General features: G+C 48.5%; 3 protein-coding genes, 1 long non-coding RNA gene and 1 other non-coding gene across 11 annotated transcripts in view; 3 read left to right on the top strand and 2 right to left on the bottom strand.

Annotated features, from left to right (window-relative positions):
* Positions 1-7,540: 7,540 nt before the first annotated feature.
* On the top strand, positions 7,541-23,387 carry NEIL2 (nei like DNA glycosylase 2). 2 transcript variants are annotated; one of them, XM_035269850.3, is made up of 6 exons: positions 7,541-7,648; positions 9,508-9,647; positions 15,253-15,422; positions 15,534-15,605; positions 18,761-18,957; positions 22,082-23,387. In XM_035269850.3, the coding sequence occupies exons 2-6, from the start codon at positions 9,510-9,512 to the stop codon at positions 22,390-22,392; spliced, it is 888 nt and encodes a 295-aa protein (XP_035125741.1). In that variant the 5' UTR covers positions 7,541-7,648; positions 9,508-9,509; the 3' UTR covers positions 22,393-23,387. The 2 variants fall into 2 exon arrangements, with proteins under 2 accessions (XP_035125741.1, XP_002756814.3); XM_002756768.7 differs by having other exon boundaries at positions 15,253-15,605.
* An 8,256-nt stretch (positions 23,388-31,643) lies between these two features.
* FDFT1 (farnesyl-diphosphate farnesyltransferase 1) lies at positions 31,644-72,728 on the top strand. 3 transcript variants are annotated; one of them, XM_002756766.7, is made up of 8 exons: positions 31,644-31,846; positions 38,977-39,074; positions 39,866-40,049; positions 45,526-45,654; positions 49,729-49,920; positions 59,692-59,868; positions 61,229-61,381; positions 71,823-72,728. In XM_002756766.7, the coding sequence occupies exons 1-8, from the start codon at positions 31,748-31,750 to the stop codon at positions 72,042-72,044; spliced, it is 1,254 nt and encodes a 417-aa protein (XP_002756812.1). In that variant the 5' UTR covers positions 31,644-31,747; the 3' UTR covers positions 72,045-72,728. The 3 variants fall into 3 exon arrangements, with proteins under 3 accessions (XP_002756812.1, XP_054099644.1, XP_008977276.2); XM_054243669.2 differs by lacking the exon at positions 61,229-61,381; XM_008979028.5 differs by lacking the exon at positions 31,644-31,846 and having other exon boundaries at positions 38,675-39,074.
* On the top strand, positions 66,958-67,064 carry LOC118146983 (U6 spliceosomal RNA). Its single transcript, XR_004733166.1, has one exon. It is a non-coding gene; the product is annotated as a U6 spliceosomal RNA (small nuclear RNA).
* A 4,151-nt stretch (positions 72,729-76,879) lies between the features above and the next one.
* CTSB (cathepsin B) lies at positions 76,880-101,082 on the bottom strand. Of its 4 annotated transcripts, none has more exons than XM_035269844.3 (10): positions 100,118-101,082; positions 87,107-87,257; positions 86,538-86,623; positions 84,258-84,372; positions 82,561-82,679; positions 81,681-81,766; positions 81,317-81,460; positions 80,770-80,886; positions 79,147-79,275; positions 76,880-78,851 (listed from the first exon to the last, which is right to left on the bottom strand). In XM_035269844.3, the coding sequence occupies exons 2-10, from the start codon at positions 87,230-87,232 to the stop codon at positions 78,754-78,756; spliced, it is 1,020 nt and encodes a 339-aa protein (XP_035125735.1). In that variant the 5' UTR covers positions 87,233-87,257; positions 100,118-101,082; the 3' UTR covers positions 76,880-78,753. The 4 variants fall into 4 exon arrangements, with proteins under 4 accessions (XP_035125735.1, XP_035125736.1, XP_002756833.3 ...); XM_035269845.3 differs by having other exon boundaries at positions 100,519-101,082; XM_002756787.6 differs by having other exon boundaries at positions 100,978-101,082.
* Positions 101,083-112,277: 11,195 nt separating this feature from the next.
* LOC144578912 (uncharacterized) overlaps positions 112,278-112,423 on the bottom strand; it is a 20,994-nt gene continuing 20,848 nt past the window's right edge. The window contains exon 2 of the long non-coding RNA XR_013525450.1: positions 112,278-112,423. This exon is cut by the window's right edge and continues 1,366 nt beyond it. This is a non-coding gene — a long non-coding RNA (uncharacterized LOC144578912).

Here is a 112,423-nt window from a genome sequence, read left to right as displayed (position 1 = left end):
GTGGGGAGTATTAGGACAGACCCCCCCCCAGTGCAGAGCCCCCAGCTGTCTCGTGGACCGAGCTCATGGGACACAGCCATTTGGAAAGCTTTTTCTTTTAGAGTGGGACTTGGTGTTCCGGGTTTGGTTTGCTTGTTACATCATTTTGTGATGTTGACGCCTGCTCTTCAGATTGCACCCTTGCCTTGCTTGCTTGAAGCTGGAGCGCGAATGTTCATCACCCTGTAGTAACAAGCATGCGCTGTCTCCGCGAGGCTTAGCTTGGAAGTGGAATCTCCAGGGATCTCCTGCCACTTTACACTGTTGCTGTCATTTCAGTCACTGAGACCCTGTCCCTTATCCTGCAGGTACATGGTGCTGCCCTATAAGCTCTGGCTCCTCCAGATAGCAGTGGCAGTGGCATTTGCAAAAAGGCTATTTGATAAGAAAGAAAATCATCAAAGCGAAGATGATATTAAAACAGACCTCATTTTTCAGAGTCCATGTTTTTTCTGGTCTGAGCATGCCAGCTCACTTTGGCTAAAACCCGGGAGAGCGGGGAGTTCGTTTTGCAAAAGTGCTGATTGCACATCTGTGCTCCAAGTTAACCAGAACACAAGAACTGAAAAAGCCTATGGGATGCTGATGCTCGTGATTGCAAGCTCCGGGAGGGGTTTTCAGATGAACACAAAAAGGAGGCTTCTCCCATCCCAAGATGAGTGATAATAAGACACTGTCACACTCCCACTCCCACTCACTCCATTCCCTCCGGGGTGACTGTCTTCAGTTCTACAACTGTGGCTGCCATTCTTAACCTGATAAACTCTCTCTCTCTCTCTCCGCGCCCCCTCTCTTTCCTCTCTCTCTCTCTCTCTCTCTCTCTCTCTCTCTCACACACACACACACACACACACACACACACACACACACACCCCACTGGATCTGTAAGAGGTTTCTAACAGGGTGCACCGATTCTAATAACTTTTCAGGTCAGCTGAGCCAGTCTCAGCTTCCTGGTCAGTGAAGGGCTGACATAAGGAGTTGAGCTAGGAACAACGCTAGTGGACAAAACTAGTAGACTGCTCAAACAACAAAGATACCACAGTCTCCTGTGTTGCCTGTTCAAGATGAACTTGCTGAAAGTGAGTTGTAATTAGATGTTAAAAAATTGGCTGGCCCGGTGGCTCACGCCTATGATCTAGCACTTTGGGAGGCTGAGGCAGGTGAATCACTTGAGGTCAGGAGGTTGAGACCAGCCTGGCCAACATGGTGAAACTGTGTCTCTACTAAAAACACAAAGAGTTACCTGGGTGTGGTGGGCAGGTGCCTTAATCACAGCTACTCGAGGCTGAGGCAGGAGAATCGGTTGAACCCGGGAGTTGGAAGTTGCAGTGAGCTGAGATTGCACCATTGCACTCCAGCCTGGGTAATGAGTGAAACTCTGTCTCAAAAAAGAAATTTGAGATTTATCATTCCTCCTCTGTCCTTTTCCTTGAGAACTTAATAAAAACGGCCAATATCTATTACTGTAGGGTTCTTGATGATCACAAACTGTTGAGCTGGGATGGAGGATAGATGTGGTCGGTAAACACCGAAATCACAGAAGCCTAAGGAGGCCAAGCTCTTCTGAGCAAGACTGTGGTCCCGAGTGCCCCGAACGTGCTTCTCCTTTGCGAGGAGCTGCTGCAGACTCCGAGGAGCCTGGGTACTGCCGTAGTCCTCTGTGACATCCTCCACAGCCGCCCACTGTACACCTTTCCTTGGGGACTCCTCAGAGTGGCTTCCAACCTTCCTGCTGGCAGGGTCCCCTTCACCCGCTCCCACCCCTGCCATGGGGCCCATTTTTGTTTGTTTTTGTTTTTGAGACAGAGTCTTGCTCTGTCCCCCAGGCTGGAGTGCAGCTGTGCAGTCAGCTCACTGCAGCCTCCACCTCCCAGGCTCAAGTGATCCTCCCACCTCAGCCTCCTGAGCAGCTGGGACTACTGATGTGTGCCACCACCACATTTGGCTTTTTTGTATTTACAGTAGATACAGGGTCTCACTCTATATTCCAGGCTGGACTCAAATTCCTGGGCTTAAGTGATCTGCCCACCTCAGCCTCCCAAAGTGCTGGGATTACAGGTGTGAGCCACCACAGCCAGCACAGGTCCCATGTTTTGAAATAGTTTTAACTAATCATTTTGGGTTTTTCTCATTTTTTGTAGATAAAAAAAACAGCATGAAAATTATACCTCACTGTAAAAATGAACAAGCCAGGCATGATGGCTCACACTTGTAATCCCAGCACTTTGGGAAACTGAGGCAGGTGGATCACCTGAGGTCAGGAGTTCAAGACAGCCATGGCCAACATGGTAAAACCCCATCTCTACTAAAAATACAAAAAATTAGCCGGACGTGGTGTCAGGCACCTGTAATCCCAGCTACTTGGGAGGCTGAGGCAGGAGAATTGATTGAACCCAGGAGGCGGAGGTTGCAATGAACCAAGATGGCTGCACACTAGCCTGGGTGACAGGGCAAGACTGTTCAAAAAAAAAAAAATTAATGTCTTGAGTCTCAAATGGAAAGCAGTGTCTTCATTGTGACCCAATTAATGAGGTAGCAAAAATTGTACCAGAATTATGCAACCAACGAACATTGTTCCTCAAAGCAGCCACGGTGGAAACTGAACTGATTTCAGGAGGCAAGCTGCGAATGGCTGGGGAGTTTCCAACAGCTGGCCTGAGAGCCTGAATGGGACAAAAGAAACGGAACCCTGCTAGGAAAAAGCAGCCCAGACTGAGATATCACGCCTGACTCATTTACAAATCACGTGGGGTCTCGAGACCATCTGGCTCAAACCCTTGTCTCGCAGTCAAGGGAACGTGCCCAAAGCCACAGAGCTGGTGTGAGGAAGAGCAACATTTAGTGACCACCGCCCTGCACTAGGAGGCCCATGGGACTGACCTAGGGTACCGCCCTTGCAGTTAATGCGCCTCACACGTGGGGGCGCCCGTGTTCCCCCTTCAGCCTCCACTGCATACCGAGTTTTCCAGCCTTCGATCTGTAAGCAGCCCCGAAATTCTAACAAAAGGTTCCTGCTGCTTAGTGACACGACTGCATATCAAACGCTGCTAGCAGCTTTCTACAGTCACAGAAAACACTTCCATATCCCCCCGCAGACGTTTTGCACATAAAAAAGATATGGCCCATGAATTTTTAGTCACTCGTTGAAGGTCACAGAGCTAGTAAGTGCAAATCAGGGTTCAAACCACATCTGTTTGACTCCTGAATCTGGGCTTTTACACCCTACTCCTGCGTCTCCTAAACGGTACAAATCTGCAAGCTGGGAAGTCCTGCCCAGTCTGGGTCTAGACCGCAGTCCAAGAGGAAGAGTCTTTCAGGGTCTTTCTAGAAGTTGAGGAGAATCCTTGGCTCCAAATTCTCCCAACTTAAACGGGATGAAAGACCTACAGGCATTGGGGAACAGGGCTTACTGTCCACGGCCACATACCCCAAAAAGAGGGGAATGGGAAGAGCCCCCGGAACCTCAGCCCCTGCTCCCGAGGTGCCCCTAGAGCTACATGGACCCTCCCGCTGTGCTTCAGAATCCCCAAACTCTCAGCAGCAGTGCAGTCCCTTCCTTACAGGGTCCTAGTGTCTTCTCTCTCACTCCGTTCCCTGCATTCTTCGGGGCGGCTGTATTTTAACCTATTTTCATGTGCATTACAACTCTAGCTCTGTTGGAAAAAACAGGGGCACGAAGGAAGGAAGAGCAATTGGTCCCGCGGCTCATAGATAACTGGGCGCCAGAGCTGGGTGCGGCGGGTCAGGCCTGTAATCCCAGCACTTTGGGAAGCCGAGGCGGGCGAATCACGTGGTTAGGAGTTTGAGACCAATCCTGGCCGACATGGTGAAACCCCGTCTCTACTAAAAATACAAAAAATCAGCTGGGCGTAGTGGCGGGAGCCTGTAATCTCAGCTACTGGGGAGCCTGAGGCAGGAATCGCTTGAATCTGGAAGGCAGAGATTGCAGTGAGCCGAGATCTTGCCACTGCATCCAGCCTGGGCCAGAGAGTGAGACTATGTCTCAAAAAAAAAAAAAAAAAAGGAAAGATGGGAACCTATTCTTACAGTGCTAAGGCCCACTCCAATGGGCATGGGGGTTGCCCCAATCCAGGAGGCAGACTAATAATAATGATTAAAATGTTTAGTGATTGCCATGCACCAGATCCAGTGCTGGAAACCCAGCGCAGTGACCATAGGCAAAGCCTGATGGAGGTGAATCATTTCAAGAAATCCCACAGGGGCTGGGCTCGGTGGCTCAGGCCTGTAATCCCAGCACTTTGGGAGGCTGAGGAGGGGGCGGACTACCTGAGGTCGGGAGTTTGAGACCAACCTGCCCAACATGGTGAAACCCCATCTCTACTAAAACTACAAAAATTAGCTGGGTGTGGTGGGTGCCTGTAATCCCAGCTACTCCAAAGGCTGAAGCAGGAGAATCACTTGAACCTGGGAGGCGGAGGTTCAGGTGAGCCAAGATCATGACACTGCACTCCAGCCTGGGCGACAGAGCGAGACTCTGCCTCAAAAAAAAAAAAAAAAAAAGAAAGAAAGAAAGAAAGAGGGCTGGGCGCGGTGGCTCACGCCTGTAATCCCAGCACTTTGGGAGGCCGAGGCAGGTGGATCACGAGGTCAACAGATTGAGACCATCCTGGTCAACAACGTGAAAGCCCGTTTCTACTAAAAATACAAAAAATTAGCTGGGCATGGTGGCGCGTGCCTGTAATGCCAGCTACTCAGAAGGCTGAGGTAGGAGAATTGCCTGAACCCAGGAGGCGGAGGTTGCGGTGAACTGAGATCGCGCCATTGTACTCCAGCCTGGGTAACAAGAGTGAAACTGTCTCAAAAAAAAAAGAAAGAAAGAAAGAAAAGAAAGGAAGGAAGGAAGGAAAGAAAGAAAGAAATCCATGAGGTGGAGGTCATCATTTACAGATGAAACTGAGGTACAGAAAGGGTGAGTTTCTCGCCCAGGCTCTCCCAGCTGAGTGGTGGTATCTGGACTCAGGCAGCCTGGTCTGGGAGCAGGTTTCTAGCCACTCCTCTGTGGGGTCACTCTTCCAGGCTGGCCTTTTCCAAGCCGAATTATTCAGCCTGTTTGTCTTACAAAGACGATTGTATATGCTTGCATGGCATTTGCATATACTTAAGAGTTTATGTGTGTTTCCTAGTTAATATCTCATTTAATTATTTACTCAACATGGATGCATTGAATCATTCACTCAATTTGTTGAGTGTCTACCAACTGCCAAGCGCTGTGCTCAAAATGTGGCCCCTCGGCAGGTGCAGTGACTCACACCTGTAATCTCAGCCCTGGGAGGCTGAGGCCGGCAGATCACGAGGTCAGGAGTTCTAGACCAGCCTTGCCAATATGGTGAAACCACGTCTCTGCTAAGAATACAAAAATTAGCTGGGCGTGGTGGCACGTGTCTGTAATCCCAGCTACTCGGAGCTGAGGCAGGAGAATCGCTTGAACTTGGGAGGTGAAGGTTGCAGTGAGCCAAGATTGTGGCACCGTACTCCAGCCTGGGCAACAGAGGAAGACTCTGTCTCCAAAAAAAAAAAAATGTGGCCCCTAGACCAACGGCATCGGCATCACCCAGCAACTTGCCAAAAGGCAACATCTTGGGCCGTGGTATAGACCTTAGAATCTGCATTTAAACAAGCTTTGCAGGAGATTCACAGGCACATTGAAGTTTGAAAAGTGTGGCTTTGTACTGTTTCTATAATACCATGAAATAGATATCTGATTTAATGAGTGGAGTCTGAGATACTGTGACTTGCTTGTATCCCCACGACTAATAATGAAACAATACATGCAAAGAGCTCACAACAGTGTTCTGCACATAGTATGTGCTCAATAAGAATATAGTCAATGACAGAGCCAAGCTGTGAACCGTCTGATTTTCAACTGCATAGTCCCTTAGCCTCAGAAGAACCCATTTAGGCACTAGGCATTCATTCTACCAGGTGAGGCGAGGATTGTGGCTATGGCTTCCCTTCCAGCTCAGCCAGTCTACAGAAAGGGGAGATAGGGGGTTCAGAAGCTACCACTGAGGCGAGCCTGATCCTGTAGCAGGGGCATCCTGGGGTGGGGATGTTATTCTTCAGAAAGGCCAGATATAGAAAGAGGGGACCAGAGGCGCTCCGAGGGATGTCTCCTGTAAAACCCATGTCCTCAAACCTCATCCCCTCTGCCTCCAAGATGCCTTTCTAGGTGAAGACCCTCAACCCTAGGCCTCCTCAGACCTCTCTCCCCTCACCTCCTGCCCTCATCTCTTCAGTAGGTGGCCACCATGGGAAGGCCACTTGCACCCTCCTTCTCAATCAGTAGGACAAAACCATGTCTCTGACAGTGGGCTGGGCTTGTCTCCCTGTGCTGACCAAGTCCTTCACCAGGGCCCCTCAGCTAGGGTCCATGGCGACTTCACCCTAGCCGAATTCCCGAACACCTGCTGGGGACTTCCCCAAACCTCCCTCCTAACTTCCTGGAACTTCCTGGAAAGTGCTCTTTCCCCATCCTTCCTGGAGACCTACAGACAAGAAAACATACTTATTTTTAAACAGCCTATTATTTTATCTCTTTTATTGTTTGAAATAAAACTTTAATACACAAATATTTTAAGCAAAATTTGCTTATAGTAAACATTCAAGTAATAATATTCAAATAATAGAAGGCAAAAAAATCCGCCACCCGTTCAACATTTCACGAGTCTTGACCACCTGTTTCCTTTGCACCATACTTATTAGGCTCGGAGGCCACGCAGAACCCACGGAGAGGCTTGTCATTGTGGGAACGCCCAGGCTGTGCCATTCGCACACCCATTGTCTTTTCCCTATAACTGTCTCCTTGGGACAAGAAATGTTCCAAGAGGGCCGGGCATGGTGGCTCACGCCTGTAATCCCAGCACTTTGGGAGGCCAAGGAGGGCGGATCACCTCAGGTCAGGAGTTCGAGACCAGCCTAGCCATCATGGTGAAACCGTCTCTACTATAAACACAAAAATTAGCCTCTGTAAAAAGATTAGAGGCACGGTAGCGTGCGTCTGTAATCTCAGCTACTACGGAGGCTGAGGCAGGAGGATCGCTAGAGTCCGGGAGGCGGAGGTTGCAGTGGGCCGAGATCGCGCCACTGCACTCCAGCCTGGGCGACAGGCTGTCTCAAAAGAAAAAAAAAGTACCAGGAGCGTCTCTCCAATGTTAGTCCCAATCTGCGCCCTTATTCCACCCCGGCTTTCACTTCCGATCCCTGGCCGCAGCCCCGCCTCCAGCGACCCCCGGGACGGAACCCCAGTCCCACAGCAAGGGAGCTGCCGCGACCCCCGCTCCAGGGGATGATCCCCGCGCCTATGCGCACACCCGGACGCAGCTACGCGCCCGCCACCGCCTCCCGGCGGAGTCCCCGCCCACCCGGGGGAGGAGCCCCACCGCCTCCCCCTACAGCGGGATCCCGTAGGGGGCGGAGCCCACGCCCACCCGGGGGAGGAGCCACGCCGTCTCCATTACAGCGTGGTCCCGTAGGGGGCGGAGTCCACGTGGGCCTAGGCGCCGAGAAATCTCCGCCCCGAGCTAGAGCTGCCGGGCTGGCCGCGTAGCGGTGCTGGGTCTGGCCGAGGGGCCGCCACCCGGAGCCGGTGAGTGCAGCCGCCAGCCCTCCGGTTGACTCGCGGCCAGCGGAGGAGTCTGGAGGGGCCCCTCCTCCGTCTCGGCCGCCTGCGGAGGTGCTGCCCACGCCTGGAAGCCCCCAAGGACCCTCAGACCCGTTTCTGCGTCCGTCTCCCCACACCCCGAGACAGAGTTGGGAAAGCAGAGGTCTTAGAACGCGCTCGGGTACTCGGAAGAGAATGGGGAGACTCCCCTCCCCTTCCCCGGCGGGCGCAGCGCCCCCCTCACGCTCCTGGGTAGCCCCCGGGCAGGGAGGGCCCAAGGGTGGCCACCGCGTCCTCGGCGACTCTGCGAAGCCCCTTCAGCGTCTCGACCTTCAAGGCTGTTGCAGAGGCGGCTTGCTTCCCACCTGACCATCTCCATAAAATCCCTGGAGGAAACATGCTCATGTGTCCAGAAATTTTAACGACTTGGTGCATTTCAGATGAAGGCTTTTCCAGAGGCTTTCCCGTTGGAGAGTATCAGGCTCCCAACTGGTTAGCGTCAGCAGCATTTGGCAGGTCTCCCTCCAGCCTGGCGGTTTTGTCAGGATTCCCTGTAAAGTGTCTCGAAAGCCTGATGAGGGGAAATATTACATTTCAGCGAATTGGCACCAGCCCGTGTAAGCAGCACGTTATTGATGTGCTGATGAAACTATGAGAATGCTGAGATTGTTAGCCATCCTCATTTCTGAGGTTTAAAAAGTATTCTAAAGTGTTTTTTACAGTCTGAATTATAATAGCTACCACATACCCGGTATCTACTTAGTTCTTTTCGATTTTCACCTTAACTTACAGAGAGGCTGGTACAAGAACCGGTGGTTAGGCAGCTGCCCTGGGTGAGGCTGGGGGTCCCTTCTGTCTGAGCAGCCGGGATGTAGACCACTCAGACTGCTCTCAGTGGACTGGGATGATTTGGGGCAGGGAGAGCAGAGGTGGCACGGTAGGCCTGTGTGGGCATTGTTTTGTTTTCTGAGATGGAGTTTTGCTCTTGTTACCCAGGCTGGAGTGCAGTGGCGTGATCTCAGCTCACCGCAACCTCCGCCTCCTGGATTCAAGCAATTCTCCTGCCTCAGCCTCCCAAGTAGCTGGGACTACAGGTGCACGCCACCGTGCCCAGCTAATTTTTGTATTTTTAGTAGAGACGGGGTTTCACTATGTTGACCAGGATGGTCTCGATCTCTTGACCTCGTGATCCACCCGCCTCGGCCTCCCAAAGTGCTGGGATTATAGGCTTGAGCCACTGTGCACGGTGGGCATTGAAACAGGGCCACAGCTGCTTCTTGGTAATCAGAGATAATTGTCTGCAGTAAAACGGGGTGTAACTGCATGGCCGGGGGCTCACTTATGATTCTGAGCCCTGTGCATGTTGTGGTCATCTCATGCACATCTCCCCCAGGTAAGTGGTTGGTGGTCCTGGACGGCAGGATCCACATCTTTGTCTTTTCACTCTGGTCCCTTAAAAAGTGGGAAATAGGTCAGCAGCAGTGGGTTGGACTGGCTTCTTTTTGAGAGTGGGAGGAGGGAGGACAGAGAAAGCCAGGACGTGTTACAGGTTCAAAGTCCAGGGGGAAAGCAAGCAGGGCCAGCTCCCCAGGCGGCCCCTGTGCTTAATAAGTGTCTTCTGCATGAAGAAAGGTGAGAGGGGCTGCCTTTCCTGCAAGTGTGCCACACCCTGCCACACTTGGTGTTTCTCTGTGTTTTGACTCCCTCCCAGCCATGCTCCCTTTTTGGCCATATCAGCTCTTAAAGTTAGTTGACAGCAAAAATGACGGTGAGGAGATTGCTTGGCACCTGTTAGAGATAAATGAGCTAAGTCTGTGGTCTCTTTTGCACACTGCTACCCACAGGGATGCCAGAAGGGCCGTTGGTGAGGAAATTTCACCATTTGGTCTCCCCCTTTGTGGGCCAGCAGGTGGTCAAGACAGGGGGCAGCAGCAGGAAGCTAGAGCCCGCCAGCGTGCAGTCTCTGTGGCTCCAGGATGCCCAGGTGAGCCTATCCTTCGCTGAAGGTAATGATGCAATTACCTCCCACCAGGTCCATCCCACAAGACATGGGAATCATGGGAATTATAATTCAAGATGAGATTTGGGGACACAACCAAACTATATTGTTTTACTGCCAACCTCTCCCAAAGCTCATATCCTCACATTTCAAAACTAACCATGCCTTCTCATCAGTCCCCCACAGTCTTAATTCATTTTAGCATTGACTTAAAAGTTCACACAGTCCAAAGTCTGATCTGTGACAGATCACAGGCAAATTCCATCCACCTATGAGCCTGTAAAATCAAAAGCAAGTGAGTTACTTCCTAGGTACAGTGGGGGCACAGGCATTGAGTAAATAAATACACCTGTTCCAAATGGGAGCTATTGGCTGAAATGAAGGGGCTGCAGGACCCATGAAAGTCTGAAATCCAGTGGGGCAGTCAAATCTTAAAGCTCCAAAATGATGTTTGACTCCATGTCTTGCTGGGCATGCTGGGCATGCTGATACAAGAGGTGGGCTCCTACAGCCTTAGGCATCTCCACCCCTGTGGCTTTGTAGGGTATAGTCCCTCATCCTGACTGCTTTCAAAGGCTGGCGTTGAGTGTCTTTGGGTTTCCCAGGACATGGTGCAAGCTGTCAGTGGATCTACCATTCTGGGGTCTGGAGGCCAGTGGCCCTTTTCTCACAGTTCTACCAGGCATTGAGACTGTGGGAATGCTGCACCGGGGCTCTCACCCCATGTACTGCCCTGTACTGCCCTGGCAGAGATTCTCAGTGAGGGCTCTGCCCCTGCAGCACACCTCTGCCTGGAAATCCAGTCATTTCCATGCATCCTCAGAAATCTAGGTGGAGGTTTCCATACCTCAGTTCTTTAATGCATCCGAATGCTCAACAACACGTGTAAATCATGAAGGCTTGGGGCTTGTACCCTCTGAAGCAACAGCCTGAGTTATACATTGGCTCCTTTTAGCCGCAACTAAGTCCCTAGGCTGCATACAGCAGGGGGGCCTGGACCTGGCCCAGGAAATCATTTTTTCCTCTGAGGCATCTGGGCCTGTGATGGGAGGGGCTGCTGGAAAGGTCTCTGACATGCCCTGGAGAGATTTTCCTTATGGACTTGGTGATTAGCATTCAGCTCCTAGTTAGGCAAATTTCTACAGCCAGCTTGAGTTTCTCCCTAGAAAATGGGTTGTTCTTTTCTGCTGCATCATCAGGCTACACATTTTTCAGATTTATGCTCTGCTTCCTCTTGAATGCTTTGCCACTTAGAAATTTCTTTCACCAGATACCCTAAATCATGTCTCTCAGGTTCAAAGTTCCACAGATCTCTAGGGCAGGGGACAAATGCCACCAGTCTCTCAGTATAGCAAGAGTCGCCTTTACTCCAGTTCCCAATAAGTTCCTTGTCTCTGTCTGAGACCACCTTAGCCCCTACCTTATTGTCCATATCACTATCAGCATTTTGGTCAGGGCCATTCAACAAGTCTCGGAAGTTACAAACTTTCCCACGCTTTCCCATCTTCTGAGCCCTCCAGACTGCTCCAGCCTCTGCCTGTTACCCAGTTCCAATGTTGCTTCCACATTATCTTTACAGCAGCGCCCCACTCCCGAGGACAGTTTACTGCATTAGCCCATTCTCATCCTGCTGATAAAGGCATAACCAAGACTGGGTAATTTATAAAGGGAAGAGGTTTAATGGACTCACAGTTCCACATGGCTGGGGAGTCCTCACGGTCGTGGTGGAAGGCAAAGGAGAAGCAAAGGCCCATCTTACATGGCGGTAGGCGAGAGAGAGCACGTGCAGGGGAACTGCCCTTTATAAAACCGTCAGATCTCGTGAGACTCACTATCATGGGATCAGCATGGGAAAAACCCACCCCCATGACTCAGTTACCTCCCACTGGGTCCCCCCAACAACAAAGGGGAATTATGGGAGCTAATTCAAGATGAGATTTTGGTGGGCACACAGCCAAACCATATCACACATTTTATGTGCGATGTTCAGGCATCAGTTAATGGACATTCGGATTGTTCCACGTTTTTGACTTCTGTGGATAATGCTGCTGTGGACATTCATGTGCGAGTATTGGCGTGGATGTATGTTTTCATTTCTCTTGGGAATATTTCCTAGGAGTGGAATTGCTGGACCACATACTGTGTTTACCCTTTTGCGTGTCTTCTGTAGTGTTTTCTGAAGCAGCTGTACCATTTTATCATCTCACCAGCAATGTGTGAGGACCAGTCCTTCCATTTTTAACCTCTTACCACAGCACCTGGGACCTCCCTGTCTCCTGCTCCCCTTGGGTCAAGGTGGGTGGGTTCCCTGGGTTCCCGCTTCCTTGGGGCCCCCTTCTGCTGAAGCAGAGGACCCTGCTCTGCCTCATCAGTTACCCTTCCTCTACCTGCTTCTCATTTTCTGTGGGGGGCTTTGTACCTCTGTCTGTTGCTCCTCCTGCTCTTGAGGGTTTAGAGCTCTTTGGTTCTTTTGGCGGGTTTGTTGGGAGCAGTGCTAACAGCACACACCCCAGCTGCTGTGTCTGACCAGGAGCCCCCCTCCCAGTGTGGGGCTTCCACCTGTGCCTTCAGGTCTGTCCCCTCGCTGGGGACACCCTGTCGCCCTGTCTCTTGCCCTCCACTCTTGTGAAGCCCAGCCCGGGTAACGGCCACCTTCTCCTCATGCTGTGGGCTCTTCTTCTGTGTGCAACCTCTGCTTCTACCCACAATTTTCTTTTCTGTTTTTTTGCACAGATGGGCGTCGTACTTTGTTACCCAGGCTGATCTCGAACTCCTGGGCTAAAGCCATCCTCTCATCTCGGCCTCCCAGAGCGCAGGGATTACGGGCATGAGCCACTGTGCCCGGCCCACCCATGCTTTTCTCCGTGCTCTTAGAGAATCTGTTTTCATTCTTGTCCCCCTCTCACTCCTACCACCTTTCTAAATTTTTAAAAAATTGTGATGAAAAACACATAACAAAATGTACTGTCTTCACTATTTTAAAGTATATAGTTCAGTAGTGTTAGCTATATTCATGTTGTCTGACAGTTTGCCTGAACTTTTAATCTCCCCAAGCTGAAACTCCATTCCTGCTGAACACGAGCTCCCCATCCTCCCTCCCCCAAGCCCCTGGCAGCCACTTCTCTATGTTCTGTCCCTGTGAATTTTACTCTCCCAGGTACCTCGTATCAGTAGACGCATACAGTATTTGGAGTTATTTTGACTGGCTTATCTCACTTAGTATGAAGTCTTCAGCGCTCACCCACGTTATAGATATGTCAGAATTCCCTGCCTTTGCCAGGCTGAATGATGGTTTTGCTCATCTGTTCATTCATGGATGGACATTTGGGTTGCTCCCACCTTTTGGCAATTGTACATAGTGTCATCTCCCCTTTTAAATGTGAAATTTTTAAAGGGAAGGTTGGAGATTGTCTTCATCGATTTTTGCTGCTATTTCGGGAGATTTAAGACTGGGTCATTTATAAACAATAGAAGTCTATTTAGCTAATGGTTCTGGAGCCTGGGAGTCCACATGGACTTGGCACCTTGCCATGTCATTTGCAGGTGGCATCATTCCATTCAGGAGGCCCGAGCCCTATGGCCTAATCTCCAAGGTGCCTCTTTCCCACTGTCCCATTGGGGATTAGGTTTCCAGCACATACTCTTTGGGGAACACACTGAAACCATTGCAGAGCCTTGCTCATCCGTTTGCCATTGGAGCCTAGTGCACTGCCAGCCACAGTGAATAAGCTGGATTAATGATTAGCATATTGAAGTGGCTGCAATGTCACAGGAACCTAAAAGAGGAACAGCAGAAATGGCCAGAGTTGGAGAGGACATCCTGACCTAGACATTTTTGACCTAATAAATGTTTTGATCACAATGGGCTTTTGTCTCTTATTTTCATCAGAATTATATCAACATTGGTGAATGTATACCAAGAAGTATTTTCTGCGCAAATTCCATAATGCCCACTTAATTCCTTGCTCAGGTTTCTCATGTAGGGCAGTTAAACCATTTCTAACATGTGGCAGAAAACAATCTGTGCTCAAATTTACAGATAAGCTATTCTGGGATGATTTAGAAAGGTAATGCTCTTCTGAGTGGAGGATTTCCATGAATCTGTATACTAATTAACCAGTTAAAGATCATATCAGAACAGCGATCTTTAAGCACAGATCTATAGTGGTCAAAAAAGCAACACAGACATTTCCAGTATTAATGCCAGATGTTTTGGTTTATGCTCTTTCAAAGACTGCCTGAATTTCAGGCTGTGTAGAACGACTCATCCTGGAATCTGGGCACACACATATTGCATATCAGGAGGTGCAGTATGGAAATAAGCTCAAAGCAAGGGCTGGGTATGTTGGCTCGTGCCACTAATCCCAGCACTTTGGGAGGCCAAGGCAGGCGGATCACTTGAGGTCAGGAGTTTGAGATCAGCCTGGCTAACATGGTGAAACCCTGTCTCTACTAAATATACAAAAATTAGCTGGGTGTGGTGGTGTGCACCTGTAGTCCCAGCTATTTGGGAGGCTGAGACTAGAGAATCCCTTGAACCCAGGAGGTGAAGGTTTCAGTGAGCCAATATGGTACCACTATACTCCAGTCTGGGTGAGACTCCATCTGAAAAATCAAAAAAAAAAAAAAAAAAAAAAAAACCTCAAAGCAGTGAGAACATCCTTTAACACATGGTTTCTAGATTTATTTTCTTCTCCTGAAATCGCTTGCAGTGAGATGAGGTGAGTCCTTTGCCTTGTACATTTTACAGTGGTGATTTGAGTCGATCAATTTTTGTTTTGGTATCTAATTTTTGTTAATTATAGCTCGCTTATGAAGCCAAATATGCTGGCAGAGGGATGGTGAGGGCACCGATTTTCACAGTACGTTGTCTTTAGCTGCTCTTCGTGTGTGCACACGTCTGTGCGTTCCCACGCACTGTTTTTATTTCTGGCATAGAAAATGTATCATGAGGCCAGGCGTGGTGGCTCACGCCTATAATCCCAGCACTTTGAGAGGCCGAGGTGGGTGGATCACGAGGTCAGGAGTTCAAGACCAGTCTAGCCGACATAGTGAAACCCTGACTCTACTAAAAATACAAAAAATTAGCCGGTATGGTGGTATGCACCTGTAGTCCCAGCTATTTGAGAGGTTGAGGCAGGAGAATTGCATGAACCCGGGAGGCGGAGGTTGCAGTGAGCCAAAATCGCGCCATTGCACTCCAGGCCGGACAACAGTGTAAGACTCTGTCACAAAAAAGAAAAGAAAATGTATTATGAATGGATCGAAGGAATGACAATTTATGTTCATTTCTTAGGTACTGCATGAAAACACTGGGAGTGATTCCCCTCAGATATTCCAGGTGGCCCTGCCATCTAGCGTGGGTCTGTTTCACTGCCCACTAAGCCTCATGCTTGCTCCCAGTCCCTTTGGAAACCTCCTGTGAACTGCCCACACCACTGGAGCAAAGGAGCAAAAGGCAGAGCCCAAAGACTGCATTTGGGAAGGCTCCACAGATGAGAAGGAAGAAATTTGCCATAGACTAGGTAGCTGCATTCCCCTGTTCCCCTCTGGGTCTATGAGGCTTTGATCTATGTCCATTTTTTTGTAGGTCCATGGAAAGAAATTATTCCTTAGATTTGATCCAGATGAAGAAACGGGGCCACCTGGCAACAGCCCACCACCAGAGCCTCCACAAAAAGATGCGCAGAAGGAAGGGGCTGCAGACCCAAGGCAGGCCCAGGAGCCCTGCGGGCAGAAGACCTCCGATGGATCATCACGGTCCGCAGAGCTGGTCCCCCAGGGAGAGGGTGACTCGCAGTGTTTGGCAGGAGCCGCCCCTGCAGGAGGTGCTGGGAGGTGGCTATGTGTCTGTTTTGGTTTGTTTGGCAGCATTTGGGTGAACGAGTTCTCCAGAGCCAAGAAAGCCAACAAGAGGGGTGACTGGAGGGACCCTGCCCCCAGGTAAGGGTGTGGCCATCTGATTCTCATGGGCTCTGATAGTCATGGGTCCCTGCTTGGCAGGGTTTGGGACTTGGGCAGCGGGGACACACTGAGGACATCCCATCTGCTCCCCAGGACTCTGCCGTCTTGGGGAGAGAGACCACCTCTGTGTCTACCAGTGATAGGAAGTGGACTGTGGTCTGGCCAGGAGAGGGTGGCACAACCAGCGGTGGCTGGGAGAAGGGTAGACCTTTCCCAGCGAATGTGGCACTTGAGGGGGAACGTCCCCGAAGAACATTTCATTGCCTGACTAGTGTGCTTTGAGTTTACGGACAGGATTTCCCAGTTATTTTTTTTTTTAAGTATATTGCTTGTGTGTGTGTGTTTTATTGAGATATAATTAACATACAGTAGGATGCAGATCTTAAGTGTCCAGTTTGATGAGTTTTTTTGTTTCTTTTTTGAGATAGAGTCTTGCTCTGTTGCCCAGGTTGGAGTGCAGTGGCGCAATCTCGCCCCATTGAAACTTCTGCCTCCCAGATTCAAGCAATTTTCCTGCCTTAGCTTCCTGAGGAGCTGGGGCTATAGGCGCACACCACTACACCGGCTAAGTTTTGTATTTTTAGTAGAGACAGGGTTTCACCATGTTGGCCAGGGTGGTCTCATGGACCAGCCTCAAGTGAATTCTCATGGAACTCATGGCCTCAAGTGATCCACCTGCCTCTGCCTCTCAAAGTGCTCGGAATGCAGGCATGAGCCACCGTGCCCACCCCAGTTTTGAATGTATGAATGTTGAAATCAACATTTTCTGCATAATACTCTATCTAGGATTAGGATTATGTCCTTCATGTCAATTCCCATTGGAGTAATTGCTGGTCAAAGGGAATGCACGTTCTTAGGGCTGCACATTTTTATGGCCTTAGGAAGTGCTAGCTGAGCTGAAATCTCATGAACGTTAAGTCGTTTGTGTACTTCTTATCAATGTATTGAAGCTTTTGGACAGAAAGTCTTTGTCTTTCTGCCGTGTGTTGCCAATATTGTTTCAAGTCTATCCTTTGTCCTTTCACTGTGCTTAGGATGCCTCTTGGCATTTGGGATTTTAAATTTTTATGTTGTCAGTGGTGGGTGTTTTTCCTGGTTGCTCGTAGGTTTCCCTTTTTGCTAAAAAAAGGCCCTTTCTGCCCCCAGGGAAAACCACGTGACTTCTATTTTCTGACGTTTCATAATTTTTAAAAATGTTTAGAACTGTAGTCTGTCTTTTTTTTTTTTTTGAGATGGAGTCTTGTTCTGTCACGAGGCTGGAGTGCAGTGGCGTCATCTCGGCTCCCTGCAACCTCCACCTCCCAGGTTCAAGTGATTCTCCTACCTCAACCTCCCGAGTAACTGGACTACAGGTGCATGCTACCACATCTAGCTAATTTTTGTATTTTTAGTAGAGACGGGTTTTCACCATGTTGGCCAGGATGGTCTCAATCTCTTGACCTCGTGATCTGCCCACCTTGGCTGGGATTACAGACAGGCGTGAGCCACCGCCTGGCCAGAACTGTAGGTAGTCTTTATTTGTGGCACGATGTAAATACCATAGGATGCTATGGGCTATAAAAATAACTCGGAGTAGTGTCTGTGGTCAGGAGATTTGGGGCTCCCATGACCGGAAGTTCAGAAGGAGGGTGGGCTTTGGGATTGCGGTTCCAAGGTTCTGGCTTCATATTCTTAGGATTCTCCTGGCTTTGCGCTTTCCATGCAGTGGTTTTGTCCTTAGCTGAGCAGCAATAGGCTACGGCAGCTCCAAGATTTTATCCACACCAAAAAATCCAGAATGAGAAGGTCACTTGTAGAAGTTCAGATGAGGAAACTTTTCTCAGAACCCCCAGGAAGCCTCTCATCATCAGGAGCCTGCTCTTTGCTGAGTCCTGGGTTAGTCGCCAGTTGGAGGCATTGAAATGCACTCCACGAAGCAGGCTCACGCCTGGGTTTTCAGATATATTGCCACAGAGTGAATGTGTATCATGCCTTTATTTTTAAATCTCTTTTTACCTGGTTATGTCTCTTTTCTCATTTGCATGTTTTGTATTTATTTTGCTTTGTCTCTTTTTTCTTTAATAGGCTGGTCTTTGAAATAAATAATATTAGCTTGCAGGCGTAGTGACTCATGTCTGTAATCCCAGCACTTTGGGAGGCTGAGGCAGGAGGATCACTTGAGCCTAGGAGTAAGAGACCAGCCTGGGCAACATAGTGAGACCCTGTTTCTACTAAAAATAAAAATAAAAAGATTAGCCAGGTGTGGTGGTACATACCTCTAGTCCCAGCTACTTGGGAGGCTGAAGTGGGAGGATAGTTTGAGCCAGAGAGGTTGAGACTGCAATGAGCTGTGATTGTGCCACTACACTCCAGCCTGGGCAACGAGCAACACCCTATCTCAAAAAAAATCTAAATAAATAAATAAAATTATATATCTCTTCTCTATGGAAAGGGTACATGGAGTATTTGGAGAACTGAAAATACTAGGTTGGGTGTGGTTGGCTTACGCCTGTAATCTCAGCCTTTGGGAGGTGGAGGAGGGTTGATCACCTGAGGTCAGGAGTTCAAGACCAGCCTGGCCAACATGAAATACCATCTCTACTAAAAGTACAAAAAATTAGTCAGGTGTGGTGGTGCACACCTGCAATCCTAGCTACTTGGGAGGATGAGACAGGGGAATCACTTGAACCTGGGAGGCACAGGTTGCAGTGAGCTGAGATCGAGCTGCTGCACTCCAGCCTGGGCGACAAGAACAAAATGACATCTCAAAAAGAAAATATTATAAGTAAAAAACGATGCATTTAATATGCCTAGCCTACCAAACATCATGGCATGGCCTAACTTACCTTATTTGTGCTCAGAACAATTACATTAGCCTACAGTTGGCAAATCATCTAACACAAAGCGTGTTTTATAAAATGTTGAATATCTCATATAATTTATTGAGTACTGTACTGAAAGTAAAAGAATGGTTTTATAGGTACTCAGAGTGTGGCTTTTACTGAGTGTGCACTGGTTTTGTACCGTTATAAAGTCAGAAATTAAAAGTGAACCGCTGTAAGTCAGGGCTGTCTGTGTGTATGATCCGACCACAGAGCGTGCTCTCAATGTAGCGTGGTAATGACGTGTACCTAACACCTATTCTTTCTTCCCAGGTTGGTCCTGCACTTCGGTGGTGGCGGCTTCCTAGCATTTTATAATTGTCAGATGTCCTGGAGCTCTTCCCCAGCGGTCACACCCACCTGTGACATCCTGTCTGAGAAGTTCCATCGAGGACAAGCCTTGGAAGCTCTAGGCCAGGCTCAGCCTGTCTGCTATACACTGTTGGACCAGAAACACTTCTCAGGGCTAGGTATGACTGATGGGAAAGGGGTGAGCCCACAGAGTTGCTCAAGGCAAAGTCGTTCCTGTGGGAGTCACAAGACCTGAGACCCGCCCCACTCGTGCCAGTGCTGTTGGCCTTGAGGGGGCCACTTGCTTAATCTTCATTTTACTTCCCTTGTTTTTAAACTGAGGGCATTAGATCAGGCAGTTTTTAACTTCTCTCGGCTTCAGAGTCCACACTCTAATTGTGTTATCAGTTATGAGCCTTCTGCCAGCAACACGGGAGCATCCCCTCCGAAAGGGCAGGGTCATGTCCCTATCCGCTCCGCTGCACAGCAGCGCCTGGCCCACAGGAGGTGGCTGAGCCATGTCGGTGGGGACTGAAGTCGTACAGGCTCTAGCAGAGGAATGAGTGTGTGTTCTACGGGGTGCTGCCATGGGTGGATGGAGCCTCCCCCGGTCAGGGCACAGAGATGACTCAGTCTACATTAGGCTCTTACAGGACACGAGGGAAGGAGCAGTTTTCCTCTCTGTGGCAGTGGCCTGAGCAGGGACGTTGTGTGCATTTCGAGTTATGGAGAAGCGCTGAGTAATCCCAGAACATACATGTAACGGCTAATTAGCTGGACTATGAGAGCGTGCCACTCCTTTTTTTTTTTCCTTTGAGACAGAGTCTTGCTCTGTCACTCAGGCTAGAGCACCTTGGCTCCAGTTGAGGTTGGATTCTCCTGCCTCAGCTCCCTAGTAGCTGGGATTACAGGCATGTGCCACCACGCCCGGATAATTTTGTATTTTTAGTAGAGATGGGGTTTTACCATGTTGGTCAGGCTGGTCTTGAACTCCTGGCCTCGTGATCCACCCTCCTCAGTCTCCCAAAGTGATAGGATTATAGGTGTGAGCCACCATACCCAGCCCTGAGAATGTGCCATTCTTCTTACCCACAGCAGGGGAATAATTGTGCCCAAAATAGGCTGCTGAGGCAATTAGGTGAGTTGGTGGTGACAGTCACCTCCATATCCAAGGTGTGACTTTGCTGTCAGCTCTCCTCCCCTCCCCTCACAAGGGTCGGAGGAGGCCTGGTGCTGCACCAGGCACTAGCCTTGCATTTTCATGTTAGAACCATGGGTGTCCCTGTGCCCTCAGGAGCAAAGAGGCATCCGGAGGTGGCTTTTCGGATATATATGGCAAGAGCTAACAACAGTAACAGGAGTAATACGGCCAGTGTGTTCCAAGCAGCTCTGATGCACCAGGCACACGTTTTTGTCCTTACTGCCGTTCCATAGAATAGTTATAGTGGTTTTTCCTTTCTTCAGATGAGGAAACTGAAGCAAAGAACACATTGCTAGTCAGTAGCAAGGCTGAGACGTGAGGTCGGGTATTCTGTCAGTGAATTCTGGAGACAATGATGTGTGTAATGGGGAGTATGACTGACGCTTTTGGAAAGCAGGAATTTCCTTCACCTGCTCAAGAATTTCCTTAACGCGAGGCACAGCGACACTCACTCGGGCTCTGTCACACTCACCACCTCTTCCTACAGAGGTCATTGTTGAATGGCTCAGCAAGCAGGGACTCAGGTCACTGTGGGTTAGGAAAGATTGTGATGAATGCCTGGTGGAGCTTAGAGTCCTGTTGGAACATTCCAGAGAGAGTTACTGATTCTGAAAAGAGGGATGGAGGCTGGCTTCACAGAGAATGAGGCAGGAGTAGAGAAATGATAAGAGGATACCTCCCCAAACACTTCCTAACATAGCACACATCACGCTCGAGATTTCATTTTATTTTTTGAGACCGGGTCTCTCTCTGTCATCCAGGCTGGAGTGCAGTGGCACAATCACAACCCACTGCAGCCTCAACCTCCCTGTTTCAAGCGATCCTCCCACCTCAGCCTCCTGAGTAGCTGGGAGTACAGGTGCATGATACCACACCTTGCTAATTAAAATTTTTTTTTTTTTGTAGAGGCAAGGTCTCGCTATGTTGCCTAGGCTGGTCCTGATCTCGTGGGCTCAAGTCATCCTCCTGCCTCTGCCTCCTAAAGTGCTGGGATTACAGGTGTGAGCCACTGTGCCCAGCTATGCTGGACATTTTGTTTTTAATTTAAAAAAAGAATTTTATTGGGCCAGGCGCGGTGGCTCACGCCTTTAATCCCAGCACTTTGGGAGGTGGGCCGATCACGAGGTCAAGAGATCGAGACCATCCTGGCCAACATGGTGAAACCCTGTCTCTACTAAAAATACAAAAATTAGCTGGGTGTGGTGGCACACGCCTATGGTCCCAGCTCCTCGGGAGGCTGAGGCAGAAGAATCACTTGAACCCTGGAGGCGGAGGTTGCAGTGAGCCAAGATTGTGCCACTGCACTCCAGCCTGGCGACAGAGCAAGACTCCATCTCAAAAAAAAAAATTTTTTTTCAGACAGAGTCTTGCCCTTTCACCCAGGCTGGAGTGCAGTGGCACAATCTCAGGTTACTGCAACCTCCGCCTCCCGGGTTCAAGCGAGTCTCGTGGGTCAGCTACCAGAGTAGCTGGGATTAGAGGCACGTGCTACCATGCCTGGCTGATCTTTGTATTTGGGGTAGAAATGGGGTTTCACCGTGTTGTCCAGTCTGGACAGCTGGACTCCTGGCATCACGTGATTCACCCACCTCTGCCTCCCAAAGTGCTGGGATTATAGGCATGAGCCACTGCGCCCGGCCAACCATTTTAAAATGATAATAACAGTTAATATTTATTGAGTACTCTACATCCCAGCCACTGTACTCAGCATTTTTTAGTGAATTCTCATTTACTGCTCACAAGAACCAGGTAAGCCATCCTTGCCTTACAGATAAGGAAACTACAGCTGATCAAGGCTGGGGAGCTTGCCATGTCACATGGGTAGGAGCTGCTTGAGCTGGGATTCAAGTGCAGGCAGTCAGATGCCCGAGCCCTCTTTGATAACCTGTGTGCCATGATGGGCCACGCATGACTTTCATTTCATCTCCACAGCAACCATAAAGGTTGAAATTGTCCCCATTTTACAGACAGGGAAATGGAGGCGGATATCACTTACCCGCCCAAGGTCCTGCAGGATGTGGGAGAGCTGAATTCTGCCTTGTGAGCTTTGTGGGTGGTTTTGTCACTTTCTTCTTCCCTCACCCTCCCCTGCTGTCTTTCAGGGAACATCATTAAGAATGAAGTCTTGTATAGAGCTGGGATTCATCCCCTCTCTCTTGGCTCCGTCCTGAGCGCCTCGCAACGGGAGGCCCTGGTGGACGGCGTGGTGGAGTTCAGTGCAGCCTGGCTGCAGGACAAGCTTCAGGGCCACCCGCAGCACACGCAGGTCTACCAGAAGGAATGGTGCCCTGCTGGCCACCAGCTCTTGAAGGAAGCGTTTGGACCCCCAGGTGGGTTCCAAAGGCTCACCTGGTGGTGCCCACAGTGCCAGCCCCAGTTGTCCGAGGAGCTGGAGCAGCGCCAGTTCTCCTAAGGAACTTGGGGTGCTCGTCATGGAACCTTGCCCCTTGGGGAACCTGACGTCTAAGTATCCAGAAAGGGGAGGATATGGGCAGAGACAGGGTGCAGAGGATAGTGTGGGTCAGGGGTGCCAGTATGACAATATTCCGGAGTTATGTTGAAGGCAGAGTTTTCATAGGGTTCGATTTCTTCTTCTTTTTCTAGTTCAGTTAATTCTTCCTATTGAATTGCACCATTGTGAAAGATGAGAAAAATCATGATGGTTGGTAAGGGGAAAGCTCCCGAAGGCAGTGGGGCAAGGAAAGAGCCCATGGGAAATAGCTGTGCTCCCTACATGGCTTTGCAGATGATGTGGGGATTTTTCAGTTTTTGTTTTGTGATGGGTCTCGCTCTGTCTCCCCAGCTCGGCTCACTGAAGCCTTGCCCTCCTAGACTCAGGCGGTCCCCACCTCAGCCTCCACAGTAGCTGGGACTACAGGCATGTGCCGGGATGTCCGGCTGATTTCTGTTTACCTTTTGTAGAGATGGGGTCTTGCCATGTTGGCCAGGCTGGTCTCGAACTTGTGTACCCAAGCAATCCTCCCAAACTTGGGACCACAGGAGTGAGCCACCGCACCGGCTAGCTCCTGTTTTCTTTTCCAATGCTGGTTGATTTTAAGGCCTTCCATTTTGGAATGCAGGAAAACGGGATTATTATTTTTTTCTTGTTCTGGAGGATCCAGGGATGAGGAGAGAGTGGCCTGAGCGCAGTGCTTGGATTCAGCTTCCTGTTGGGTCCTTCCTGCTGGATGTGGACACCCAGAGGCGGGGCTGCAGCAGGGAGCTGGGCTGTTCTGGGGTGCAGGATGGTCTGCAGGGAAAGCTGCTTGTTTACTCCTGAAGTTTGTGTATTTGTGACTGTTAATATGTTAAGCTCGAATCAAGGGCGATGGAGAAACTCCCTCAGGCTGTTGGCAACAAGTAAATGAAGCCAGGACAGCCACACAAAAATAAAGCTCTTTGTTATTTTCTGTTGTATCTTTATTTGGCAGTAAAAGGTTTTAAACGAAATAACAGAACTATTCATGGAGATGGCCTCCAGGCTTACTGGGTTAGCTGAGGAATCCACTGAAAAGGAGCAGGGAGAGGAGGCCGGAGCACACCTGCTTTCCTGCCCCAGGTGAGCAGAGATGGACTTGACCTCTGTCTCATGGCCTCTGCACAGAGATTTGGGGGAGTAAAACTGAAAACACTGGCTAATGTTTCTGACTTTCCTTTACTCGCTCTTTTTTTTTTTTTTTTTTTTTTTTTTTTGAGACGGGGTCTCGCTTTGTTGTCCAGGCTGCTGGAGTGCAGGGGTGTGACCATGGCTCACTACAGCCTCGACCTCCTGGGCCCAGGTGATCCTCCCACCTGAGCAGGTGGGACTACAGATGTGCACCACCATGTCCAGCTGATTTTTGTATTTTCGTATAGATGGAGTCTTGCCATGTTGCCCAGGCTGGTCTCAAACTGCAGGCCTCAAGCAATCCACTTGCTTCTGCCTCCCAAAGGGATGGGATTATAGACATGAGTCACCATGCCCCGCCTCCCTTGTCTTAAATGATTGAAAATTGTCAGCAATGGGGAGGGCCAGCTGACGGCAGACTGAGTCTCTTGTTCTGAAGACTCTCCCTGCGCCGGGGGCTCTCCCCGTGTTGAGGGCTCTCTCTTCTTGCACCCAGTCCTCGCCACTTCACTTACTTCTTGCGTATGATCTACAGAACAACTCAGGAAGACGGGTACTCGCCCTTATTGTCCTTATGTGATAGGCAAGAAAACGAACGAGTCTAGAGAGGCTGAGGACCTTGCTTAAGCTCATGTGGTTAACAAGGGCCAGAGCCATACCTTAGCTCTACTGCCATAGTGTGCCATAGGCTGGGTGACTCAGACCGCACATGGTTACTTGTCATCATTCTGAGAAACCCAAGGTCAAGGGCTGGCTGATTTGGTCACCAGCGAGGTGACTTTGGGGGTTAGAACTTTACCTGTGAATTTTAAGGGAACACAATTCAGTCTGTTACAGGCTACAATGGAGTTTGGGAGAAAATCTTCAACTTCTCAAAGGCCATCTCCTCCCACACTTTAAAAAAAAAACGTACAATAGCTTATAAAACCTCACTTTCCCTTCATAAGGCCTGGATTTAAGAAAAAATAAAACCTCAATTCCAGAATAGACAATGGAAACAGATTAATGAATTTATTTATCTTTAGAAGAGTATACTCACACACTTGTGTGTATATATGCACATATATAAAACATGAAACAACTAAGAATGTGGGCTGGGCACAGTGGCTCACACCTGTAATCCCAGCACTTTGGGAGGCAAGGCAGGTCGGTCACCTGAGGTCAGGAGTTTGAGACCAGCTTGACCAATATGGCAAAACCCTATCTTTACTGAAAATACAAAAATCAGCCTGGTGTGGTGATGTGTGCCTGTAGTTCCAGCTACTCAGGAGGCTGAGGCAGGAGAATTGCTTGAACCTGGGATGCAGAGGTTGCAGTGAGCTGAGATTGTGCCACAGCACTCCAGCCTGGGCAACAGAGTGAGACTCCATCTCAAAACAAAACAAAAGAACGTGTGTGCGCGCGCGCATCTGTGTGTACTGAAATGCACCTTTCTAACCTGTATGGATAGGACAAAACTTAGACTCCAGGCATGAGCCGCGGCAAATGGGCTGAGACCATTTCCTATGATTCAGTGTCTACACAATAGTGGGTCCAGGGGCTCCCCAGACATGGCAGGGACTGGACGCCACGGCCTGCATGTATTTTGCTCTGACTGGGATAGGTAGAAAGGAAAATGCTGTTGTGGCGCCGAGAAGGAAGTTGTTGAAGAAGCGATGGGCAGCTGCAGCTGTGGGAGTGGAGAGGGTGAGAGGCGCGGGCTGTGGTGGCAGTGGGCTCTGTTTGTGGCAGCTGGCCGACAGTGTGGGCATTGGGGCGAGGCAGAAACACTGGAGCTGGCTCAGCGGGCACTGAGCTGAGCGCCAGCAGAGGCCACCGCCTGGCTTATAGGGAAAGGTAGAGGTGGTACTGCGTGTCAGCCCCTGAGGCATGTTGCGCTCGAGCCTGCGACCACCTGTGCTGTGGAGACCGTGTAATGGGGGAGCCCCCCCATTAGGCCCCCCACAAGGACAGGCTGCGCTTAGAGGCACCAAGGGGGCAGCTTTCCTGGTAGGAGTCAGGATGAGCTAGGGAGGCTCGCTGGGTGTAACGGAGCATGAGGAAAGGTGCGGGGCATCCTGGAGGTGGTCTGTTTAAGGAGCAAGGGAGGAAGGAGGAGCCCTTCAGTGACATGGATGGAACGTAAGTGGGGAAAGGAAACTCCAGGGAGAAGCGGGCTGTCGGAATCATGAGTGACGTTGAGATGAAGGGGCAGCAATGGAGCCCTGGCCCCTTGGGTTTGGCAGGTGATAGATCCCAGGTCATGATGACCTTCAGGTGAGGACTACGTGCAGCGTGGCAGCAGTGAGAAGGGAGCGTCTCGGAGGGAGGAAGTGGAATGCGAGGGTGGTCTCCCTGCAGGTTGGCAGGGAGGAGAGCGAAGCATGAATATAACGAGAAGGTTTGTGTATAATTAGTTCAGGGGAGAAAACCAGGAGACAGAGAAAGCTCACACCAGAGCCATCGCTTAAAGATAACTGGGCTAGGGTGGGAAGAGAAAGAACAGGTCCCCGGGAAACTTGCTGAAAGTGAGGCCTTTGGGTACAGAAGAGTGGGCAGGTTTGTAACAGCTCTTAAGGAAATTTGCTGACTTTGGGTTAGAGGGAAGGATGGCAGAGCCACATGGTGGGCCGGTGCATTTCCTGACTGCATCCAGTGGCATAGATCAAAAAGACATTGGATGTTGGATTAACCCACAATGGACGGGGGCGTTTGTCAGGTTAAGAATGGTGGGAGACCAAGGGGACAAGGAGCAACAGCATTTTTTTTTTTTTGAGACGGAGTTTCGCTCTTGTTACCCAGGCTGGAGTGCAATGGCGGGATCTCGGCTCACCGCAACCTCCACCTTCTGGGTTCAAGCAATTCTCCTGCCTCAGTCTCCCGAGTAGCTGGGATTACAGGCACGCACCACCATGCCCAGCTAATTTTTGTATTTTTAGTAGAGACGGGGTTTCACCTTGTTGACCAGGATGGTCTCGATCTGTTGACCTCGTGATCCACCCGCCTCAGCCTCCCAAAGTGCTGGGATTACAGGTGTGAGCCACCACGCCCGGCCACAACAGCATTTTTTTTTTTTTTGAAATGGAGTCTCGCTCTGTCACCAGACTGGAGTTCAGTGGCACGATCTCGGCTCACTGCAAGCAGTTCTCCTGCCTCAGCCCCCTGAATAGCTGAGACTACAGATGTGTGCCACCATGCCCAGCTAATGTTTTGTATTTTTAGTTGAGATGGGGTTTCGCTGTGTTAGCAAGGATGGTCTTGATCTCCTGACCTCCTGGGCTGCCTGCCTTGGCCTCCCAAAGTGCTGGGATTACAGGCGTGAGCCATTGCACCTCACGAAAGCATGACCTTCATCCCTGCCATAGGAAGATCTCTGGAGCGTGCTTGCTAATAAGTATCTCTGACTGCAGTGACTCACAGAAAAAACTAAGAGTTGGGTAATTGCTGGTACCTACGAGTTGAGAGTAAGGGTTGTGATTGATGCCATCGGAACTCCACAGAATGTTCTGCATGGAAGAGGTGGGGAAGGGGGAATTCGGGCAGGTAACAACCCACACTCCCATGCTCCTCTCCCAGAGCTAATCACCCAGGCAGTAGGCTCTCAGGGTTTCGGGTTGGTTCCAAAAGGAGGTAGGGCCTGGTGAGGTGGCTCATACCTGTAATCCCAGCACTTTGGGAGGCTGAGGCAGGAGGATCACTTGAACCTAAAAGTTTGACACCAGCCTGGGCAACATAGCAAGACCCCCATCTCTACCAAAAATACATAAGTGAGCCAGGCATGGTGATGCACACCTACAGTCCCAGCTACTAGGGAGGCCGAGGTGGGAGGATTGAGCCCAGGAGGTAAAGGCTGCAGTGAGCCGAGATCATGTCACTGCACTCTAGCCTGGGGGACAGAATGAGAACTTGTCTCAAAAATAAATAAAAGTTAAAAATAAATACATAAAGGGAGGTAGGCAGGATGTGGTGTAAGTGGACTGAAAGAGAGGAGATGGTACGGAGACAGCAGGGTGCAGAGTGACCAGTGGCGGTTAGGCCTTTGGTGCCTGTTGCCTGGAAGGAGGGTATGGAAATACGGGGGGTGGGGGGTGAATCTAGGCTTCAAAGTAAGGAGAGGCGGGATACTTGGACTGGACAGATTCTAAGGGAAAGACTGATTTCGCTCATGAGTTGGGGTTTTGTGATAACTGACATTGGGAAAACATGGGATTTAATGTAAGCCTTTACAGTGGCTCTAGACATTTCATAAATATTTCTTAAATGCCTCCTGAATGCTAGGATTTGGGAATACAAGCATAAACAAAACACAAAGCCAAATCCCACTGTGACAGCAGGGGTGTACAGAGTGTTTCTGTTAATGAAAAAAGTGCTGTGTGAGGATGGGGGATAAGTGGCTGGACCGTCTGTGCTCTGCGCTTTCCAGGACAGACCTGGTTATGCTGTAAGCACTCTGCCAGATGCTGCATAGGCACACTTTTTGCCCTTCAGGGGCAACTCTGAGGTGGCGAGACAGACGAGATTATTAGAATACAGGAAGTTCAGGAGGGGAGGAATGCCTGAACATGATAGAGTATTATGGTCTGAAAAAGTCAAGACCATCCTGGTGAGCACAAGCAAATGAGGCTCTTGATGCAGAGCTTGCTCTTGCAAGGGAGTCCTGCGCTCGGTGAGCACTCAGAGGCAGGCAGGGGAGTGGGAAGCTTTACAGTGGAGAAGGGGACGGCTGCAGAGGGGCTCTGATTGGAGGGTCTTGGCCTGGGGAGGCTGGAAGCTGCTGATAGAGGTGGGTGTCTTAGGTGATTGGTTTGAGGGGCGTTTGCCTATCTCTGGTTGATTCTGAGTTGGAAGAGTCCTGACCATGTGGAGCCGATTGCTGCCACGGCTGTGGTTTATGATGCAGGACAAACGAGCCCCAAATTCCGCCTTAGCCCATGAGGGTTCTTGGCTTTGCCCAGGAAAGAATTCTAGGGTGAGCCAGTGGTAGGGTGGAAGAAAACACCTTATGAAAGAGGCGGTGCGACAGCTCCGTGACTGCTCCTGTAGAGCAGGGCTACTCCATAGGCAGTGTGCTGACAGCAGCAGCTCAGGCCAGTTCTGCAGTCTGATTGATTGATTGATTTTGAGGCAGAGTCTTGCTCTGTCACCCAAACTGGAGTACAGTGGCGTGATCTCAGCTCACTGCAACCTCCGCCTTCCAGGCCAGGTTCAAGTGATTCTCCTGACTCAGCCTCCCAACTAGCTGGGATTATAGGCACCTGCCATCATGCCTGGCTAATTTTTGTGTTTTTAGTAAAGACGGGGCTTCACTGTGTTGGCCATGCTGGTCTCGAACTCCTGACCTCATGATCCACCTGCCTCGGCCTCCCAAAGTGTTGGCCACTGCACCCGGCCTGCAGTCAGATTTATACCCACTTTTAATTGCATGCAGATTAAGGGACAGTTTCTGAAGACACTTCTAGGAAAAGGATAGTGACTTCTGGGTTGTTGGATCATTGCCATGGAAAGGGGTGGTAACTCCTGGGTGTTGCCATGGCAGTGGTAAACTTGGCACACTGGTGGGCGTGTCATATGGAAGGCTGCTTAGCCCCTCACCCCACTGTTTTAGCTAGTCCTGAACTTGGTCTGCTGTCTGAGCCCGCCTCTGGAGTCGAATCTCGCCTGCTACCTCAGTTTGATTTCCTCGGATTGCTTGAACGCCATAGGATTGATAAATAATTCCTGGACTCCATAGGACTTGATGAATGATTTGAAGGGGCAGATATAAGGAGGGAAAGGGAGTTAGCCATGACATCTGGATTTTGTGGTTACGAAACTGAGAGCTGTTAATGCTATCCATAGGAGAAGCAGAGTCAATGGGAGATAGATTTAACATATGGACATGCTAAGTTTGCGCTGTTTAGGTGCCATCAGAGATGTCCTACACGCTGCTCAATTCAGTAAGTACGAATTGAGCACCTGGTATGTGCTGGGCACTATTCTAGATGCTTGAGTACATCAGAGAACACAACAAAGATCTGTCATCGTTGAGGCTTTGCTTTCAATGTGAATTTAAAAAATACTATTTATAAATTTAGAAAAGGAGGAGAGACTACGTTTCTTCTAAAGGATTACAGCATGCTTCCAGCTTAGACCAGAGACAGGCACTTCAAAGGAGAAGGGGTCGAGATAGGAGCTTTATGCTGAATGGGTTGGCTAAACATACATGTTTACCAGGTTACAAGAGGAGCTATGCATATTTATGATGGTGGACCTGACACACTGAACAAACATGCATGTAATATATGACCCATATTCACTCTGGGATAGAGACTCAACATTTGAATGCATTAGTTAGGCCGTCTATGTCAAAAGGTCTTTTCAGGATAGGAAGGCACCGGAGTGCTCAGCCTCCCACTCCGTAAACCATTCAGACCAGTCCACAGCCGGTGGTCTTATCAAGAGAAAGTGGCTGAAATCAGTCTCTTGACCAGTCAAAGCTGTGGTTATGGCTGGTGAACAGGGGCTTATTAGCAGCCTCTGGTGCAGCTGCAAGTGTTACTCTTGCTTTTCTTGAGGCCACTGCTGTTTAGCTGCTGGGGAAAAAGAAAACCCGTGTGGGAGTCAGAGCTTAGATGATTCTTTAAGTGTAGGGATGCCTGACTTCACCACTGCCTGCACGGCCTTAGGTCCGGTTTGTAATTGGGGATCTTATTTTGACAGTCTGTTCTGTTAGTCTCATGATCTCTTTGAATATTAATGCTGGTCAGTTGTGTATGAACTCCCAAAGCGGAGGTACAGTGAGGCCTGTCTGATCTGTCCCATCATGGCTGGAAACAGTTTTTAAGTTTTTTCTGGGGTTCCCTTGGCCAAGATGGGCAGTGGGAGGGGCTGAGGATTTTAATTTTAGTTTCCACTAGCAAAGGGAAACACTCTGTAATCTAATAACATAAGTTAATGATCTATTAGAATTTGGTAACTACAGAGCAGGATATGGGGATCAGCAGCGGTGGAAATGGGGGGGGAGGGCAAATAGGTGGGGCTCGATGAGATGTGGGCAGACTCGAGGAGTTAGCCCAGCAGGTATATGGGGGATAGTGCAGAAGAGTGAACAGCTAGACAGAAAGCCCTGGGTCCACGAAAATGTACAAGTTGGAGGCCCGAGAGGTAAGCTGGGTGGAAGGCTGGTGCTGCAGCCTCTCGGGACCCCCGGAGGGATTTTGGCTTTCGCCGGAGTGGAGACTCTGAACGGCTTTGTGCAGTGAGCAGACCTGACAGGTTTTAAAAGGCTTACCGGTTGCTGTGTTGTAACAGACTGCAGGAGGGCTTAGACAGCCAGTAGTTTCTAGGGCTGGAGAGACAGATCTAGGATGAGAGAAGTTTCCCCCTTCCTGTTACAGGCCCTCTAAGGCTTCAGCTCCTTTTCTAGGACTAAGAGGGATCTCAGGCAAACACTTCAGTGAGGAGGCAGCTGAAGCTCCAGGAGTGTGCAGGACTGCCTGGGGCTGGATGGGGGTGCGCGGCAGGCGACCGGGGCCGGCCGAGCTCCGGCGGCTCCCACGCTTTGGCTCTGGTGAGTTACAGTCAGAACGCCCGCCTGGTGCTGGGCCCGCCGTTTCACCGCCTTAGGCTCTACGGGGAGGGGCTGCAGATATCACCCCGCGGGCAGGAGGCAAAGAGGCCGGACACATGGGCGACTTACTGACAAAGCCTGGCGCACGCCGGCCTGTGCTGCTCACCCGATGCTGGGCCACCGCAGCGCACCCGAACCCCACTGCCGCACCACCCAACCGCCTCACGCCGGCTCCCCAAAGCCCTCGCGCTGACAGCCTGGGGCAAGTGGAGGAAAACGAAGGCCCCACCAGGGAACCAATCCGATTCGTCGGCCTCTTTCTCGTCCTCCAATGAGATTCTAGGGTGCTGTCACGCCAGGCTTCTCTTACCACTGATTGGCCTGCGTCGTCCTAGTGCGAGCGGTCCTGGCCAATCAGCGCCCGTCAGCCCACCCCGTGAGCCCGCAGGTGGCCACGCGAGCGCCCGAGGCCGGTGGAGGTGGGCGGGGAGGTGGGCGGAGAGTCCTCGTGGTGGGCCCGCCCCCTTTCAGACCGCCCCGCGCCGTGCCTCCTACCCAGGTCTGGCCTGACGGTGGGAGCCTGAAGACCGCAGAGGTGAACGCCGAGCCCGGGAGCCCGCCGCCTGCCCCAGGATGGAGTTCGTAAAGTGCCTAGGCCACCCCGAGGAGTTCTACAACCTGGTGCGCTTCCGCATCGGGGGCAAGCGGAAGGTGATGCCCAAGATGGACCAGGTGGGCCGAGCATCCCTGCATCCCTGGACTGGGAGGCCGCGCGCGGGGCCGGCGTTGGGGCCCGGATCAGGGGCGAGGGACGCGGCGAGCTGGGCCAACGCCCGGGCGTTCCGGTCCCCGTTCCCTCGGGAGGCAGAGCCTTCCACACGTCTGGCCCGGGTGAACGCGGCTCTCCCGGTGGGCCTGTCCCAGCCCCACAAGTCGCCCTGGGCCTGAGCGGCTTCTGCGGGGCTCCCAGCGGTTGTGTTCCCGGTTTCGTCCCCTCCGTGAGCCTCGGCGCTTCCCAGTGTGCTAATCCGAGGGTTACGTGGGACAGGACAAATGAGTTTTTTATGAGCAGAATCAATTATGCAAATATCATCACATGAACACAGTTTCTGTAATGAAATCTTAACCAGTTTTCGGCTTCGCCACCTCCTCCAGAACTCTCCCCACCTTGCCGCCGTCCCTCGTTCGTCCTCAGGGCTTCATTGGGTTTTAAAATCACCTGTCTACCTTTCCAAGTTCTAATCAGTCATCTGTACATCTGTGGATTAGCTGGGTAGTTGGTGGAAGGTCAGAACTTGGTTTTACTTAAGATTTAATCTGCCTTATGCCTGTACTGTTTTGTAAATGAATGCATAGGAGGTGTTTTTAGTCCAACAAGAAAATTATTCGTACGTGCTTGTTGAATGAATAGACACATTCAGCCAACTTCTAATGGTCTGGACCAGCCTGGGTGATTTCTGTGACTTTTTTGGGCCAACAGGACAGTAGCAGATGTGACTCAGGCAGAGGCTTGATAGGTGCCTGAACATCAGAGTCTTTCAATGTCCATGTGCTTCAGTAAACACACTAGAAAATACATTTCCCGTTTTATCCAATTTATTGGGTCCTGTGTGTCAAAAGGTCTTTTTACCGGACAGGAAGGCGCCTGAGTGTGCAGTCTCTGTAAACTCGGTTTTATCCAATTAGACGATGAATTGTAGACTACACCCTCATTTGGTGTTACCTTTCACATGCTATCTTTATTTCAAGTGCAGTCTTCAGCCCATTTCTAGAATATTCAGTTTTCTCCATCTTTTCTTTGCCAGTGCTACATTGTTTTAATTATTTTGCTGCAGAATAACTTTTATTATTTGACAAGGAATTAAGTGACAAGGAATATGTCACTTTTTATATATAGATGGAGCTTTCATTTATTTAACAACTATTTGACCACAGTTGTGTATCAGATACTGTTTTAGGTGCTGGGGATCCAACAGTGAACAAGATAGGTGAAGACCTTGCTTTTATGAAACGTACTTTTTAGTGGAAGAGAGAGATAATTCCAAAAAGCAAATATACAGTATTTCAGGTGGAGAAAAGCACCACAGAGGGAAATAAGAGCAGGACAGGGCAAAGGGTCTGAGTGCTGCCAGAGCTCATTTGGCTCCAGAGACTTTGTTCCTTTATGTCTCTTTCTGCAAGAAGAGACTTTAAGAAGATGGTAGCATTGGTTATGTGTTGGGAGAGTGAGTGGGTGGTCATAGTAACGGGGTAGAGAAAGACTTCACAGTACACTGTTTTTGTACCTTTTGAATTTTTTTAAAAGCGAGACGAACTATTCCTTCTAGCTCTGATAATATATCACAATATTACTTGTTTTGTTGTAGTCTCTCTGAGCACTTTTGAAATCCCCATGAGCCATTAAAAAAAGAACTGAGTGGGCTGGGCGATGTGGCTCTCTCCTGTAATCCCAGCACTCTGGGAGGTGGAGGAGGGTGGATCACCTGAGGTCGGGAGTTTGAGACCAGTCTGGCCAACATTGTGAAACCCGTCTCTACCAAAAAGAAAAAAACTAGCCGGGTGTGGTGGCGCACACCTGAAGTTCCAGCTACTTGAGAGTCTGAGGCAGAATAATCGCATCTGGGAGACAGAGGTTGCAGTGAGCTGAGATTGTGCCTCTGTTCTCCAGCCTGGATGACAGAGTGAGACTCCGTCTCAAAAAACAAAACTAGTGAACCTCTAATTAGGTGAAACAAATTGGAAAATACGTTTCCCTTCACTTAACATGATCTTAGTTTCTCTCTCTTCTTTTTTTTTTTTTTTTTTTTTTTGGTTGTGGGGGACAGGGTCTCACTGTGTCTTCCGGCTAGAATGCTGTGGCCTGAACGTGACTCACTGCAGTCTCAGCCTCCCTGGCTCAAGCTAGCCTCCCTCAGCCTCCTGAGTAGCTGGGACTACAGGCACATGCCACCAATGCCTGGCTAATTTTAAATCTTTTTGTAGAGACAAGGTCTTGCTATCTTGCCCAGGTTGGTCTTGAACTCCTGAGCTCAAGCGATTTTCTCACCTTGACCTCAAAGTGCTGGGATTACAGGTGTGAACCACTACATCCAACCAGTTTCTCTCTACAAACTACGGAAAAAACGTACACTTAGCAGATATTGAGGGCTGCTTATTTCTATCACAGAAGGATTTGACTATAGAATTTCAGGGTTTAGTAGACTTGATTTATACTGAATTTTTAGAAGCATGTCAGTAAATTTAGGGGCATATGCCGCCTGCAAGTTGTGTGACATCACCCAAAGCCAAGTAATGGAAAAAGCAGGCTGTTTGTTAGTTTTTTGAGATGGAGTCTAGTCTTGCTCTGTTGCTAGGCTGGAGTGCAGTGGCATGATCTTGGCTCACTGCAACCTCTGCCTCCTGGGTTTAAATGATTCTCAGGCCTCAGCCCCGCGAGTAGCTGGGATTATAGGCACACACCACCATACCCGGCTTATTTCTGTATTTTTAGTAGAAATGGGGTTTCACCACATTGGCCAGAATGGTCTTGATCTTCTGACCTCATGATCCACCCACCTTGTCCTTCCAGAATGCTGGGATTACAGGCATGAGCCACCGCACCTGGCCAAAAGCAGGTGGTTTGTAATCAGGCTGATCTGGCTTCTATCAAATCTAAATCCTGTTATTTAGACTAATATCTTCTCTGAAGTCTATTATTAAGTCCAATTCCTAACTCTATTAAGTTGGTGAACAACCTTGATAACCTCTGAGCCACAGTTACTTGATCTGTAAAACAGCGATGTACAGTCACAATTTTTTTCTTGGGGTGGGGGGACAGAGTCTCGCCCGGTTGCCCAGCTGGAGTGCAGTGGCGTGATTTCAGCTCACTGCAACCTCCACCTCCCAGGTTCAAGCCATTCTCCTGCCTCAGCCTCGTGAGTAGCTGGGACTACAGGCATGCGCCACCACACCCAGCTAATTGTTGTATTTTTAGTAGAGACCGTGTTTCACCATGTTGGCCAGGTAGGTCTCCATCTCTTGACCTTGTGATCCGCCCACTTCAGCCTCCCAAAGTGCTGGTATTACAGGCGTGAGCCACTGTGCCTGGCCCACAGTCACAATTTTTTAGCCACAGCTTCTCAACTCTAAGATGGTCTGAAAACTTTTTGTCAGTTTGTCTCAAAATCATTTGGCAGCAAACCCTGACTTGAAGTTGAGGCTTCATTTATCCTACTTAGTATAAATAAGTGTTTTGCGAAAGAAATAATTATGAAATACTACTTCACACTGACTGGGGTTGTATGTGCATTTTATTTCCTGTTTTCTAAAACACTAAAAATGCTCAATTCTGTCCCGGGTCTTGCCATAAAGCTTTCAGTGGACTGTGGACCTGTTAGACCTTAACAAGTTGAATAAGGATCAAAGATAATGTCCATATTGCTCTTGGCATGAAGTTAGGTGCCTGATAAATGCTGGTTATCAATCTCATTATGCAAATTCTGTTTTCAAGTTTGTGGGGTTTTTCCCCCTTCCTGGAGATACCTGTTCTATTTTAAAGGGAGGAAGGCTGCAGAGAGGGCTTGTAGCTGATAGCTGTTCACTTGTGGAACTTTCAGCCTGAGGCTGGAGACCCTTCCTGGGAGTCTGGTCTTGTCCTCCTGACCACCCCACACCCTTCCTCTAAACTCCCTGTATCCCTGTTTTCTCCCACTCGACTCTTGGGAGTGCACTGAATCTCAGACTGTAATAGAAGTGTCAGGAGGCTGGAAGGACAGGCAGCAGTAGGCTGAGCTTTTTTCTCCCCTAGCTCATGGGAATCAAGCAGTGGAAATTTTTAGTGAGTGGTATTTTACGTTGTGTGCTTACTAGTTGTGTCTTCCTGTCTTGTTCTTGGTAATTTGAAGAAACTGTTATTACAAGGTAAGGCGTTGAAACAAATAGGTGACAGGAAAAAGTGGCAGTGGCAGGAGCTGGAGAAGTGGCTTAGCTTGCTCCCTTTCAGTGTGGAGGGTTGATGGAAAGGAGCAGTCGTGTTCCTGAAGAATGTTGGTCTTCAGATCTAGGGGGATTGTACCTTGGCGTTGATTGAAACTCCTGGTCTAACGTCAGTCCCCAGACCGTTAGTTGGATGAACATGATATTTGGCAGTGCAGTTTAAAAAGCTGCTTGCTGCAGCCGGGTAATGATAAGGCTGTGTGAAGAGTCCAGAGCTGGTATTCTGTTTCTTTCACTCTGACATCTTGCCTCCCTATATTTTGAGAGGGAAGGAGTTGGTGAATTGTTTTAGAATACTGGATGAATGTCTGCATTTATTCATCACACCTTTACTGAATATGTTTATGTGCCAGAGACTGGACTTTATTAAATTATGGTGCTCAGTAAATATGTGTGTGTGTGTGTGTGTGTGTGTTGTTGTTTGTTTTGTTTGAAATGGAGTTTCACTCTTGTTCCCCAGGTTGGAGTGCAATGGTGCGAGCTCGGCTCACTGCAACCTCTGCCTCGCAGGTTAAAGTGATTCTCCTGCCTCAGCCTCCTGAGTAGCTGGGACTACAGACTTGCACCACCAGGCCTGGCTAATTTTGTATTTTTAGTAGAGACGGGGTTTCGCTATGTTGATCAGGCTGGTCTGAAACTCCCAACCTCAGGTGATCCATCTCTGGTGATCCTTGGCCTCTCAAAGTGCTAGGATTACAGGTTTGAGCCACTGTACCCAGCCAAAATTTGTTTTTACAAATAATTTTTTATTGGAAATAGCAATAAAATGACTTTTTTCAGGATTATGTGATTTAAAAAGATTTACTCTTTGACAAAATGATATGTATTTACGATAGAAAATGTACACAAATAAAAACAACATAGTTCACTGAAAGCCCTCACAAGAGTCCAGGGCTTGTTACCATTCTGAAGTGACTATGGAATTTCCTAGCAGTGAATATACCATATATATTTGGTTTTGAGACAGAGTTTCGCTCGTTACCCAGGCTGGAGTGCAATGGCACGATCTCAGCTCACCGCAACCTCCGCCTCCTGGGTTCAAGCAATTCTCCCGCCTCAGCCTCCTGAGTAGCTGGGATTATAGGCACGCACCACCATGCCCAGCTAATTTTTGTATTTTTAGTAGAGACGGGGTTTCACCATATTGACCGGGATGGTCTGGATCTCTTGACCTCGTGATCCACCTGCCTCGACCTCCCAAAGTGCTGGGATTACAGGCTTGAGCTATCGCGCCTGGCTCTACCATATTTTTTTAACCACTCCTGTTAGATATTGGTGATTTTTAATTTTTTTGAGATGGGGGTCTCACTCTGCAGTATACAATATAATAGTTCACTGTAACCTGTATCTCCTGGGCTCAAGTGATTCTCCCATCTCAGCCTCCTGAGTAGCTAGGACTACAAGTGGGCGCCACCACACGTGACTTTAAAAACTTTTTTTTTTAACTTTTTTATGAAGATGAGGTCTCACTGTGTTGTCCAGGCTGCCTTCAAACTCCTGGGCTCAAGCGATCCTCACACCTTGGCCTCCCAAAGTTTTGACGTTTGAGTCACTGCACCTGGCCCTATTAGCTATTTCAAATGATTCCCATTTCTCTCCCAAAAAAACCTGTTGTGAGACTGGGGGGTGAGGAGAGGGAAGGGGCATATGGAAACCTGTAGCACTTTCCACTTAGTTTCCCTGTGGGCCTAAAACTGTTCTAAAAATAGTCTCTGAAAAAATACACAAAACAGCAACTGTTTGTGATAGGCTTGCATTGAAAATAAGGGTTTTTTTCCCTTTTGGAAAAACAGCTCTTGTTTTCTTTGGGGAAGCATAAAGGTCATGAAACAGCGCACTATATTACATTAATTTTGAAGGGAAAGATGAGAAGAAATCTTGAATGGCTGGCTTTCTAGAGAAGAGTAGAGGCTTAACAGGTGTCAGAGAAAAAAATCAGTCGGACAGTGGCAGTAAAATGGCAAAACACAGACTTTATTCAGAAAAACTGTAGTAGGAGAGAGACCACAGTACAGAACAGGGCTCCACTCTGGCTGGATACAAGGAAAAGTAGAAATTGATGAGGGGACGCGGTGGGGAGGGGATGTCAGTGGATAGAAAATGATTAAGAAGAAACACCGGCTGATGGTTCTTGCTGAAGGCAGGCCAGAGTTAGCAGACATCACCTGGGAGATGCGGGGGGGTGTGGGGGGGCGCTGTGGAAGCTGATCAGGTGTCCAGGATGATCAGACATTGAAGCTGTGGGATTCTGGCCAAATCAATTTAGCAGGATTCTTGGTAAAATTGGCGATGCAAAGACAGACACGCTGAGTACAGGTCCAGGCCTTGTTGGGAAAAGAATTCGGCCAAGCCTGAGTAATTTGGTCTAGGGAGACTGTCACCCGGAGGACAGGCGGGGTGCTTGGAAGTGCGCTGTACACCTTAGCGGCCAGTGGGTCCAGCTGTGAAGGGCCAGACCGGGAGGCCTGCGCCGTGCCGAAGGGGTGTGGAGCAAGCACGAGCGGGAGGCCGGGGGCGGGGCTGCGGGCCAGGCCTCGGCCTCCACGTGCGGGGCGGGCCAGTTCCGCCCCTCGGCGGGCGCTTCCCAGATCTGCTCGAGTCTATGGAGGAAAAACTCCGCTGCGTCCGCGATTCCCATGGCCGCAGCCGCCTGCGGCACCAAAGCCATGGCCCTCTTCAAGCGCACCTTGGTGCTGAGTCCCGCCGCGGCGCCCAGGGGCCCGGGCACAGGCACCGCCCCGCGGGGCTGCTCTTTGCCTCCTGCCGCCTGGCCCTACAAGGACTGGCCGCGAGGAGAGGGCTGCAGGCTGTGGAGCCGCCTGCCCCAGTCCCACTCCCACTCCTGCTCGTCGACGTCTCCCAGCGCCGTGTGTCTTGTCTGCCCGCAGGACTCGCTCAGCAGCAGCCTGAAAACTTGCTACACGTATCTGAATCAGACGAGTCGCAGTTTCGCAGCTGTTATCCAGGCGCTGGATGGGGAAATGCGGTGAGTGGGGGAGGAAAGCTTGTCCAGGGACCTCTGCTGATTAGAAGCTGCTTGTTGACATAGCGCTCAGCGTTGCAGCCTCGTGGCTGTGGCTTCTTCAGACCATAGCCCTGCCCTAGTGAAGGCAGTGTTCGGGCTTGTGAAGCCTGCGTTTACTTTAGAATGCCCTTCCAGGCGCTTTGCCATCCAGTAGTGTCCCTGCGGGCCCAGCCTTTCCGAGGAGCAGGTTGGGGGGATGGTGATGTTTATTAACTGTTTTTAGTCTTGGCAACTGAACCTGGCTGTGAGCAGGTCGTATTTTCCCGGCTTCCCTTATCCTACTTTGCATTTCTATTTCTAGCATATTGGGTTGATTCTTTTGAAGCTGCCTCTGTGCAGATTACACCCGTGAACTTAGACCAGTTGCCTTTATGTACGGTCGCATTTAGACTGAGAAGTTACAGTGTTTTTTGGCTTTCTTTTCTATTTGCCAAATACTCGTTCGGTCTAAACGTTTGCTCTTTTGGTCTCCATAGTTGTGCTACATTAATTAAGTGCAACTCATTTGTGGGAGTAGTAGTGACACTCAACTAGTCGGCCTATTTTTTAATAAACTACAGAAATTCATTACTCATGTAAGAAAGGAAAACTAACGTAAGTTTCATTAAGTATGAAAAGCTTTGGATACCCGTATAGTTCTTTCAAGTTAAGGGTGTAGGTGGGTTTAGAAAATGGCCTGGCACAAGTTATTTTGAGATAAAATGTCTTTGGATGTTTCTTCCAATATAGTAATAGTTTTTCGTTTTTTACAGCAATGCAGTGTGCATATTTTATCTGGTCCTCCGAGCTCTGGACACGCTGGAAGATGACATGACCATCAGTGTGGAGAAGAAGGTCCCGCTGTTACACAACTTCCACTCTTTCCTTTACCAGCCAGACTGGCGGTTCACGGAGAGCAAGGAGAAGGACCGCCAGGTGCTGGAGGACTTCCCAACGGTGAGCGGGGTTATACTGCGTGTCTACAGATGGTCGTGGTGTTCATAATTGCTAATGTGGTTGTCTGCTAGCCTACACACTTGAGGAGGAAGGTAAAGCAAGCAGTGTGAGGCCAGCATATTGTGATGGTTAAGAACTCTGGTAGCCAAGACTCTGAAGCCAGGCTGCCTGGGTTGGAATCCCATATCTTCCACTTACTAAACCGTTGGCTATTTGCGAAGTTTCTCTGTGCCTCCGTTTCTTCATATATAAAATTGGGGTAACAGCACCTACCTCATGGTATTGTGAGGATTCAGAGAATTAACATAGGTAACACTCATAGGTGTCTTAGAGAACGTTAGCTGCTGCTGTTATTACCAGTATTGAGAGTCCAGTGTTTCTTCCTGTGGGAAGACGCACTCAAATTGCAGTGTTGTAAAAGATCCTCAGGCTCGCTCACAAAAGCCTGCTGCCTGTAGAATGCAGCCTCCCTGTGTAACACTGATTGTCTTGACTACCCTGAGCCCAGTAGCATGGGACTGCTGTTCAAGATGGGTAGCACCCTGGCATAGGGGGTGGTGTCTGTTGGCAGCTAGGGTGAGGATTGAGAAGCAGGGTGAGCCTTTGCCACTTTGAGCTGTGATCCTGGGCAAGTTCCTTATCTGCTTTGTGTCTCGGTTTCCTCATTTGTGTAGTTAGAGCTGAGAGGACTAAGTAACTTCGTGCATAAAAAGTATTTGGTGCCTGTTACATAGTAAATATTCTGTAAATGTTAGCTATTTGGTCTGTTTTGTTGAAGTGAAGTGGGTTATAGTTAAAATCCTAAGCTTTAATAAGTCCCTCAAGTTTATGTGGACATCTGACCGGGTCCCACTGTCCGAGAATTCGCGTGTCTTATCAAACAACTAATTCTTCCATATTTGATTTAGCAAAGTCACATGTTCAGTAAAAGGCCAAAGAAGCCCTTTTGTACACAGTTGCCAGAGCTTTTGGAGAAGAGCCCTTATGTGGCTGTTGTTACTGAAACAAACCTAATCTATATCTGAGTTGGAAGGAAGTTAAGTGGACAGATGGAGAGTCCTCTACCAAACAAAAGAATGTTTGATTCTCCATAATGGGAGGAATATTTAAAGAAAGAAAAAAATATTTGGGGAAGACCGTTTTAGTGCAGTGGCTATTTGAGATTGCTGAGATCAGACCTTTAGTGCCAAAGTCCAAAATATAGTTCAGCATGATACAAATGAAAAGGAAATATCTGAAGAATAGAGTTTATCCATTACAATTGAAAAGAAGAAAGAAAATGTATGACAGGTAACTGGATGAGAATTAGAGCTGTAACCTTGGGAAGGTCCTGGTGATTTGGCTCTCACAGGACACCTGATGACCAGAGGATGGGTTTACTTTGATGGGAAATCTGTGGCCATTCATTTATGGCCCTGTGAAAAAAACAGAGGAAGCAGTCATACTCCATTTATAATGGAAGCACATTCTCACTTAAAAACAACCAGTAGTATTCTAGCTGGACCTAGCCTCCAAAAACAACCAAATTACTTTTCACTTCAGTAGATTCATAATATTTAAAAAATTTCTGGGGGCATAGGATAAATGTCTTAGGCATTACAAAAATCAAGGCAGCCCTATCCACTTAGCAAAGATGAGAGAATGTGAAAGTGTGTGAATGCTGTCATAATTTTGGGGAACATCGCTAGTAAATTTCCAGGCGGTATTCCAACATGCTTGTAAAACTTCAGTCTTCCTTTGTTCATACAGTGTTCCAGAGAAAGATAATGCTTAGTGCTGGAAGGTTTCAGATGTGAACACGGAACTCATCGTTTTCCCTTTTGGGTAGCAGAGTTAGAAAGCAGAGGTTCGATCCTCTTGAAAGCAGATTAGCCCCCGGAAGAGTAAAAGGGAGCAGAAAGCGCAAGCCAGGCACTGCCATTTTCGCTGTTGTTAACCTTTTGTATCCTTATGAATATAAAGATGGACAAACTTGTGTGTTCTGTATACATATATAATTGAGCTACTTGAATTATAGGTCCCTCCAGTCTCTGATTCAGCTTTGGATGGGACTGTATGGGAATTAATAGTGCCTTGTCTTCTTAAGGAATATTTGTGTATGTACTGATCTAGCCCAGGATCTCCTTGAAACCAGTTGTGCGGGTCTGGGCCCGCAATTAGCTTTTGGCTCAGAGGTCCCAGGATAGAGTAAGTATAAAGGAGGATTGATAGCTTGGCCTCACTCACACAGTACTGCTGTTAGACTTAGGCAAGTGGGATTCCTCACTTTAGAGGGCCCTATTGTAGGCCCCTCACTCCCAAAGGAGTTGCTGGGGCCATGGGAATGTACTTGCCCAGACCTCGTGGGCTCTCCTTCGACAACACGTTCTAGAACTCTGGAATTCCTTGCCCCAATCCCTGAGCCATGTCGGCATCTGCACAGTCTATTTCCTAAGGCCCGTCCATCTCCTCCAGGAGGGAACATGGCACCATTGACCATGCCCTGGAGCCTGAGTGGTGGCCGAGGGCAATGTTGGGAAACCTTGTGGATGGAGCCTGGTCTTGAAGGCTGGTATATCCTCGCAAATTAACGTGAGGTGCCTCCCAGTGCTGTAGAGAGCAGGACTCAGGAAACGGTCGAAGGGAACAGCCTGGGATATGGAGATCTGCTCTCTGTGCCCTGCTGCATTTTGGAACAAAACTCTAAGGAACTGAGAATTTTAAATTCAAAGCTGAATCAACCAGGTTGTTATGAAGATGTTTGTCAAGGCAGAAGGACAGACTATATTTAACAAGTTATGAGCGCGATTAATCATTTAAAAATTTTTAGCTACATATAGTGCGTGGGCCTCCATTTGTCCTTTTGTCCCAGGCCTCACAGAATTTAGGAATAAGCCTTGATAGAGTGAGTATTCTAACTAAGTGACCTCCGCCTGGATGTACAGTTAGTTTGTACATTGAGATTGACCACATGCTTTAGTGATTGTTGATCTTAGTTGATACCAGTTCGTCAGGCTTTCTAGAACTCCGATTGAATATGAAGGGCTTGATCAGAGCAGTCATGCATCACTTAATGAATGGCAGAGGATACGTTCTGAGAAATGCACTGATGGATGACTTCATCATGGTCTGAATGTCATAGGGTGCACGGACCTAGGTGGCGTAGCTACTGCACATGGAGGCTCTGTGGGATAGCCTGTTGCTCCAGGGGTGCACCCATCTACAGCATGGTTCTGTGCTGAATACTGTGGGCACTGTAGCGCAGTGGTATTTGTGTATTTAAACAGAAAAGGTGTAGTAAAAATACGATGTTACCATCTTAAGGGACCAACATTGTATTTGCCGTTGTCGTTGACTGAAACATCATTATATGGTACATGACTATGTATCTTTCTCACCGGGTACTAGTGGAAAGCTAGAAAGGTTAAGAGCGCTACCTGTAAACATAGCTTAAGGAATAATGCAGCCTCAGTTTTAAATGGTAATAGCACCTACTTATTAAGCAATTTACTACGAGTTAGCTAATATATATTCTCAGTATTTTACTTTTTGTGTTATTTTATCTGTAATATAGTTTAACAGGAAAATTATGTGGTATGTAATGTACTGTTATTATCTATACTTAATGTAGATGAGGAAACTGAGGTACAGAAAAGTTAAGTACTTTGCCTAGGATTACCTGTGATGTTAAGTGGCCGAATCAGCGAATCTGGAAGGTCTGGCCCCAGATCCCTGTGCTTAGTCACCCGCATACTTTACCACCTCTTTAAAAAAATGGTTCAAAACACAAAGCCAACAACCTAACCAAAAACAGTTCAAACACAGGCGAAGGTAGACCCACCGGTGTTTTAATCAGAGGAGTTTTTATTCCCTGCTACTCTTACCCCTCTGTGGGATTTGGCCTTTCTGCATTATCCCTGGGGACTCTGTCTGGTACATTGCTTGTTGCACTTGGAATCACCAGAAAGTGACCTGAGAACATAGAAATCTGCTGTGTTGTAGGACAGAATTACTTGGAAGCGGAAAAAGCCCTCCTGGCCCAATTCACGTGTCAGGGCTTATTGTTGTGCACGAGAAATATACAAAACTGGGCAGTGAGTGTGGAGTCGGCAAAGCTCTGTCCTTCCTCTGGATTTCTGGGAAAAACGTAGAGCTCTTCACTGTCACTTTCTCCAGTATATCTGTGTTTTTACTTTTGGAACTGTACGATTATGTAATAAATACCAAAGAGGAGTTGGAAGGATAGGTCAAGTTCAGAAGTGAAAGTGTTTTGGAGGAGTCTAAGCTCCTCCCCACCTTCACTGGCCTTTCCTCTCTAATAAATAGAGCTGGTCTAGCCAAGCATCTGTGGAAGGAGCAAAGTCCTATGGACATTGAGGGATTCTAATAACCTCTTGTAGAGTTGCTAGTTCGTTTTAGCCCACAAGAAGGAATTACCTTTTGGCATTGGCTTGAACAGCTGTCTGCAAAGAACAACCTTTCAGAAAGAGTTCTGAAAGGACCAGATTGATTTTTTCTTTTGTTTGTGTGTGGAGGGAAAGAGAGGAGAGGGGGTTGACAGTTGATATTAATCAGAAATCCTAAATTATGTGAATTCCTGGTGCTTTGCAATCAGCTGGTCACCTGGTTTTCCTCTGGGCCCTTAATTTTAGGTGTTTTCTGAGGAAGTTTTTCTAACCTTTCTGTAAACGCAGGCTGAGTATATTGCACACCTTCGACGTTTAGCCAAATCTCTTCGCGGTTTGCAGTATTACGTGTAGGCGCTCATGTTTTGTAGCATTTAAGACTTCCCATGGCGTTTTTATATTGCATTTTGCTAACGTATAAACAATTTGAACTTAAGATATTTGGGCAGTAACAATAAATTTTAAAAACATCAATTCAACTTTTCTAAATTAGGGCTTGGACTATGGAAAAAGTATTGGGCAGCATGCCTCATTGAGTTGTTTAAGGAATTTAAAAGTATAGCTTTATAGTGAGAAAGACACTATAGCATCATAATATAAATTGGGTAACTAATGAGAGAAAATGGTTGGCAGGTCTGCTTACGAGACTCTAAGCTCTTCCAGGGTCAGTTTCTGTTTGTTTCCCTGGTGTATATCCGCAATGCCTAGAATGATACCTGCTCTATAGGAAGTGCTTGATCCGTGTTTGCACAAATGAATCTTTCTCATAATGAGGTTTGTCTGAACAAACTGTTCTCCCTAAAATTCTTACGCTTATACCCAGCATTATGTTGAAGCATCTTGTTATTCATTGGATAATGAACATGTAGTGAGACTTTGAATCTTCTTTTGAATCGAGAAACATTAGCATTTTTAGACCCTTCTGTTTTAATGTTTATACAATTTATGGAATAATAAATATGTATGACCTTAATTAGGCTTATAGATAAACCATTTCAGAATCAGAATTCTACCATTGTTTTGCCTTGTGATCTTTGGTGCCATGCTCTACATAGTTCATGATTTCTGGTTTTGTATGGTCTCCATTTCAGATCTCCCTCGAGTTTAGAAATCTGGCTGAGAAATACCAAACGGTGATCGCTGACATTTGCCGGAGAATGGGAATTGGGATGGCAGAGTTTTTGAATAAGCATGTGACCTCTGAACAGGAGTGGGACAAGGTTAGTCTCGTAAGACAATGTCTGTGTGTGATGTATTAGACAAAGCTGGCAGTCCTCATAGTGAAGTTCAGAACAAGGAAAAGTTGTCCACTAGTTCCAGGCCCTCTGGTTTTATAGTTCATCTGTTAGGTTGAATGTCACATCATAAATGCTTTATTCCAAACCAGCAGCTAGGTAGGATATCAGCCAGGCTAGGACTAGAGGACTGGAGAGAAGTGCTTACCTAGACAAAAGGATGTAATTGACTACAGAGACTATACTACACATCAAAATATAAGGTAGGGTTAGGAGTCTTGTCTATTTTTCATAGGAATGGTGTTTGTGAGACTTACTCATCACTTCTTTGGAAGCAGACATTTATTTAAAGCCAATCAGATTTGGCAAGCAAAGACATTTCAAACATCTAAAGTGTTGACGTATTTCATACCTTTAACAGTGTTTAAATTAGGGTCACAAAAAAGATCTGCTACATTGTCACTAAGTTAATGTAGGTCCGAGGTCTTGGGCCTCTTAATTTTTCATACCTCAAAACTTGACAGCAGTATCTTTGGAACTGTTGGTGTGTGCTTCCCAAGTTAACAGCACATAGTGAGTGCTAGAATAGCAACTTCTGCATTTAAGGTGAAATTAGCCGGGCACATGGTTTACCTGTAATCTCGTATTTTGGGAGGATCATTTGAGCCCAGGAGTTCCACACAAGCCTAAGCAACATAGTGACACCCCATCTCTCAAAAAAATAAAAAAATTAGCAGGGCATGGTGGCACGTGCCTGTGGTCCCAGCTACTCTGGAAGCTGAGGTGTGGGAGGACTGCTTGAGCCCTAGAATTCAAGGCTGCAGTGAGCTGTGATTGCACCACTGTGCTCCGACCTAGTGACAGAGCAAGACCCCATCTGAAGGAAAATAAAGTGGAGGAAACTTCTGGCCAAGAACCAGCCCTGGTTATGATAGTGACTTCATTTTCTGTTGTGCAGATTTATTCAGGAAACTTAATGTAGGTTGTTGAAGTTCTGATCAGATAAAATTGAAATTTGTAAAATTTTTTTGAGACAGCGTCTTGCTCTGTCATCCAGGCTGGAGTGCAGTGGTGTGATCATGGCCCACTGCAGCCTTAACCCCCTGGGCTCTAGTGAGCCTCCCACCTCAGCCTCCCGAGCAGCTATAACAGGCGCATGCCACCATACTAGGCTAATTTTTGTATTTTTTTGTAGAGACAGGGTTTTGCCATGTTGCCGAGACTACTTTCAAACTCCTGACATCAAACAGTCCTCCCATCCTGGCCTCCCAAAGTGTTGGGATTATAGGCATGAGCTACGGCACCTGGCTAAATATTTTAAGGAGTTATTATTTTCTTTAGAGGAAAAAGAATTATATAAGTCTCCACTTTAGGAGAATTTCTACCAGAAGAACTACTATCTTAAAATATATTTTTCTTTGAATAGCACTGTAGAGGTATTGTTTTTTTTTAAATTTCTAGTAATTCTTTATAAGGTTTTGTTTAGCTGTTCAGTAATTTCCTTCTACCTAATTTCAGCAAAATTTTACTCTCCTCATGTTCCTTTTCTTCTAGAATACATTTCAATTGCTTTCTCTTGGCCTGTTCATTGTGCCCCTGGTTAGCCTCTGGCCTTGTATTACTTTCAGTCAGAGACGACTTTTTTTTAAGACAGGGTCTCACTCTGTCACCCAGGCTGGAATGCCGTGGCACAAAAAAGGCAACCTTGACCTCCTGGGCTCAAGCAGTCTTCCTTGCCTCAGCCTCCTGAGTATCTGGGACCACAGGCACATTGCTACCATGCCTGGCTAATTTAATTTTAATTTTTTTTAATAATTTTTTAATTTGGATTTTTTTTTCTTTGAGACAAAGGCTTGCTCTTGTCCCCCAGGCTTGAAGTGCAGTGGCACGATCTTGGCTCACTGCAACCTCTACCTCCCAGGTTTAAGCGATTCTTCTGCCTCAGCCTCCTGAATAGCTGGGATTACAGGCGCTGGCCGCCATGCCCAGCTAATTTTTGCATTTTTAGTAGAGACAGGGTTTCACCACGTTGGCCAGGTGGGTCTCAAACTCTTGACCTCAGGTGAACCACCTACCTTGGCCTTCCAAAGCACTGGGATTACAGGCATGAGCCACTGTGCTTGGCCATTTTTTTATTATTTTTGAAACAGGGTCTTGCTCTGTCATCCAGGCTAGAGTGCAATGGCGTGATCAAGGCTCACTGTAGCGTTGACCTCCTGGGCTCAAGCAATCCTGTCACCGCAGCCTCCCGAATAGCTCTGACTATAGGTGTGTACCACCACACTGAGCTAAGTTTTGTAATTTTTTGGTGGAGACAGGGTTTCACCATGTTGCCCAGGCTGGTCTTGAGCATGTGGGCTCAAGGGATCCACCTGCCTTGGCCTCCCAGGTGTAAGCCATCACACACACCCAGGCTTTTAAAATTTTTTTGTAGAGATGAGGTCTCCCTTTGTTGGCCAGGCTGGTTTAGAACTCCCGGGCTCAAGCAATCTCTCCACAACCTCCCAAAATTCTGGGATTACAGGTGTCAGCCTTGGTCATGGCCTAACTTTTACCTATCCTAATGACACTCCAGAGCTTACCTTCTTTACGCTTCGCTTCTTAAGTTAACTAATAGACAATTATAGTATGTGGATATTGCATTAAGTTGTCTTAGGGATCAGCCATTTCAGAGGAGGATAGCTTTTGACAAATTGCTGTCATGGAAAAAAGGTATTTGACAGTTAAGACTCGCATTTACTGAAATCTCTGTTCAGAGAGGGGGAGTATGCTGTCTCTAAAAGAAAAACAGAAAAAAGAAAGGAGGGGAAGTTTTAGCAGAGTTGTTCAAGCGTGACACTTACATCAGATTACCTAGTTTTGAACCCTTATCCCCTGTCACAAACATGGCAGCGATCCTCCTCCTTTACCCTCCTAAGTAACTGGGACCATAGGCATGTGCCCCCATGCCTGGCTTATTGTTTTTTCTCAGATGGGCAATGTTGGGCAAATTAATTGACCTCTCTGTGCCTCAGTTTCCTCATCTGAAATGGAGATAATAGTGCCATGTACCTAATAAAATGTTAGTGAGGATTGAATATGCAGAGTCCTTAAAACAGTGTTAAGAACATATGATAGGTATTTGTTCTTTCATATAATAATGATTTTGAGGTTCTGAAGGTCTTGAAATGTTTTCAGATTGGTGAAAGAAAGATGATATTTAGTATTGTCTTAGTGTCTGTTAGCCAGAATACTCCATCTTTTGTCATTGCCGCCTTTCACAATTTTATGTATCAAAAAGTTTACTGTAAAGCTAGGCCAGGCGCAGTGTCTCGGGCCTGTAGTCCCAGTACTTCGAGGCAGGCGGATCAGTTGAGGTCAGAAGTTCGAGACCAGCCTGGCCAACATGGTGAAACCCTGTCTCTACTAAAAATAAAAAAATTAGCTGGGCATGGTGGTGGATGCCTGTAATCCCAGCTACTCGGGAGGCGGAGGCAGGAGAATCACTTGAACCCAGGAGATACAGGTTGCAGTGAGCCAAGATCGTGCCACTGTACTCCATCCAGCCTAGGTGACAAAGTGAGACTTGATCACAAAAAAAAAGTTGATTGTAAAGCTAGACAGGGTGGTATATGCCTATAATCCCAGCTCTTTGGGAAGCTGAGGGAGAAAGATTGCTTGAGCCCAGGAGTTTGAGTCTAACATGGGCAACATATGAGACCCCATCTCTTTAAAAAAATATATTAATTTAAAAAATGTTTACTGGACTAGTTTTTTTAGTAGCCTTTTATCATAGTAGCAGTACATGTTCATTGTAGAAATTTAGAAAATACAAGTAAAAAATCATCACATTCCCATCAGAGATTGCTGCTAAACTTGTGCACATCCTTTTTGGATGTTTTTTAAATCCTGGTATGTATATTTGTATTTTAAAATGAAAATGCATAGTCCATTACTTAAATCAAAATGCAGTCTTACACATTCTGTTTGGAACCTGCGTTTTAGTAGCTAATGATCTCTAGTGTGTCCCTTTTAGCAAAAATTCCATTATTAAAGTACTTTAAAAATCCTCTCTTACAGTACTGCCACTATGTTGCTGGGCTGGTAGGAATTGGCCTTTCCCGTCTCTTCTCGGCCTCAGAGTTCGAAGACCCCTTAGTTGGTGAAGATACAGAACGTGCCAACTCCATGGGCCTGTTTCTGCAGAAAACAAACATCATTCGTGACTATCTGGAAGACCAGCAAGAAGGAAGAGAGTTTTGGCCTCAAGAGGTAACAGATTCAGGGTGTTTTGGGGGAAAATACTGTTAGACATTCTCTGAAAACTCATTTAACTTTCGTGGTTGCAACTTGTGTGTTTCATAAGTCAGACCTACCCAAGACATAAGAGTATGTGGAAAACAGGATAGGTTGAGAGTAGTTTGCTTCAGGTGGACTGGCTGAATCCCAGGATTTATATCATATAATCAGTGTATTCCAGCTTTGGTGTCCTTTCTTTCTTTCAGTCAGTCTTTCACCAATTGGTGGATATGATAACAACCCATGTGCACTAGCTTAACAAAAAGTTCTCAGGAAAGGCTTTGTTTGGCCAGGTGCAGTGGCTCACACCTGTAATCCCAGCACTTGGGGAGGCCGAGGTGGTCAGATCACCTGAGGTCAGGAATTCGAGGCCAACCTGACCAACACGGTGAAACCCTGTCTCTACTAAAAAATACAAAAACAGGTGTGGTGATACACACCTGTAATTCCAGCTACTCGGGAGGGTGAGGCAGGAGAATCACTTGAACCCAGTAAGCAGAGATTGCAGTGAGCTGAGATTACGCCACTGCACTCCAGCCTGGGTAACAGAGCTTGGTTCTTCTGCTCAGCCCTGAATCAGTTCCCGTTGCTAGACATCTGAGTCCTCTGGTCTCACCTGGATATGTTTGGGTTATCTCCCAGCCCAGCTATTATAGTGCCAGCTATTTGGGAGGCTGAGGCAGGACAGTATGCACACAATGGATTTCCCTCTAAGAACGACTTAGGCAGCAAGAAGCTGAAAGGAATGCCAGGTAGACAAAAACTACAGGTGTCTCTAATAAGAGACAGGAGTCTGTCTTTAACTTAATTAAAACATGGATAGGGAACGGAAAGATTTTGGTACTGATTTTGCTCAAAAGGAAACTAGAAAATTTTATGATGGTTTCCTGAATTTATTCTGGCATTTACCTTTTGCTTTCCATAAAATTGTTTTCTGCAGCCAAGTACTAAGTAATTTTAAAAAGGTTAGGAGGCCGAGCATGGTGTCTCATAATCCCAGTGCTGAGGCCAGGAGTTCAAGACCAGCCTGAGCAACACAGCACAACACCATCTCTACAACAAACTGTTTGAAATTGATTTTGCTGAAAGAGAGCAAAAATAAAGTAGAAAAATAAAACTAAATTTAAAAAATGATCTGCATGGTGGCATGCACCTGTATTCCTATCTGCTCCGGAGGCTGAGGCATGAGGATCTCTTGAGCCCAGGAGCTCAAGGTTGTAGTGAGTTAAATTCACACCACTGCACTCCAGCCTCAGTGGCAGAATGAACGCCTGTCTCAAGGAAAAAAAGTGACAAAGGGGGAAACAATATTTGCAACTTATACAGCAGATAAAGGGTTCCTATTCCTAATGTAAAAAGAACTTCCAAAAGTTAAGAAAAAGACCAACTGCTCCATAGAAAAATGGGCAAAGAGATAAGAACAGATTGTTCACAGAGACATGCAGAGGATTATTAAAAATAGAAAAAGATACTGAGTCTTACTCCTAAGAAAAATTCACTTTTAACCTACCCAGGGGGCCGAGTATGGTGGCTCATGCCTATAATGTCAACACTGGGAGGCCATGGCAGGAAGATCACTGAAACCAAGAGTTCGAAACCAGGCTGGTGGAGTGCCCTGTGGAGTGCCCTGTGTCTTAAAAAGTAAAAATTGGCCGGACACAGTGGCTCCCTCCAGTAATCCCAGCACTTTGGGAGGTTGACATGAGTGGATCACTTGAGGTCAAGAGCTTGAGACCAGCCTGGCCAACCTGGCAAAACCCTGTCTCTATATAAATACAAAAATTAGCCAAGCATGGTGGCATATGCTTATAGTGCCAGCTATTTGGGAGGCTGAGGCAGGACAGTCGCTCGAACCCAGGAGGCAGAGATTGCAGTGAGCCAAGATGACACCACTCTACTCCAGCCTGGGCAACAGAGCGAGACTTCTCAAAACAAAAACAAAAACAAAAAAACCACCATTTAAAAATTAGCTGGGCATAGTGGCACATACCTATAGTTCTAGCTCCTTGGGAGGCTGAGGTAGGAAGATTGCCTGAGCCCAGGAGTTCAAGGCCGCAGTCAGCCATGATCACACCACTGCATTCTAGCAGCCTGGGTGACAGCAAGATCCTTGACTCTTTAAAAAAAAAAAAAACAAGCCAAAACACTACCCTGAGCTTAGATGTGGCCTCTTAAGTTTGCTAGGTGGCTTGCGTGCAGCCAGGGTTGAGAAACCGCTCTTGTTTGCCCCTCTTTTGCTGACAACAGAGCTCAGAGAAGGGAAGGGGTCTGAGGATCACGGTGAGGCAGTGGCTGCTCTCTCTCCGCTCCCAGCCCAGCACCTCACCCCGTTCCACCATCTCCCAGACAACATCAGCCACGGGCATGTGATTCACCAGCATGAGCCACACCATCCTGTGCACATGGGTGCAGAGCCCTGCTCTTCTCATTCACTTCCTTTGTCTGTAAAACAGAATTATTTCTCCACAGGGTGGTGGTGTGAATAAAATGAGATGAACTTCTAGTGCAGAATGCTTAGGAAAGGTTCTGGGCGTTTCATAAAAGTTGAATCATGCCAAGTGTGGGCCCAGGTGATTGGCTTCTTTTGCTAGTGTGTCTTCAGGGCCCTTCCATGCTGGGCATAAATTAGTGCTGCATTCCTTTTTATTGCCCAGTAATATTCCTCTGTATGGACAGACCACAATTATCCATTCATCAGTTGGAGGATATTTGGGTTATTTCCATTTTTTTGGCTATGTTGAATAGTACTGTGTACATTTGCATATAAGGTTTTGTGTGGGCGTGTGTTTTTCTTTTTCTTGGGTCTATACCTAAAAGTAGAATTGCTGAGTCATACAGCAGCTCCAACCTTGTGAGGAGCTGCCAGACTCTTCCATGGTGGCTGCACCATTTTACATCCCCATCGGCAGTGTAAGAGTTCCAGTTTCTTCACGTCCTCATTAACACCTCTTATTGTTTTTTTAAAATTTATAAGCAGAAAATGATCATAATTAACAATATTTTATGTAATAATTGATTCAAGAATAGTTTTATTATTTTCTTTCTTTTTCTTTTTTTGAGCTCATTGACCTTTATTTTTGACTATAGGAAACGGAACTAGAGCTCTGTGAACTCACCTGCCCACACAGCTTCAAACTGTGGGCTTTTGCTGAAGCTGGACTCCAGGCTTGTAGAGTCCCAGGCATTTTTTATTGCACCCTGTTCTTTTTTTTTAAATTATTTTACTTTAGGTGCATATTGTATCTGGCATTTCTCCCCATGTTATCACTCCTCTCCCTCCCCACCCCCTGCTGTCTTTCCCCTACCCACCCCCAACTTCCTCCAGTGTGTGATGCTCCCCTCCCTGCGTCCACGTGTTCTGGTTGTTCAACACCCACCTATGAGTGAGAACATACGGTGTTTGGCTTTCTGTTCTTGTGTCAGTTTGCTGAGAAGATGGTTTCCAGATTCATCCAAGTCTCTACAAAGGACATGAACCCATTGTTTTTTATGGCTGCATAGTATTCCATGGTGTATATGTACCACATTTTCTTTGTCCAGTCTATAGTTGATGGGCTTTGGGTTAGTTCCAGATCTTTGCTGTTGTACACAGGGCTGCAATGAACATACATGTGCATGTGTCTTTATAGTAGAACGATTTATAGTTCTTTGGGTATATACCCAGTAATGGGATTGCTGGGTCAAATGGAATTTCTATTTCTAGATCCTTGAGAAATTGCCACACTACCTTTCACAATGGTTGAACTAATTTATACTCCCACCAACTGTTAAGTGTTCCTATGTCTCCACGTCCTTTGCAGCATCTGTTGTCTCAAGATTTTTTAATGATCGCCATTCTAACTGGCGTGAGATATCTCACTGTGGTTTTGATTTGCATTTCTCTAATGACCAGTGATGATGAGCATTTTTCCGTATGTTTTTTGGCCTCATATGTCTTCTTTTGAAAAGTGTCTGCTCATATTCTTCACCCACTTTTGAATGGCGTTTTTTCTTGTATATCTGTTTTAGTTCTTTGTAGATTCTGGATATCAGCCCTTTGTCAGATGAGTAGATTGCAAAAACTTTTTCCCGTTCTGTTGGTTGCTGATTCACTCTAATGATGGTTTCATTTGCTGTTCAGAAGCTCTGGAGTTTAATTAGATCCCATTTGTCTATCTGGGCTTTTACTGCCATTGCTTTTGGTGTTTTAATCATGAAGTCCTTGCCTATGCCTATGTCCTGAATGGTTTCCTTCTAGGGTTTTTATGGTGTTAGGTCTTATGTTTAAATCTTTGATCCATCTGGAGTTAATTTTAATGTAAGGTCACAGGTGTAGGGGTCCAGGTTCTGCTTTCTGCATGGAACTGGACCATGTTTTTGCTAGCCAGTTTTCCCAACACCATTTATTAATCATGGAGTCCTTTCCCCATTGCTTATTTATTTTTTTGGGTTTGTCAAAGATCAGATGGTTGTAGATGTGTGGTGTTTCTTCTGGGGTCTCCGTCGGTCTGTGTCTCTGTTTTGGTACCACTATCACACTGTTTTGATTACTGTAGCCTTGTAGTATAATTTGAAGTCCAGCAGCGTGATGCCTCCAGCTATGTTCTTTTTGCTTAGGATTGTCCTGGCTATGCGGGCTCTCTTGTGATTCCATATGAAGTTTAAAGTGGTGGTTTCCAGTTCTGTAAAGAAGGTCATTGGTAGCTTAATGGGGACAGCATTGAATTTATAGATTACTTTGGGCAGTATGGCCATTTTCATAATACGATTCTTCCTAACCATAAGTATGGAATGTTTCTCCATCTGTTTGTGTTCTCTCTTACTTGGTTGAGCAGTGGTTTGTAGTTCTCCTTGAAGAATTCCTTTACATCCTTTGTTACTTGTATTTCTAGGTATTTTATTCTCTTTGTAGTAATTGTGAATGGCAGTTTGCTCTTGATTTGGCTCTGTGTTTGTGTGTTATTGGTATATAGGAATGCTTGTGATTTCTGCACATTGATTTTGTATCCTGAGACTTTGCTGAAGTTGCTTATCAGTTTGAGAAGTTTTTGGACTGAGGCGATGGGGTCTTCTAGACATACAATCATGTCATCTGCAAATAGAGACAGTTTGACTTCTTCCTTTCCTATTCAAATACCCTTTATTTCTTTTTCTTGCCTGATTGCTCTGGCTAGAACTTCCAATACTATGTTGAATAGGAGTGGTGAGAGAGGGCATCCTTGTCTAGTGCCTGATTTCAAAGGGAATTCTTCCAGCTTTTGCCCATTCAGTATGATATTGGCTGTAGGTTTGTCATATATAGCTTTTATCATCTTATGATATGTTCCATCAATACTTAGTTTATTGGGATTTTTTAGCATAAAGGGCTGTTGAATTTTGTCAAAGGCCTTCTCTGCATCTATTGAGATAATCATGTGGTTTTTGTCTTTGGTTCTGTTTATGTAATGGATTACGTTTATGGATTTGAACCAGCCTTGCATCACCGTGATGAATCCTACTTGGTCATGATGGATAAGGTTCTTGATGCGCTGTTGCAATCTGTTTGTCGGTATTTTATTGAAGATTTTTGCATTGATGTTCATCATGGATATTGGCCTGAAGTTTTCTTTTTTAGTTGAGTCTCTGCCTGGTTTTGGTATCAGGATGATGTTGGTCTCAAAATGAGTTAGGGAGGATTCCCTCCTTTTGTATTGTTTGATACAGTTTCAGAGGGAATGGAACCAACTCCTCTTTGTGTGTCTGGTAGAATTCAGCTGTGAACCCGTCTGGACCTGGACTTTTTTTGGCTGGTAGGCTATTGCTGCCTCTACTTTAGCTCTTGTTATTGGTCTATTCAGGGTTTCAACTTCCTCCTGGTTTAGTCTTTGTAGAGTACAAGTGTCTAGGAATTTATCCATTTCTTCCTGGTTTCGTGGTTTATATGAGTAGAGCTGTTTGTAGTAATCTCTGATGGTAGTTTGTATTTCTGTGGAATCTGTGATGATATCTTCTTTATCATTTTTATTGCATCTATTTGATTCTTCTCCCTTTTCTTTTTTATTAATCTGGCTAGTGGTCTATTTAGTTGGTCTTTTCAAAAAACCACCTCCTGGATTTATTTATTTATTTTTTTGAAGGGTTTTTTGTGTCTCTATCTCCTTCAGTTCTGCTCTGATCTTAGTTATTTTTTGTCTTCTGCTAGCTTTTGAGTTTTTTTTATCTTGCTCCTCTAGCTCTTTCAATTTGGATGATAGGGTGTCTATTTTAGATCTTTCCTTATTTCTCATGTGGGAATGTATTGCTATAAATTTCCCTCTAGACACTGCTTTAAAGGCGTCCCAGAGATTCTGGTAAGTTGTGTCTTCATTCTGGTTGAAGAACCTCTTTATTTCTGCCTTCATTTCCTTGTTTATCCAGTCGACACTAAGAAGCAAGTTGTTCAGTTTCCAAGTGGTTGTGCGGGTTTGAGTGTGTTTCTTGATCCTGAGTTCTAGTCTGATTGCGCTGTGGTCTGATAGACTGTTATGATTTCTGTTGTTTTGCATTTGCCGAGGAGTTATTTCCTTCCAATGATTTGGTCAATTTTAGAGTAAGTGCAATGTGGTGCTGAGAAAAATGTATATTCTGTGGATTTGGGGTAGAGCGTTCTGTATATGTCTGTTAGGCCTGCTTGGTCCAGCTCTGCATTCAAGTCCTGGATATCCTTGTTCATTTTCTGTCTCGCTGATCTGTCTAATACTGACAGTGGAGTGTTGAAGTCTCCCACTATTATTATGTGGGAGTCTAAATCTCTGGGTGCTCCTGTGTTGGGGGCATATATATTTAGGATAGTTAGCTCTTCCTGTTGGATTGATCCTTTTACCATTATATAGTGTCCTTCTTTGTCTCCTGATCTTTGTTGAAGTCCATTTTATCATAGACTAGGATTGCAACCCTGCTTTTTTTTTGTTCTCCATTTGCTTGGTAAATCTTCTACCCTTTGTTTTGAGTCTATGTGTGTCTTTGTATGTGAGATGGGTTTCCTGAATACAGCACACTGATGGGTTCTGACTTTTTATCCAGTTTGCCAGTCGTATATTTTGATTGGGGCGTTCAGGCCACTTACATTCAATGTTAATAGTGTTATGTGTGAAGTTGATCGTGCCATTTTGTTACTGGCTGGCTTTCTTTCCCATTAGTTGACTTATTTTCTTCATTGCATTTTTGGTTTTTGCCATCTGGTTTGCTTTTGCCGTGACTGGAACTTGTTCCTTTCTGTGCTTAGTGTTTCTTTCAGGAGCTCTTGCAGGGCAGGTGTGGTGGTGACGAAATCTCTCAGTAATTGCTTGTCTGTATAGGATTTTATGTCTCCTTCACTTATGAAGCTTAGTTTGGCTGGATATGAGATTCTGGGTTGAAAGTTCTTTTCTATAAGGATGTTGAATATCGGCCCCCACTCTCTTCTGGCTTGTTGGGTTTCTGCCGAGAGATCTGCTGTGAGTCTGATTGGCTTCCCGCTGTGGGTGACCTGACCCTTCTCTCTGGCTGTCCTTAGTATTTTTCCTTCATTTCAGCCCTGGTTAATCTGACAATTATGTGCCTTGGGGTTGCTCTTTTTGAGGAATATCTTTGTGGAGTTCTCTGTATTTCTTGAATTTGAATGTTGGACTGCTTTGCTAGGCTGGGGAAGTCCTCCTGGATAATATCCTGGAGTGTGTTTTCCAGCTTGGATTTGTTCTCCCCATCATACTCAGGTACACCTATCAAGCGTAGATTAGGTTTCTTCACATAATCCCATATTTCTTGGAGGCTTTGTTCATTTTTCACTCTTTTTTCTCTTGGCTTGCCTTCTCTTTTTATTTCATTGAGTTGATCTTCAATCTCTGATATCCTTTCTTCTGCTTGATTGATCTGGCTATTAAAACTTGTGTTTGTTTCACGTAGTTCTTGTGCTGTGTTTTTCAACTCCATCAAGTCGTTTATGTTCTTCTCTAAGCTTTTTTCAGGTTTTTGGTTTCTTTGCATTGAGTTAGAACATGTTCCTTTAGCTCAGAAAAATTTGTTATTATCCACCTTCTGAAGCCTGTTTCTGTCAGTTCATCACACTCTTCCTCGGTCATGTTACGTTCCTGTGTTGTTGAGGAGTTGTGATCCCTTGAAGGAGAAGAGGTGTTCTGGTCTTTGATGGTTTCGTCTTTTTGCACTGGTTTTTTCCCATCTTTGTGGATTTACCTGGCTGTGGTGTCAGGGAGCTGCTTGATGAGGTCGCTTCTCTGCCTGTGGAGGCACTACTGGGTTTCTGGGGACTCCTTCAGGTTACTAGGGAAGCTTCCTGTGTCTTTATTTTTTTATACTGGGAGATTAGGACCGCCTCTTCCGCTGACCTGTAGGCACTGCTGGGTTGTCAAGAACGCCATCCTGTTGCTACATAGGCTTCCTGTGTTTTTTGTTAAAACCTGTAGCCCTGTCCCACCCCTCTAGTGGTGGGTGGTGCCCTTCCTCCACTGGGCTGGATCATTCAGGGTTCAGCTCAGACTGGCACTGGCTGCACAACCCACTAGAATCAGAGCTTCAGCCCTCTGGGGTTTGTGGGGGAGGGTAGGGACCCGCCCAGCCGCAGCCTGCCGGCTGTCTCCCCCTTTCAGCTTCCTCTGTCGCGCGTCATGGGGTCGGGGCCCGCCCAGCTGTTCCTGCTCATAGCTCCCTCTCTCTCCAGGCGCAGGGAGGAGGTGATAGCTCAGTCCGCAGGCTCTTAATCAACTCTGTGCTTGTAATTCCTGGCGCTTGTCTGGCAGAGATGCTGTGTTCTGTGTATTGTTGAGGCTTTGTGGCAAGTGCTGTGTCTGGTCCAGAGTGCCAGAGGGAGAGCCTCCGACTAGCCGGTCAGATGCACTTGCTGGGTGAAGCAGCGCCCCTCCCCGCCTAGGTCTGCCCTGAGTGAGCTTTGCTCACCGTCGGACCAGACCCGTTGAAATGCACCTGATACCTCAGTCGGAGCTAGGAGATCTCTGGATTTCTGCGTCTCTCTCGCTGGGTCTTATGTGCTGGAGTTGTGTCTAATTGGCCATCTTGGATCTTCCTCCTCTTCTTACCGTTTTTTTTAACTGAATGTATATATACTTAACATTGTATTATTATAATAAATGTACATAATAGAGAATTTGCCATTTTGACTATTTTTAAATGCACCATTCAGTGGCATTAAGTACATTAATGATGTTATATAACCATCACCACTATGTTTCCAGAACTTTTGCTAGCTTCAGAGAATTCTCTAAATACTATCATTAAAAATCAAGTCAAATCCCAGTGTTAGAATTGAGGGTTTTCTTTTGCTTTCAAGTTATCGGGGTCCATGGAAGAAATGTACTTAGAGGCTAGACTCGGCTCATTTCCCAGGGACGGCTTTCAGCAGCGTCTTTATCAGAGTCGGAATCTAACGCTAGTCATTATTGTAGAGGCCTGACCACCTGGAGAGTGTTTAATGTTTAGTCTGCAGTACAGTTAGAGCTGATAGGAGTAGACCAATGGCTCTGCCTAACAGGAGTGTCTTTCGTCTGAATTTATCCAAGTAGTGCAGCGTTGCACTCATTGTCGCTAGGGACATGTTCCCCAATACTTAACTCACACCTAGGTTGCAATTGAACCCTAATTAGTAATCAGGAATAGCTATTGCATGGAGCTTAAAATGAACTTGATCTTGCTGAAAAACGAGTCTGCAGCTAAGAGACACAAAGATCCTTTAATATTGTTTGTAAATTCTCCCCTTTGCACACACTGACCTGTTCCTTAATCTTCTCTGTCTAGGTTTGGAGCAGGTATGTTAAGAAGCTGGGGGATTTTGCCAAGCCGGAGAATATTGAGTTGGCCGTGCAGTGCCTGAATGAACTTATAACCAACGCGCTGCACCACATCCCAGACGTCATCACCTACCTTTCGAGACTCAGAAACCAGAGCGTGTTTAACTTCTGTGCTATCCCACAGGTATGGAACAGGGCTCCTCTGGGTGGGTGTGGGGCTAATGGGAGTGGGGCGGATTTTGCTGTGCTGTGTTCAAGGATATGATTCCTTACAAAGATGACTCCAGTTTATTGTGCTGTGGGTTCATAGCATTCCCCTTTGCTTCCAGCCACCAAACTCAGCCTTGAGGTTAAGCATGCTCTTCTCAGAACCTTCTTTCTGGATTTACTCTTCTCCACAGCTATTCTAAACTAGGTAGTTTCTTTTTTTTTTAGACGGAGTTTCACTCTTGTTACCCAGGCTGGAGTGCAATGGCACGATCTCGGCTCACCGCAACCTCTGCCTTCTGGGTTCAAGCAATTCTTCTGCCTCAGCCTCCCAAGTAGCTGGGACTACAGGAGCGTACCACCATGCCCAGCTAATTTTTTTGTATTTTTAGTAGAGACGAGGTTTCATCTTGTTGACCAGGATGGTCTCGATCTCTTGACCTCGTGATCCACCCGCCTCGGCCTCCCAAAGTGCTGGGATTACAGGCGTGAGCCACCGCGCCCGGCCAGTAGTTAGGTTCTTATCCTCACAGATATGTCAAGGTCTTTGGCCTAGTTTATGGGGAGTGCTGGGTGAAATGTGGGTAAAGCTGTTATCATTAAAAAGTCTTCATTAAGCACCTAATTACTGCTGTCCTTTTCCTAGACCCAGGATAACAACCTGGTCCTATAGACACAGCCCCTTGGTACGCTAAGAGCTTACACTTTTTAGTTACCTTTACCAGTTGTTTCAGATACTACTGCAAATAAGTGAAGAAAAAGCAATAGCATTCAACTGAGTTGGGAAGTTGGTTTGATCTTGTTCTAATGACCAACTTTGAATGGTGGTTGAAAGTAAAATCTATATCCCTGTCTTACGTCTTATGTATCCATTTAGCTTTGAGCACAGGAAATCACCCCCTTTCTGTTGTTCTCCCCCAGCATTAGTTTTAAATGTAATGGTTATGTTCATTATAGGAAGAATAGAAAAACAAGTAAAATAGAAAATTCTTCCACTTCCTATTTTGAATTACATATTTCAGATGTAATAACCCATTGCTCTGGCATGGAACATGTTGGATTTACTTGCCTTAGTTCTTTCCAAATACAGTGGATCTTGTGTACTGAAGTACAGAACTCTTTGAGACTGCATAGACTGCTGGATTCTGCGTGGTGTTGAGAAAGGGAGGAGTAGGGAAGGGAAAAATCTTGACATACTTTCTTCGTGGGTATATTTTCTTGATTAGTTACATCTTAGTTCATTAGAGTTGGCATTGCTCATTCAGCAGATTTTCTTAGCTTTTTGTGATGACATAAGACCAGCTCTTCTTTTCCCCCTCTCATCTTGCTCTCTGTAGGTGATGGCCATTGCCACTTTGGCTGCCTGTTACAATAACCAGCAGGTGTTCAGAGGGGTAGTGAAGATTCGGAAAGGGCAAGCCGTGACCCTGATGATGGATGCCACCAACATGCCAGCTGTCAAAGCCATCATATATCAGTATATGGAAGAGGTGGGTTTTTATCTGCTTGGATAATTTGTGGCCACCTTTATGATTTAGTCATGCCACTTGTTTTAACATATTTGGATATTAGATGATCCTAACACCTCACTGTCCTGTGGTCTAAAGAGACAGGAATTGATGCCCTTTATTAGGAAAAAAGTCTGCACAGGAGTGGAGCAGATTGCTCCTTGCTGTGTAGAACCCTGGTGAGAGGAGATAAATGGAGCAAGGCTATAGGAGGGAGCTTGAGTAGAGTCGTACATTTTGAGCGGTAAGATGATGCAGGAGACCAACCAAGCCTCTTGTTGATGGTGAAGAATGTGAGGTTGAAGCTGGTGTGTGCTGTTGCAGTGTGTGAGTCAGTGGATCTCAGGCTCCCGTCCATGCGTCCTGACACCCAGTCCAGTACTTTCATTATGTCACAGGCATCAATTGAAAAATCACAGTTGAGAATTTAGACCAAGGAAAGCCATCAAGTTGCAATTATCCCCTAAATTTTCTTTGGACAGTTTCATTTCAGATACCAAAACCATCCTATAAAAAGATAATATACCTGCTCAGGTCAAATCTCTAATATTTGACTAGGTTCAAAAAATTTATTCTGGCCAGTAGCTTACTCCTGAAATCCCAGGACTTTGTGGGAGACCAAGGTGGGAGGATCACCTGAGTCCAGGAATTCAAGACCAGCCTGGGCAACATAGCAAGACCCCGTTTCTACAAAAAAATTTAAAAATTAGCTGGGCATGGTGGTGCATGCCTGTGGTCCCAGCTATTCAGGAGGCTGAGGTGGGTGGATCCCTTGAGCCTGGGAGGTTGAGGCTACAGTGAGCTGTGTGATCTCATCATTGCACTCTAGCCTGAGTGGTAGAGAGACTTTGTCTTAAAAAAAGAAAAGAAAAAGGAAAAAAACAAACAAAAATGTATTTCTTAGAGTCCAGAAGTCTCTATAATCTCTAGTGATCTATAGGGCCAGAGCAGTGGTTTGTAAATGGAGGTGATTTGCTTGCCTCCCTGCAGAGGACATTGGACAGGGTCTGGAGACATTTTTGATTGTTCTAACTGGCAGGATTGGGGTGCTAATGGCATCTGGTGAGTAGAGGCCCCAGATGATGCTGTGATCCTCGGGTATGATCTTGTTGAGATTGAAACACTGTAGAGTTGATGAAAACATCCAAGACCCTCATCATTCCTCCTCAACCTGAGCTCCCTCCCCGGAGGTTACCGCTGTCTGGTTTTGTACATCCTTCTTGTCCCCTTATTATGCCTTTACAGGATTATGGTTTGTAACAGCACTTGCATCTAAACAGAATTCTACAAAATGGTTCTTATTTCCCCTGCAGGTTGTGTATTCCGCTTGTATTTCCTCCCTACCTTCTATCTGACGTAGAAATGCTGATGTCCAACACTTCTGTCAGAGGCACCTATAGAAGTCTAAGAGAAGACTAAATCTCTTTTCCAAATCCTAAAATTTTGTAGTGACTAGATGAAAGTATTCAGTCACTGACCAAAAACATTGCTACCAATGACTCTCCAGTTTGCCATGTAGGCAGCACTTATTTTGAGCTGTAGTGACCAAGTAGGTGCGTATTAGTAATCCTAGGGAAACTTGGATTTGTAATTACTAACACCTTGGTTATTAGTAATCCTAGGGAAATGTGGCTAGTGTTATAATTTGAACCCAGGTCTGTCTGACATCAGAATCTGTGTTGTTAACCCCAATTCTAAGGGATTCAGCTACCCTTTCTAAGTGGAATGCTGCCACGTTAAGCACTAGTTCTTCATTTTATAGGAATTAGAAACATAATATGTAGTAAGTAGTTCAGAGTGTTTTGGTTTTGCAGTTTTTTTCTGATCATTGATAGTTTTAAAAGCCAGTTTTTAAGCATTTTGTGGCCAATTCTGTTGCTATATTAAAATTCAGATTTATTTGGTTTTCCTTAACTGTTGGAATTAAGTCCTAGTTGTGATTCATAATTTGAGGGAAAAGGTGGACAACCCTGTTTTTGTGAATAAGGTTTATTGGAACACAGCCACACCCATTTGTTTATCTCTCCCGTGGCTGCTTTTGCAATGTAACTGCCGAGTTGAGGAGCTGCAACAGGGGATGACTTGCAAAGCTAAAAATAGTTTTTGGCCCTTGAATAACAGGTTTGCTGATCTCTGAGGTAGGGCATCAGTTGTTTTGTTTAAAGTTATCCTAGTAAAACTCAAGGCTTTTGGTTCTTTTTTTTTTTTTTTTATTTTTTTTTATTTTAAGACTTGCTGCGTTGCCAGGCGCCAGGCTGGAGTGCAGTGATGCGATCTCGGCTCACTGCAACCTCTGCCTCCCGGGTTCAAGCAATTCTGCCTCTGCCTCCCGAGTAGCTGGGACTACAGGTGTGCGCCACCATGCCCAGCTAATTTTTGTATTTTTAGTAGAGACAGGGTTTCACCATGTTGGCCAGGCTGGTCTTGATCTCTTGATCCTCCTGCCTCAGCTTCCCAGAGTGCTGGGATTATAGGTGTGAGCCACTGTGCCCGGCCGGGGAGAAATATTAATACTTAAGTTGATTTGATTTAGAAAAATCTCTGAAGATTTCTTAAGTCTTAAGCAGTAGAACCTAATAATAGTTTTATTTTCAGCAGTAAGGACATTTTACAAATAAAGTTTTTTTAGACAGAGTCTTGCTCTGTTGCCCAGGCTTGAGTGCAGTGGCACAATCTCGGCTCACTGCAACCTCTTATCTCCCAGATTCTCCTGCCTCAGGCCCTGAGTAGCTGGGATTACAGGCATACGCCACCAAGCCCAGCTAATTTTTTTATTTTTAGTAGAGACAGGATTTCACCATGTTGATCAGGATGGTCTCAAACTCCTGACCTTGTGATCTGCCAGCCTCAACCTCCCAAAGTGCTGGGATTGTAGGCATGAGCCACCGCACCAGGCCACAAATAAAGTTTTAAATGAAAACATTTTGTATGAAGTCACAAGCTATCTGGCCACTTGCTGGTGTCCATATATGAACACTGATCCTATTTCTCCTCACTGATGACATCTGCCCATTGCAGTAGGAAAGGAGGAAACATTTACTCTGTCACCCTTGGACTTGGTGTTGTAGCAAGCATGCACCTGGAAGGGACTTGCCAGAGGATCTCCTCCTGCGCCTCCAGTGCTTCAGTGAAGACTTGGAGTGTGGCCCAGGTCTTCCTGAGCAGGTGGCCACCCTCTGCAAGGCCCTCCACCCCACTCTGGAGCAATCTCCACTTCAAACCAGCCTGGACGCCTGTCAGCTGAGGAGAAGATCAACCTGCTATTTTGGGATAGAAATAAGTACCAAGCCAAACAGCCAGAAACCCTCATTCCCCTCTCTGCCAAAGTGAATTCCTTGGCAGGGAGAACCTTGTTCATGTCTCTGCACGCTTCCTGTGCCAGTCCTGTGGCTCACTTAGAGCATCATCAGGCACTTCAGGCCTTGGGTGCCTCGCAGCTCAAGGGTGGTCCCCAGGCAGCAGCCGCCGGCCATCACCTGGGAGCTCATTAGGTATCAGCCCCCACCTAATGTATCAAATCAGAATCTGCTTTTGTTTTTTTCCAAATGATATTTTTGCTTTAATGGGGTTTAGATGTTCATAGGTGAGAGTTTTAAATGATTATCAAGCTGATTCCATACTCTACTGTTGTAAGTGGAACTGCTGAGACCTGCAAGTTCCGCATGGACTAGCAGAGGAGCTGCTTTAGCACAGCACTGCACAAGCTCATTCACCAGTGAACATTTCTAGGAGCCTGTGTCATTTCATCATCAGGCCAGCCACTGCGGCTCACACTGTAATCCCAACACTTTGGGAGGCTGAGGCAGGCAGATCACTTGAGGTCAGGAGTTCAAGACCAGCCTGGCCAATATAGTGAAACCCCATCTCTACTGAAAATACAAAAATTAGCCAGTCGTGGTGGTGTACACTTGTAATCCTAGCTACTCGGGAGCCTGAGACATGAGAATCGCTTCAACCTGGGCGGTAGAGGTTGCAGTGAGCTGAGATGGCACCACTGCACTCCAGCCTGGGCAACAGAATGAGACCCTTTCTCAAAAAAACCACACAAGTATTTATTTGACTTCAGCTATATGCCAGGCATGTAGATGAAACGTCTGGGACAACCTGTCCCTTGACAAGCAGATGTAATTCCTTGACTGAGGCTGGTAGGTCCTTAAGACCTGAATAATTGAGTTGGCAGAAACCTGTGTGCCTTCAAGTAAATGGAGAGTGGGGTTTGGGCTAGCAACAAAGCATCTAGAAGGTGCCTTTGGCCTTACTCCTTACCTCCTGGAAGGGCGTGGTAAAGTGCTGTTGTTTTCTGGTTTGTTTGTTGTTACTCACTTGGGTGCCAGCGATCTACTCCAAATAAGCAAATCCTTTTTCACAAAAGCATATAAGGTGGCTTATGGTTCCAAGTACAACAGGTAACAGAGCACAAGTAGGTGAGAAAGTGAAAGGAAGAACTGAAGTTACAGGAGCCACAGAATAACCAGGAATGGGTAAGCGGGTAGTTTGGTGCTGATGTTATCATCCCTTATTTGTACATTGCTTGTACAGTTGCTCTGAAAAGGTTAAGTCTTACATTTTAAAAAATGAAATCTCGCCGAGCATGGTGGCTTACGCCTTGAATCCCAGCACTTTGGGAGACTGAGGGAGGTGGATCACTTAAGGTCAGGGGTTCAAGACCAGCCTGACCTTTGTGATGAAACCCTGTCTCTACTAAAAATACAAAAATTAGCTGGGCATGGTGGCAGGACCTGTAATCCCAGCTACTCAGGAGGCGGAGGCTGCAGTGAGCCAAGATTGAGCCACTGCACCCTAGCCTGGGCAACAGAGTGAGACTCCATATAAAAAAAAAAAAAAGAAAGAAATCTACAATATACCAAAACCGTGACTTACCTTAGAAACTATTCTCAGGGTCATCATAGTGAATTTTATGGCCTTTGGTGGCATCAGGGCATTTGGGTCATTCACAAGAGTAGTGCCTGAGACCATGTGTGTCTCTGCCACTCATCTTGGCTTTTAGCCACTGCTGTAGCAACCAGTTTGAAGTAGAGCTAGACCTTGCCTTCTCCTCCAGAGACCTCTCGCTTTCTGCTCTTGGCTTCTGATGAGCTGCAGAAACTGCCTGGTACTCGGGTACCTACAACCCAGAGAGGTGCCCTCTGCTCCTCAGGGGTACCTTTCATAAGGCTCCTTGAAGGCCTCTCGAGATCAAGCCAACTCAACACATCCTTGCCAGGCCTTCCTGCCTCTGTTTCACCTCTCCACTTGTTTCCAAATAAACGACCGCACACAAGCTTTCGCCTCCGGTTCTGCCTTTAGGACAAAGGCTAAGACAAGCAGTAAAGTGACACTGGCGGGCAGGAGGATGACTTCTGAGATCATTCTCTCATCACTATAGATTTTACTTTATGAATGCCTGTATTTAAAAGTCTTGCCCGGGTGGAGTGGCTCACGCCTGTAATCCCAGCACTTTTGGAGGCCGAGGTGGGTGGATCATTTGAGGTCTGGAGTTTCAGACCAGCCTTGACCAACATGGTGAAATCTCATCTCTTCTAAAAATACAAAAATTAGTGCTCGCTTCGGCAGCACATAAACTAAAATTGGAACGATACAGAGAAGATTATCATGGCCCCTGCACAAGGATGACACACAAATTCATGAAGTGTTCCATATTTAAAAAAATAAAAATTTTTTAAAAAGCCAGACGTGGCAGCTCACGCCTATAATCCTAGTTATTTGGGAGGCTGAGGCGGGAGAATTGCTTGAACCTGGGAGGCAAAGGTTGCAGTTAGCCAAGATTGTGCCACTGCACTCGAGCCAGAGTGAGACCCTGTCTCAAAAAAAAAGTCTTTGGCTTGGCATGGTGGTTCATGCCTTCAATTCCTTGGGAGGCCAAGCATTCTAGGGAGGCCAAGGTGGAGGAATTGCTTGAGCCGAGAAGTTTGAGACCAGCCTGGGCAACATAGCAAAACCCATCTCTACCAAAAAACAAAAACAAACAAAAAAAAAACCCTGGGCATGGTGGCACATGCCTGTAGTCTAGCTACTTGGGAGGGTGAAGTGGGAGGATCACTGGATCTGGGAGGCCATTGTAGTCAGCCTTGAGAACAGCGTCAGACCCTGGGTCAAAGGAAAAAATGTCTTCCTCATTCCTGAAAGGGGAAATGGGAAAGAAAATTAAAAATAACTTTTTGAAAGGTATTTTTTGGGCCGCACATGGTGGCTGACACTTGTAATCCCGGCACTTTTGGGAGGCTGAGGTGGGTGGATTGCTTGACCCCAGTAGTTCAAGACCAGCTTGGGCAACATGACAAAACCCTGTCTCCAAAACAAACAGATCTTCTATTGGCTTAAAACAGTGCTGGCCCGAATAAAACACAAATTCCATCAGATATAAAACAGCTGAAAATCTATTTAGGATTGAGTTTTCTTAAAAAAAAAAAAAAAAAAACTACAAAGTTTGTTTTACAGCTTTTTTTCCAGCACTGTAGACGTGTGTGTGTGTGACACGCCTGTGTGTGTGTGTGTGTGTGGAGAGAGAGATGCACCTAGCTTTAAACATTCAGCCTAGTTTGGAACGCTAAGCCACATATCATACATAAATAGGTCAGTGGCATCGTCATGAAAACTTTTTCCATTAACTTTATTTCAAAAGCTTTGTCTTTCCATTTTGAATCATAAATGTACCAATTCTAATATGCCCCATCAACTTTTTTCTCTCAGCCTTTGAAAATCATAGTTTTCTCACAGAAAGCTAGTTTTTGGTTTTTTGCTGCTTTTGGAGAAAATGAAATTCCCCCATGACACAGTGTTCTTGGTGCTCAACCTGCCTGTGCCTCTGCTTCGCTCTTCGGTGGCTTCGGTGGTTTGGGTTATAGATGTGCACCTGTCCTCCTCGCGTGGACGACCTCCCGCAGGGCCATTTCCATCCATCCTAACAGCTTGGGAAGTTACAGCTGCCAGTGCAGTTCAGGGAAATAGTCATTTACTCGATGCGTGACAGAATAAGTATTAGAACTGGAGCTTGAATTCTGTTCTTCTGACAGAATCTGCCTTTACCACAGGTGATCCCTGTGGATGTAGGTTGGGAAGGCACCGCTGTCTATTACCGTCCTCCCCCCAGAGCCCCAGCTGCGTTTGCCTTTGAACCATGCGAGGAAGCCCAGGATAGTACGTTGCGAGCCCCTGCACTTTGCTTGTGTGCAAGCCTGACGCCTCTGTCTGCGGGCTCTTTTTGTCTCTGTCCCCTCAAGATTCTCCACTTGTCTTGCATCTGAACCCCGTCGTCTCACTGGCTCACCCCTCTTAGTTCATGCTCATGCTCAGGTCACTCACTTCAAAACGTGAGCACATCCCAGTCCCTCCCTCCACCCTGCCTCTCCTTCACAGCAAAGCTTCTCAAAAGAGTAGGCGTACTTCACTTTATTCCTGTTTCCTCAATCCACTTGATTCTAGCGTTGGTTCCTACCTTGTCATTAGAATTCTTGTTACCAAGTGATTTGATATCTCCCAATTTACTCATCAGGTGGTCAGTTAAAAATCTTCCTTGACCCATTGTACCATCTGGCACAGACTTTCCTCAAAGCCTTTCTTCTCAAGCCTTCTGTGTTCCTGTTAAGCCTTGTAACTCTCTGCCTGCTCCATGCCTTTCTGGCTTCTTTGCTTCCATCGCTCCTTAAATGCTGAGTTTCCTTGGTTCTGTCTTGATTGGCACTTTTGGCCACAGCTCCTTCCTCCACACCGTGTACATCCCTCCCTGCTGGATTACTCCAGCTCAGACCTTATGTGTGAACGCTTTTTTGATTGTTAATGATATTGCCATCTACCCAATCATGGAATCCTGGAGTCCTCTTTATTCTCCCATACCCTGCGTGTAGGCAGTCTCCATGTCCTGCCTGTTCTACCTTCATCCTTTCATACCTGTGAAAACTTTGTGTTCTGTAGCCAGGTCCCAGCAACTTGGGAGGCTGAGGCAGGAGGATCACTTGATCCCAGGAGCTCGAAGTGGCAGTGATGCAGTGAGCTATGATCACGTACCACACTCTCCAGCCTGGGCGATAGAACAAGACTTCACCTAAAACACACACACACACACACACACACACACACACACACACACACCTTTGTTCTTTACCTTTTGGCTCAGCAATTCTAGGGTTTTATTGTGCAGAAATTACCAGAAAGTGTGTAAGGATGCTTACTGTAGCATTTTGTCCTCAATCCTCATAGGTAGGGAGTTTATTAAATTGTAGTACATTCATGGTAAGCAGATTGTGTTTTAAAAAAAAAGGACTGACATCATTTTGTAGGTTCTGGCATTTAAAATGTCCCCAAATATTATGTGTGTGAAAAGAGTCATAGTACAGAAACATGTTTATAACCTTATTTTAGAAGTTGTGCGTACGTATAATGTTCTGTGAACAGTGTAGAATCATATGGATTTATACAGTATTCTAGATAATACACTCATATATAGGACATTTTGCACGTTTCTATATATTGTCTTAGCTGGGTATAGCAGAAGATCTAAAAATAACAGCAGCCTATAGCCAAAGAAGAATAGCGTGAGGGAATTTTGACTTTTTAAATTTATGTTTGTATTGCTTTTACAGGAATTGGATTTTTCCAAAGAAAGAAGAAATTGTTCTTTCATTCCCCACCTCCAATTTTCTCCGTCTAGCTGTCCTTCATAACACAACTGTAGATATTAGGTAGCCTTAGCATGTTCCTGGAGGCATGCTCTTTCACTTTCTTGTTTTAAATTCCTACCATGTGTTTTGAGGGAGAGGGCGGCAAGAATATAAGACATGTTTGGAGTGGGGGAATATCCATTATATCATGAAAATTTGGGGCAAAAAATCTGTTTTAAAAATGCCTGTTCTGTTCTGTCCTCTCCCCGCTTTGTCTCAGTCATGGCCCAGATCATCGTCCCTTCCCACCACAGTAACCTGCTAACTGGCCTGTCACTTCCATTCAGTAAACATATGATTGCAGGCTTGCTGTGTGCCAGGCACAGGGCGAGGCTGGGGATGAAAGGTGAATAAACAGGTGCAGTGTAGTCGGGGTGACGACTACAGACGGCCATTTCCACGTAAGTGGAATGGTACAGATATGGTCCAGTGGGTCGCTCCTGGCTGAACCTGGAGGTGCAGGCAGGTTTTCTAGAAGGCGTAATCCTGAAGTTGAGACTTGGGGGCCTAGGTAAGAGCCAGCTGAAGGGCCATGGGTGACACATTACATAGAGGAGTAAGTGTGAGCAGTGTTGCATGGTGAGACAGCAGCAGACAGTTGTGCTTTTGTATTTGTTTTTTGAGACAGGGTCTTGTTCTGCCACTCAGGCTGGAGTGCAGTGGCATGATCTTGGCTCACTGCAACCTCCATCTCCCTGGCCCATGCGGTCCTCCCACCCCAGTCCCCAAGTAGCTGGGACCACAGGTACATGTCAGGATGCCCGGCTAATTTTTATTTTGTAGAAACAGGGTTTCACTGTGTTGCCCAGGCTGGTCTTGAACTCCTGAGCTCAAGCAATCTACCTACCTTGGCACCCCCAAAGTGCTGGGATTCCAAGGCATGAGCCACCATGCCTGGCCTGGCAATTGTTACTAGACTGAAGAGAGGGAGGTGGGGAAGGGCTGGTGACACTAGACGGGTGCAGTGTGCCTGGACCACAGGTGGCCTTGCACTGCACATGACAGAGCTCAGGCTTTATTCTGCCAGAGATAGGGCTGGCACCACTGAGGCATGAGGGAGAGGTTTGAGATCTCCTTGGAGACAGTGTGGAGGACAGGTAGATTCTAGGGTTCAAGCTTAGACTCAAACTCACTTTGGAGACTCAGGTAGCTCAGCTGATAGACACTGAGGGCCTGACCTCAGGCAGTCATTCCAGGGACGTAGGGGAAGAGATGGATTCTGCACTTGCTTCAGAGGCTTGTGGAGGATTGGGGGGAGGCACAGGGAGGGCTCCAGGGTGGTTCATAGACCCCTGCTCCTGTGCCTGCCCTCCTTTGTCAGGCTGTGGCCTGCACTGCATGTTCCATCTTGTTTCTAAGCTGCTTTTGCCCAGTCTTTCCCTTTCTCTGTGTTGATCTGGGCCGGTCCGCGCGAACTATGCTGATATTTATTGGGCCTGGCACTGGGGGGTGCTGGGATGTGAAGATTAGTGTGGTTCGGCCGCCGCTTTCAAGGGCCTCCGGGGTGTAGCATGCGTGCCTCTGCCTCCTGTTTGCTCAGGAAGAAGATGGGCTTTGCGATTAGTAGGCTGGGGCTGACATCCCCACCTTCTCATTGGGGTGGCTTTGGGTAAGTTACTTTCTGAGTCTTCCTTTCCTCGTTGGTAAAATGGGCACAGGATACCTCCCAGTGGAGGGTTGTTGTAAATAGCCATGGAAAATGTAAAGCACACAGCACTTACCGTATTTTCCTGTGCATTCGACAGATTTACCATAGAATCCCCGACTCAGACCCATCTTCCAGTAAAACGAGGCAGATCATCTCCACCATCCGGACGCAGAATCTTCCCAACTGTCAGCTGATCTCCCGAAGCCACTACTCCCCCATCTACCTGTCCTTTGTCATGCTCTTGGCTGCCCTGAGCTTGCAGTACCTGACCACACTCTCCCAGGTCACGGAAGACTATGTTCAGACTGGAGAACACTGATCTCAAATCTGTCAGGAAGCTGAAGTTCACCATGAAATGGATTTACTTTTTTTCTTCAAGGATGGATGTTGGCTTCTACTTTTTTCCCTTCTACTTTAATCCCTAAAAGAACTCTGTGTGGCTGGGACCTTTAGGAAACTGAAATGCAGTTGAGAAGAATATAAACACGAAAGGAAAAGGAAAGGGTGGCTCACCGCAGCAACCTGTGCTTGGGGGAGGTGACTGTGCTGCTTGTGGCTCAGGTCAGAGCATTCTGTGCCATGCTTTAGTTGAAATGGCTGCATATGGGACTGTTATGAGGTCTTATTTAGTGTGATCCTGGCTAGAAAATTAATTAAAGTAATTTGAAGCAACCTTTGAATGTTAATCGTAGAAGATGAATTTACTTTCTGTTCAGTTCCTATTTTTATCATTTTGTTTTCTTTAATTGGATTGAATGGAGTTGATAGAAATATTTGTGGTTTAGGTAATACTTTCATGTTTCCTAAGGAGGCCAACTGCCTTTTGCATTATGAAGCCTGGGAATAAAATTCTGGGTGTTCTAGTATGATTTTTTCATTCAAAGGGAGTTTAGTTTTGAGAGAGAAACAGCAGGATTGCCTTTGACCCCATTTTACAAGATTGGCCTCCAGCAAAGGTGGACATTTTTGAGATTTTTATAATAAATAATGTAATTGCTCTGCATTTGTCAAGTACAGTTCACTTGAAAGCCTGCCTGCTTGTGGGAAAGATGGAGCTCAAGAATGGAGTTGGTGGCCCAGCGTGGTGGCTCATGCATCTAATCCCAACACTTTGGGAGCGCAAGGCAGGCAGATCACTTGAGGTCAGCAGCTCGAGACCAGCCTGGCCAACATGGCGAAACCTCATCTCTGCTGAAAAAATACAAAAATTAGGTGGGTGCGGTGGCTCACGCCTATAATCCCAGCACTTTGGGAGACCTTTGGGAGACCAAGGCAGGTGGATCATTTGAGGCCAGGAGTTTGAGACCAGCCTGGCTAGCATGGTGAAATCCTGTCTCTACTAAAAGTACAAAAATTAGCTGGGCATGGTGGGACTATAAACGCCTATAAACCCAGCTACTCGGGGCTGAGGCAGGGGAATTGCTTGATTCTGGGAGGTGGAGGTTGCAGTGAGCCAAGATCGTGCCATTGCACTCCACACTGGATGACAGAGGGAGACTGTTTCAAAGAAATTTTAAGGTTTATTTCCCCTGCAGCAGCTTTTCTTTTTTAAAATTATTCAAGTCTCAGGACGGGCAGAAGCTGTCTTCAGGTGATTGGCTTGGGAGCAGAATGGTACTTCTGCTGCTTAGGGTTTGATCTTCCCCTCTACCCCATTGTGGCAGAGCCTGTGATGTGCTGTCACTGAGGTGCTCAGCATGGAAAGGAGGGCTGTGGACCCTCGGGTTGAGAATCAGTGCACTATGGCATTCAGCACCTTCTAGAAGCCATTAATGCTACAGGTGCTTGTAGTGTATAGTCTGCTCTTCTGCAGCCCGTCGTGGATGCTGGCTTCATCATCCAGTTTGTAACGTTGGATTTACATTGTTGTAAACACACTTTCTTCCTGTGACCACTAATACCAAAATTAGTTTGGGCCCAGGGAGACGTCAGTTAATTGGTTCATCTGAGGCTTAGCCCTGGACATATTTGTCATCAGCCAAGATAACTTGCCACGTGGAATACAGCCAGACCAGCGGTCCCCAATCCCCAGGCCTGGGACGGGTACTACTCCTACTGTTCAGTGGGCTGTCAGCAACTGCGCATCGCGGCAGGAGGTAAGTGGCAGGTGAGTGAACACGGCTCCCTGAGCTCCACTCGGCATTAATTCTCATACGTGTGACTGCGCACGTGAGGGATCTAGGTTGCATGTTCCTTATGAGAATCTAATGCCTGATGACCTGAAGTGGCAGTTTCATCCCAGAACCATTCCCTCCGTCGTGGGAAAATTCTTTATGAAACCCGTCCCTGGTGCCGAAAAGGTTGAGACAGCTGAGCTAGACTTAACAGTATTTTCCAAGAAATTTCAGCCTCAAAACTTGGTTCGAGATTTCAAGGCAGGTTGTTACAAATCTGTGTGTTGAAATCTAAGATTGTTCTGCTAAGGTTCACGTAAGACAACCTGCTGGAAAGAGCTTTGGTCTGAGCGGGGCCTGTGGGACGCTTCTCTCCTGACTGCTTGGTCATCACCTGTGTGACCACTTCCTGAGCTGTGTGGTTTGGGTGATCTTAGGTTTCTTCTATCTATAAAGCTCGGTACCTTTTCTGCCATCACTGACGTGTAAAAGGTATTCGCTCTGATTCCATTCTGAAGCTCTTTGAAAGCTTGTTTTCCTTTTAAGTATCGTCTCTACTAAGGTTTCCAGATAAAATATGGGATGCTGGGCATGTTGCCTGACACTTGTGATCCCAGCTACTTGGAGGGTGTGGGGGCTGAGGCAGGAGGATCACTTGAGCCCAGGAGGTTGAGGCTACAGTGAGCTGTGTTTGTGCCATTGCACTCTAGCCTGGACAACAGAATAAGACCCTGTCTCAGTATAAAAATAAAATACCAACTATCATTATATATATATAAACAAAACACAGGATGCTCAGTTAAGCTTGAATTTCAGATAAACATTTTTTCAAGACGGAGTATCACTCTGTTGCCCAGGCTATTGTGCAGTGGTGCAATCTCAGCTCACTGCAACCTCTGCCTCCCAGGTTCAAGTGATTCTCCTGCCTCAGCCTCCAGAGTAGCTGGGATTATATGCACATGCTGCCATGCCCGGCTAATTTTTGTATTTTTAGTAGAGATGGGGTTTTGCCATGTTGGTCAGGCTGGTCTCAAACGCCTGACCTCAGGTGATCTGCCCACCTTGGCCTCCCAAAGTGCTGGAATTATAGGTGTGAGCCACAGCACCCAGAAAAATCTTTTTTAGAATTATACTCCAAATATTGCATGGGACATATTTAGACTAAAAAAATTGCTTGCATGCCTGGGCACTGTGACTCACACCTATAATCCCAGCGCTTTATGATGCCAAGCAGGTGGATCACCTGAAGTCAAGAGTTCGAGACCACCCTGATCAACATGGCGAAACTCCATCTTTATGAAAAATACAGAAACTAGCCGGGCTTGGCACATGTCTGTAGCCCCAGCAACTCGGGAGGCTAAGGCATGAGAATCGCTTGAACCCTTGAGGCAGAGGCTGCAGTAAGCCAAGATCATGCCTAGGTGACAGAATGACTGTATCAAAAACAACAAACCCCAAAACCCTTGCATATCTGAAAATTCAAAAGTAACTGGGCGTCTTGTATTTGTTTGCTAGATCTAGTAACCCTACCCTCTACTCCCACTTCTATTATCATTCTATAGTACGTCTGGCATACAGTCTATTTGGATCCTACCTAATGGTAGAATATTTTGAGGAGCCTCTGACTCATCTGAATCTAGGAGCGTAAACAATTACATCGGTTGGGAGTATGAGCTTGACGTCTGCACATGGGAACTCCCGGATCCCTGTGGGTGAGTACGAGGAAGTGCCCCTCTTCCACCTATGAGCCATTTCCCAGGGGCTCAAGGGTATGACTAGGAGGAAGAGGGCGAGTCAGGCATGCTAACAAGCATTCTCGGTTGCTACTGGCAGTTCAGAAGTAGTTAAGGCTGTGGTTTTCAGGTTTTTTATCAGAATTGCCTGATTGCTGGGACCAGATTTGGATACAGTAGATCTGGTGGGGTGACCAAGAGCTTGGATTCCTAAAATCTGACAGCCTCCTAATCAGGGAGCAGTTAGAAAGGGCTTCTGGGCTTGAATGTACTTAGGAATCACCTGGGGTCTTGCGAGACGCAAATGCTGGTTCAGAGGTCTGGTGTTCTCACACTCAGCATTTTGTTTGAGATTGAGTCTCACTCTCATCATGTAGGCTGGAGTGCAGTTGCGTGAACTCAGCTCACTGCAGCCTCCACCTCCCAGGTTCAAGCGATTCTGCTTCAGCCTCCTGAGTAGCTGGGATTACGGGCACGGGCCACCATGCCCGGCTAATTTTTTTTTCGTATGTTTAATAGAGATGTGGTTTCACCATGTTGGCCAGGCTGGTCTCCAATTCCTGACCTCAGGTGATCCACCTGCCTCCGCCTCCCAGAGTGCTAGGATCATATACAGGCCTGAGCCACCGCTCCCGGCCCACGCTCAGCATTTCTAATAGGCTCTTACATGATGGCCATGTTCCTGCTCCGTGGACCACTTGAGTATGGCTCTCTGAGGCACATGCAAGGGGGCAAATTATTGTTTTCCTTGAAAAAACAGGCATGAGCCTATAATCCTAGCACTTTGGGAGGCAGAGGCAGGTGGATCACTTGAAATCAGGAATTCAAGACCAGCCTGGCTAACATGGCAAAACCCCGTCTCTACTAAAAATACAAAATTTAGCCAGGTGTGGTGGCAGGTGCCAGCTATGCAGGAGGATCGCCTGAACTCAGGAGGCAGAGGTTGCAGTGAGCCAAAACTGCGCCACTGCACTCCAGCCTGGGTGACACAGTGAGACTTGGATTGCCTATCTATACTTCGATTTCCATTCTGGAGTGTGTCAAAGCAGCCTTTCTATGGGTAAACACTGAAAAGGTATTGTTACCTCCACCTGTCATGTTACTGGGGTAATCTGAGGTGTACTGAAGCACTGAGCTGTGTCCCAGACAGACACTGCAAGGCAGGTTTTTCTGACAGCCCTAAGCTGAGGTTGAAATGCCCCACAGTTCCTTCTGTCACTTCACTAGCTCCAGGCAGGGATGGAGTTGCAGGTGCGTACTCGATGGAGGTGAGGGAGGCAGTGTGAGTGGAATGATTCAACCCAATCTGGGAGCAGGTAGAACTTTATTGAGGTTATGAATATATTCTAGGAGAAGCTGGAAGAATAAGCGGTTATGAATCTGCGGCTCTGGTAACCCTTGTTAAGCATCTCTCAAGTGCCGTGATGGGCCTCACAACTGTTCCCTGCAATGTTTCTCAGAGTTTCAGAGCTTATTTGATTGAGCTTCTGATTCCTAACTTCTGGGTCACATCAGAAGCAAAACTTGAATGCTTTTGGAAAGAGCTAGCCCCATCCAGCCTCAGTAGGGAAGGGTGATACTGAGGTGTATCTTGACAGGACAGTAGAGTGACCGCTGGTTCTTCGAGATTCCTCTACTCTTGCAAGAACTGGTGTAAAACGATTCTAAACCAGGCCTATGCAGAGCACGAGACTTCTTGACCAGCAATGCAAACCAGTGGCATACAGATTCAAAATACTGTGTACAGGCTGACTCGGCCCCTCTGGAAGGCATCTGGGGGATGTGGCCCTCCACGGGATGGCATCTTGGTTATGTGAGATCACCAAGATACCAGGCCTGTTTCATGAGAATTCTCAGGTCACTGCTGGATTTGTGGCTAATAAAAAATAGAGGCCAGGCACGGTGGCTCACCCTGTAATCCCAGCACTTTGGGAAGCTGAGATGGGTGGACCAGCTTGAGGCCAGGAGTTTGAAATTGGCCTGGCCAACATGGTCAAACCTTGTATATACTTAAAAATATAAAAATTAGTTTGGCATGGTGGTGGGTACCTGTAATCCCAGCTACTCGGGAGTTTGAAGCAGGAGAATAGCTAGAACCTAGGCGGTGCAGGTTTCAGTTAGCTGAATTTGCACCACTGCACTCCATCGCCGATGACAAAGTGAGATTCTGTCTCAAAAAAAAAAAAAAAACCACCACCACAGCTCTGTAGTTAGTTCTTAAGGGCAAGCTCATCAAGGACTTACACAGATGGTTGATGGGGATGCAGTGGGAAGTTAAGCTGAGGTCCCAAGAATCCTGAGGGCATGCAGTCCCTGGGTGTGATTCTCTGCAGGGCTGAGGATGGCAGTGACAAATGACCTCTGAGATGCCATCAGAGCCGACTTTGAGTTGAAGGACAAACCTTTTATTGGCACAGGCATTCCTTAACTTGACAGCGTGAAGCAGGAATTTTTGAAAAACAGTAAAAGCTGGTTTCTCCTACACTAGTTTCATGGTGGTAGTAGAGATCAGGGTCGGAAGCAAGTCACAGCCACTAGGTTTCGTTCTGAGCCATGCTGTTAGGAGGCAATCTGTAAACTAGCACGGCCTCCCACTGTTGCACTCCTTTATCCGCGTGACCAGCAGTGTGCACGAAAAAGAAAACTATTAAAAAAGAATCATGCTGAGGCCAAGATCAGAGTTTCTGACACTGCAAACCTCGACAGATGCAGGGGCCCTGGGAGAATGTGGCTTCTCCACAGGGCTCCAAACACCATCTGTCCTCTGATCTTGGAGCAAATGTAGAAAGCTACTTGCTTAGAGGTACTGCTGAGGGGGGAACTTGAATCCTGATAGGAACTCTGCTTTCTATTCCTGAGCCTCCGTCTTGCTCCTGGAGATGGATGGATCAGGGATGGGGCAGCAGGCACTCCCTACAGCACTAGTCATGGGGAAAGGAGCTCCGTGCTGGCAGCAGTGGCTCACGTGGCTTAACTGTCTACACTGCAGCCATCAGTCCACTGAGCAGGCTCGGAGGTAGCCGGGAGTCTCCTTGGAAAACAGCTCTGATGGTTGATATGAGGTTTGGCCAGTCCAGTTCTTTAGGCCCTGTATCTTACAGGGACGCAAAGATTAAGACATTTCTACCCCCATCCCTGACTCTGTGCAGGGAAAACTACCCCAGGACAGGACCACAGCAGATTAGATATTTCTCCAGTACTGATCGGTGCGTGGAATTCCAGCCACCACTTCTGATTCGATTCCACAGTGATCCTGTCCTCTGAGGATTTTAAAGAAGCCTGGGAATAAAAAAAGGTGCTTTTAAAATGTGACAAGGGTCGGTATATTCAGACTCATCCCTAAAAAAGCTGGGAGTAAGTCTCTAACCCCCGACAGCTCCTGCTGTTTGCTCAGTAGCGCGGCCCTCACACCATGGGGCACACCTCCGCCCGCATCACCCTTCCCATCCTGGCCTCTGGCATTTAGAAGGAGCTCACAGCCTGGCCTAGGTCCACAGTTTGAGGCTGTGCAGCAGGTAGAACAGAGAAAGCCAAGATGGCCACTGCGTGTGGCTCCCAGTTCCCCACCACTCACCGTTGTCACCCCAGTCAGTGTTCCAGGAGTTGCCAACCAGCCAGTAGGGCGTGCCATTCTCCACGCCCCAGCCCAGGATGCGGATGGCGTGGCCGCCCATCATCTCGCCAGTGACATGCTGGTATACTCCTGAGTTGGGAAGAACCGGTCAGAAGTGAGACCCGGCCACTGCCCCGTGCCCCACAGCACCCCTCCGGGCAGGAGAAACTAAGGGCTTGTCAAAAGGGTTACATGGCTTAAAGAGTTTTAAGGCCGGGTGCAGAGGGTCATGCCTGTAATCCCAGCACTTTGGGAGGCTGAGGCGGGTGGATCAGGAGTTCTAGACCAGCCTGACCAACATGGTGAAACGCTGTCTCTACTAAAAATCAAAAATTAGCTGGGCATGGTGGTGCCCACCTGTAGTCCCAGCTACTCAAGAGGCAGAGGTTGCAATGAGCTGAGATCATACCACTGCACCCCAGCCTGGGCGCTAAGTTTTAAAATAGCTGCTCTGGGTACACCCTGGAGAGGTGACAGAGGAGAAAAGGGAGGGCTGGTGGTGGCCAATATTAGATGGGAAAGAGGCCAGCTAAGATGCTCAGCGCTGCCCAACCAGGTTCGCCCCAGCAGGGAAATCACTGTCAAATAGAAACGCATTTTTTAACAATATGGGCGAGGACTGTGCTAAGAACCACCATCTTTAGTCATTTTTTTCTTGCCAGAATCATTTTCCTTTGTCAAACTGTTTTATAAGAGCTGAGAGCTCTGGAGTTTCCAATCTAGCAAAATATTAATGAGACTCAGCAAAGACTGCTTCTGCAGCAAGATATTTGTTTGAGATGGAGTCCTGCTCTGTTGCCCAGGCTGGGGTGCAGTGGCCTGATTTCAGTTCACTGTAACCTCCGCCTCCTGGGTTCAAGCAATTCCCCAGCCTTAGCCACCTGAGTAGTGACTAGCTGGGACTACAGGTGCACACCACCATGCCTAGCTCATTTTTTGTATTTTAGTAGAGATGGGGTTTCACCATGTTGGCCGGGATGGTCTTGATCTCACGACCTCATGATCTGCCCATCTCAGCCACCCAAAGTGTGGGGTTACAGGCACGACCCACCGTGCCCAGCCTACTGGAGGAGAGATTTCTAAGACAGTACTTGGGGGTAAAGACTATCCAGTTTCCTTCGTTCGAGTCCCTATGGCACTGCCCAGGGCAAGGTCCTCCCTGTGTGTTCATGCACGAGGGTGACACATGATCTACACCTTTGCAAAGACACAGATGAATAAAGTGTGTCACCCAGTGCAGACAAGGAAGACCTGCCCTTATAAGGAGAACATGCTGGGAAAGAATGGAACGCCATGACGGCAAGGGCAGGTGTGGCCAGCCGCCAGCGAGGGGACACCTCCACAGAGAAGACATGTGAGCTGGCTCCTAAGGGATGGGAAAGAACTAGCCAAGATGCCTCCAGAATTCTCTGTGCACAACACAGATGAAAGGCAAGTGGCACAGAAGGTAGACAGAATTGTAAGGGCCCCACACAGCCCTCTCCCCAGCCCCTCACCTGCCTGCCCCGATCAAGTCCTACTGGCCTACCTGAACCCACCTCCCCTGACCCCCACCCACCGCTGCTGTCGGACATCAGCACGCACCTGACTTGTACAGCAGGAAGTCTGCGTACACAGAGAAGGCTCCCTCCACAGGGCCGTTTTTGTAGATCTCGGCCATGATGTCCCTCTCATTGTTTGAGACGCTGTAGGAATCGTATCCTGGAAAATGGACCGAGCCAGGGGTTGGGGAGCGCAGTGACAGTGCCTCCTGCCGCGCCACTCACTGATTCCTGGGGGGCCTCTAGGGGAAGACTGCATCAAAGGGACCTGCCCACCCAGGGGGTTCATTGCAGGCTCCCCAGAGGAAGTAAGGAAGAGGCTAAGGCTGGAAGCTCAGGAGGAAGAGGGGAGCCGTGAGCACGAGGCCCCAGAACAGGCCAAGGTACCCAGGACTCCAGGACATGCCTTCTCTTATAAAATGACAGCTTTGGTCCCTTCCAGGTTGGGAGGGTGGAGGCTGAGTTCACAGTGGATCAGGCAGAAGGTGCACTGTGTGCTGCTGAATCACCCCCGCTGCCGTCTCCATCCTAGGGCTCTTGGGCCCTGCCCTCTTCCCCGCAGCGGCTCCCAGGCTGTTCCCGCCCCTTACCGTAGTGCTTGTCCTGCTTGTAGGTTGGGCTGTAGCCAGGCTCGCAGCTCTTGCTACACTTGGGGGTGTCGCCCTCCCCCGTGCATGGGGGCCGGGAGCCGTTGACGTGGTGCTCACAGGGAGGGATGGAGTAGGGTCTGCACCCTAAGGGGACCCAGAGAAAGCAGAGTCAGCCAACAACCCCCACCAAGAAGCCCCACCGGGCCTGGCAAGGCCAGCCAGGTGCCTGCAGCCCCTGCCACAGAGGCCTGCGTGCACCTTTACCCGGCCCTGTCTCAACATCCACTTTATGAAAGCAAATAAAGCTATAATTCACTGTGTGAACAATCCAGCTAGCCAGACAGGGCCGAGGGCACACACTCACCTACATGGGAGTCATAGAGGCCACCAGAAACCAGGCCTTTTCTCGTCCAGAAGTTCCAAGCTTCGGCAGGATAGCCGCCATTACAGCTGAAAAGAGCGTCTCATGAAAGCTCTGAGAAGCATGAGCTAGAACACTACGTGGAAACCACGTGCCCAAGGTCATTCCTGTACCCTCCCCAACCTCCAGCAAGTAGTGCAGCAGCCCTCCCAGACCCCAAACCCTCCAGAGGACCCTCACTAGATACACAAGGCTTGCGGTGAATCACCCCAATCCCACTGCTGCCCACAAAGATTCTGGGGGACAGAGGCTCTTGTGTCACACCAGACCCAGCTCCAAGCGCCCTTCCGGGACATGCAGCGATTCTCAACTCAGCAGACACTAAGCTTCCCTGAGGCTCTCACAGAAACCCACTGCTACCCGGGACTCTCAATTCACTGGGCTGGGGGGAGGCCCAGGCACGTTTTTTGAAGCCTTCAAACATTTCTGATCTGCAGCTGTGGGCGAACACCACTATGGCAGAACCACAGCCGGTAGCCAGCAGGAAGCTCAGTGCCACCATGTGGCGCCATCCTAATTCCACATAGGAAACGCCTCAAGGTTTCCCCAGGCAGGAAGAGGCAACGAGCATGACACAAACCAGACCAGGGGTCAGACGTGTCACCACATTTTCTGAAACCATCTGTTTTGCCAGGACGCCACTCCTCAGACAGCTCTGCAGGCCAGCCTTGGCTGGACCTCCCAGGAAGCAGCAGCCAGGCCAAGCCCCTGCCGGACTCCCAGAGTCTCCCCAAAACACTTCTGACTCGCAGGAGTCCCAGGCAAAAAGTCACCGTCCCCTGAGGCCGGCACTAAACCCACTCTGGAAGTGCAGCTGACTCACCCGTCCCCACACATGCTCCCACAGCAGGTGAGCAGGTCCTCCGCCGACACCTCCACGCTGACATGTGCATTGGTGTGGATGCAGATGCGGTCAGAAATGGCTTCTACTGCCCCAAAGGCCTGGAGGAACAAGCCCCACCCGGTGAGGCCGCCACGTCCAGGCTGGGCCCTCTCCAACAGTCCCCTCAAAGGCCCACGGGCACCTTGGACCTTCTGGGCAGCTGACTTCAACACGGGAGGCTCCTGGGGCTCAAACCCAGCTTTTTTTTTTTTTGGGTAGCAGTGGGCTCTTGCTATGTTGGCCAAACTGCTCTTGAACTCCTGGCTCAAGTGATTTGCCCACCTTGGCCTCCCCAAGTGCTGGGATTAGAGGCATGAGCCACTGTGCCAGGTCAACTCAGCTTTTAAAGCAAGAGACCACTGCTGTGAGCCTCTGCCTGGGAGCCTGGTTCATTTCTGACATTTGTAAAACGGGTAGGCTTAAGTTTGCATGTGTGTTTTTGTTTTGAGATGGAGTTTCACTCGTTTCCCAGGTTGGAGTGCAGTGGCATGATCTCTACTCACTGCAACCCCTGTCTCCTGGGTTAAGGCCATTCTCTTGTGCCTCAGCCTCCGCAGTTGCTGGGATTATAGGCACCTGCCACCACCCCCAGCTAATTTTTTATTTTTAATAGAGATCGGGGTTTCACCATGTTGGCCAGGCTGGTCTCAAACTACTAACCTCAGGTGATCTGCCCCCCCCAGTCTCCCAAAGTGCTGGGATTACAGGCGTCAGCCACTGTGCCTGGTGGTAGTTCTCAATAAAAAAACACAGCTCACCCAGAAAACACTGTGACCCACGTGTATGAGGTCCCTAGGAATCAAAGTCATAGAGACAAAGTAGAGTGGGGGGCACCAGGGGCTAGGGGATGAGTGTTAATGGGAACAGTTTCCATCTTGCAAGCTGATGAGTGCTGGGGACAGATGGTGGTGATGGCTGAGCAATGTTAATGCCACAGAACTGTACACTTGAAAACAGATGCCAGGCACGGTGGCTCACACTTGTAATCCCAACATTTTGGGAGGCCGAGAAGGGCAGAGCACCTGAGGTCAGGAGTTTGAGACCAGCCTGTCCAACATGGCAAAACCCCATCTCTAGTAAAAATACAAAAATTAACTGGGTGTGGTGGTAAATGTGTGTAGTCTTAGCTACTGGGGAGGCTGAGGCAGGAGAATCAATTGAACTCAGGAGGCAGAGGTTGCAGTGAGCTGAGAACCCGCCACTGCACTCCAGCTGGGTGACAGAGCAAGACTCCATCTCCTCAAAAAAAAAAAAAAAATTGCTAACATTATTACATTTCCTATTACATGTATTTTACCACAATTAGACAAAATTAAGAGAGCTCGCTGACATTGATGGGACGCTTTCTTGAAGCAAGCAGAGTAGCAGTGAGGGCACCTGGTATCTGCAGACGGGGCAGGTGTCAGGGAAGGGAGCTGCTTCGCCGCCCGCACACATGGACTAGCAACCTGCAGGACGCTCTACCTAACCCTTGCCAGAATTCATGTGCAGAGGAATCGTGATTTTTACACTGATGGAAACAGACTTGGGAAGTTTCTGTAACTTGCCTTGTCAGAGTGGGCCCCACCCTGAATCCCCCATGCCTCCCGACTGCTGCTCCCTCACTCTCCAGCCCTCCCCAGCCAGCAGCAGCTTACCCAGCAGGAGCCGCAGGAGCCCTGGTCTCTGATCTCCTTGATGGTGGGACACTGGGGCCACTGTTCCCGTGCATCGAAGCTTTCAGGCAGATTCAGGTCCTCAGCAAACTTAACTCTGGATAAAGGAAGGCCTTCATTACAAGCTCTCATCCTACAACTGCCTCCCCAACCCCTGCAAAGGCCACTGAGTGGTTTTTTTTTTTTTTTTTTTTTTTTTTTGAGACAGAGTTTCACTCTTGGCTGGAGTGCAATGGTGCAATCTCGGCTCACTGCAAATTCCCCCTCCTGGGATCAGACGATTTTCCTGCCTCAGCCTCCTGAGTGGCTGGGATCACAGGCACGAACCACCATGCCCAGCAAATTTTTTGTATTTTTTGGAGAGATGGGGTTTCACCATGTTGACCAGGATGGTCTCGATATCTTGACCTCGTGATTCCACCCGCCTCGGCCTCCCAAAGTGCTGGGATTACAGGCGTGAGCCACCACGCCTGGCCACTGGGTGGTTTAAGAGCAGTCACTGTGGCTGTCTCCCCTAGAAAAGAAGTGAACACCAGACACGCAGAGAAAGCTCAGGCAGGTGGCCCTGGGGATTTCATAAAACAAGGAAATTCTGTTGCTCAATGCAACTTGAGATTTTTGTTTTGGGGACAATTTCACTCTGTTGTGCAGGCTGGAGTGCAATGGCGTGATCTCTGCTCACTGCAACCTCCGCCTCTTGAGTTCAAGCAAGTCTTGTACCACAGCCTCCTGAGTAGCTGGGACTACAGGCGTCCATCACCATGCCCGCCTACTTTTTGTAGTTGTAGAAGAGGCAGGGTTTCACCATATTGGCCAGGCTGGTCTCAAACTCCTGACCTCAAATGATCTGCCCCTGTTGGCCTTCCAAAGTGCTGGAGATTACAGGCATGGGCCACGGTGCCTGGCCTGACTTGCAATTTTGTATGCTGCTTTCTAGCCTTATGTAATAGATTTTTTTCTTTTTTGAGACAGAGTCTCTCTCTGTTGCCAGGCTGGAATACAGTGGTGCAGTCTTAGCTCATTGATCTGCCTCCCGGGTTCAAGCAATTCTCCTGCCTCAGTCTCCCGAGTAGCTGGGATGACAGGTGCACGCCATACTCATCTAACGTTTCCTGTTTTTAGTTTCACCATGTTGGCCAGGATGATCTCCTGATCTTGTGATCCGCCTGTCTTCGCCTCCCAAAGTGCTGCAATTACAGGTTGAGCCACCACGCCCGGCCTATGATTTTCTAATGAGTTTATCCACAGGGTCCAGATAGTGTTTCTTGCCCCAGTCCCCTCCCTCAACAACTGCCCAGGACCCTCTCATCATTTGTCATATCATCCCCACTGTGTAGGTGGCAGCATCCCGCAACTTTACCCCATCCTCACAAGGGAAATGGCACAATCCTCGCTCACTCCAACCTCTGTCTCCAGGGTTCTTGCAATTCTCCAGCCTCAGCCTCCCAAGTAGCTGGGATGTACAGGCTCCCGCCACCACGGCCGGCGAATTTTTGTATTTTTAGTAGAGACGGGGTTTTGCCATGTTGGCCAGACTGCTCTTGAACCTTCTGACCTCAGGTGATCCACTGGCCTTGGCATCTCAAACTGCTGGGATTACAGGCATGTGCCACTATACCTGGCCTCATCGGGCTTTTCTTAAGATTTTCCTTAAATTACTCAAGATTGAGTCTGCCCAGAAAGTGCAGAGCCAGACCTAGTCTGTCACACGTGGGGCTGAGACCCCGTGGAGAAGCACAGGAGAAACACTGGAGGCTGGCGCAGTGGCTCACACCTGTGATTGCAGCACTTTGGGAGGCTGAGGGGAGCAGATGACTTGTTGAGGCCAGGAGTTCAAGATCGGCCTGGCCAATATGGCGAAACTCCATCTCTATTAAAAGTACAAATATTAGCTGGGCATGGTGGTGAACGCCTGTGGCCCCAGCTACTTGCGAGGCTGAGGAACGAGAATCACTTGAACCCAGGAGGCAGAGGCTGCAGTGAGCTAAGATGTTGCCAGTGCACTCCAGCCTGGGTAACAGAGTGAGAGTCTGTCAACAAAAGAAAGCACAGCATCTTCTCTACTAATAACTTGAGAAGGAAGAAATAAAAAGAGAAAGTAAATAATACAATAATGAAGAGAGACGGGTGCTGTACCTCAAGCGGCACTGGCAGCTCTGGGCAGCATGAGCCCCGCAGATGCAGGGAGGCCCGCACTCTCCCACTGCCCCAAACTAGCGCCTGCCATTCCCATTACAATGGTGCAGAGGAGCGGGCACTCACCTCTGGGGTGGCTTGGGCCCACCCAGGAAGGTACCACACAGCCTCTTCAAGTAGCTCAGGTCCACGTTGTAGAAGTTGTGCCCAGCCTGGAAGAGTCATCCACCAACTGACGGGTTTCCTGGGATGGTGGTAGATGGGCACACTGCCCATACCCCAGGCCCATCCCAGGGAAAGCCAAGGGCCCTACCCACCTTGAGGGTATGTGGGCTGGGGGGTCAGAGGGGAACAGCTCAGTGTGACATGTGGGCAGAGTAGGTGTCTCCCCTGATCTGCTACCACTTGCTGACAATCAGAGACCCCCTCCAGCCCTCAACATGCTCACTCCTCATTCTTGCTTCTTAGTCCCAGGGTCAGGGCTGGGCAGAAACAAAGGGCATCAGGGGCAGGACCGATGAACTCTGCCACGATGGGTGTCACAGGGCTAGCTGGTTCTGAACACTTCCCAAGCTCACTTGCTCCCCCACACCACACGTAGGGTATGGGACAGAGGAGGCAGTCGCGGCCCACAGCCACCATGACTCAGGCCAACCTCAGAGGGGACACTGGTAGAACTCGGCCTCACAGCCCACCTGCCACGTGGTGTTCTGTTTGTTGACATAGTTGACCAGCTCGTCCGACAGGGGATGGAAGGAGGGCCTCTGCCAGGCGTCGGCCAGCGCCAGCAGGCAGCAGAGGGAGGCCCAGAGCCGCCACATGTTGGAAGCCGGATCCTGGATCCACCTGGAAAGCACAGAGGGCATCAGGAAACCTCTTATGCGGCTGTCATGCCCACACACACGGGCACCAGCAGACCTGTGCTTGTCCCGGCCCAGGTGGAGAGCCCTAAGGAGCTGCGGTGCCCGAGGGCTCCCTACCTCCCCACTCCGGCACCAGCACGCGTGACCTTGTATAGGTCCCTGGGGCCCTGCGGACGGAGCCAGGAGAGAAAGCCCAGGGGCTGTGCTGGGCTAAACGGGTCCAGGGCCCTATCTGCTATTTCAGCACTGCCTTTGCGTGGGTGGGTAGAACAGCCTGAGACTTCCCAAGTGAGCGACAGGAAACAGTGGAGGGCATGCCTGTGTGGTTACGACCTGAGTGGAGCACCCATGCGGTAGGGGAAATGTAAGAAAAGTTAAATTCAGGAGTCCTAGGACACAGACAAATCCAGGAGACAGACAGACAAGCTTGGTGTGGGCTGGTGGAGGTGGAGGCTGAGAGGAGGGGCTGGGCCAGCCACCGCCCACTCCCGCCTGGCATCTCTGGTTTTTCCAGTCAGCCAAGGGCTCTGCTTCCAGCTGTGAGACGAGGCTTCTGGGAAGGCAAACTCTCACCTTTATACCTTAGCCCTTTGATCTTGGACTGGCTCATGAGTCACATGCCAGTGCCTTCTAGCTTGAACTCTGAGTCACCCTCTTAAGCAAGCAACTCCACAGAGGCAATGTAAGACTCCCGGGTGCCTGCATCCAGGGCTGGGGAGAGCTACAGCGTGGGGAGCTTGGGGGGTGGGGGGCTCCCACGGGTGGGGGAGGTGTTCTACCTTCCACCGTGACAGGTCGTCATGAGGGTCACAGGACTGCTCAAACTGCCTGGCACACTGGATTCTATCTGAAGAACAATTCAAACGTCATTGTTGCTTAAGTAACACTTCATCTGCGAGAATAAATACGTGAGGACAGCAGGACAGCTCTGGAAAAAAAAGCTCTTTTTTGGAGACAGGGTCTTGTTCTGTCACCCAGGCTGGAGTACAGCGGCACTATCTCGGCTCGCTGCAGCCTAGAACTCCCCGGTTCAAATGATTCTCCTGTCTTAATCTCCCAACTAGCTGGGATTACAGGTGTGTGCCACCATGCCTGGCTAATTTTTCTATTTTTAGTACATGTTAGCCAGGAGGGTCTTGAACTACTCCTGACCTCAGGTGATCCACCGGCCCCGGCCTCCCAAAGTGCTGGGATTACAAGTGTGAGCCACTGCACCCAGCCAGTGGAGAAAGTCTCTGACAGGAGCCCGGCCCTCTGGGGCAGCAAGTGTATCGTAAAACACCGGGTGATGCCCATCTACAGAGTGACCTACAGCCACTCAGCAGCACGTCCTCCACGGGGCAATCAGCACACCTAGGAGAGGCCAGAGAGGAAATGGGACAGAGATTGTGCAAGTGGCCGCCCAAAGGCTGAATCTTCACATTGGACTCCTCACCCACAAAAAGCACCACATGCAACACAGATCCTAAATATAAAAACTTTATGAAAAAAATCAATGGCCTTCTAAAAATGGGCCAGGCGCAGGCTCACGCCTATAATCCCAGCTCCCTGGGAGGCTGAGACAGGCTTGAACCCGGGAAGCGGAGGCTGCAGTGAGCTGAGTTCATGCCACTGCACTCCAGCCTGTGTGACAGAGCAAGACCCCGTCTCCAAGAAAAAAAACAAAACAAGACCTGACAAACAACACTGATACATACATTAGGCTTCAATTTCTTGATATAAGAAAGGCTCTTAAAATCAGAAAAGTGGAACCAGCATAATAGAAAAACTACAATTGGCCAGCACAGATAAAAATCCGTTCAACCTCAGGGAGATGCAGATCAAAGCAAGGAGATACATGGCACGTATCAGACTGCAAAGGCAGGACGGTCTGGCACTCCTCGCAGGGCTTAGGAAGCATGAGTGCCTGGGGCGGGCACAGCCACCGAGACGGCAACCCGCAACGCCCACCGATTCCTCAATCTGCACGCCCTGGCACTCAGCAACCTGACAGTTACAAATGGATCCCACATATTAATAGGGATAGCACCATGTTCCAGATGGAAAAAAAAAAAAAAATGGGTCCCATAGAATGCAAAGATACGTGCACACAGGTGCTCACTAAATCATTTTTGCATTAGCAAAAGACCGGAAATGAAGCAAGTGTCTAATAACAGAGGAAATGTTACATTACGGTAAGTGGTTAAACAGAATATGAAGCAATCATTAGAAAAGCAACTATTTGGCTGGGCACGGTGGCACAGGCCTGTAATCCCAGAGCTTTGGGAGGCCGAGGCGGGTGGATCGCCTGAGGTCAGGATTTGAGACCAGCCTCACTAACATGGTGAAACCCCTTCTCTACTAAAGACAAAACAGGTATGGTGGCGCATGCCTGTAATCCCAGCTACTTGGGAGGCTGAGGCAGGGGAATCACTTGAACTCAAGAGGCGAAGGTTGCAGTGAGCTGAGATCTCACCATTGCACTCCAGCCTGGGCAACAAGAGTGAAACTCCATCTCAAAAATAAAAATAAGATACAAAAGCAACTAGCTGAAGTGAACCCTACCGTACTAATGAAGTGAAAATGCCCCAAGTCCCAGTGTTAAGTGGGGAAAAAGCAGCTGCGGGTGACTGGGGGCTGGAAGCATCCGACCCTCTTAGCAACCTACACCTGCAGGCACACGCCTGCCACCACACGCAAATGCCGAGGAAGACGCACAGCACTGGGTCACTACTGCGGGAAGCCTTTCTTCACAACATACCCTTATTTAAAAAAAAAAAAATTATGTTCCTATTACTTCAGTTTCATTTCTTCTAGGAAAAAGAGTTGGCAGTGTTACTAAACACCCCAAGTCACCAAACTGATGAAAGGACATCTGTTCTAATGACTCCTCAGAGCATTTCCAGTGTCTTCCTTGCCATCAGTGAGGCTTCCTCCCTCCTTGAGATGGGAGTCTCGCTCTGTGGTCCACGCTGGAATGCAGTGGCGCAATCATGGCTCACTGAAACTTCCAACTTCTTGTGCCTCAGCCTCGAGTAGCTGGGATTACAGGCCTGTGCCACCACGTCCAGCTAATTCTTACTTTTTTAGTATAGTCGGTGCTTCACTATGTTGGTGAGGCTGGTGTTGAACTCCTGGCCTCGGGGGATCTGACTGCCTCAGCCTCCCAAAGTGCTGGGATTACAGGCATGAGCCACTGACTTTCTGAATAATCTTCCCCTTTCCTGTAACTCGTGGGTAGGCAGTGTCTCATGTAGCCATGGGTGTCAGTGACCCACACAGCCTCCACACCATGAGGTGAGTGTGTCTCATGGGCAGACAGGAGTGTCCTCAGGTGTCCCTGGGGTCTTTGCGCTGCAGAGATGTTATTTTAAATAATAAGCGAAGCCAAAGATAGTAGTGTTTCCAGGGCAACTTGAATTTTTTAAACCAAGATTTCTTCGCTTTCTTTGGTGGCTGGGAACACAGGCAGCTCCCATATCCCAATGGCTCTCAACTCCCCAAAGCCAAGAAGAGTCTAATTAAAACAAGTTAGTTTTTCTTTTTTTGAGGCAGAATCTCCCTGTTGCCCAGGCTGGAGTGCAGTGGCACCATTATGGCTCACTGCAGCCTCTGCATCCGAGGTTCAACAGATCTGCCCCCTTCAGCCTTCTAAGCTGGGACTACAGGCATGCACCACCAGGCCCGGCCAAGTTTTGTATTCTTTTGTAGAGATGGGGTTTTGCTATGTTGCCCAGGCTGGTCTCAAACTCCTGGACTCAGTGATCAGCCCGCCGCAGCCTCCCAAAGTGCTGAGATTTTAGGTGTGAGCCACCACGCTCGGTAAAACAAGCTTTTCACTTCAATTAAGCCCAGCACTTAACATCCAAAAAGGCTTCCACTCTGAGGGTCCCAAGACTGCGGAGAACCCACAAAGTGTGAAGCCACGCACAGAGGTCCTGCGAGCAGCATAAGTTTCACTCCCACACCCAACAGGCGCCCCTCTCCATCACCCTGAACAAAGGCAGGTGGCAAAAATGACCAGCAGAGCTGCTGACGGGCTCCAGGGTCTCTGTGTGAGACAGCACCCCGCTTTCACTTCCCTCTGTGTAGGCACACACTTCTCTTATTTCTCAATTCTGCTTTCTAGGCTGCTGCTTTACTGACAGGAGATGATGAACACCAGTCCTTATTTCATGAGGGGAGGATGTGAACTGTGCGCCACGAGACCCCTTTCCAGGATGCGGGCTGGTGGGAGAACAGCTACAAGCAGATGTCATTTCTAGACCTTGCTCAGCTGGGGCACCGGGTTCTACTGCACCCCTCTGCCCTTTTCTGAAGCTAATCTCTGCATTAAAAAAAGACAAAGAGAGCCGGGCACGGTGGCTCATGCCTGTAATCCCAGCACTTTGGGAGGCCGAGGGGGTGGATCATGAGGTCAAGAGATCGAGACCATCCTGGTCAACATGGTGAAACCCCGTCTCTACTAAAAATACAAAAAATTAGCTGGGCCTGGTGGCGCGCACCTGTAATCCTAGCTACTCAGGAGGCTGAGGCAGGAGAATTGCCTGAACCCAGGAGGCGGAGGTTGCGGTGAGCCGAGATCGCGCCATTGCACTCCAGCCTGGGTAACAAGAGCGAAACTCCGTCTCAAAAAAGAAAAAAAAAAAAAAAAAAAAAGAGAGAGAGAAAGAAAAGGGTGCTCCTCACACCCGCCCTCTCCAAAGCTGCCGCGCCTATGTGAAAGCACGTCCCACACCAGCTCTGCAGAATGTTGTCACATGCCAAAAAGGGCATGGCCAGCTGACCCTACCAGCCAGAGCACCTTCCTCCCCTGGCAAACGGCACCTCAGACTACCTTGAAGGCGTTTCCAGGACAAACAGGGACCTTGAGACCCTGGAAGGAGGTGGAACTAACGTCACAGGAGAGGAGGTGGCTAAATCACAGGAGGTGTTAAGTCCTGACATCCTTAAAGAATCAATTTCGGCTGCCACCAAGCTCCATAAAGCAAGTTTTCTGGGGGGCCACAGTAGCTCATGCCTGTAATCTCAGCACTTCAGGAGGTCGAGGTAGGTAGATCACCTGAGGTCAGGAGTTCAAGACCAGCCTGGCCAACATGGTGAAACCCATCTTTACTAAAAATACAAAAATTAGCCAGGTGTGGTGGCTCATGCCTGTAATCCCAGCACTTTGGGAAGCTGAGGTGGGAGGATCACAAGGTCAGGAGATCGAGACCATCCTGGCTAACACAGTGAAACCCCGTCTCTACTAAAAATACAAAAACTTAGCTGAGCATGGTTGCACACGCCTGTGGTCCCAGCTACTCTGGAGGCTGAGGCAGAATTGCTTGAATCCGGGAGGTGGACGTTGCAGTGAGCTCAGATCACACCACTGCACTCCAGCCTGGGCAACAGGGCAAGATTCCGTCTCAAAAAGAAAAAGAAAGAAAGAAAGAAAGCTTTCTTACACGTTCACAGAGCCCTGAGGTAGACCGGTGCTAAATCTGTAAAGGATTTAAGGAGACCGGACATATACACCTAAAATTTCCACATCAGCCAGTTGCTAGCTCCTGGCTGATCAAGAAAAAAAGTGAAGGAATTCTTAGCAAATCTGTATGCAGTATTTTGCTCTTCCACGTCTGTCAGTGCTGTGACTATACTCCTGACTCCTCTCATAGTCAGCTCTAAAGAATGGAAAGTTGGCCGGGCGCAGTGACTCACACCTCTAATCCCAGCACTCTGGGAGGCCAAGGCAGGCAGATCACGGAGGTCAGGAGATCAAGACCGTCCTGGCTAACATGGTGAAACCCCGTCTCTACTAAAAATACAAAAATTAGCAGAGCGTGGTAGCATGTGCCTGTACTCCCAGCTACTCGGGAGGCTGAGGCAGGAGAACTGCTTGAACCTGGGAGGCAGAGGTGGCAGCGAGCCGAGATCTCACCACTGCACTCCAGCCTGGGTGACAGTGAGACTCTGTCTCAAAAAAACAAAAAACAAAAACAATCGAAAGTTGGCCGGGCCTGTTGGCTCACGCCTGTAATCCCAGCACTTTGTGAGGCCGAAGCAAGTGGATCACTTGAGGTCACGAGTTCTAGACCAGTCTGGGCAACATGATAAAACCCCATTTCTACTAAAAATACAAAAAATTATCAGGGTGTGGTGGTGCATGCCTGTAATCCCAGCTACTAAGGAGACTGAGACAGGACAATCGCTTGAACCCGAGGGGCAGAAGTGGCAATGAGCTGAGATAGCACCACGGACTCCAGCTTGAGCAACAAAAGTGAAGCTCCCATCTAAAAAAAAAAAAAAAAAAAAAAAAAAATCGACCTACATTTTGCCAGAAGCCACAAATGAAGACTGTGCCTTATAGACCGGCAGAGCAGCTATGAGCAGTGAACAGTGAGAAGGTGGACAGATGGTGAAGACTCAGTCAGACCTTCCAAGAGAACTTTCTTTCTCTTCTATAAAAACTAGTCTTGGCACTCACTGATAATTAACGGCAGTTGCTGCTGAAGTTTCGACCACTTTAGGGCACCCACAAAACAAGACTCTGGCAAGTTTCATCTTCCCCGACTTCCGTCTGCCAGAGCCAGCCTGCACCGGGCGGGCGTGCGCTGACCTCTTATCTGCTCGAGAGTGACCCAGAGACCTTTCCTTTTTCAGTATGAATCACAGCCTTGTGGTAGCATCTGATGTGTTATGTCTTTGCCCCTAATGGAAACGTGTTTGGCAGATTCTTGGCTTATGATTGAATTAAGAATAAAAGCAAAAAAAACAAACAGCTCTCAGGCCTCACTCTCATCGGTGTCCTGACGAACAGGCACCAGCCACCCATCTGTCCCACGGAGCTGGGCTCCCTACAGACATACCCCCAAGCAACCGCTGTGTGACCCAGAAAACCCACCCAGCACGCAGGTGGACAGAGGCAGTAGCGGCGCTCACCAGCCACGGAAGTTTCCAGGCAACCAGGAGAAGCAGAGAAATCCCACTCCACTTCCCTCACCTGAATCAGGCTGCCCACCTGCCAATCATCTAGGCAAGCCAGGTGCTGCAGGGCCAGCCCGCACAAGCAGCTCTCCACAGGCTTCAAGACCCCCACAAGTGAAACAATGCACACGGCCAGCCATGGTAACCCCACATCCTTCGGACAACTGTACATTCCAAACAGCGGGCACTACGAAGGCCCTCAGTGGCTCATTTTTTTGTCACATGGAAACAAGACAACCTGGTTAGTCAATGTTCTAGAAAGTCCTGAAAGCTTGTGCTCCCCAACTCTGTTACTGACCTGCTCAGACACTGACAGAGCCAATGCATTCGCCACGTCTGCATTTGATACCAGAAGACCTCGGGCTTGTTTGTAGAGGCTTTGAGAGATCTTTTGGGATTGCAATGAAATCAATGTTTAATGTCTCCAGCCTGCAGAACACAGCGGTTCCCTAATTCAACCGCAGACAAGATGACACCACGGCAGCTGAGGCCTGGCTAACATGAAGGCGAGCAAAAGAAAGGCCTTGGATCCAGCTAGGTCCTGTTTGCCTCCCTTGGGGCCCTGGGAACAGATACTCATCTCACAAGGCTGAAGGAAGATGGAAGGAGATGCCCTTTTGAAAGTGCCTCCTCAGCACCAGGCTCAGAGCACCGCCATCCGGGAGAAAGTTCCTCCATCACAGGGAGGGTGAAAAGCCATCTCCTTACACATGACAGCCAACACTTGCTGTGTCACAATCATCATTTCTATTTTCAAAAGTATCCCAATTTGGATGAAAAATACTAGTGACTGTACTATCGGTGACCACGCCTTAAAAGTTGATTTGTTGGCCAGGCACAGTGACTCACGCCTGTAATCCCAGAACTTTGGGAGACTGAGGTGGGCAATCACCTGAAGTCCAGAATTCGAGACCAGCCTGGCCAACATGGCGAAACCCATCTCTACTAAAAATACAAAATTAGCCAGGTGTGCTGGCACATGCCCATAATCCCAGCTACTTGGGAGGCAGAGATTGCAGTGAGCTGAGACCACACCATTGCACTCCTGCCTGGGCGACAAGAATGAGACTCAGTCAATCAATCAGTAACAGCTGATTTGTTCTGCCATCTTGACTGCCAAAACTAAGCACATCCCAAATACCAGTAGGACTAGGTAGGTTGGGACTGGGTGGCAGGTGGCCCCCAGCACTCTGATGTGGTTTCACAGAGGCTTTCAACCCTCGAATGGGAAAAGCCTGTGGCTGGCACTGCCCTGCCGAGACTTGTGCAAGGCAGGAAGCTGTGTGACTGTGTGTGCACACATTGGGCCCGAGTCCAGGTCAGCAGGTCACAGGGCCGTCGAACAGCCCAGCCCTCCAGGTCTGTGAGGGCAGATTATCTACATGCCTTCCACAGGGCTCTCTGCTGGTCCCATCCTCCTCCATGCATACTTGCTGGTGATGCTCGATTATCTTGATGACCAGACCAAAGAAGTTATTGAGCTGGTAAAGACAGATAACACAGTCAAGACTGCCAGCCACACAACCTTCTCAGAACACAGCATTTATAAAAGTTCTGGGCTGGGCACACTGGCTCACATCTGTAATTCTGACACTTTGGGAGGCCAAGGTGGGAAGATCAATTGAACCCAGGAGATTAAGACCAGCCTGGGCAAGATAGTGAAACCCCATCTCTATTTAGAAAATTAAAATTTAAAATAAAAATGAATAGGGGCCGGGCACAGTGGCTTATGCCTGCAATCTCAGCACTTTGGGAGGCTGAGACAGGCAGATCATGAGGTCAGGAGTTCCAGACCACCCTGGCCAACATAGTGAAACCCTGACTCTACTAAAAATACAAAATTTAGCTGGGCTTGGTGGGAGGCACCTGTAGTCCCAGATACTCAGGAAGCTGAGACAGGAGAATCGCTTAAACCCAGGAAGCAGAAGTTGTGATGAGCAGAGATCATGCCACTGCACTGCAGCATGGGCAGGAGCAAGATGCTGTCTCTAAACAAACAAATAATTAGGTTGGGTGTGGTCGCTCACGCCTGTAATCCCAGCACTTTGGGAGGCCAAGGTGGGCGGATCACAAAGTCAGGCGTTCAAGACCAGGCTGACCAACATGGTGATACCCTGTCTCTACTAAAGCTACAAAAATTAGCTGGGGATGGTGGCACGTGCCTGTAATCCCACTGAGGCAGGAGAATCACTTGAATCTGGGAGGCAGAGGTTGCAGTGAGCCAAGATCACACCACTGCATTCCAGCCTGGACTCCATCTCAAACAAACAAAATGCACATACGCCATCACTGGCCAACAATACAAACGGGAAAATGTGGTTCATTAACCCATTTATGCAGGAGGCTGTGAGTCTGCAAATTTTTCGATGAGTGAAAAAATCAGACCTCAGCGATGACCTCGAGCAGTAGGACGTCAATAACTCCCACATGCTTAGTGTTCCAATAATGGAACATGAGGCATAAGAGGATTGATGCTTTCCTATGGCAAAGAATTAAATTTGAATTTCTGGTCATGAAAATTCTAACAGGGGTACCACTTCCATCAAATGGGCAAAAATCAGAGTCTGGTAGTGTCCGTGTTGGCAAACATGAGCAACAGGAACTGTGCACACTGCGGGAGCGCCAACTGATGCAGCCACACAGGAGAACCCTCTGCCAATGCCCAGCAAAACGCAAGATGTGCACACCTCATGGCCCAGAAACAGGCTCTCCTTCTGCATTCGTCCTGCAGAAAGTCGTCTAAGCATCTAGGAGACACAAGGACATTTACCGTAGCACAGGATAATAGGGAAAAAGAAGTAATACTGTCCCTCAGTAGATAAACACACAGGCACTTAAGACAAATGGACTAGAACTGGATGTATCAACAGAAACAAATGGCACAACCCTGAGTGCAAAAGGATCCATGTGGTGGAGCTGAAGCCATATAAACTTTAATAGCATTGTTTATAGGCTGAGGCAGAGTTTTGAAAGTACAGAAGGGCCTGGAGGTGACTCATGCCTTGTAATTCCAACGTTTGGGAGGCCTGAGTAGGGGGAGCAAGGGGATCACTTGAAACCAGGAGTTGCAGAGCAGCCCTGGCAACAGTGAGACCCTGAGACCCTGTCTAAACAAAGAGAGAAAAAAAAATCCTGGGTGCCACCTGTTACTGACTACTCTGGGAGGCTGCGGTGGGGAGATTGCTTCAGCCTGGGAGGCCGAGGTTGCGGTGAGCCGTGGTTGCACCACTGCACACCAGCCTGGGAGACAAAGCAAGACCTTGTCAACCAAACAATAAAATGAATCAATGAATGTACAAAAAAGAAAGTACAGGAGAATCCGAAAGAGGAGCAGCAGACAGGGGATACAACAGCCCTTGTAAAGACAGGGAAACAGGCACAGGAGTGGTCTATAGAGGGGGAGGATAAGGCCTGAAGCTGAAAATGAGATTAGTTAAAAGTATAAACACAGAGTGGAATTTGATCCCTAAGCCTCCTAGACCACACAAGCTAGGGTAAATCTAAACATTAACGGCCAAGCCAGGGCGCAAGGTTTGCCTCCCACACACTCTTCTCAGGCAGCAAGGGACCAGGCGCAGAGACTGCTGCCTGCCACCCCATCTCCCAGAGGCACAGCACACCTTAGACTCAGCTGTGCCCTTAGACTCAGCTGCCTGTCACCCGCCATTCCCCTTTACATGAGCCCCGTGGAAGTGCCCAACTCCTATCACTCAACCGCACAGATTTCCAACAACTTCCTTATGGCAGACCATGGAAAACAGGCAGCAGGCCAGGCACAGTGGTTCATGCCTGTAATCCCAGCACTTTGGGAGGCTGAGGCTGGCGGATCATCTGAGGTCAGGAATTCAATACCAGCCTGGCAAACGTGGTGAAACCCCCATCTCTACTAAAAATACAAAAATTAGGCGGGCGTGGGGGCACATGCCTGTAATCTTAGCTATTCCAGAGGCTGAGGCAGGAGAATTGCTTGAACCTAGGAGGCAGAGGTTTCAGTGACCCGAGATTGTGTCACTCCAGCCTGGGCAACAGAGTTAGACTCTGCCTCAAAAAAGAGAAGAGGTAGAATACATACCTGTATTCAGTCCATATGTCGAAAGGAAGGGATACTATTCTACACAACCACAACTCATTACCAGATTTGGAAAATCACCACTGGGCACAGTGGCTCACACCTGCAATCCCAGCACTTTGGAAGTCTGAGGCGGACCACCTGAGGTCAGGAGTTCAAAAACCAGCCTGGCCAACAAGGTGATAACCGGTCTTTACTAAAGACGTAAAGATCCAGCTAGGTCCTGTTTGCCTCCCCTTTTTTTTTAATTAAAAAAACCAAACCCAGGTGTGGTGGCAGATGCCTGTAATCCCAGTTACTCGGGAGACTGAGGCAGGAGAATTGCATGAACCTGGGAGGCCAAAGTTGCAGTGAGCAGAGATTGTATCAATGCACTGCAGCCTGGGCAACAGAGCAACACTCCGTCATAAAAAAAGGAAATGAAAATCACCTACAGACATCTCAAGGCACCTCTGAAACATGACCTCCCTTCACTTCCCAGTCCAACCAAGAGCAACAGAAAATCTTTTACCCCCTAAAATGGGTGCAGCTTCTCTTCCAACTCCCAGTTCCAGCAGCTGTGAAAAGAACCTGCCTGCAGCAAGAGCCTCACCAAATTGCTAAATCAGCCTCACACGGGCAGTTTCAACCTGGAGCCAAAGGGCCACCACCCCTCACGGCCTGCCCAGCTGGAAACAGGGCTGTTCTGAGCCAACATCCAGGAGAGCTGCTGGAGCGAGAGCTGTGCCAGGGCTGTGTCGCCTGCGTTGCCACCCAGGCCAAGGGACCTGTGCCTTTCCACCAGGGGGTACCCCCAGCTCGGGGACAAATGACCAAAAAGGAGGGGATGCCATTGTTCTCCAGCAGACATTCGACTGTTTTTGGGAAGCTACACAGGGTGGGCAGCCCAGCCCCTTTCTCCAGGAGCTTGCGGGTTCTAGGTCACCATCACCAGAGCCAATAAACGGTTCTTGGCCAGATGCAGCGGCTCACGGCTGTAATCCCAGCACTCTGGGAGGCTGAGGAGGGCGGAACACCTGAGGTGGAGTTCCAGACCTGACTTGTCAACATGGTGAAACCCCGTCTCTACTAAAAATACAAAAATTAGCCAGGTGTGGTGGGCCTCTGTAACACCAGCTACTCAAAAGAAACGCTTGGGGCCGGGCGCGGTGGCTCACGCCTATAATCCCAGCACTTTGGGAGGCCGAGGCGGGTGGATCACGAGGTCAAGAGATGGAGACCATCCTGGTCAACAAGGTGAAACCCCGTCTCTACTAAAAATACAAAAATTAGCTGGGCATGGTGGCGCGCGCCTGTAATCCCAGCTAATCGGGAGGCTGAGGCAGGAGGATTGCCTTGACCCAGGAGGCAGAGGTTGCGGTGAGCCGAGATCGCACCATTGCACTCCAGCCTGGGTAACAAGAGCGAAACTCCGTCTCAAAAAAAAAAAAAAAAAAAGAGAGAGAGAAACGCTTGAACCAGGGAGGTGGAGGTTGCAGTGAGCCAAGATCGCGCCACTGCACTCCAGCCTGAGCGACAGAGGGAGATTCCATCTCAAAAAAAAAAAAAAAAAAAAACAGAAAAAGAAAAAAACAGTTCTCCACTAAGAACGGATGCTGTGGAAGAAAAAGCAAGCCAACGGCCCTCTTAGGCCTCTTGCCGTTACCTTCCTGAATGCTTAGATTCAAAGAGGGTGCATCTCAGCTACCCTCACCTCCGGCGGGAGGCAGCGGGGATCAGTTTTTCCAGGCTACAGAAAGTGCCAGGTCTCCCTTTGAACCCTAGAGCGTCCCTTCTCCAGTGGGTTTGGGGGTCTCTCCTAGGTCAAGAGGAGGAGTGTGGGGCCTTACCTAGGGTCCTTTTCCCTGCCAGCCTGCTGGCTTCCTCAGAGGCCGGGGAAGGCGGTGAGCGAGGCCCATCAAGAAGCTAAGTGCAGTTCACTTCCACCTGGGTCGCCCACCCCAGCCTGCCTGCCTGCAGCGCCCCACACCCAGGCACCCACTGCTGCTCCCCAAAGCCCAATTCCCCTTGGCCTCCAGGGCCACAAACCGAGAGAAAGGTGGCGCCCCAGGAACTCTGCCCGGCCTCCCTTTCCTTAAGTCCAGGTGCAGCGAGCGCCCCCGCCTTCTTCCCACCCAGCATCCAATCGCCCACTCGCCCCTGGTTAGTTTCGCTTCCTGTTTATGGATTTAACTCGGTGCGGGTTCCTTCCCAGCCCACCCAGTTCCAGATCCTGGTTCTTCGACAGGACCTGTCTTCTGAGCTCCGAGGAATTTTCTCTCCTCATCCCAAAGTTGCGCAGGCAAATCCTATGGAATGAGGAGGGAAAAAAAAGGAAAACAGATGCCGGCAGATGCGATTATCTTGGCAGTCTGTCGGGAGCACGCCCAGGCCCAGGCGCGGGGAGCGCAATCCACGCAGCAGTCGCCGAGCCCGGCCGAGCTCTTCCTCCCAGGCGCCTCCCTCCGGGCTCCGGGCTGCGTCCCCGCTCCAGGGGAGCGCACAGCCGGGGGAGGGGGTGGACGGCGGGGCTGTTTTCCGCTTTTCTCGCCGACGCTTCGGAGCTCGCAAGCTTCCACCCGCGCCCGCCAGGCAGGCACAGTCTGGAGGGTCCCCGTTCCCCGCCGGTCCCCAGGGAAGCCGCGAAGCTGCGCCCGGAACCCGCTGCAGGTGCAGAGGGACCCCTCTCAGCGCCCGGGTGGCCACCTACCAGCCAAGGTCACTTCAACCGCGGTGGCCCGGCGCCCAGCGCCGCCCGCACTCACCGAGCGCAGTCGCCGAGAACCCGTGCTGTTGTCGGAGCCCCGCAGCCGCCGTAGCCTGGGCCCGCCCCGGCCCTAAGTACCCGCCCGGCCCCGCGCCACGTGACCGCCGCGCAGCCCCGCCCGCGCCCTCCCACCGCCCACGCTCCCCGCTCCCCGGCTTCGCACCGCCTCCGGTCACCTGCCGCCCGGGGACATCCGGTCACCTGCCGCCCGGGGACACTGTCACGAGCCGGCAGGGGACTGAGCGCAAGGGCTGGGGAAGAGGGGCTCGGGGCCCTGCGGGCCCTGCGTGGCGAAACCCTGCGAATTGGGGTCAGGGGATGGGTACAAATCCCCTCTAGGTTGCCCCAAGGCCCCCACCCCTCCTAGAGAAGTACCCCCTTCCCCCACCGGGCCGCCTCCGCCAGGACCGGGGCCCGAGATCCTTGCATGCGGGGTCAACTGGGGCGGGGCGGGGGGCGGGGAGCGGGGAGCGAGGTTCGCTTATTTCATTCATTCTAAGGCCGCGGCCGGGGCTGGGGGTGGCGAGGCTGTGGACCCCACAGAAAAGCCTTTAAAAGCTCCGCTTTGTTGTTCTGAGAACGTACGCACAAAACATTCCAGCTACAAATAAAAAAGCGTAGCCGTCACGGCGAAGGAGCCTAGGGGCTGCGTCAGGATTTCTACAGAGAAGGACCTCCGGGGCGGAAATCGGCTTGGGATAGGAGTCCCAGGAGAACAGTTAGGAGGGGCCCTCCTCTCTACTAAAAATACAAAATCAGCTGGGCGTCGTGGCGCATGCCTGTAATTCCAGCTACTTGGGATGTAATCCCAGTTACTCAGGAGGCTGAGTCAGGAGAATCACTTGAACCCAGGAGGCGGGGGTTGCAGAGAGCCAAGATCTGCCATTGCACTCCAGCCTGGGCAACAAGAGCGAAACTCCATCTCAAAAAAAAAAAAAAAAAAAAAGCGTCAGAAAAATCATATTTTACCCAAGCTTTGGCGACAGTAAGAAAGCAGTAGGAGCCAGGCACGGTCACACCTATAATCCCAGCACTTTGAGAGGCTGAGGCAGGCGGATCACCTGAGGTCAGGAGTTTGAGACCAGCCTGACCAATATGGTGAAACCCTGCCTTCCCAAAAAAAGAATATTAGAAAGCAGTAGGACTCCAAGGGACCTGCAGCCTGATGTCAGTTGAGGCTGCCAGGGTTTTCAGAGAGGCACCTGGTTAGCACCAAACTAAGGATAGGAGTGAAAGGAAAAAAATTATCTCTGCAGCCCAAACATGGTCACTAAGCCCCCAACGGAGTGGGCTACCTGAGGAGCTGAGGACAAGACGGCTAGAGGTCAAGGTGGTCCTAATTCCCTGCTCACCCCAGTCATATCCTGAGAGCCATGGACTCCAGACTGCAAATCAGTCCTGGGACATGCGGTCTTCCATATGGGTGTCGAATCATTTCAGACCTCTATGAAGAGCTCATAAGATGGCCAAAATGGAGAGGACATAGAACAAATATTACTCTCTCTCCTTTCTTATCCTTAGTGTGACAGGAGGTACGCCGAGCAGAGTGCTTGACATGTGCTATGGCTGTTTGATGTAATTTTCAGTCAGTGTCATTATAAATGTCACTTTTGAGAGGTAAAAATCACTTCTGAAACAAACAGGCTGGGGGCAGCGGCTCATGCCTGTGATTCCACCACTTTGGGAGGCCGAGGCAGGCGGATCACCTGAGGTTGGGAGTTCCAGACCAGCCTGGCCAAAATGTGAAACCTAGTCTCTACTAAAAATACAAAAATTAGCTGGGCATGGTGGCGCGTGCCTGTAATCCCAGCTACTCAGGAAGCTGAGGCAGGAGAATTGCCTGAACCCAGGAGGCGGAGGTTGCGGTGAGCCGAGATAGCGCCAATGCACTCCAGCCTGGGTAACAAGAGCGAAACTCCATCTCAAAAAAGGGGGGAGGGCAGAGAAGTTCTATTAAATCCTAGGTCACCACAGTTTATCAGGGACAGCAGGCATTTAAAACGTGACCCAGTGACGCTGAAGTCCGTGTCTCTCTCCTGCTTTATCAGGCAACAGGAGTGGCCCAACTCGCAATGTTGTTGGCCAGAGTCTGTGATAGGAATTTGGGAAAACTAAGATTGACTGTTTTTGTTTTTTTTTTCTGGCCAAGCTATCTGTCCTCAGTAGACTGCTGTTAAAATGCAAATACAGGCTGGGCAAGTTCCAGGTAGTCAGGAGGCTGATGCGTAAGAATCACTTAAACCTGGGAGGCAGAGGTTGCAGTGAGCTGAGATGGCGCCACTGCACTAGAGCCTGGGTGACATGGTGAGACTCCGTCTCAAAAAAAAAATAAAATGGGCATAGCACATAAACAGACACTTTTCCTCCAGGCCTTTCATGAGCCTGAAGGATTAATCACCTGCGACCTCCAGCAGGTGGAAGGAATGTGTCTTTGGAGGAGCATTTCTCTCCTCCCTTGACCCCACCCCCAATTTATCTGAACCCACAGGTTCAGAAATACCAGATTCTACCATGAACCAGAGCTTCCTGTCCGGCTTGGGGAAAAGGTTGTGTTACAGTGAACACCAAGTTTGTCTTCAGAGAATCAGCATGTCAGTGTGTTCAGCTCTCTTATTCTTTAATTCTGTTTTAAAGTTTAACTTCCTTGTAATTCCAGTAAACAACCTTCTCCACCAGTAGTTCACATCTGTTCCCCTGGCCTCTGCTCCATCCTGACTCATCCCAGTCACCTGCTCCAGTCACCTTCTTTGACCTAGGTCACCCCTGGCTACCTGCTCTAACCCTCCCATAACGGTCCTTCCCACCAAAATACCCACCCTGCCACTCCAGCTTGGACCCCTCCTCTTTAAAATAGCCAGTTGGGATTAGTCTAGCTTGTGGAGTCTAACCCTAGCCAACAGAAAACGACGACACAGCAGTAGGCATAAGTACCCCTTCCCCCCTTGTCCAAGCGTGCGGCCACCATTGCTCCATCCATGAGCTGCGCCCTTCTGTAGAAGTAAACGGCCCTGCTGAGAGGATGCATCTTTGAGCGCTCTTTCTTTTGCGGCATTGAAATTTTACGTACAGCAGTCGCAACACTCCCTTGCACAGTGGTCTCCTTTCTCAACACTCTTGTTTCACTCCTCACAGCCAGGGTGGGAAGAAAAATAAAGCCCAAAAATCCTGGCTTGGATCCTAGTTCCACAGTTACTTCCCTCTCCTGGTGTCTGAACAGCGCGCTGTGAGGAATACATTTAAACTGGATTCTACAGGAGACCCCAGCCACAGTGGCTCAGAGATAACAGCCTGTGCTGGTCGCAAGGCCCCTCCCACTTTCTAATACCCACAGCCAGGTACACTGAAGGTTCTAGTCCTGCAAAAGCATTGACAGTACTGAAGGCTGGCAGGGATGTGGTACAGTGCAGGTTCTCATATGCTGGTGGGAGAATGAGAGTACAGCCACCTTGTTTCAAGAAACACTTCGGCATTTGTAAAATTTTTGAGTCAGAGTCTCTCTCTGTCACCCAGGCTAGAGTGCAGTGGTACAATCTCTGCTCACTGCAACCACTGTATCCTGGGTTCAAGCAATTCTCATGTCTCAGTCTCCCTTGTCAATGGGATTACAGGCACGCACCACCACACCTGGCTAATTTTTATATTTTTGGTAGAGATGGGATTTTGCCATGTTCGACAGGCTGGTCTTGAACTCCTGGCCTCAAGTAATCCACCCACCTCAGCCTCCCAAAGTGCTGGGATGACAGGCGTGAGCCATCGTGCCTGGCTGTAGCACTTTCCTTTTCCTTTTTTCCTTTCTTGCCTTTTTTATAGGCACAGAACCAATGCATGGTATTTGTAATATAAACTATACGTGTAGTTTATATTGGCTTTTTAAAACTAAATATACCATTACCCTATGACCCAGAAATTCCATTTTATGTATTTACTCAAGAAAAATGAAAATACGTGGCCACAAAAAGACTGGTACAAGCATGTTTAAAGGCAGCTTCCTCACAACAGCTGTGCTATGTGTGACAGTAACTGCCAAGCCCAACAGCGGGTTGACCTACTGCTCCCGCAGTCACATGGGTCAGTCTGAAAAACGTGAGTGAAAGAAACCTCATGCAGAAGAGTACATACTTCTGCATATGACTCCTTTTCAAGTTCTAGAACAGGCACAGCTAATCTGCAGCCAAACCAATATCCTCACAGTGGATGGTATTTGTACCATCTGGGATGCTGAAGGTGGGAATTGACTGGGAAGGGCGTGAGAGAACTTTCTGGAGTGATGATTACCTTCTATATCTTGACAGAGGTTTGAGTTACACAAGTGTGTGTATTTACCACTACTTAGCAAAAATATACTCCAGCTTGATGCATTTTGTCAACACAGATGCATTTTACATAAAAAGAAACCACCAAAAAGCCACGGTGCACGGCTCTTGCCTGGAATCCCAGCAATTTAGGAAGCCAAGGCGGGCAGGTCACTTGAGCCCAGGAGTTTGAGACCAACCATGGTGAAACCCCCTTCTCTACAAAAAATTTGAAAAAGGTTAGCCAGGTGTGGTGGCGCACACCTGTAGTCCAGCTACTGGGGAGTGGTGTGGTGGGTGGGGCTGAGGTGGGAGGATCATCTGAGCCTGGGAGGTCGAGGCTGCAGTGAGCCCTGGTCGTGCCACTGCACTCCAGCCTGGGTGATACAGCGAGACCCCATCTCAAAAAAACAAAAAGAAACCCCTGGCCATAAAATTGTTTGAATACCCCACAGTGGCCAGTTATTCATGGTGTTGAAATGAACTGGATTTCTTAGTCGACTGCGATTGTCTTCAGTATTTTCAGAAATATGTTTCCATTCCTATGTAAGCTCTAAGTTGGCTGGGGTAGGGTGCTGTCTAACTCATCTGTATTTCTCCTTCCTCTCCTCTCTTGGGACTTTCATGCCCTTCCCTCCTCCCTCCAGCAAGGAGGCATGGGCCGTGCCTCTGGCCTTTTCCTTCTTCCTTCCGACAGCTCCCTTTCTTTGGTGTGACTGTCATCAGAGGGAGGGAAATTACTGTGCCTGGACTCCAGAGAACTCAGCTTCTGGTCCTAGCCTTATGAGGCTGACCACATTTTTTTTTCTTTTGGCTTCCAGAAGGATTCCTCTTTATTCTCCTAAAGTGTCTCCTTTGTGGCTTATCCTAGTGCGAGTGCAGTTGTTTAACTGCAAGCAAAAGAGATGGCAGCCCCTCTAATACGGTGGGGGCCTCGGCTTCCACACGAACTCTCCTGGGAGGGAAGCCGCGTATGCAGCCGGGGTCCAGGCAGATGTCCACAGCTCTCAAAGCTTTGCCTCCAGAGGCCACCACCTCTGGCCATTTCTGTTTCTGGTGGGGCCCCTTCAACCCACACTACAGAAGAGCAGGGTTTACCCACTCCTCCTCTTCCATGAAGAGCAAATGTATTCTCTCACTTCGCCCTTCAGTTGCCCTTGTAGTTTTATTTTTATTTTTCATTTATTTAATTTTTTAAAAAATTTGAGACAAGGTCTCTCTCTGTCACCCAGGCTGGAGTGCAGTGGCAGGATCTTGGCTCACGGCAGCCTTTGCCTCCTGGGCTCAAGCAATCCTCCCATCTCAGCCTCTGGAGTGCAGTGGCAGGATCTTGGCTCACGGCAGCCTTTGCCTCCTGGGCTCAAGCAATCCTCCCATCTCAGCCTCTGGAGTGCAGTGGCAGGATCTTGGCTCACGGCAGCCTTTGCCTCCTGGGCTCAAGCAATCCTCCCATCTCAGCCTCTGGAGTGCAGTGGCAGGATCTTGGCTCACGGCAGCCTTTGCCTCCTGGGCTCAAGCAATCCTCCCATCTCAGCCTCTGGAATGCAGTGGCAGGATCTTGGCTCACGGCAGCCTTTGCCTCCTGGGCTCAAGCAATCCTCCCATCTCAGCCTCTGGAGTAGCTGGAACCACAGGCATATACTACGATGGACCATGCCTGGTTTTTCTTTGTTTGTTGTTTTGTATTTTTATAGAGACCAGGTCTTGCCATGTTGCCCAGGCTGATCTCAAATTCCTGGTCTCAAGCAGTCTGCCTGCCTCACCCTCCCAAAGTGTTGGGATTACTGGCATGAGCCACCCGACCTGACCCTTAAATACGGTCACATTCTGAGGTACTAGGGGTTAGGGCTTCAACATACAAAGTTTTGGGGACCTAATTCAACCCATAATACTACACTAGAGAAGAGGGCTGCTTCAGACTTCTCCAGAAGAAGCAGGCTATTTGGAAACCCTGGAGAAAAACTGGCTGGAAACATTCCTTGTTTTTTTTTAGCCAGAGTCTCACTCTGTTGCCCAGGCTGAGTTGGAGTGCAGTGGCCTGATCATGGCTCACCACAGCCTCAACCTCTCATGCTCAAGTAGTCCTCTTGTCTCAGCCTCCCAGTTAGCTGTGGCTACGGGTGTGTGCCAACATGCTAGCTAATATTTTTATTTTTTGTAGAGATGGGATCTTGTTATGTTGCCCAGGCTGGTCTCAAACTCCTAACCTCAAGCAATCCTCCTGTCTCTGGTCTCCCAGAGTGCTGGGATTATAGGCATGAGCCACCACGTCCGACCTTGAGAACATTTGTATGTCAACAAGGTGGTAGCACAAAACTGTGAGGGGCAAGGCCAGTCATTCCTCCACAAATGCTAGCTGAGAACCTGTCCTGTGACAGGCACTAACTACACTGCAAACTGGAAGTTCAAGGGAAACTTTGCTATAAGCCTTCTAGATTTGGTGGTATATGTATCAATGTATATAATCAAAGTAAGTTTCCTTAAAGATAAGTTCAATAGGAAGTGATCCTTCCTATATTCATTTAAACATCTTTGTGTTGGACAAGCATGGTGGCTCACGCCTGTAATCCCGGCACTTTGGAAGGCTGAGGCAGGAAGATCACCTGAGTCCAGGAGTTCAAGACCAGTGTGGGCAACATGGTGAAAGCCCGTCTCTACAAAAAGCACAAAAATTAGTTGGGCATGGTGGGGCGTGCCTGTGGGCCCAGCTATTTGGTAGGCTGGGGCGGGAGGATTGCTTGAACCCAGGAGCTGGAGGCTGCAGTGAGCCAAGACTATACCACTGCACTCCAGCCTGGGCAACAGAGACCTTGTCTCCAGAAAGCAAACTAAGAAACTCTTTGTGTTGTTTCCTGATTTACAATTAGAGATTTATAGTTATAATTCATTCTTTACTTATACTGCAACGAAGAATCTTCATCGGTTTCACATGTAATTCTAGGCTGGCTGCCTTGCTGATACCCGATGTCTAACTTCACGTTAAGCCATCCTCAGCGGTAGTACCTCTTTGCTGCCTGTGGTCAGAAGAGGGTTCGGTAGTCTCTGTTAAGGACTCCTGGGGACTGGAGGTGTATTCCTCAGGGTGACAATGCAAGCTGCTCTAACCAACAGGCCCACTCAAAAATGGTTCATTGCTGATTCCAGCTGGAGACCATGAGGGCTGGTTGGGGGGAGCTGCTCTGCTCTGAGGTTCCTGAGGGACTCAGGCTGCTTTGTGAGGCACCACCATCTTCTAAACATGGACCCCAGGGTCCCTACTTGCTCCAGGGAAGGCAGAGAATGGGCAAAACCCTCATGTCTTCCAAACTGCCCTAGCCAGTGAGCAGGATATGTGCTCATTTGATGACAACTGTCTGAACATCACGGGTTGGGAAATGTGGTTAAGCTGCAATCCAAGAAAAAAAATAAGGTTTGGGGGCGCTCCAGCTTCTCTGGGCTACAGGTTTATGATCCTGGTTCTGCCACCTTCCTGTTGGTTCCTTGGGTAAGTTCACTGAACTCCCTGGGTCCTTCCTCATCTGCAGAAGGGTTGTGATGATGGGCTGGTCTCACGCGGCTGCTGTGAGATGCGGGAGGGAGAACAGTTGCGCCACTCAGCGAGCGCAAGCTCGGTTAACAGTCGCTGCCCCGGCCGAGCAAAGCTGCGCTCCTTCACTCCCTGCAGTTTACCCTGCATTCTCATCCGCATAACCGTTTCTACTTTTAGCTTCTCAGCAAGCGTGGGGTAGGCATTTTACAGATGAGAAAACCGAAAGAGGCTGGGAAATGAGCCAGGGTCACATGGCACGTACACAGCTCAGCCTCCTGACTCAGCCCAGCACTTTTCCTGTGTCTTTGCTGAGAGCACAGTTGCCACCTAGAGCACAGGGTGGTCCCCTGGACCCACCCCAAAGCTGCTGGGATGCCTTCGAAGAAATCTGAGTCATAGGAAATTGAGGCATCTACTTCAGATTCTATACCTTGGGGTCTCATGGAATATTTTGGTCCTAGGTACTAAATTTGACTTCACTCTCTGTGAAAAATTATTCTGTGCTGTCAATGGTGGACACTGAATGTCCACCTGGTAAACTTATCAGTCAGGATCTGTGGACAAGAAGAGAAAACAATTGGGAAGTACCCCAGTCAGGGTTTCTCAATCACTTTTGGTCAGTCCATGGTCCAAATGGAAGAGACTGGCTGGGCGTGGCTCACGCCTGTAATCCCATCACTTTGGGAGGACGAGGCAGGTGGATCACCTGAGGTCAGGAGTTCGAGACCACCCGGGCCAACATGGCGAAATCCCAGCTGTGCTAAAAATGCAAAGAGATTAGCCAGGCATGGTGGCAGGCACCTGTAATCCCAGCTACTCGGGAGGCTGAGGCAGGGGAATTGCTTAAGCCCCCGGGGGTGGAGGTTTCAGTCAGCCAAGATCGTGCCACTTCACTTCAGCCTGAGCAGAAAGCAAAAAACTCCATCTCAGAAAAGAAAAAAAATGAAAGAGACATTTCAGTACCACAGGCTAGCAGGGTTTCTGAACGAGTCTCCTTTTACGGGTGGAGTAAAGACAGACAGTACGCCACTCCCATTTTGTGCATCACTGTTGCTCTATTTTTTTGAGACCAAGTGTCACTCTCTCACTGAGGCTGGAGTGCAGTGGCGCAATCTCGGCTTACTGTAACCTCTGCCTCCTGGGTTCAAGCATTTCTTCTGCTTTAGCCTCCCAGATAGCTGGAACTACAGGTGCCTGCCACCACACCTGGCTAACTTTTTTTTTTTTTTTTTGAGACGGAGTTTCGCTGTGGTTACCCAGGCTGGAGTGCAATGGCGCGATCTCGGCTCAGCGCAACCTCCGCCTCCTGGGTTCAGGCAATTCTCCTGCCTCAGCCTCCTGAGTAGCTGGGATTAAAGGCACACGCCACCATGCCCAGCTAATTTTTGTATTTTTAGTAGAGACGGGGTTTCACCTTGTTGACCAGGATGGTCTCGATCTGTTGACCTCGTGATCCACCCGCCTCGGCCTCCCAAGGTGCTGGGATTATAGGCTTGAGCCGCCGTGCCCGGCCTATTTTTGTACTTTTAGAAGAGATGGGGATTCACCATGTTGGCCAGGCTAGTCTCAAACTCCTGACTGCAAGTGATCTGTCAGTCTCAACCTTCCAATGTGCTGGTATTACAGGCATGAGCCACAGCACCCTGCCTATGTATTTATTTTGAGACAGGATCTCGCTGGGTTACCCAGGCTGGAGTACAGTGGTGTGATCATAGCTCACTGTAGCCTCAGCCACCTGGGCTCAAGCAATCCTCTCACCTCAGCCTCCCAAGTAGGTAGGACCACAGGTTGTGGTACCACAAGTAGCTAATTTTTTTTTTTGAGATGGAGTTTGGCTCTGTTGCCCAGGCTGGAGTGCAACGGTGCAATCTTGGCTCACTGCAACCTCTGCCTCCTGGGTTCAAGCCATTCTCCTCGCTCAGCCTTTCGAGTAGCTAGGATTACAGGTGCACATCACCACACCTGGCTAATTTTTTGTATTTTTGGTAGATGTGGTTTTGCCATGTTGCCCAAGCTGGTCTTGAACTCTTGACCTCATGTGGTCCACCAGCCTCAGCCTCTCAAAGTGTTGGGATTACAGGAGTGAGCCATCATGCCCAGCCACCTGGCTAATTTTTGTACTTTTTGTAGAGATGGAGTTTTGCCATGTTGTCCAGGCTGGTCTGAAACTCCTGGGCTCGAGCAATCGTCCTGCCTCAGCCTCCCAAAGTGCTGGGATTCCAGGTGTGAGCCGCCACGCCTGACCTACTGACTTGCTGAGATACCAGTGAGACCATCCATGGAGAAGGGCTAAGTGCTTTGTGGATTGCATTAACCTTGGGGTGCTCGCTGTAGATAGCCATGAAATCCTTTTCAAAATGTACTTGTCTTTTCTTTAAAGAAGTGGTTTTTTTATTTGTGAATTTTGCTTTGGTTTGAGGATGTCTTTGGAGTTTAGAAACCTGTGTCGAGGCATGAAATAAGTTGTTTTCCCCGATGTTCACCTGCCTGAGCATATGACCCTTGTTAGTTTATTTACAGCTTTGTGTAGGCAAGAGAACCTAATTGGCAGATGTGTCTGACTGGACACAGAAGGCATTTTTCTTTCGTTAGCCATCTTGTTTGTGTGTCTGGAGGGAAGTGGCAAAATCAGTCACCAGGGAGCATGTGGGAAGCTGGTGAAACATTGCAGCAACAGCTTGGAAGGGCTTGGACATTCCACGGGGGAAGGGTACATCTTCAACCTCAGGTGAGCTGACTTAACACGAGCTCAGGTTGACTGCTTTCCACCAGAAGCATCCTTCAGAACTGGAACCAGGCTGGGTGCCATGGCTCGCTCTTGGAATTCCATGGGAGGCTGAGCAGGCAGATCACCTGAGGTCAGGAGTTCTAGACCAGCCTGGCCACCGTGGTAAAACCCCATCTCTACTAAAAATACAAGAAAAAAAATTAGCTGGGCATGGTGGCAGGTGTTTGTCTTCCCAGTTACATGGGAAGCTGAGGCAGGAGAAACGCTTGAACCCAGGAGGCAGAGATTGCAGTGAGCCGAGATTGCACCACTGCTCTGTCTGGTGACAGAGCAAGATTCTGTCTCAAAAAAAAAAAAAAAAAGAACTGGAACTCAAGCTTCCCGGAAGGTCAACTGGGGTTGGGGTTGCAGGGGCACGAGCCTGTCAGAGAATGGAGCCTGCTGCCAATGGAGGGGAGCTGGCATAGGGAGGCGGGGTGGGAACGTGGCCGGGCCTGCTGTCAGAGTGGCTGTGGCACTGGGCCAGAGGCAGGTCTGGAGCCAAGGGTGGAGACCAAGCTTTGCCCGAGCCTTTGTGATGAATCAGCACATTCGCTCAAGACCCGGGCAGGACAGGAAGCAGGGTCTGTGTGTCTAAGACAGCCCTGAGTTAATAAGACAAAAATAACTGTGCTCTAGTTTATCCCTTTTATCCTTTTCTCTTTTCATGCTTGGGCTTTAGGTTTCCATCTGTGGCCTCTCCTTCTTTTAGATCTAGGTTAAAATGGACAAAACCCTTTTGTCTTCATGGTGCCTGGTGGCTTAAAGCCGTCCCTAAGATGTCTGCAAGCCTCCAGGCAA

The sequence above is a fragment of the Callithrix jacchus genome, chromosome 13 (genome assembly GCF_049354715.1).
Source record: "Callithrix jacchus isolate 240 chromosome 13, calJac240_pri, whole genome shotgun sequence".
NCBI classification, from domain to species: Eukaryota; Metazoa; Chordata; class Mammalia; order Primates; family Cebidae; genus Callithrix; species Callithrix jacchus.
Note: the sequence above shows the minus strand (reverse complement) of the source record. Positions and strands in the feature narration are given on the sequence as shown.

What these genes read in the sequence shown, in the direction of transcription:
- NEIL2 (XM_002756768.7), top strand. Translation starts at nt 9,510, where the DNA reads ATGCCAGAAGGGCCGTTGGTGAGGAAATTTCACCATTTGGTCTCCCCC. An exon ending in TGTGGCTCCAGGATGCCCAG is followed by an intron (nt 9,648 to 15,252) that starts GTGAGCCTATCC and finishes ATTTTTTTGTAG; the next exon opens with GTCCATGGAAAGAAATTATT. An exon ending in GAAACACTTCTCAGGGCTAG is followed by an intron (nt 18,958 to 22,081) that starts GTATGACTGATG and finishes GCTGTCTTTCAG; the next exon opens with GGAACATCATTAAGAATGAA.
- FDFT1 (XM_008979028.5), top strand. Translation starts at nt 38,725, where the DNA reads ATGGCCGCAGCCGCCTGCGGCACCAAAGCCATGGCCCTCTTCAAGCGC. An exon ending in GCGCTGGATGGGGAAATGCG is followed by an intron (nt 39,075 to 39,865) that starts GTGAGTGGGGGA and finishes CGTTTTTTACAG; the next exon opens with CAATGCAGTGTGCATATTTT. An exon ending in TGCTGGAGGACTTCCCAACG is followed by an intron (nt 40,050 to 45,525) that starts GTGAGCGGGGTT and finishes TCTCCATTTCAG; the next exon opens with ATCTCCCTCGAGTTTAGAAA.
- CTSB (XM_035269844.3), bottom strand. Translation starts at nt 87,232, where the DNA reads ATGTGGCGGCTCTGGGCCTCCCTCTGCTGCCTGCTGGCGCTGGCCGAC. An exon ending in GCTCCTGCGGCTCCTGCTGG is followed by an intron (nt 82,680 to 84,257) that starts GTAAGCTGCTGC and finishes TTGTTCCTCCAG; the next exon opens with GCCTTTGGGGCAGTAGAAGC. An exon ending in GGGAGCATGTGTGGGGACGG is followed by an intron (nt 81,767 to 82,560) that starts GTGAGTCAGCTG and finishes CGCTCTTTTCAG; the next exon opens with CTGTAATGGCGGCTATCCTG.